The following is a 131,213-nucleotide window of genomic DNA, read 5'->3' as shown; positions in this document are numbered from 1 at the left end:
TTTTTGCTTTCATTTTCAGCTCATTAAATGGACTGTCAAGTGGACAAAATCGAGCATTTTCGACACCATCTGCTTTTCGCATTTAATTTCTTGCAATTTCGTTTAAAACAATACATACTATATACCTAGGTATTACATGAAATAAAGTATCATAATAAATGTTTTGGGTGTAATGTGTTCATGCATTGAAGTATTATATAGTCTTGCATGTAATGCTTGAATGAAATTATTTAAAAACGCTCACGAATTATTCCTCAACCTAATATAACATAAATGTTGCCACATGGAACATAACGAGCACATTTATAAAGTAAAACTGTTTATTAATACTATCAAATGCCTTGGCAGTATAATAGCACAGATTACAGATTTCATAGACTCATAAACCTTAACAAGTTTCATAGTAATAGCCAATAAACACTCTTCTGTAGATTAGTGCTTACTGAAACTAAACTGCAAATTACTTAGTGTTATTTTTCTCAAGAAACAGTAATTCTGTTGTAAAATATACACCCACTAATGAGTGAATGCAGATAAAATGGAAAGAAGCCAATAATTTTTCACTTAATCAGGATTCCCACCCTGTAGATGGGAACAATCTTAACAATTTCAAAAATACTGGTAAATTTACTAGGTGTGTGTATTTTATTTGCAAGTACAATTAAGAGTTTGATAATTGGGATCACTAGTAGATTTAACTGCTGGTGCTAGAACATCCCATCTAGCTGAAGAACTAGGGTGTTTCTTTGTGGCAGCTTGAATTTCAGTCACAGGTGCAAGATAAGTAGTCTGAGCTATAGGCTTATAATGATATTTGATATTAGTAGAAGTGACACTCTATCTAGTAAAATAATTATTATAATTATTGGCGATATCAACAGGGTCAAATAACACAAGAACTTGAGATGTTATAAAGATTTGTTATCTTTGCATCACTTTATTTAGTCATACCTAGTTGTTTGGTTAATGGTTAGCCATATGTAATGGTAGTCATTACCTTGAAAACATATGTTAAAGTACTTAGCTTTATGATCTGTTAAACTATAATAATCTGAAATATTGCAATAAATTCAGTTGGGAACTGCAACACAACAATTTGTAAAAAATATCAAACATTGATGCAAAAGCTACTACTACCCTAGTAGGTTGGTAAATACAAAAATGTGCATTTATAACAGAATTAAACTCAAGCATATGGTTACAGTCAATAAGAGTTCGAGTATAGTGAAAACATTTGTATTAGATCATCTTGCAAAATTGTCTAAATTGATATTATTGACAAGCAATTCCAATATGTCTATAAAATAATTCCATATACCTGAAAGTGGATGATAAATACAATGAAAAGTATGAAATTCTTCTATTGAGAAACTATGTAATGATGTAATCTAATTATATTTAAGGCCAGAACTTTTATATATAACAATTCCACCACCATGTCCAGAGAGTCTGCCAATAAAATCTATTTTATAATTTAATAAAGAGGTGGGTGGTTTTATTAACTATACCATGATTTACAAAATTAATATATCCACTTTAAATACACAATAAAAAAAAATGAATAGTCGCATAATCTATCTTTTGGCTAATGCTTCTAATGATTAAACATACTATATTATTTTCCATTGTTAATCTTGTTAGTAGATTCCTCTATACCCAGAGTTAGATTAAAACAAAAAAAAAATCTGGCAATTAAAACTTCTGTCTAAAATTCAGAAGAAAATTTTCTGTCACTGTTTCAGAAGACCAGTCAAGTTTAATGGAAAACAAAGTTGATCTAGTCATTCTTGCAGGTATGAGCTGTCCTTTTTTTCTTTACAGTGAAATCATTTCTATCCAAAAATGACTATCTCTTACTGTGCTATCTGATGCACATTGTTAAATAAACAACCTCTTGTTACCACTGTAAACTGATTTTAAAGAACTGTCTTTATCTTTTTTAACACTTGAGATGTGCAAAAATTTTCAATTCAAGTTCATTGGACCATATTAAGAGTTATAATAGAATAAGCGCAGATACATTTTGTTGTACAGTTCATGCACATAAAGAAAATGCAAAGGTGGATACTATGATAAATAACACAAAAATTCGAACTATTACACAATTTATAACATTATTTATTGTAACCTTACCAAATATTTCGTACAAGATCTAAGAACGTACTACGTATATACTTAAAACATAGTATAAACTGTGCGATAGTCAAGGTGACTTAGCAGGAAAAGATAGCAAGTAAAAGCGGTACGGGTATTTTCTGCTACCTGTTTACAACACCCAGCTCTTAATGTTGTTTTACACTATTTCACATTGTTAAGTAACTGACAGTCAGTCATTAGCTGCATTCGCGTCTTACACGCCCTAACGTTTTGGGTTACGGGTCAAAGAGAGAGAGACGGGTAAAATGCAAGACACGGTTAGCCTCATCAGCCTAATATAGTTATGGTAGTAGAAACGTCAGCTGATTTTATGTAATAGTAAATAGTGGTTGACTTTTTATCAATTTACTCTTCCATTGAGAATGTTAGCGTATTTTCTGAGACATATAAAATGTTTGTACAGCCACTCGAAAACTGTGTATGTCACGTAATAAAAAAAAAACAATTAATAAGCTTTTGATTGTTTTGCACAATGACGTGGCGCTATCTACGAATATAGTTAACACCAACTACATCAAAAATAATCAATGCTCAACAACAGCAACATTGAATTTTTTGTTTTGTTTTTTAATTTCGCACAAAGCTACTCGAGGACTATCTGTGCTAGCCGTCCCTAATTTAGCAGTGTAAGACTAGAGGGAAGGCAGCTAGTCATCACCACCCACCGCCAACTCTTGGGCTAGGGAGGGAGAGCATGTTTGGCGCGACTCGGTCGCGAACCTGCGACCCTCGGATTACGAAGTACACGCCTTAACGCGCTTGGCCATGCCGGGCCAGCAACATTGAAGGTGGAGGGGTTATAAACACATTAGTGACATGACCTTTTTCTAAATTATAATCACACAATTCGTTTGAAATTGTTCCAGCGGACGAAAAGATAGTCACACAGATTATTGTGTTATATATATATATATATGTATAAGGTTATATGCTCAATTTAATGTATTTGTTTACTTTCTGCTTTATTGGAAATGTGCATTTCTTTTTTTTAAGGATGTGCCTAACTTGAATTGTGCAAAATGCGTATGCAAAAATATTTATGTTAAGCACGCTAAGCAACGTTAAGAACATTATATGTGTGGCTCAATGTAGTTTTGGCTCAACGTGGCCAGGTGGTTAAAGCACTCGACTCGTCTTCTGCGGGTTCGAATCTTCGTCACACCAAACATGCTTGCCCTTTTAGCCGTGGGGGCGTGATAACGTAACGATCAATCCCACTATTCGTTGGTAAATGAGTTGGCGGTGGGTGGTGATGACTGGCTGCCTTCCCTCTAGTCTTATCAATGCGAAATTAGGGACGGCTAGCGCAGATAGCCCTCGTGTAGCTTTGCGCGAAATTCAAAACAAACCAAACCAATGTGATTTTTGTATTGTTTTCGTTACTAGAAATTTTGTAAGATATTAAGATGTGCCATTCCATATTGTTTAGTATTTTTTATGACAAAGTTTTGAATTTAAATACAGTAAGCCGCGTTAAGCATTTTCTTTGGAAGATTATACGCGTGGATGAATGTAGTTTTATTTACTGGAAACGTCCAATTCTTTTTGTAATGTATTAAGATGTGCCAGCCTTCAATTGTGTATATTTTACCTGCAAAAGGTTTGAACTTAAGCATATTAAGCAAAGTTAAGCATTTTCTTCAGAAGGTTTTATGTGTGTCTGAATGTTTTTTGTTTTTTTTTCTTTACTGGAAACACACAATTCTTTTTGAAAGATATTGGCATGTGCCAACGTTAAACTGTACAAAGTTTGTATGCGAAAGTATTAAATTTAATCATATTAAGCCATGTTAAGTGGTTTCCCTCTACCCCATTATGCTGTATTTTATTTTCCATCATGCTGACTTAATCACATAAAAATATTTAGGACTGTAGTATAACCCTAACTTTTGCTTCATTAATAAAGAAATTCTTAAAATTATCAACATGCATATAACAGCAAGCAGAATATATTACTGACAGCTCGGAGGGTTTTACTTTTAATGAAATGTCTGCTTTTCGTCACCTTACATGAAAAATGATTAACTATACACTCTCGCATATAAACTTTTGGCGACTGCTACGTTGACAATTTACTTAGTTATCTAACTTGTTTAATCAGTAATTTTAACAACTAAATTGGACGTATTAAGTTTAGTCCCTTTACATATAAAAAATTGATATTCAAAGGAATAATTATTATAAGATGGGCAAAGTACATATAAGAAATGCCAAAATCAAATAATTATGTTTTTTGTTTTGTTTTTTAATTTCGCGCAAAGATACACGAGGGCAGATAGCCTACTTTAGTAGTGTAAGATTAGAGGGAAGACAGCTAGTCATCACCACCCACCGCCAATTCTTGGGCTACTCTTTTATCAATGAACAGTGAGATTGACCGTCACATTATAACTCTCCCACAATTAAAAGGACGACCATGTTTGATGGGACAGGGATTCGAACCCGCGACCCTCAGAGTAGGAGTCGAACGCCTTAACCCACCTGGCCATTAATTATATGTACCTTTATTTTGAAATTAATATCTTCAAGTACTGTATTGTTAGATGAAATACACAATAACTGTACATTAAAATTTAATATACAGTTATTGTCCGTTTTCTATAATTTTCACACTTTGCATTGGTGTTGAATAATATTTTCAATATTTTAGCAAATGATCACCTTAGGACTCGTATCATTGTATATTCGAGAATAATTCTGCTTATAAAGAGCACTCAACAACTTTTTGAGCCTAAATATTGTTGTTGTTTTCTTAAATCAAATGTTGAGATAATTTTTAGTTAGGGACGATTTTTTAAAACATTTTATTCCAAACATTTGATATGATCATTATGTAAATTATTAGTACAACCATCGTATAGGAAATTGTGGCATATTTAATAAAAGGGTGAAATATGTAGGGGCAATTATAAAATTACAAATTTCATTTGTCTAGTTTGTTTGTGTTACATGTTTAGTTTTTCACCAATAAAAATTAATTGCATTGCTAATTTCAAATAGACCTTCCATTCACTTTGAAATCACAGGTGGTTAAGGCACTCGACTCGTAATCCCATCACACCAAACATGCTCCCTCTTTCAACCGTGGGGACATTATAATATGACTGTCAATCCCACTATTCTTTGGTAAAAGAGTAACGCAAGAATTGGTGGTGGGTGGTGATGACTAGCTGTCTTACACTGTTAAATTAGGGATGTCTAGTGCAGATAGCCCTCGTGTAGCTTTTGCGCGAAATTCCGAACAAACCATATAAACTATCAAGGAGATAAAATGGCTATACGTTTAGTAAGTTAGAGCTGACAACTTATCTACTGAGTGAAAATAAGCTACCTGGAGATAATCTTTGTTCCCTTACTTTTGATGTATACTAGCTTAAATAAGTAGATTTTTTTATTATTATTTTAACATCCTTTTCAAAGTGGACTGCATAATATTTTGCTCAGCAAGGAAAAAAATATTGTTATATACAGAAATACAGTAAAGACACTTATCCAGCACAGAATACTGTATTCCTGAAAACTGGATATTTTATTAACGGTAATTAACCCATTTTATCATTGTATATCAGCGCAGAGATGGTGCAAAAGTCGTAGTCGAACAGCATGTTATGTGGGTTCTTGTATATTTCTGCCATGTAGAAAATGACCTAAAGAAATCATTATCCATTCCCATTCATGCAAATATATATGATTCAATAGAACTGAAAGATGACACCTCTCTTTTTGTGTTCAGTGTATGGATGATTTTTTACACTCGATGGAGAGGATGATATTTACAACCACTTATGTGGACTATTCAGTTTGCAAATTGGTAATCTCTGATTACGTTAACCTGAAAGCTATAAACATGCAGTCACAGAATAATTTTGTTGCCACGATACTTCAAGGTTTCCATGTAAGTTTGTATAAGTGAGATGTTGTGAACAGTTTCCAAAATGTTGATAGAATAAAAATAAATGTGTCACAAATTAACTGCCACATGAATTTATTCCTGCACACTGCACAGTATAAAAGATGTCCATTATACTTGACAAGGTTACTAATAACTTTCATTGCATGAATTACGTTTTCAAATATTAATAAAATTAGTAATTACCCTTGATAAGTTTATATCTACTAAAAAACTGTTCATGTTGTTTGATAAAACTAATTAAAATTTCTTTGCGAACTCTTGAAAATTACCCATCAATACAATGTAGCACATAATTATTCATACTTTTCATTGAAGTAAGATTCATTTAGTCTTCTAGTCCACATGTTCCCAAATGTAGACCTTCTTTGTGATGATCTGTTAATGAATTCTTTCACAAGCTCTTCTATATTTATCTTGTTGACCTCACCTTCGTGGGTGTGACAAACTGCCACATGGTTGAGGCAGCACTGAGACATAGTTGACCTGAACCACGTCTTCAACCGTCTTAATACAGAAAAGCTGCGTTCACATTCACAGCTGGATACTGGACATACAAGCAAAATTTTCATGAGAAGAAACACTTCACTAAACATCTGCTGGCTTGTTTCATGCATTTTACAGTAAGCATCCTTCGCACCTTTCAGAGATACTGCTTTTGTTGTTCCTTTGAACATGGGCAACTGAAACTTGAGCTGTTGTGCAGAGATTTTTGTATTGAAGTCTATAACCGAGTTGTCAGTCTTGCCAGATGTGATCATGTTCTTAAGTGCCAGATATTGCCTCAAGTCATTGTTGCCTACATTGAATCTAGTGATCAGATGTTCTATGACTGTGTCAACAAATTCAAAATATTGGCTTCTGTAGTAATTTCTAGCTGTTGCAGAATAGTGTGCTGAGTCAACACCTGTGATCCTTCTAGGGGGTCGGCAAATGCGTGGTAGTTCATTAGGCACCAGATCTAGGAAGTTACCTTTTTCTCAATTTCATCAAATATCTTGTTGAAATTTTCCTCTGTTCGCAATACTTGCAACTGCTCAACTGTCATTGCAGATACTTCAATCATGCCAGATACTGTCGCTGATTTTGCTTGTAATGCACGGTTTTGTTCCTCTAATGCAGCTAATGGGCGCTGAGCCATCAACAATCCTAAAACTGTCTTTCCTTTGATGTCGAGAAAACCCACTTGTAGAGAAATATTTTCATTTGCTAATTCAGACAAAGAATCAACAATGTCTCTGTAGTGATCATTGGCACATGTAATTGCAGATAAGCGGCATAACCAGCGTGTTAGATACAGTAGGCGGATGTATTTAACTGGACCATTGTGGCTGTCTGACGATACAATATTTTCAAATATTGTCTTGTATTTGCCTGACCTCTGAAGCAAGACACCAAGTTCATGTACCCACTGGATAGAATCTCGAACACATTCACAAGCTTCAACTGCTTTATTAAATTAGCCTTGTGTGCTCTGCAGTGAAAAAACAAAGCTGACGGTTGCTTCTCTTTTAATTTTGCCTGGCATCCTCAGTACGCACCACTCATGTTAGCGACTCCATCATAAGTTTGTGTTCTTAATCCTTACAGTGGTAAATTGAGTTTAGTCAGTACATCAAGTATAGTCGAGGATATTGTTTCACCAGTTGTATTGGAAACTCTGTACAAACCAAGAAATGTCTCATGGACGTCAAGGTTCTCATCTACGTATCGTACACATATTGCTTCCTGTTCGGCACCTGTAACATCTTGAGTGCCATCAACCATTAATGCAAATATTTTACTTTGCTGCACTTCGTGTGCTATGTTCCTCAGTATTTGATGGCTGAACATCTCCATTATTTTATTCTGAGCCTGGGGTGATGTGAATGTGGTTTTCTTTGACAAGTAGGCCGTCAACTCAGGATCTTCATCTCCCAGGAGCTTCATTAACTGCAGGAAGTTCTCCTCCGTATCAATATTTCCACGTAATGCTAGACCTTGACACAGTAAGAAACGTAAACTTCTGAATATTTTGGTTAGACTTCTTCTGCATTTTCCTGCTGCTTCTTTTTTCCGTCATGTAGCTGGACAGTCACAGCAGTTACATCAAGTGAACCTTCTGGAGATATAGCGAATCTGTGCTGAGAGGAGAATTGGCGTTCGTTGAATTTCTGTTTTGCCTTTTTCCAGTTGCAAACAAACCGGTGGATATGAAGGTATACTCCACTGGACTCTCCAATTTCTCTGCAAAAAGGCCTCTATTTTCCGCTTTGGCACAATGAAAGCATATGAATTTTAGAGTCTGACTGTCGAAGTGCACCATGGGAACTTCTCAAACCACTTGCTCTGGTAGTTGATATTTTGAGATTTTGCTTTCTGTCGTGGTATTAGTTGTGCATTTGGATGATATGGCTTTCCACACTGTATCTGTGTAGTGTGAGATTTTTCATTAGTGCACAAACTTGTTTCACAACTATCTGGTGGTTCATGATGTGCAATAGTTGCACAAGCATTTTCAGACTCGTCCTCTAATGAACATGGTATTTCCTCTGTATTGCAAGTTTCTATTCCTTTGCTAGAGGTTGTTGGATTATCTGCATTTGCATTGTCACTTGTAGTACTAGTAACTGGCTTGCAGAACTGTCTAATATCGGAAAGTTTCAGATGCTTGCTTGTCATAATTTGAATCTGTTTTCCAGATGACTCAACAGGCTAAAATACAGTCTTTATTGAAAAACTCTAACGTACAACGAACGAAGATAGAACATAATGCAAATTGGACTGAACTGTACAATGTATTTAAGTCGAACGCACAAACCTCACAGTGACTACCGAGCCGACTGACCGCCTGGGCATCGCTGGTACAATAATGTGTGCTAGTTACAACGCAAGTAATTGCAAGTTTCTCAAAAAATACGTAAACAATCACAAATATATTATTTTCCTGTTAAAGCTCATCAAAAAGCAAATACGTTGTGATATAATGTCTACAAGCACGTCTATTATATAAAAACGCCTGAAGCCTCTACTCGAATTGTATTGCTAGTTTTTGTTTAGGTGTTGAAATCGCTCCTTTTATGTTCTAATTATACAAGAAAATACAATATTTTTACTATCTATGATAAGAGAATATATTGTTCTTTTACCATAAAGCACCAGCACTTTATTAGAGGGCGGTGATAATCTGAAATTTCATGGATTAATGAGGGCCACAAACACAGGCCCGAACTTGTCGTTAACTGTACACTAAACGTATACTATGGTCAGCAGATTCGGCAGCTTAGGAGAGTATGGCGTTCGACAATAAAACAGACTAGACATGCATAATAACAAATGGTGTAGGAAAAACCGCACAATATACACATAAGATTGATACAGCTATAAGCTACAAATGGCCTGCCAGATCCAGATCACAGGAGTTTACGCTTGGGAGTAATATTTTCGAATTTCATGCACTGTTCAATCTGTTGTGATGATAATTTTACTTAATTTTACACTACGTACAAGACGTAGGTAGATTATGTGATAGTGCCTGCAAGCCTTGCATGTATACTTAGGCCTACTGACTGATACTTTCCAACTATCGCTTAAATCGAAAAGCTTAGAAGCACGCATATATAAAGATGTACATTTCGGCTACTGAAAAAGCCTACATTATGTAATGCGATTGGTAAGAACACGAGAATCACAAGAACAAACACACAATTTGTAGGCCTGTGATGCAATAAAACAATTCAACAGACCAAACTGTAGGGGGGGATGATTGTATGCACCATACTCCCCACCTAAAATGAAGGGGGATGTATTCCCCATCCCCCCAGGATCTACGCCCCTGGCAGGAGATAATAGACAAATTGAAGCTCTGTAAAATATATATATTACTGGATTCACAAACAAATAGACTTTACAAGAACTGCTATGAAATACATCAAAATTAACGAGAAACAAACAAAAATAAAATAAAACAGAAGTACTTTATTATCTTTGCTGCACCTTGTCCATGGTGTTTCTCAATTCGCCTGGTTTTTCGTCTTTAATAATACATAAATTTTTGTGCAAAAGAAAACAATAAAAAAGAAAAAAAGAGAGAGGGGCCAAATTGCTTTCTGTACCTCAGTTGTTTTGGATATATGCTATATTATATACTTTTTATTTTCTTTGCTTCTTGTTTTTTATGTATTTCGATGCAGTGTATGTGAAATTTACTTGGTTATGAAATTGTTAATGCAAATTTTTAAGCAGTTTTACAGTTTATTTTTTCTTGCAATCAACATCTTCACTGTTTTAAGGACATTTTTTTACATGCAGTACTTTAAAAATAGTTTTACTTTTCGTTTGCTTTTGCAATTTTATTAACTGAGTACACTTTGTTTCTTTTCAATTCCGCGCAAAGCTATTCGAGGACTATCTGCACTAGCCGTCCCTAATTTAGCAGTGTAAGACTAGAGGGAAGGCAGCTAGTCATCACCATCCACAGCCAACTCTTGGACTATTCTTTTATCGACGAATAGTGGGATTGACCGTTACATTATAACGCCCCACGATTGAAAGGGCGAGTATGTTTGGTGTGACGGGGATTCGAATCTGTGACTCTCGAATTACAATTCGAATGCCTCAACCACCTGGCCATGCCGGGCCAGCTGAGCACACACAAATATTAAGTAATGTTTTTACATACGTTACCGCGTTACGCCTATATCCTAATTATTCAATCTTCAGCTAAGCTTGGGAGTAACAAATTTAATAAATAATATAAAAATTAGGTTGTTAATATAATATAAAATAACTAGCTGAAGTACCCAATACATTCATACTTGTGTGCTTAAATTATTATCACAGTATCTGTTCTCTCTCTTGTTGGAAACTCGTTGCTCATATTACCCAAAGAACCAATGTACATTAGAACAGTCTTTTCAATTATTTTTCCAACCTAGGTTGATTTTTAGATGGTGAAAAGTGCTGAGCTTTAATATAGCAAACGTATCCATCCTTTGGAACTAGTTCATAGCCATTACAGAACTCGTAAAGTGTCATCAAAATTTTACTTCTGTGAGTGTCACTCAAGTATCGAATAAGACACTTACTGCTGAGACAAATTTACGAAAGGAGTATATGAATTTTTTGTGGCATTATCACGTTGATGTTTTATAGAAATAACTATTTCTGTACACGATGCTGGATGGAAGTTATGTAAATTCTTAATGAATGATAGGTTACATTTGGACATGAAAAGTTGCTTCCCTTAAATGTAATTGTAAAAAAAAACACAAAATGTGAAGCAACCAATTTGCAGTTATTCTCGTATGGACAGAACAAACCTTCATGCAGTATTTGGTGACTATCCATTAGCAGGGAGCGAGAGTAGGTGGTAAAAACCGTAAAATTTGTATGTCTCTCCCCGTTGATCAAATAACTTCCACACCATATTTGTTTAATATCAATCTGCAGGGGATAAAATGATGGTAAGAAAACGCCTATAAAACAGCAAAACAAAAACTAAAAATTTGTACGTGCCTCCTATACTTAAAGTTGTATTCCCCCTCTCCCTTTTCCATGAACCGAATGAAACTATATACCACATTTTGCTGAAAATCCATTCACACCCTACAAAGTAGTAACATGGATATACAAATAGACAACACACATTAATATTACATTTATATAGATACGTAAATGCTTACTAAACATGTTTTGTTGTGAAAAAGGAAATAAAATGAGTAAAGTTAGAAAAAAGAAATCAACATTTACTGAAAATTATGATTGAACTGAATTTCGCACTTACAGCTGCCAAATACAACGACAGAGAAAAAAATTAGTTGGATTTGTTGTTATTGGGTTTGAAAAGTTTTATCGCCAGGAGGCCTCCAAAATCACTAAATTGGCAACTGTTAGATAAATGATTAGAACCATTGTATTTTTTTGCTGTGATTGTAGAAGTTGTGTTAAGCTTAATAATAATATGTTTCAATCATCTAAAATGAATGTTATTGTTTGTTTCCAAGGTCTTAAGGTTGCCTTAAATTCAAGGAAGAATATTCAGTTTAAAAAAAACGTGTTAGGCATGGCAGTTCGAACTCTGCGAGCGACTAAGGTATGGCCTTCCAGTTCCCCTAATAATGGGAATGTTAATGTTACTCCTATTGCTAGTAATAATAGCAGTAGTGTTAGTGGGTGTTCTGGTCGAATTGATCGGAGTGTGACTGCTCGAAAAAATAAAAAAATGTCTAAGTTATTGTCAAAAGAGAACAAGTGTGATGGGTTCAATGAACGTGAACTTAAATTAAAGGAAAATGTTAATTATGTATTAGAGGAGGTGAAGAATATGAGTAGAGAGTTTCATCTGTTATTCGAAAACGAAAACTTTGATAGAAAAGATGTTCATAAAGTTAAAAGAACGAAGGGTGAGAAGATATTTATTTCTAGCTCAGTATTGGCTGAATCACCAGTTTCATTATTAGGCGATGGAAGAAGATCTCGGATTCGTTACCAAAGATATAAATTAAAGATGCTGAAAAAAAAAGTGCAGTGTAAAGAATCTATTCAAGACAATTTAGAGGGACAGATTGAAAATAATTTGCCAATAATGATAAAACTTATGATGAAAACTCCTGATTACTCAAAATATTTATCAAAATATTCAGACCTTGTCAAAAGTCAAGTTTGTGCTACTAAAGACAGACATAGGCATGTAGAAAGTGAAGAATGTATAATTCAGTATCCTTTTGCAAACAGAGGTGAAACCTCTGTAATAGATGCCAGTGTTGTTAAGAATAAAGACCACTTCACTGAAAATAACTCTAATTCAAGACACCAAGGAAATCCTAAAGATTTAGAGTTTAAAAATACTCATATTTCACATTTATTGAACAATATGTGCCAAAATGAAAATTCTAAAAACCCTTCAGTTATTAGAGATACTCCTGCTATTCATGAAGAAATTTTGAAGAGTGATTATGGTACACCAGATCCATCTTTTCCAATAAGCAATGTACCATGTGGTGGTTGTGGTGCTTTAATGCATTGTAAAGATATTGGTATTCCTGGATATATGCCTGTTGAAAAATTTAACAAGTATTCAGAAATTCAACTGAGAGCTGAACTTTGTCAAAGATGTTTGTATCTTCAACATTTCAATGTTGTACTGAATGTTTCTGTGAACCCAGATGAGTATCCACATATTATGTCAGAAATAAAAAACAAAATTGCACTTGTGGTTTTGATAGTTGATTTAACTGATTTTCCATGTAGTATATGGCCAGGGATTATTGATATTCTTGGGCCTAAAAGACCAGTGTTTGTTGTTGGAAATAAAGTAGATTTGCTACCTTGTGATGATAGTGGATACTTAGATAGAGTTAAAAGAGTTCTACAAGAAACTCTAAAAAGGACTGGTGTTGACAGAGGAAAAAATATAAAGCATGTATGTCTCATAAGTGCCAGAACAGGTTATGGTATTGAAGAGTTTATCACAAAACTGCAAAATGTATGGAGCTATAAAGGTATGAATTTTGGTTAACATACAGACAACAAGGGATTATTTGTTTCTTTGAGAGATTATTGCTCATTCATACCAGAGGAAAAAATGAAAATTGTAAACTAATCCACTAATTTTTGGGATTTATTGATTTTCCTCTTAAATTCTTGTCAGATGCAGGCCTATAGAGTTGTTATTGCTAACTCAGTACATAAGCCATCCTTTTAGAAAAAAATGTTGCCTGTAGTCTAACCCGCATTATAAAATTGGAACATTCTTCCTCTTGGTTTTAGGATACAGCATGAAATTAGGGGCTCTCATTAATCCCCAAGATACTCTTGTAAACTTGATAGCATCATCACTTACCCTTCTTTTTTGAATAAAATATAATAAATCTTTACTTTTCAAGTCATTTTTGTAGTTCTTGTATGAACCCTTACCAGTGTAAAACAGGTTAAGAAAATGTAACCTATCTTTATAAGATAACCCATTTATCCCTGGACACTTCCTAGTAGTCCTCCTCAGAATTCTCCTTTCCTTGAGTTAATATTCTTTCTTCACATAAGGATATCAAAGCCAAATGGAGTATTCCAAATGAGGTCTGAGTAATGAGTGGTATAGAAATAATTACCTGTTTCACTTGTAGCTACTGGGTCTATAAGTACATAATGAAATTATGTTAGCAGTGCAGTGATAACTGTGTGATTAATATAATTAAGTATGAACATGTTGTACTGATTGATTATTGACATTTAAAATAATCAATTAATGTCACAAAAATAGCCCAGTAATTGAAGTTAGTGTTTCTGATTATTTTAACTGTTCATGGATAGAAATATTGCCATTATGATTTCTCATTATAATATAGAATTAATTAAAGATTTTTTAGTTTAATTGGTTAGGGTCATGATTTTCTAAAACTATCATCTAATAAAAGTTAGTGTTCCCAATTATTTCAATAACCCAATTAATAGTTTATTCATCTTTGGGCTTTGTTATTATGGTGGTTAATTCATTGTAGGTTTAATTCCTGTTGCTATAAATCATGGTAATTCTTTCAGCCATTGGAGAATGAAATTGAGATGATTTCTGAAGATACAAAATTTACAGTATTGATAGACATAATACAGATAATTATGCCATTCATATTAAAGGTAATTAACCTTTCACTGCAACATCTTTACTAGAGAATACTAACAATTATTATAATAAGTTTAATTAGTTTTAAATCAGTGCATTTGAGACTAAAAGAATTAATTTTTTTAATTTGACATGACAGTGTACATTAATTATGTTTTTGATTCATAACATAAATAATTATGCAGCCTTTCATTTCTACATTAATATTTATCTAAGTTTTTTACCATAACAGGAACTTTTCAGTTTGTGTCATTTGAGTACAGTAAAACCTCTATTAATGGGCACAGTGCCATTAGAGCAGATTTTTTCAGTCATTCTGTTTTTGCTATTATTTGTAACCAAAATAAATATTGTAATAATAGGGACCTCAGTATTATAGATTAAAGGCAGTTTCTTTAGTCTTGTTCTCTGTCTGGACACTTGATAAAGTGAGCAGTTAAGCTTTTTGCAGTGGAAAGATTAAACTGTGTATATCATGACCTGACAGAAAGTTATTTTCAAAATTACATTTAATAACTTTATTACTCATAACACAGTATTCAAAATCTTTGTTTTTCAAAATATTTCTTATTTATTCTTTCATGTTGAATTTAAATATATAAAATTGAAACATTAGTAAATAAAGAGTATTTATTGGTTGATGAATAAGTTTGATAAAACGGAAATAGGAGTTTATAACTGTGCACAAATATTTTTGAATGCTTGTATGATAGTACCATTAAATCCCAAAATCACGACCAATATTTACAATGTTTGTTGGATTAGCTTTGAATCAGGTATTGTAATGTTTCCCCAGGTTCAAAGTGTAATCTTATGACTCTGGGGAAATATCATTGTAAATACTCTCTTAAGATACATAAGCTGATAAATTTCAAATCATGTTCTCAGAGTGTGTGCTTTACTCTTGAGAATATTGTATCATGATGTCATTTAAACAGTTTAATGACATGTATATGTAAAAATGGCTGGTATAGGAAGAGAAAGCTCTGTGTAGAGGAGCAAACAACATTTTGACCTTTGCTCCTCTACACAGAGCTTTCTCTACCCATACCAGCCATTTTTACATATATATTTTTCTCTACAAGTGGATTTTCTCGTAATCATGCATTAGTTTAATGACACAAATGGTGATTTATTGTTTTATTTTAATCAGATTTTTTACTTCAGTCATTGACAGTAAAATAAACACACAAAGTAAGTGAAATGTTTAGCAGTTCAAACTCTGAAGAGAAGTACTTTGTGAAGAGTAATAAAGAAAAAAAGGTACAGCTAATTTATTTTTTGTGGCCTCCTAATCTTGTGATTTTGACATTGATTTGATTTTTACAAATGCATGGTAACTTTTATGTGTATTTTCATACCTGTGGAATAGAAATGAATAAAAACACACCTATTTTTTGTTCCAATTATTTGATGTTTTAATAGTAAATGCAAAAAACTACTAACCTACATTTAGCAAACATGGCTTTAAATGCATACACCAAACATGATGGGGGGGGGGGAGGGCTTAAAACTCAGAAACTTCATAAGGTCAATATGGAATCCAGCCTTGCATTGTTTATTTTTTATATTAAGGGCACCTTACTATAGAAGGCATTTGGACATGGTCAGAAGGGTGCCCATAATATCAAGGCTCAACTGTATTTTCCAGTGCCTTTCATATGAGTAAAATTGTAGAAAATATTAGGCATGAAAATGAAATTTTTGGTCACCATGGTGACTTAGTGCTTGAGATTTGTCAAGGCCTGAGTTAAGATGTATTAACTTGCTTTCTTTTGATAAAATAGGTGTAAGAGGTGGTATTATTGAATGTTTTACAAAATTGTGTGTTGAATTGATAGGATAAAGGCTTCCGATTTATTTGCAATGTTCTGAAAATAAAAGGATGAAAGGGCACAAATTTAAAGATTTGGAAAAGATGGATTAGGCTCCAGTAAGATAATTTTATTTTACAGGATAATTAATTTGTAGAATGAGTTGCCTTTGTTAGTAGTGGAAGATAACACTTTATAGAAGTTTGAGAGGAACTGATAATATATTGAAGTCTTAAGAGTTTGTTAATTCTTCAGTTTTCTCAGTGGTGGAGTTCAAGGATAGGTTTACTGGACCAAATGATCCTTTATTGTCTCTACAGTATATTATGTTATTGAAGCAATGCTATCTTTTAATTAAATATGAAACTGATGTGTTATTATAGATGCAATGTGATTTTGTAATTATTAAATGTATAATATTTTATGTTCCTGTTTGCCTTTCCTATTTTAAATCATTTTTTTTTTCATAGGTGATGTGTATTTAGTGGGTTGTACCAATGTGGGAAAGTCAACTATATTCAATGCACTCCTACAGTCTGATTACTGCAAAACCAGAGCAGTTGATTTAGTCCAGCGAGCCACAACATCTGTTTGGCCAGGTTAGTGCTTCTAAGGTGTTTAATAATATTCATTATTCAAATCGAGAGTTCTGAACATTTTTGGGATTAAGTCACACTTGGCCCGGCAATGCCAGGTGGGTTAAGGTGTTTGACTCGTAATCTGAGGATCATGGGTTTGAATCCCTGTTGCACCAAACATGCTTGCCCTTTCAGTTGTGGGGGCATTTATAATGTAACAGTCAATCCCACTATTCTTTAGTAAAAGAGTAGCCCAAGAATTGGTGGTGGGTGGTGATGACTAGCTGCCTTCCCTCTAGTTTTACTGTTAAATTAGGGATGGCTAGCGTAAATAGCTCTTGTGTAGCTTTGCGAGAAATTCAAAACAAAGAAACAAGGCCCACTTACTTAAAAATATGTTTTAATCTGTCCCCCTACTCTGTCAGACATGGCACAAACATATGATCAATTCCTTTTTTCATATACATCAAACCTGCATATATCTATTTTGTTTACTGTAAAACTGTGGAAAACAATGAGAGGAGAGTGTGTTTTTGAAAGCTGGATAAATTTAAAGTATGTTCTGATTAATTCTCTGTGCAATTTTTTGAATTTTTAAACAAGAAAGTTTGTAAAAATAAATTTTTAAAAAAACATTAGTTTGCAAATTTACACTTAAACAAATGATATTAAATTGTGTTATTGCATTATCTGAATTTACCATTTCTCTTAGGAAGTTTGAATCCTGTTGCTTTATTGAATAGTTTAATGTAGATAGATTTTATACTGTTGTAAATTCTTGCTGGGTTTATGTGTGTTTGTGTGTGTACTGACCATTATACATACATACATACATACATACATACATACATACATACATACATATTGTAAGAGGTGGAAAGTAGTTTATTTGCTAATGACACAAGTGGCATCCTTTCTGTAAACTATCTGATTGTTCTCCATTCTCTGCTTTTTCTAGCTATACTATATGGAGCTTAGTTTAACATTAAGAGGAAATGAGACTAATAGTAACTGGGACCTTGAATATTTGCTGGTTTTGCCTTCCTAGTACAACAGAGGTCAACATCTTGTTAGTGAAGTTGTGCTGAATTTGAAATACAGGCTACTCTTGTAGGTTTGTCAGCTTCTTCACTTAGCTTTATACCTGTATGGATTGGCACATACTTCCAAGTGATGATTCTACTGTCCAACTCTGTGCTTTATGCTATACATCTGGGAACCAACTACTCAATTTTATGTAATACTACCTGTAATTTAAATTGCAAATATTATGCTGACAGCACTATATTTACAGTACTTTGCTTTTATTAATCAAGAGGAAACTTGCTTTATGGCTTCCAGCTACACTTGTATGTGAACATACTAGGAGCTTGGATGTTTCACAAGCCTTATGCAGAATATTATTGTTCTATGAGTTAAGGAATGACTAACCAACTTTCTTGCTGTATATGATGTAGGAAAATCCTTTGGCTATTTTGATATGTGACTATTCTCCATGGCCTTGAATCTGATACTAGAAAGCATTTTATGTCTATGCTTATTTCCACCAGTCTTAGTGGTTCTAGATCTTTATTCCACATAGGGGTGACTGAGATTGGTGGTTATCAGTTATAAGTGATGGCTGTATAGCACTTCTCTACCCATGACTGTTTCTTGAAGTGCATTTTAGGTAGTCCCTTGCATGGTTGGTGTCTACAGGGTCTTTGTGGAGCTGGGATGTTCCAGTTAAAAAAAAAAAAAGGGGGACAGTGACACAATGTAGGAATGCATGGTCTTTACACTGTAAGGTTTTATTGAAGGATTTTGTTTGATGATGCTAAGGCATGTAAGTTTTTATGTGACCTTGGTAGGGGAGGCTAAAGTAGATCCTGTAATCAATCTTAACTTTTTTGCATCAGGTTGGTTAGAGTGTACATGTTACAACCTTTTGCAGAGTTACATTCAAAACTTAAACTACTTTATAATCAATATATATAAATAGGCATCAAAGCATAGTCATTAAATCAAAATTTAATGTTATTTAAGTTCTTACTTTTCTAAGACAATATTAAAAAAAAACATGAATTTTTCTCTAGTGTGTGAAATGTGATGTTTTTTCTCTAAGCAACCCCCTTTTCTCAACTTTTTTGCTTTTATGGAGGACGATAAATAAATGAAAGGTAAATTACTCGTACTTTACTTAACTTAACTGTTAATTGTCAGTTATGGCAATTATGGCAAAGTATAATTTTCTTAACCTTTAATCTTGTATGGTTACATAGCTATTAAATAGAAAGTCAGACCCTTCTTGCCTTGTTCACCTATTACATCCTCTCTTTCAGGATTTGTCTGTACTTTTCATGTAGAGTTAATATTGTGTTATTTATAATCAATATAAAGGCAAGGTTTTGAGCTATCAAATGGTTTATTATATCACATTATTTTCTGTACACTTGGAACTTTGCACTTGGAACAGTAAACACTCTGACACCATATAATTAAACAGCAAGTTTTTTAGAAAAATACTTAAAGATTTTGATTTTGTGATTATGAAAGACTTTTAAATTCTTTTGAAAGTTTGCCTGATTTCATGAAGATACAATAAATACTTTCAGAGTTATAGTATGTATACCACCATGGTTATATGGTGGTTATGAGGTGCTGCAAAATGTTTTGACCAATTTATTGTAGAATCTCTGCATATTGTAGACATTTGATATGTTTACTCTTTTATTCATTATTCCTAACCACAGAAAAACTGTCATTTAAGAAAAGGTATGAAGTATAAAACTCTAAGGTTTATTGTATTCTCACATGATAGCATCTAATGACCTTATTAGTCTGTAAAGGAGTAAATTATGTGAGTTACTTTTTATATAACTTGAAGTTGGCTATGAAGTATCTTGTATGGTCTCCTGTGATATCTGTTTAGAACATTACTTCTGTGTGATATAGCCTTCTGTGGATAAATTTACATGTGAAACATGATTGCTTGTGATTGTTTGAAAAACATTATACAGGAATTTTGTAAAAAAGGACAATTTAAAAACAATGCTTACAGAAAAACAAAACATGATGATGAAGGAATATATATGTAAAAACGGCTCATCTGGGTTGAGAAAATATTTTACGTAGAGGAGTGAACAATGTTTCGACCTTCTTCAGTCATCGTCAGGTTCACGAAGAAAGAGAGAGAGTTAACTGACCGGAAGCTTTCCACATGTTTGAAAGGGGTTGTGTAATGAGTGTCGGAATGTAGAGGGCGGGCTTAAATGTTTGAATATACAATTTTATATTATTTATTTTTTAATATTATATATTATATTATATTTTAATATAGATATAAAGGTGTTCCTTTGTATTGGTTTATTTTGGGCTTAAGTTGTATAAGTAAGGCTTCTAATTTATCGTTAATTTTATCTGGTGAGCATAGTTTTATGGCTGTGTTTATTTGGTTTCTTAGTATGTTGAGTTTTTGTTTTGTTTCTTGTGCTGAGTCCCAAGGAATGTATAGTCTAGTATGGGTGATTTTTCGGTGGATTTCTGTTCTAAATTGTGTATCAGTTCTTGTAATTTTGAGGTTAAGAAATGATATTTGATTGCTTTCTTCTTGTTCACATGTGAAGTTGATGTTGGGATGTATAGTGTTAATGTGATTGAAAAAATTAAGTGTGTGTTTTGTAGATGTGAATCCTGCAATCATGTCATCTACATATCTGTACTAGTATAGTGGTGGATGTAATGCTGAAGAAGGTCGAAACGTTGTTCACTCTTTAATTTGCTAGAAATCTGCTTTGTAATATTTAGAACACTTAGAATATGTTCATTAATTGATTTTGTGTGAATATTTCTAACTAGGAACTACTCTAAATTTGCTGAAGTTCCCAATCTTGAGACCAAATGGTTGGAGGCTGTATTATAGAACAATGAGGCTAAAGGAAGATAAGAGAAAAGCTTCAGAAGAAGCTAAGTTACAGAAATCTCTCTATCAGGTGACTCGAAACCCAAAACATGCAACACTTTTGGGTAATAAATATTTCAACTAAAGATTGTGCATTAATGTTGTTATATTGTATGCAAATGCACTTTAGATTTCATATTTCTAAAGTACCACAACTTTAAGAGGATACACTTTGTTTGTAAGATAAGGTGAAAAATAAGGAAAAACAAATATATACATATAGAAAAACTAAAAATATTCTTTTTACATTGTTCTTATTTAATAGTATTAAATTTGTTCTCCATGTATCATACTATATAGTTAGTTTTAGTGATTTAAATTACATGTAATTTCTTTATTAAAAAAAAAATGTTTTTAATAGTTTACTATTCATAAAATTTCTGGCAATTGATTATTGACTATTTTAATATAGTTCTGTGTCTGAGAAATTTTAGTGTTTTATTACATTTTTATTATCATTATGATTGTTGTGGGCTTGCATAAAGAAGCCTCTTATGTATTGAAAATTAGTTGGTGAGTTTCTACATTTTGTATAGTAAAACTGATTTGTTTTGGTAACATAATATGTTAAAGTACAGAAATGTACTAAAATCTGTGTTTTTGAAGAATGAATGTTGTATTGACATGTTTGAATGTTTAACTAAAGTTAAAAATTCACAGCTGTATTAGTTCTTTGAACTGATTTTAAGTACTTTCATTTATACATATACATATATATCAACATGTTATTGTATCAAACAGCATCAAAAAACTGTACAGCAAAACAGCAAATTTTTGAACTAAATACGTTCTGACTTGTATATAATTGTCTGGATAAAATATATTTTTTTAAAATAACAAATATTCTGTAGCTTGCATTACAAACTATAAACTCAGAAATAAAACATGTACATAATAAATTTACATCTAGTGTTCTGTTCGAAATTTAAAATAAGATAAATTTCTATAAATTAGATAAAAACTCTTACCATCATTTGCATTTACACACAAACTGGTGTTACATGTACATGTGGAAGCAAAGTGTAAGAAATGATTATTTAGGAGGCGTGCATCATCAGAGTATTATTTCATATTCATAAAACTTATTATAATATGATAACATTTTCATCAGTGAAAAACAATGATTTCTCTGGACCATATTCTGTGATGAATGCTATATAGATGTGATGTAAGCTAACTTGATAATCACATTCCTAAATTAAAAAAAAAAAAAATTGTATAGTGAGAGTCGGCCAGTAATGTTCTAGGCCCCAGGTACTTAGAACTTTAAATTATTGGTTGTGTTCATTTGGATACCCAAGTTCATCTGATAACCCAAAATACTGCAGTTTCCTTTTTAAGTAGCCTCTCTGAATGATAACGTTGTCACTATTAGTCCATATGCATTGATAAACTTTCCACAGACATTCCACTCTCTGTAGGCATTGATTTCTTAAAACATTGTTTAAGCACATTTAGGCTCTATTCCTCATGGAAACAGCCTCAGTTTCAAAGTGTTGCAGAAAGCTCATGAATGTTTGGATTGTGAATTTTCATTAACTTCAAATTTTTTAATGTTATCTTAAGAAATGTTTAGTTTTATCACAGTGGCTTTACAAGCTATAAACATACAATGTAAGGATAATAAGGGACCTACTGAATAGTCTAGGCCATTCTGTCCCCTTAAACTTCCAAATGAGGACTTTACACTAGATTTGCTTGGTATATGATTTCAGATCCTATTGCTATCTCCCATAAGGTCTGCATGCAAGTTTTTCTTGTTTTGTGAAAAATAATGAAAACTCCTGTCTTTGAAATGTTTGTTTCTTTAACTCTTCATTGTTTGATTAATTCAGTGTATGAATATAGTGATGTAATCAATGCAGAAGTAACTGAAGGATGTAACTCCTGTCGTACATTTATCTGGGATGACATTGCACCATTAGGTTTTAAGTACTCACTGTGAAACAAATATGTGGTTGCTAAACTTGTTACTCATGGTGTCATAACTCATTTAACTGTGTAAAAAAAAATATCACTATTTTAATGCATGTTAACCATTCATATAATTTTTATTAATCCTATCATCTGTGTGCATAAATAATTTTTTATTTCACTGTTGGTCACAACACCTTGAACATGTAAGATTCTTGTACTTTTCAATTTGACTTTAGTGTATTTATGTTGTTTCCCTATTGATTTTCATATCAAGGGCATATTGGCATGACATTTAGAAAGGAACATTCTCAGCAGTTTACAAAAGTACCTTCAGCTAAGACTGTTTTTAATCCAGATGATCCAGAGTTTGTTCGGGGAAGATTCTGTCATGACACCCCTGGAGCAGTTTATAAGGATCAAGTATGTATACATAACTCATTTTTAGCTATTTTAAAAATTAAAAACAAATGTAGAATGAGTTAGAAAAACTCGCCCTTCAGTAATTAGTTTGCATACATTTTATAATTACAAAATTTAAAAATGTTACTTTATTATGTTAGCCATTATTTTGTTCTTCTAATGGGTAACTAAAAGACGAAGTTGCATGTGAACTCTGAAACAGTTGGTTCATTAATTTATTCTGTAGTTATTATTTATTTATATTTTTGTATCCTAAATGTCTTGCAACCTCCACTGACAAGATTATGATTAGTAGTTATGAGCCTTCTTGTGCAGGAAAAGAAACTTTGACAAAGGCTGGCACATGATATCAGTGATCGGCAAGTATTTCTCCTTGTGTTTAATTGTACTGTAGATTAGGTTTTAAAATATTTTTTAACAAGTTAAGTTGGTGATTTATTTTTTTTGTTAGTTCCACATTTAAGCCAACACTTGTGTCATAACACTAGTCTGTTATTCTTAAAAGCAGATATATGCGATAAAATCTGAAAGCAAAAAAAATAAAAAAAAAATTATGTATGTTTTGGGTTGTCAACCATTTCCCTTTGTGGGGTTGTTTTATTGATTCTATTTTGTTTTTAATCAAAGAAATATGATGAGCTGGAAAACAAAGCAGTTTACAAAATTCTAGTTATATTTATTTCCAGTAATAAAACCAATGTATAAAACTTGATAAGAACTTGCATAAAAAATATGTAGTTTGAAAAAATGAAATACTTCAATTTTTCTATTGTTTCTAGCAAAAATTCATTATTTAATGTAGTTTTTTGTATTTTGTTTCTAAATAGTTCATTTTCAAGGTACTTTTCACATTAAGTATAAAAATGCTATTTTTTAAACATAATTTTTATATTTCCTTTTAATAATTTTTAGAACTTCCTAAATGTTTATATTTTGTTTGCTATTTTCTCTAGAACATCGCTAACTATCTACTGTAATCAATGCACAGTGCAATGAAATGTTAAAAAGTAAGAAATGGAAATATATACATACCTCTTATCTCTTCATTGAATAATTGTAAAATATATTCTTTGGATCATGTGTAATTTTACAACTTTACAGTTTCTATTAAAGTTTATTTTTAATTATTTTCATTTCGTTTTTTTATCATTGATTATATATGTCAACACGTAACAATAATGAATGCTCAAGGGCAGTATAATGTTAACTGTGGCAGAAATTGTTTAACTCCCAACAAAATGGTAGTTGCACTTTCTAATATTATGGAAATTAGTTGAGCAAGGCAAGACATAGAATAAATTAAAAAAGATATTAATCTTTTTGAATATGAATTTTGATACACAAATAATACATAATTAACTAAAATATTAAGGTATATCCTAAATGCAATTAACTGTTTATCAATCTAATATATATGTAAGGTGATTAAAAAAAAAAAGAAAAAAAAAAGCCAAGTGCTAGAAATGATAATAGTCAATGACAAGGTAATTTACAGGAAAGATATTTTAAAAATGTGCTGTTTCTATTGGTTACAAGTATGCCATTCATTTAAAACTGTTACTTTGCAACAAAACTTCTATTTTCCATGTGGATGTGGCTAATCTTAAACAGGAATATTTACAGTGGTTTACTCTTAGCAAACTAGCTAAATAGTTTGACTGTTTGAACAAAAACATCTAAATTACACATGCAACAGTTTCATCTGTATTATTTCTCAAAGTAGATAATTCTAAACACAGTGGCTCCTACAAAAAAAAAAAGTAACTCAATAATATGCAAAAAGGGTTTTATAAATGGCATCATTGTTACGATGTTAAATACTGACCACAAATGTCATAAATTACTTCTGTATGATAATGGTTACGGTGAAAAGCTTGTATGACCTACTATAGCTACAAGTATTAGGAAAAAATATATTGCTAAATAAAAAACAATGTCATGTCGGCTACTGAACTTTGATGAAAAATAACCAAACAAGATGGGGGTGAAAGTGGACAGTTTCACTTAATCCAGCAAATGATCACATAACAGACTAAGCCACCCTGATGTCACTAGCTTCTCCACTTTGTCTATCAAAAACTTGGTGTTTGAATAGGATTTTAGTTTTTATTGTTATGCCTTTCTTTTAGGTAATGTTACTATTCTTTTGACTATTTTACAATGGAGTAACATTTTTGGAAATTATCATTTGTTTTACTAGTGAAGATGACATTTAATGGAGAATAAAACCTCCATGTTTTGGTATTTTGGATCAAGTGATATGTTCACTTTCATCCCATTGTGTTTGGTTCCTTTTTTTTTCAAGTTCAGTAGCCAGTTCTACATAGCTTTTATATTTGGCAAAAATTTATTTTTTTATACCAGTTTGTTTATTTTGTAAGATGGCATGTGAGTTACTGGCTAGTAAAAGATCATGAATTCTGTTTTGCTCTGTCAGATGATGATAAAATGATAGTTATTGCTAGAACTAGTTTGGTGTTTGTCTTATTGCAAAACTATAGTAATGAATGAAAATAAGGAATTTTGATTTTGGCTATTTGCCAATTTTGACTTTGGAATGCTCTAGAGAAGTGAAAAGCAGCATATACACTGGAGATAGTGAATATGCCAGATAGATCTTTGTATCTGGATTCTGGTGACCAGTAGAGAAAAAAATCTCTATGATTTTTATATTCCTTTAACTTTTTTACAAGGGCCTCCTACAATTAATTGGAGCCTGATTTGAGAAAGATACATGTGCAAGAATAAATATGGTAACTTTAGGCTTTAACACATTCTCACCAAACTTGGTAAGATTTTGTTGAATATTATAAGTATCTTGGACAAAAAATGACATTCTACCAAAAATATGCTATTTATTGTAGTTATTTGCACTTAGACTCTCAATTGTTTGAATGCAAGGTGAGTTTTATTGTAAGTATAAAAATAAATTTCTTTATCATAAGATTTTAAAATTTAATTTGCATAATCTCTGGAACCTCCTAAGTGAATATCATGTCTTAAGGTAAATATATTTTATTTTTCATGTTCTCTACCATATCACTAACTGTAGATATTATGAAAACATACAGTGCAATAAAATGTTTAAAAATTAAGAAATATAAAAATGTACATACCTTTTTTTTGTAGAATAACTTAAAGATCTTGTAATTTCAGGTCTTTTTTTTCACATGTATATAACTTTTATTTTCCATTCCTCTCCTTTATCATTTGTCATTCATCTTGACCCAAGTTAGTGGTGCACCTGGGGAATATTAAAGTATCTTTAGCAAATATCTATAAGCTTTTGGCAAAATTATCTTAACTATGCAAGATTGTAAACCTTGAGAACTGGGGCAATGTTTGAGATAAACTTAAAAATTTTTCAATTATGTATTTTAAAACATAAATAATGTGTAATTAACAAAAACATAGAAGGTAAATCTAAATTCAGTTTAGCTTTTGTCCCTCTAACTACGACATATTTAGGTTCAAAATAATTTAACAGTAAATGCTATTGTGGACAAAGCAGCCAGCAGTATAACCTGTAGTTACACGTACTCAGTGGTGACAACTGAGCATCAATTTCAAAATAACTATTTTGCTGGATTATAGTGTAAAATAAGCTCTTTCTAATGGTTATAAATGTGTGTCAAATATATGTGGCTTTTAAATTTCAAGGCTGTGTGGCATCTGTAGGGGATTGGTAAATTTTATTTGTCGTTTCATCAGAACCCAGGCAAAGAACTTTGGAATGTGTCAGTAGGGCAAGTCAATGTGCTTATTGTCTAGACATATCTACAGGACTATGGTAATCTGATTGAATGCAGAGGGTGTGAAAGTTGAGATTTTTCATAGTTCATGGGTTATGTGATAACAAAACTGAAATTTAAATATTTTTTGTAAAGTTTTCTTTTGAAACAAAAGAATTAAAACTTAGTTAACTTTGAAGTATAATTTACAAAGTAATGTTAAGTTTTATTGACAAACATTAATAGTGGGGTTAGTAACAATTTGGAGACAATTTGACTGGGTAACGAAGGAGAAATTTATTATAAATGTGTGATGTTTTGACTTGAGTATGACAATCTTCTTGAAACATAATAGCTGTTTTCACACTTTTATTTTTTTATAAAGTGAGTTCTCCATTGTAAAAACTGATAGTAAAGTTGTTTAATTAAATTTTAATGTAACTGTGATTTACCTTGAAAGGGATTTAATGAGAAGCTCATTGCAAAATTACTGGTGTCCATGCCATCCATACATAGAGTACTAGTGCACTCTCTAATAGATGCAATTACCAGTTATAAAAGTAATACAGGCAAACTTTTTTCCTCTTTGTATTATATTAAAAATAGTTTTGTTACTATACACTTTGTTACCACACTTTTCTATTTATTGTCAGTTGTATAATACATCCTGTACTGCTTAACACTTTGATAAGCATCTTATCTAGCTCTAATTAAACTGCCAGCCCCTTGAAATAGAAGGTCCATAATATTATTTCATTGTCTAGTAGATTAATGTTACTTGTCTGATTTTTTGTGACAATCTTAGTTGTTGGGTAAGGCATCTAGTATATTTATGGATTTCTTTATCTATGATATTAGGAAAGCATTTTTAAAGTAAACATAAACACTGGAAACATGAATAGGATTTATTACCAATTTGCAACTACAAACAGAGGTTCATTAATCTGTATAGATACTGTGTATTGATATATATGAGGTCTGTTCTGAAACATGATACTGTTAGTTAAAAGTAATAAGATATATTTGTAATTTGCTATAATATGTTATAGAATATAACAAAGTGAAGTGTATTAGCATATAAATTATAGACTAGGTTAAATTGTTTTTTCCCTAAGGAAACAACTTAATGTTAAAAATCTGCAAATCATTGCAATAATTTATTATGTAACCTACAGAAACTACTCTTAATATGTTAAGGTAATATTTTCTGAATTACTAAGGTGACTTTAAAAGAGAAAGGAATAATTTCAAAATATGAGGCACAGTGTTATTGTTAGCATACTCACTGTGAATCTTAGGGTTCAGTGTTCATTATTCAGTGCCATAGAAACATGCTTACCACTTCAGCTGTGGGGCTGTTATAATGTTATATAGTCAGTTCTATTTCTTGGTGGTAGGCTGGATGTTGACAAGCTTTAGTTTCTCACTGCTAAATTGCGAGTGACTAGCACAATTCACCCTTGTACAGTTTTGCTCAAAATTCAAATCAAATTAATAAACAGAGTAGAGATTGTTTCTACTTGTGTGTACCATAAGGGTAATAGACAAATGTCACTGCTCCATCAGATATACCAAGAGTTGGTAGTGGATGCTGTTGACTAGATGTTAAGTGCATGTAGCATGTATCAGCAAGAAACAAATGCAACTACAGTTATGTACTAGCTGAAACACAGAAATGAATAAAAGTAGCTTCCAAAGTGACACTACCTCTACTCACTCAAGAACATTTACACCTTGATTTGCTCTCTAAACATTGCTAAAATATTTTTTTGTTAATGGCACACCAGTCTATTATACCCATTTACATTTTTGCCATTCCAAAATGTGCAAATCATGTGAATATCCTCCACCAAACATACTGCACTGCCTGTACTAGTTTCATCTACAATTTTAGCACAATCCTCATTTTTTCTTTTAGCATTACAGTGTATAGATGAGTTTACTTTGGTCTATGTGTTTGATTTTTTTATTATGATTCTGTCTTTTACCAGTTTAAATTGTTTGTTTTCAAGTTTTAGTTTATTTTTCAAAGAATTATTTCATAATTTGAATTCTAATTTAAAATATGAATTCAAATTTTATAGTGGGATATGATGAAGATTCTGCCAGTATTGCAGATAGTAATGCCATTAGTCCCCAGAAGGTAGGTTGATGATATCTATTGAAGAATTTAAAGTCTTAATTCACAGGGAATTGGATGCTTTTGTGTTGCGGTTGGTTATTCTTCCTTTCCATCTGAACAAGCTTCTCGGGAAGTATTTTTCATGGTGAGGGTAATCTGGAATCTTTATCTGGCTACAGCCTTTTTCGGTCAGTCATAAAATGCTGACAGTCAGGGAAGTTTGCTGGCCACGTGGTTCCTATGCCTAACTGATCAGATATGTCAAATTTTAAATATTTAGCATTTGATTCCCATCTTACCTTGTTGGGTGAAGAACACCATTTTGATTATGTTTTTCTCCCTCACTCAACATCCAAGTTTATGCTAAATTCTTTGTTTGTTAATTGTTGACAGGTGAGAGTATGCTCAGACCTCCTGGTTGTTGGACCAGTATTCTTTGTCTTAACCAGCAGGCTTCAAATCCATTTTTGGATTCCTGATGTTTGGATTCTTTCCTCCTCTGTGGGTCTTAATCAACTTTAATTAATCTCAGTTTTTTAAGATTTGTCTTGCTCTTACCACCCTTTTGCATATTATTTCCTCCTTGTTGTTTCAAGTCTTCTGCTAATCACCTGTTCAATTTTCCAATGAACTCTAGATGCTTCTGTGGTCTGCTCTGGCCTTCTTATGGCATCTGCATAGTCTCTCAACTCCCAATTATTATACTGTTGGAATTTGCTAAGGAGAAATGTATTACTTGAGGGGGTACATCTCTTCTGTGCTCTCTGAGGGATGCTTGTCAGGCCCTGTTTCTCCATATAAAGGTATTTTTGGGGTCATCTTGGGTCTTGGGAGTCTAGGGTTTATGTGGGGAGGCTACATTCCTCTTTGACATGCTTAGCATCTTGTGTGTCTTATCTTACTATTCGTGCTTAAGTTTTATTGGTTCAAGTTCCCTGTGCCCCTTCTTCTTCTCTCCATCCCTTAATTTTGGTTTTTCTGTTCGTATATGAGCCAGTGGTGTAATTCATGAAACATATTTTTAGAGCAGGTAGGAGCCAGGTTTTAACATTTCTCAACCATTTGGCATACCTTCACAAAACATTCATTGGTTCTATTTGTTTCTAACTTTGGTTCAGGTTGCCTCCTCTTCAAGATTATGAATTGATGTGTTGTATCTCTGAGATGGTTTGGGACCTCCTACAAAAGGAGCTATCAAATAGGTTGTGCTCCACTCATTCAGTATTTTATTTCTATCTGTTTATCCCCAAATATATAGGAGATTGGAGATCCATCATAGATCTCTGAATAGTTTTTTGCTTTTTTGAGACACCCTGGTTCACCATGGAGTCTTACCTCTCCTTTCAGTAAGTTTTTTTTTTTTCCCTGGGACTCTGGATGATCAAGGCTGATCTGACAGGTGCTTATTTTTAAATTCCCATGTCTCCAGAGTTGCATTGTTTTATTTGATTTGTTCATGAGGGCTGTGTCTTTCATTTCCATGCACTGCCATTTGGTATGACTTCAGCTTCTTGTGTGCTATGTTGAGTGGTTTGTTCATTATCTTCACTTGCTGGGTCTTTGGACTCATCTTTACATGAAAAACTGGCTTTGCTTGCCTCTTCCCAAACCCAATTACTTTTTTGAGAAGTTGCTCAAGTGAGATTTTTTATTCAGTTGGAGAATTTTCTTCTTACCATAACATTTAGAGGTTCTATTCATCCCCCATGCCAGTTTTCTTCACTTTGGTTAGGGATATGGAGCGGACAGTCACAAAATCGGTATTTTTCCCTTTTTCACTACATGAAAGATTCTGTCTCTTTTGGGGTGCTTGGCTTCCTTGGAAGCTCTCATTCCCTTATGTCAGGCACACATCTTTTCTTTGGTGGACACTCTTTAATTAGTGGAACTTCTCCCATAATCTCTTGGGTCATCATATTGCCCTCCCTCCTGGGCTAACATTACATGGGGGCTTGACAGGGATGTGACCACATTGGGAGTTTCAATTCTTCTGCCTTGTCCTGATGCTCACCTATTTACAGATGCTTCTGCAGTAGGTTGGGGAACTTTTTCACTTCGGAGAAATGGTCTGTCATTGAAACTAAATTTGATATTAACTTCCTTGAACGTTTGGCAGTTTGTCAGGCAATGTTGCATTTCATCTTGTTCCTCTGGTTTTTTCTGACATTTTCACTGTTATCAACTATATCAACAAGCAAGGAAGAAACAAGTCTGTGTCTCTGTTTTCAGACTCTTGACCTCCTTTATTAGGCCCATTATTACAATTTAACTATTTTAGCATGCCATGTTCCCTTAAATTATGAACCTGGTGGCTGAATGCTTGTCTCTTTCTACCTACAGAGTGTTTTTTTTTTTTACCCTCAAGTATTTCAGTGAATGTATTCTTACATAAGAACTCCACATATAGATGCATTTGCTACCCACTGAAATGCCAAACTATTTTCATTTTGGTCTTCTGTTCTCCAGCCTTCAGCTCTGATGGTTGGATGTATTCCATCATGATTGGAAGGGCCTTCATTGATATATATATATATATCATTTAGTCCTTTCATCTCACTATTTATTTATAAAACTTTCCCTGTTTTTTTTTTTTTTTTTTTTGAAAGGGAAAATTGCTGTTGTTGCTTCCAGTGTTATTGACAAGATATCAGTGGACTTGCTCCAGTGTTGCTCAGGACTCTTCCCTTGGCACAGATTTATCTGGGCCCATTGTTGCTTACATATTAGTAATTTCCTTTCTATTCTGATTCATGTCATAATTGTACCACAATGCTACAGAGCAAAGTGATGTGCATCGTTTTTTCTTTTTTTGAGTACATAGTGTCTGCCTCATAGTTTCTGCCAGATATATGACTGTTTCAGTACTGGGTGAGAAGCATATCTATTCCAAAAGTACAGCCTTCTTCTGCCACACTAATTTTTTCCAGGCATCTTTTATCCACATGTTTGAATAATGTTGGGCTTTCACCAACCCTATCATATTTTCAGTGTGGGAATTTTGGGTGAGAGGATGTGGTACCATTTTTGAAGTTAAATCTTTTCATATGCTGAAAATGTATTACCTCTCTCACCCACTTTCAACTAATATGTTTGAGTTGGAAACTTCCAATTCTTAAAAGTGAGGGTTGTGCTAAAATAGTTGGGAGATACCTACACTAGTATAGATGGTATAGTATGATTTGTGGAGGGTAGTTCATGATGTGCATGTTATGAAATGGTGGAAAAATAAATGAGTATAATAGACTGAGGAACGATTAGCAAAAAATGCTTATTGGTGCTTAAAGGGGCAACTTAAGTTCAAGAGAGCTTTGGGTGAAAAAAGGGGGGTATGAACTGATCAAAAATGTTTTTAGGGTTTTGAATAAAATGTTATACATAAAATTATGGCAGTTGTAATAAAAGTCTAAATGGATATGCTATATTTTACAGTAAACATATACTGTGGAGACGTTGTTAAAAAAACAAGTGATTAGTAGCTATCAGCTTTTTTTTGCAAAGGAAAAGAAAGCAGTTGATTTGTAAGGATATTTTTAGTCACACATTTAGTATTTATAGTGTCAGAAACTTGTTCTATTGCATTAACTTTTATGTATCTGAGTTAGTTTTTTTTTCCTTTTAAAAAACAGTCATATAATCATAAGAAAATGAAATGATAACTCTTTTACAGATTTTAGACCTATTGACAACAGAGGAGTTAGTGAAGACATTACCAAGAGAAATAATTATTCCTCGTACATTTCAATTAAGGCCATTGCAGACCCTTTTTGTAGCTGGACTTGCAAGAATTGATTTAATAAAGGTAAATGTTGTTAGTAATAAAATAGATTATATGGTGATTACTGAGTCATAACTGATGTTTAAAAACCAAGTTAAAAAAAAACTACCAGTTGGTCTACCAGTTGTCATTCTGAGTGCACAGTTGCAAATCAACTTTAAGAATTATATTAAAAATAGAATTTTATTTATCTTATTTTTCAAGTTTTTACTAAATAATTTTGTAGAAGTGGTATTTTAGCATTACACAAAGCTTATTTTATTTCTTTATAAAAATGCTAAAGTATTACAAACTGTTGTTTCTAAACACACTTATTTTTCCTGGCCAGATTTTAGTTTTTTGGTTTTCTGCACCTGTTTATTCAACTGTAAATTTATTGGTTAAAGTCATTTATTGTACTGCCTACAGATTTAATTTAGAAACTTGAAATACTTATCTTTGAAAATTATTCTAACCTTAAGTAAATAAGTATTGGAAAAATCATATTCTGGTTTTTAACCTTATGTTGTAGTGAATACAAAACATTGTACGGAAATTAGTTGTTGATTTCCATAACTCGAATTTTGATGCCTTACCTCTTCTCACATAATAGTTTTTCTTGTTCACTTCTCCTACTATATGCACAAATGTTTCCTATTGCCTCCTAGCCTTAATACACCCACCTAACCCACTAATTTGAAGTGATACAGTTATGCTGTAGTTGTAGTATGCAAAGAAGCATGTGACAATCCTCCATCAATAGGAGTGTGACACTCCACCTATACTGTGGAACCCAATCTTTACTTTTTGATTTGGCACTGTAATATAAAGATATCATCAAATTTAGTTTTGGATTTTTGCTTTCTCAATATCTTTAATAACAGTTTTTGATTTTATACTTTAACTTGAGTTACTGTAGGTTGTTTCTTTGCTTCCACTGACAGTGAATCATGAATTCCAAATTTAAAATCACTATTACTACTAACACAGTAGTTCATACTACTACTGCACATCCATCTACAATTTTTCAAGTTTCAGGCTCCATGTGTTCAGCTGAGGAGGTCTTGATTTTAGTACATCTTGAATTGGAGTCCATTATGCAGCCTATGGTGTTTCCTGATTCTAGTCTAGATATTCATTTTTATGGTGAACCTAGATAAGTTGATGATTTGGAAACCTCTTTTCACCTTCTTTCTTTGCCATGCAATCCTGTCTTCCACTTATGAATACCACCATTCCATCTTCATCTTTTCATCATTCAAATTTTCTGTTTCTGACCAAAATATCTAAATGAGAGATACCGAAGCCCAATATTTCTTCCTCTATTTGTTCCTCTTAAGTCTCATGAGATACCTCTCCTCTATTATCTCCTGTGTGAGGCTATCCATTGCTTCTCTGCAAGGTTTTCAGAGGAGCATTGCTTCCTTAGGTTAGTATGTTTGTCTTCTTCAGCTCTTTCCATTCAAATATGGTTTTTCTCTTGCTGGGATCTCTTGAATAGGGATGTGCTCTTAACTAACATGTGCCTACTTAGGCAGTATTTACAAGATCTTTGCATGGTTCCTTTTTTATGTAGTACAGTTTTTGGAGAACTTTCTGACCCATTGGAGACCAGGTTGGATGCTGTTTATCAACACTCTTCCATTTCGTTCTCAATCTTTTACTTTATCAGCCTTCATCTGTTCTAGTTCCTATTTGCTATCCTCTTCCATCTGACCCATTACCTGTTCCTTTTTCTTGGGTTTCAGTAGATAACTTCCACATTACTCATCACCAAGCCTCTTCCACCACTGGTACAGGTGATTATCTTGTAGGTTCTGGCAAGGTTAGAGCACAATTAACTAAGTTTGTGCATCTATGGGATGATTTCACCTTAAATCTGTAGGTGCTTCAGTTGTTGTCAGAAGGTCTTTCCCTTCATTTTTTTGAATCTCCTTACTTATCCCTACATCTTATCTTTTTCCATCATCTTTGGGATCCTATTTCCTGCTAACATCTCTTCAAAGCAGTTCAGACTTTTCTTTAGGATGTTATAGAACCTGTCAGTCATCCTTTTGTAGGATTCTATTCCAAACTGTTTTGTAGCTCTCAAGAATACCAGGAATTGGCATTCTGTTAGAAATCTTTCCCAGTCTCAAATGTTTCTTCACTCTTCCTTGTATTACCTTAAAGTTGTTCCTTATACTTTGGTAGGCATTTACTCTGAATCTTTAGCAGAATAAGCTGGATATCACAGATGCCTACTTTCATATCCTTATTTCCACAACATCCAGACATTAATTTCTTTTTGTCCACAAGATTCAAGTTTACCAATTCTGGGCTTTGCCATCTAACTTCGTGTCTGCACCGTATATATTTTGTTAGGCTGTCAGGATTTTGCTCATTGTCTCTGATGCTGGTGTTTGGGTATAGTGCTCATGAAACCCTGGTGTTGCTGTGTGATGTCTTTGTTTGACATTGTGGTGCATCCTCTTGCAGGGCTCTATGGTGGGTGGGGTCAGTGGGCACCGAAATATTCTTTTTTTAAAATTATGAATCCTTCAAATAAAAATTTAAATAAAATAGTGAAAAACAGTACATAGGTAAACCACCACACCTTGAAGATTCTGAGCAGCAATCTTCAACATCTGTAACACCTGTTGTACCTCATTTTCTTATACTACATTATCTTTCAGACAAACTTTTAGGGCAAATGTCTCCCTTTTTCATTCAGAAGGGACTAGAGGGATTTGCTCACTCTCCAAAGTCAGTAAAGAAGCTTCTATCTGGTGACATATTGGTGGAAACATCCATATCTCAACACAGTGAACTTTTGCATTCATAGGCGATTGGGGGATATACCTATTGAGGTTACACCTCATGCAACTTTGAATTAATCATATGGAGTTATTGTTGAGAGGGATTTCAATAATATCCCTGAGTCAGAGGTTTCTCACTGGTTTCTCCACACATGGAGTTTCTGCAGTGGGGCTTATCTCTACTTGCAAGGATGGAATTACAATGCCGGCCAACGTCCTCATTCTGACATTTACATCACCACATCCACCTGTGACCATCAAGGCAGGTTATCTTAATTGCAGGGTATGGCCATACATTCCCAATCCTCTCCAATGTTTCCAGTGTCAGAGGTTCAGTCACTCAGACTTCTTTTCATGATTCCTTGACTATGCTCGTTGTGGTGGCAAGAACCATGAGGCCTATGAGTGTGAAACAGACCCTCATTGCATCAGTTGTGATGGCTCTCACCTGTCCTACTTTGTTTTTGCCCAAAATGGTTGGAAGAAAAAGAGGGGCAGTGTTTATAAACGACTCATAACATTACTTGTCCTGAGGCTTGAAAGTTGCTGTCCATCACTTCATTTTGGATGCATGCTGCTGCACTTCAATCCACTACTACAGTGGGAATGCAGACAGATTTTTCTGTGCCTCCAAAAGAATTGTTATCAAAACAAATGAAAAGTCTTTTCACTTCCATTGTTAAAAAAGTCGATGAATCAACTTCATCACCCATCTCTATTCCTTACATACATTCCAACAAATCCCAAGATCCACTTCTTTTGGTTTGGTTCTGGGTATGGGCATTTCCTCGGATACATCTTCTTCTTCCATCCCAAGATCCAAAACAATCATTTGTTTATGTCCTCAGTTGCAGGAATCCTATTCCAACAGCAAAGACTTGCCCAATTAACCCAGTGCAGGATCCATGGAGGTTGATAGACCTCCCTCAAATAAAGACAGTAAAGAAAAATGATGTGGTTGTAAGCAGAAGGGTTCTCCACCCATTTTGCTTACACATAAATAAAAATGGCCACTTGAGACAATGGAACTTTCTAGATTTACGTTCTCATCTGGATAACATCCAAACACTGGTTGCTTCCTGCCATCCTGTACGTCTTTCCTTACAGGAAACATTTCTGAAACTTACCAATAGTAACCTTTCGGTGGTTTTCTTCTTACAGAAATGACAGGCTGTGTGATAGACGAGTGCATGGAGGGATTTGCACTGTTAATTGATGAGCATGTGCCCACCATGTTTTTGCCACTCGACATACCCTTGGAGGCCATAGCCATCTGTGTTTCCTTGGGTCATACAATCACTGTTTGTTTTCTCTACCTGTTACCTGGAGAGACCTATGATCAGTCAGACCTTGATGCTCTTATTGAACAGTTACCATCTCTCTTTTTAATCCTTGGAGAATTTAATGGACTCCATTCCTTCAGGGGAAGTGCTGATATTGATAGGAGGGGTTGCTTCATAGTGTTTGCTCTATGATCACAACCTTTTTCTTTCATTACTGGTTTTTCTACTTACTTTCATGCACCTAGTCAGTCCTTTACTGCTATCGATCTCTTAATTTGCTCCTCTTCACTATTCTCCCATTTTTCTTGGAGGGTTGAGAATAATCCATGAGGTAGTGATCATTTTCCTATAATTTTGAGAGAGACTGGCCGTGATCAATGCCACCTGACCCGTGTGCCTCGATGGAAGCTGAATCAAGCAAACTGGCCCTCTTTCAGTGCTCTTGCAGAACTTGATCCTGGCATCCTTGATCAATAGATGACTGTGTGGCAGCAGTAACTTCTGTATTATACAAGCAGCTGCTCAATGTATTCCTAACACCTTGGCATGTTTTCCATGATATCCTCGTCCACGGTGGAATCATGCCTGCCACATGGCATAAAAGACTCAAAAATGGGCCTGGGATTCTTGTCTTAGGTATTCCATACTCTTGCACTGCATTATTTTCTTGCAGGCCCATGCACATGTTCGGTAGGTAAGGCATCAAAGCCAGAAGGAATTTTGGATTAAGTTCACAACCAGCATGTCTTCTACCACCAGTTTCAAAGTCATATGGGATGAGATTTGAAAGGTCAGTGGACAATATAATTCTGTCTCTCTTGATCTTGCTCTCTGATTGCCAGGAAGTATCTGATACCAGGAGCATTGCCAATACTCTAGGTGAAAGCGTTTGCTGGGTATCTAGCACTTATGCTTCTTCCTTCACCTTCTTAGTCATCAAGACTCGGGCAGAATGATCACTTCTTTCCTTTTGAGCTGATTGTCTCTATGACTATAATCATTCCTTCACACTTGTGGAACTCAAACTGGCCTTTCATCTGTCTAGCAATACATCAGTTGGACCTGATGATGTCCACTATGAAATGCTGCACCATCTATCTCCTGCTTCTCTAGCTTTTCTTCTCAGTGTTTTTAACTAGATCTGGCAAAAGAGTGTTTTTCCTTTTTCAGAACATACCATCTGCCATTGCTCCTTTTGGCCTTTGTATTCAGGTGTAGTTGGATGAATTGGATTTGTCCTTGGATAACATTGCAGTATCCACTGGTCAGCCCATCCCACCATGGCTTCTTACAGTCCCCAAATGTAACCTGTCTTTAAGTCATCTGAGAAAAACACACCCCTGATTGGAAATGCTGTCTTTATTTGCTGAATGTCTTTTGGACCATCCTTCCATTCCTACTTATACAGGTGGTTTGAAATCAGGTGACTGTGTGGGCTCTGGTATGGTTTGTTGTGGTTTGATAGTTGCACACAGAATCCCCTCTACAGCTTCTGTGTTCACTGCTGAGCTGTATGCCATTTCTTTTGCCATGGATCACATAGAAGCTAAGCAGTACTCAAACTGCATTATTTATACTGACTCGCTTAGTTCTCTACTGGCCCTGGAATTGCTTCATGCTAGTTCACATCAAGTTCTTGCCGTATTCAAAAGTGACTTGCCCATTTCCCTTTAACATCTATTTCTATCCAGTTTTTCAGGATACCAGGCTATGTTGGTAATCGCAGGAACAAGCTCGCTGACACTGCAGCTAAATCTATCTGCTCTGGCATTATCACCATTGTGCCTGTTTCATACATGGACTATGGTCCTGTATTCAAGGCTCGGCTGGCAGACTGCCAGCTGGTAGTCGACTTGGAATGAGAAACCCGAAAACAAGCTTTTTCAAATGAAACTGTATATTAGACTTTGTTTGTCTTGCTTCCGTAAGGATTGGAAAGAGGAATTTGTTCTTATGAGACTATGCACTGGTTACAGTTTTTTAACTCATTGTTTTCTTCTATCTGGAACTGATACACCAATGTGTTATCTGTATAACACTCAGGTCACAATAAGCCACATTTCACTGTCTTGCCTTCGTTATGACTCTGAAGGGCGGCACCATTTTACCCATGTTCTGCCTCAAGGTCTCTTTATAATGTTAGACAGTGTTATTGGTGATGGTAACACTGTCCACCTTGGAAATGTTTTTAGTTCTTTAAAGGCCATCAGTGTTTTAAATTCTATTTAAGTTTTTTTAAATATATACATTAGACCTTTTTTAATGTGATTTCCTTTTAAGCAACACAGTCCATCTAGTTTGATTTGAAATTAGAAAATGACTGTAACATGAAATAACTCAAAACAAGGATTGGAAAAGCCAATTTCAGGTGACTAATGCTGCTGTTTGAACTACCTGTTAGTCATACTGTTAAGTTATTATTAAAATTTTGCTACAAGTCTTTTAAAACTTTTATTACTTTTTGAAAATGGTCATAATGTCAAACAACTTGGAACTAGGACTGGAAAGGCCAACTTCAGGTTACTGACAGTGGTTTTTGTACTTTCCTGTTAGTCTTTTTTCCTTTTGAGTTATGATAATTACAGTTGTGCTACAGAAAGTCTTCTGGAACTTGTATTACTGAAGTTTTTCTCTTAATGCTGTAGACTGGATGTAAACATTGGTTTTATGCTATTTGTTTTAAACTTTGTTTTGTTTTATCTTAATTTCCTTTTATGAATTTTACCACATTTACTTTAATTTTAACTTTTTATCAGATGTTTGGCACAAATAGCCTAGTTGCTTTGTGATATAAACACCAAATCAACCAACCAACCAATCTTTTCCAGACATGGGATCCATGGTTGCGTTCATCATCTTTGGTTGCGCTCACATGAGCACCCTTCAGTTGATGTTGAATGATCACTGGAATCTTGCTCAAGATATCCTGGAATTAGTTACATTTTTCCTCTTTTGCTACTCATCTATTTAGCCCAGTGGCTTAACACAGACATCACCATTGGTATTCCTGTTATGCCACCCCATCTGGAGTTGCATGTTTTTGTAGATGTTGGGTAAGGATTATTGATACAAGGATCTTTGGTTGATTCAGCTGTGCACATCCTTATGCTGAAGCTCCTTGCTTTTCATTGAGCTCTGGATCATTTCTTACTATAATGTTGGCAAAGTGGTCATGGTACGTTTTGACAATTTGATCTTTGTTTCTTATATTAATCGAAAAGGGGCACCCATTCATATTTGCTTTATTTCCACATGCTAGAACTCTTATACTTGGTTTATTTACATCACACATAGCTGCTGACATATCATGATCCAAGTGCCCTAAATATTGTTGCAGATGTACTGTCTCATCTTAACAATGTTCTCTGAAAGGTTGTTGTCTTTCAGTTGTTAGGTGTTTTGGTGGTTTTGAAACTGATAATGTATTCCTCATCTGAAAGCATTTACCACCTTTCTCAATTGCACATGTTATCCTTTTTTTTGGTCCCAGATCTAAATGCTTTAGCTTTGGTGGTAACAAGATTGTTCCCTCCTTTGTCTTTTTGTCTATCAGTCTGTTCATCTTCTTCCCAAAGTTTTATATGTTATCCAATCCACTCCATGTTATATTATTCTCATTGCACCTTTTTGGCCATTTTGAACATGGTTGTCAGTCTTGATTCTCCTTCAATCAGCATCTCTGTTACTGCTTCTGCTATCTTTCTTTCTATATCAACAACCTCACTTACTGGTGTATCAGTCTAACATCACTAGTTTCAGATGTAGTATTTGTTTAGTCCCTTGTGATGCAGTCTAGTTTTTCAAGTGTAGCTTCCATTCTTTCCAGTTTTATCTGTCCGTTCTCCTTAACCCTATGTCACCACCATTTTTAAACCCCTTCTGTGCATGTTACTAAGTTGTATTCAAAATTTCATTAACCCACTTTAATATGAAGGTATTTTAATGACGTTACTGTTATAATGTATGTTATAACTTAGTTATATATTATATAAGTTTTATTCCTTTATTTTAAAAATAAGCATTTAAAACTGCAGTTTTTGATGTCATGTGATCAGCTCATGGTTACAAGTCTAAACTTTGAGCTGTTATACATGATACTGTGAGAATATAATAAAGACTGTCAGTTTAGAAGGTCAAATTAAAATTTCACCTGTCTTTCATTAACATCTGAAAATTTTCTAAGAATTTCTTGATGGGGGTTTGACATTCAAATATTTCTAAGCTTAAATTCAGCCATGCCCAATTGCAAAGCGAAGGCTGTGTTGCCAAGTATCAGTTGAAGTTGAATGACACTGTTTGCAGATTTTACTGGCCCTAGAATAACTTAGCATTAGTTCTTGCACTGTTTTTGCCAATGCTAAAAAACGACTGGATACATGTCCATGTCTTTATTTGCTGGAATGAACTCGTTAACACTGCCATCAAGTCCATTTGCTCTGAAGCAGTTACAGCTGTGCCTTTCCCATGTATGGACTATGGTCCTGTATTTAAGGCTTGGCTTTGAATAGTTAGTAGTTGACTTTGAGTGAGCAACATTGCAATAATTTTTGCCATATCAAGCCTTATTGTTTTTGTTTGACTGTCTTGTTTCCTTAAGGATCAGAAGGAGGAAGTTGTTATAACTAGGCTACTCATTGGTTACAGTTTTCCAGCTAATCATTTTCTTTTATCTGGCACTGATTCGCTAATGTGTGTAGCCTTTGTGACATTCAAGTTACAATAGCCCACATTTTACTGTCATGATTGATGGCACCATTTTTGACACATCTTTTCTAAGCCTTGACCTTGTGTAGTGTCATTGGCAATAGTGACACTGTCCAACTTTGTTTTGTTTTCAACTTTTTATGAGCCATTGACTCTTTTAATTTTATTTAAAACTTTTATACAAATTTTGGATGTAGTTTTGTTTTAACTTCATTTATTTTTTTACATTTTACAATAATTTTACTTTTTTTACTGGTTGTTTGGTGCAGATTGCTAGTTGCTTTGTGCCAATAGATGCCAACCAACCATTCATTTTGACTCCTTCATTTTTATTATTTTTTGTCCTTTACAGATTTGAACCTTCTTGTTGTTTTCTGTGCCCTTATCCAACCTCCTTTTACATCCTTGGCTACATGTTCCTTATACCATTTTCCCCTTAAGAACTGTTTTTTTTTTTGTTTTGTTTTTTGTGGTTCAACATTTTTGCTTTTCATGTATCGTGTATTCCTTATCACTGTACCTGATGATCTTGTGTATTCTGATTGTGGTGTTTTTCCTGAGACCTTGTTGGCTTGTGAAAGTGTCACAACATTCTACCTTAATTTCCTACTTTCCATTTTCAATTTGTGTTTCTACTCTGATCTGGATTGCTTTCTTTGTCCTGTTCATTATTGTCAGTATAATGTTGCCCCTATGGCTTTTTTCTGTAGTTCCTTTTTATAGTTTCTTATTCATTGGAAAACTTGCCTGCTATTTCCACTATCATCCATATGGGATAGATTTGCCAGCTTATGAGATTAGGTTATTCTTCCTTGTCTTCCAGCTATCAGCATTTTTTCCAAGCTTCCTCTCATCAGATATGGTATCTCTCCCTTCATTTGCTGCCCATTTCTATTGTTCCTTGGAGGAAATCACTCATGTAACATTGTCATGGGCTGACTTGCAGGCAGGCCAAGTGGTTTGTTCGACTTAGCCATTGGTGTTTCAGCTAATGCTACCTGCTGTTACATTAAATATTTATTTGTAGTGAGGATGCAGTGTGCAAATGGAGCACACTGGCACTAACTCGGGTTTATAGTTAAAATAAAGTAAAGAGACTTGAGACTAGGACTTCCAATAACAACACTTTATTTAAGTCATCACACACGCACGCATGCACGCTTATCATAGTGAGCCCTTTTAACTCTATTAATATGATGACTGATGTATAAGAGAGAATGGCATTATAATACTTACAAAGAGCTTGGGCGAGAAATGGTGTTTTCCTACTAACAGTAAGAGACATCTTCTCCCTTTCCTCTTTAATGTTCAGATCAGTTCAGAGTGCTTGCTAGATGTTTGAAGATTTTGTATGACTGACTTACAGCACCTGACTGACTATGTCTGTTCTAGAACCTTTTATACTAGCTAAGGGGGGAATTGTTGGCCTAATTATAGTATCACTGTGTCAGCTGGCTTCCTGTTTGTGATTTCTCAAGCTTGTTAATTACCAGTAGTTCATACTGACACATCATCAAGTGGTCAAGGTTTCTCTCTTGTTTACAAACTTCTAAGTTTGTTAGTTAATCATCCTCTTAGAATCAATAGCCCATACTGTAGCAATGGTCCACCATTCAAGGTTATTCTTGGTTTCAACGTGCAAATGTGCTTAACCCCTTTTAACCTTGATATTGTCAATTCGTTTTAACTCAAACATATGATGAACAGTTACTCATCATTAGGTTATAGCTTGAATAACCCCTTTGTATTCCAATCTTAACAAATAACAGAGGTTTTTCAGTGGCTTTCACTGAATCTCTGTTTTTAAATAACTCCTATGTTGTCCTTGATAGCCTCAGTTCTCCTTACACTAGATATTATTTGATCATACAGTGACAGCTTTCTTGGTATGTTCTTGGAGCTGTTATTATTCTATTTATTTCAACTCAAACATACAACGGACAGCTTGAACAACCCCTTTTAATGCTGATAGTGTCTCTGTTCCAAAATAAACAAATAATGAAGATTTTTCAGCTGCTTTCTCTGAATCTCTGTTTTTAAATAACTCCTCTGTTGTCCTTGATAGCATCAGTTCTTCTTAAACCGGATATTATTTGATCATACGGCAACAGTTTTTTCGTATGTTCTTGGAGCTGTTATTGTTCTATAAACATCATTGCTTCATACACACATTTTCTTATGTTTCATTACTTCCTGTTTATTAAAATAATTATTCAGGGCATCCAGATATAATAGCTATGCTTCACTCTTCCCTCCTTAAAAAAAATTATCTTTGATAAAAATTTCATCACCAAAACTCTTTGTTTCCATCCTGCGATTTACACATTGATCATCATTTACTGTTCTTTCATTAATACTATGTTAGTTACACATCATCTGTTAAAAGCTGTACTCATTAATATTGATTAAAGTAACATATATGAAATTACACATCTCATAACTATACCATTTAACTATATATTATTTCATAACACAAACAAATCAAAATCCATAAAAAAATAGAAAACAAATTAGTATTAGTACACTTTATTATTATTATTATTATTATTATTATTATTATTATTATTATTACACTAGCTTCAATTTTAAATAATAATGTCTTGGCATTTCCTTTCTTCTTATATTAATATGTTATTCTGCCTTTCTTGAACTTCCTGTCTGAAATGTTGAAATATTGCCTTGTTGCTGTTAACAGTCTACTCATATAAGGCCATTGCTTTATATTTTGAACAATTTTCATGTGGATATGCATGGTAAATACACATTATTGGTAGTCATGCTCTTATATGCTGGACATCCAAAGTTCTCCAGATTTATACACATTACTCCCATTATTTTACTGATGAAGTTTCCTTTTTTCTAAACCTTTCATATACACGTTATCGTAAGCTTGATACACATCCTTACATGTAGCTAATAAATTAGGAAAATTGTGTTCACCTTTCTCCCAGGTCAGTCCATGAAGATAGGTGGTACATCAATCTTCAAGTCTTTGATCTTTCTGACTTAATAGTTCCTTTGGGATTGGAGCTTTGTAACAATAGTTATCAGTCCAACTGGTGTAACAGTCCAGAATTGTTAATTCTTTTAGGAAATACTTATTGTCCACTCAAAATCCTTCTATTTCTACTAAAGTAGTCTTGATTTGTCTTGTCATGTAAACATATCACTTGTTAGGTATAAGTAACTTTACTTAATGTACAGTGTTCTCTAATGTGGTCTTGACTGCATTCTTGTCAACGGTGTATCAGGTCATGACTGGTTTTCAAGTTGCTTGGATTTCATCACGGATTGAAGACGTAATCAGTCAAAACACTTCACACTTTGGTTTATTACTCAACACTTTTCTGTTCACGTTGTCTTTATCTTGAATAACTGTTGTAATGCAGTAATGTCAGCTTCCTTTTTATCTGTTCTGTGGTAATATTTCATCACTTCTCTTGTAGGTAATTAATCTTGTTTTTCATATTTCTCAATTTTGAACGTTCTTTCACATAAATCCTATTAATTTTTCTAATAATTTTAATTTATATATTTATTTTATGATCAGCTAACCTTGTCAGTTGGTTAAATTAATTTAAATTTGATATCAAGCTATTATAAATCATTCTACATCCTAATTAGATGGATTATCACATAATTCAACCACTTCAGTGGCCTCTGAATAAGACAACCTTCTGTTGTTGCCTGTGCCTGTTCTAGTTTTATTTTTATTTTTGAATTTACACAGCCTATCTAACTACCATAATGTCATTAAAGCCAATTTTTCTCGTATTGTGTATAACACCATACTTACGAGTATTATTACCAAGCATAATGTTATCATTACTGAATTAGTCAACTTCCACTTACCTAACCTATTTTCTTCTGCTGTAGCTCTCGAGTGGTCTACATGTTGTTGAAATTCTCTGATACTTTTACATGAAATAACTAAGTTCCTGGGGTCTTTGTCTTATAGAAGTAAAATGGTTTAGGGATAATTATTCTCTTCTTACATAATTCAGCTATTTTATCTTTAATTCATGAAAATATTGAGTAACTACAATTCATAATGAGTACAGATTAAATTCCTGAATTATGGTCTAATGGGTCCTTCTGTACTTTTTAGCATATCTTATGTCATTTCTACGTAAGTACGTTGATCACTTGACACTGGAAGGTATCGGTTGTTATTTTCTACTGTTAGAACTAATGAATGGTTTAATGCTAATGGTAAGTGTACAATTTTATATAATTTAAAACATTCTATTAGTTGCTTTCAAAGGTATCTGTATAAACATTCTTAGCATATCCATCATTGTGGCTGTCCTTCCATCAGGCTATGTGTAATACGTGTAAATCTCTTCACTATGTGTAGGAATTACAAATTGTAAGTGTGAAGGTAATTTTCTTTCAGTTTCATCTAACACTTTCTAATTTACTTGGAGGTATAAAGTATGAACTCAACTTTGTCTGCAGCTACATACAATGCTTGTACTAACTTAGTTAACTCAGTCCTATTTCCAACTGTAAATAATAATTGTTGTAAGTTATTCTGAATTCTAGAATTGAAAACTAACATTTCAATTCCTGCTTTATGAAGTCCAATCTGGCTTATTCTACAGGGTGTTCAGAAAGTCACTGTGCAGTTTTGTAATCATATTTTATTCAGTCTATTTCAAGCCAGCAACTGATAGGCGATGTTTAGAAACAAAATAAGAAGGATCCAGGCCTGTATTGATGCCAACGGGGGTCACTTTCAACAAAATTTATAATTGTCATTTATATTTACCTCCTGTATTCTATATTGAAACATGTCTGTCAATAAATATATAAGTGCACAGTGACTTTTTGAACACCCTGTAGTAAGTATCAAAGCATTAGTAATATTTACTAGTGCCCTAGACACTTTTCTAATTTCTTGATCATGTAACTCCAGTGTCTGATTTAATGAATTCTTTATTGTCACTTGTTCACCTAATCAATTATTTATTTAAATACTTGTTTGTGATGTTCTACTTTCTTATTTAATTCATGTAAATAATCCATGGTTATGGTTCTGAACAGAAATTTTAAGACCTTTCCCACCTCTGTCTATTAAACCATGTTTTTGTTAGGTCCAATCTGAAATTGAAATGCTATTTTTAATGTTCTTTTAACTCAAATAATAAATAATCTATCTCAACAAGGTATCATGTGACTACTGTCTTATTCTTAATTAAAGCTTCTTGTAAAATTTTTACCATACGTAAAATAGCTGTTCTTTGAGTTGTCATGTGGAAAGGTACTGCCTTTTGAATTATCGGCAAAATTAATGAGTAGTTATGTTAAATGATTTTGTGATTATGATATTAATTCTTTTTGTAATCAAACTAGCGACTGAACATACTGAGGAAATGATATATTCTCAACAATTATTCACTTATCTCCCGATTAATATAAAGTTTCTTTCTTCAACAAAAATCATACCCATCTTATTTCTTACTGGTACTTTACTCGCGTTCTGTCCAGCCACGTTTTAGATAGTCTATAGTTTAACGATCCTGGTAAACCTGCTGATATGTCTACTATTAATACACAGAGATAAATATATAATAATAAACACATAAAATACAAATACAAGACTTATGCAACAATGTTTATACATATCCTATTTTAAAGTTATTAAACTCTAACTACAACTATGCAAATAGCTTAACATATTGTTAAAAGCTTTTAACACACTACATTTTTGTGAGAACTAATGTTAACTTTGTGAATATCATTTTTAGTTCTATTTATGGGATAGCCTGATAGTTGTATGTAGTGTCCAAAAATTTAATACAAAAAGTGCATCATCATTTCTGTCTTTGCAAAAGGCTTTAATGACTAAAATATATAGTAGAACTTGTGTGTCTAAGTACTCTGAAAGGATCTTTCCTTAGTTTTGCTAATTTCTTAATTATATAACAGTACTTAATCTCCTAATTTTATCTCCTTTTTTGCCGTTTTATTTGTCTGTTTCTCCCTACATTCAGGATCTTTAGTTAAGTGCTCATTAGCTAATTCAAATGCTAACTGCATTTGGTGTAATAGTTCAACTTTGTAATCATAATCCATTGCATGATTAAATCTTTTAGGAGTCATTATTTCCTGCTTAGGCAGCATTGCATCTCTACCATGTAATAGGAGAAATGGACTTTCTTGAGTAAGTTCATTTTCAGCACTTCTATATGCTAACAATAATAAAGGAACTTGTTCATCTCAAGTTTTCTGATTTTTCTCACAATATTGAGATATCATATCCAGCAAAGTTCTATTAAATCTTTCTACTAATCCATTAGCAACTGGATGAAAAGCAGTTGTTTCAATTTTGACACCTAACAACTGACAAATGTATTTTATTAATTTATATACAAAGTTACTACCTCTATCTCTTAATGGGTAATGGGGTATGCTGTGTTAATATGTTATTTACAAATGCATTAGCTATCGTTTCTGCTTTTTGATCAGGTAAGCATATAGCTTCTGGACATTTTGTTAAGTAGTCTGTAATTACTAACACATATTTGTTTCCTGTGTATGAAGTAGGTAATGGGCCTAAAATACCCATAGTTACTAACTGAAATAGTGTGACTAAACTTGGCATTCTTTGTAAGGGAGCATTTTTAAAATGTGGACTTTTGCTTTTGACATTCTATACATGAATCACAATAGTCTTTAATATCCTTGCACATATTTAGCCAAAAGAACCATCTGTTTATTCTGCTTATATGTTTTGCAAAAGTTAAATGTGCTGCAAACAGTATATCATGATATGTTTTTATAACCTTTGTCTTCAGACTATGTGGTACAATTATTTATAATAATCTATCATTATCCGTTTTTTTTGCCTAAGAAATTTGAGTCTAACACGTACTCTGTATCTTCTCCATGTAATACTTTATTTCATAAGTTATTTATTAACTCATATTTTTTTTGTTCACTAATTATATGAACTAAATCCCAAATTACTTCTAATTAATTTTCTGGTTTAACTTCTCTCTTTTGATTAATAGGTTGTTTTTCTTGGGTTTCTTCAGTTTCAGTGGTTCCTACTGTAATTCTGCTTAGAGCTTCTACATTTTCTGCCTGGTTTATGTGTTACTTCAGTGTCATAGTGTTGGAGTAATAATGACCATGTGGCTAACCTAGAGGAGGGGGGTCTTTTAACATCATTAGCCATCTTAATGGTGCATGATCTGAAATGATAGTAAATTTCCTATCATACAGATAACAATGAAATTTTTTAATTCATGCACTATGGCTAAACCTTCTCGCTCTGAGACTGAGTAATTTGCTTCGTTTTGTCTACTCTGATACACTATAGGATGTTCCTTTCTGCTTTCATCTAACTGTGATAATACTGCATATATAGCTTAGCCTGAAGCATCTGTATTTTGGATAAATTCTTTGCTGAAGTCTGGGTAGCTTAAAATGGGTGATTTTAATACAGCATCTCTTAATTTCTTGAATGCTACTTGTCTTTTATCTGTCTAATTAAATTTTGTTTCTTTCTTAGATAATTCAGTTAAAGGTTTTGCCAACAATGCAAAATGTGGTATGAATCTTCTATAGAATTCTACAAATGATAGAAATGCACAAATATCTTTTACTATTTTTGGTACTGATAATTTTTACACAACTCTAACTTTTTAGGGTCAGGTTTTACACCAGTTGCTGTTACCATGTGACCTAGATATTCTACTTTCTTTTTCAATAACTGACATTTACTTGGCTTAAGCTTTAAATTTGCTTCTTGTAACCTATCAAATACATGTTTTAATATTTCAAAGTGTTCTTCAAAAGTTACAATGAACACTAACATCATCATGGTAAGAGAAACATTCTGAGTCTTATAAATCTGATAATACAACATTCATTAATCTCTAGAATGTTGAAGGAACATTGCGTAAACCAAAGGGCATTCTGTTAAATTAGTATTTACCTTATGGTAAAACAAAAGCAGTTTTAGTTTTATCTTATATTTTTACCTGCCAATATCCATTTTATAAATCCATAGATGAAAAGTATTTACTATTATCTAACCTATCTAAGGTCTCTTGGATATAGGGTAACAGATAAATATTTTTAATTGTTACTGCATTCAGTTTTCTAAAATCTACACAATCTATTTTCTGTCCCTTTTAGGAATTATTACTCCTCTGTTATTCCTTGTTCAAACATTTCTTTTACACATTGTTTTAATTTGACCTTGTTCTTCTCTGGCACTCTATAAGGTCTGTGCTATATGTTTGCTGTCATTTAATGCTATCCTATGTTTAACTTTGTTTGTATGATCATTTGGGTCACCCTCTCCTACAAATACATCTCAAAATCTTCTAACAATATGTTTTTATATTTCTTAAAATAATGTTCCAATCTATCTTACTTTTTGCTTTTCTCTTAATATTTCTGACATTATGTAGTCCTATTGCTGCTAATGTTTCTCTACTAGTAGCCTTACCTGCTACTACATGTTTAGGAAGTATTATTTTGTCTTCATTCACATTCAACACCTTTATAGACTCTGTGTCACTTTTGGATACTTTACTAATACAAGCAACTATATAAACTCCTGTTTCTTTTAGCTCAATAGGTTCAATCAACACTTTATTACATTTAAAATCATTTACTTTAGCTTCAACAATAAATTGACTTCTTGCAGGTACTTCAGTTACTTTAACTTGTCTTACAGGTATTCATTCTTTCAAAAACTCCTGTTGGGATGCTCTGTTGTTTATGTTAGGCATAAGTATAGTCATCTGAGGGGTTTGAATAATTATTTCCCTGTTTAAAGGCTTTAGTTTCTACTCTACTCTGCTTTACTTTGTTATTACATGTTGTACTCTTAACCTTCTTATTATTCATATTAGAATTGTTACTGCTAGGCTTAGAACTTTAACCATTTTTCTCGTGTACTGTATTTTGTTTTAAACACTTTTTATTCTTGCCTTTCTAACTTTGTTGTGTATTGTTATGCTTTAGGAAATCGGTGCAACTTTTTAAGAGATTTATTTGTAAAAAAGCTGAAAAATTTCGCATATTTCACAACAATTTGAATCACACTTCAAAAATGTAAATTATTTCACAAAATTCTTTAGTAAAAATCATGCAGTGAGGTTTCTTGCCTAGTAGTAGGATTCATCAGGCTGGCTGGGATGCAGTAAATATAGTAGTAGTTTAGATGAGAGATATTTTCGACAACTTTTCATGAATAATTGCTGTTATGGTGTAATGTATAACTGCAATTATTATCAATCATATCTAAGTTACTTATAAATTTGCTTTTCATAGTAAAAATTATTACCACAAAACATTATTTATTTAAATTTGTTATCATTCACAAGATCTACTGCATAGATGAATAAATAAAAAAATTCACAAAAAAGTACTGTTTTCTGCCAAAGTTGTTTTGTTTTTGAGGTTTTTCTAATATCAGTTTGCAACAAAACACGTAGGTGAGTGTCTTCTGAAATCTTTCTCAGTGGAGCTGCTTAAACTGATTCCAGTTTTGTGTTGTAAAGGATAAACAGTGTTATTTATATTTTAATGGAAATATGAATTTTAAAATACAAAAGTTATGCTTTATAATATTAAATGTTGTAACATTGAATAATTTTAATTTTTGATTTTTCTTTTGGCTCACAAAATTACTCTTCATATTTATACATTTTAGACTATTCTTTCAGTGTAATTAAATGAATATTATAGTTTCTTTTTTGTAATCATATAATTATTTGTATGTAACAACAGATTTATCATTTTTATTTATCAAAATTCTTAAGAGAAATAATTTGATTTTAGTGTGTTATTATCAATAAAACAACAGCATGTGTTTTACCATAGGTATCATCCCACATTCTGATAACTGTGTTTGCTTCCAGTCATTTGCCCATCCATATGGTGTACACAGAAGAAGCAAAGGCATTTTATGATCTTAACCTAGGAACTTTACTTTTGGGTGTACCATTAGGAAATACTAAGAGACTTAAGGACTTTCCAGATCTAGAGCCAAAAAATATTGAGTTAAGGGGTACTGGATGGCAAGCTAGTTGTGCAGATATTGTCTTGTCTTCTGCAGGTAAATATATTTGAATACAGTGATATAATTTGAGTTTCTGACAAACAAACATTATTTAAAGGTTGTGTAATACACTAACCACTGTTTTAAGAAAATGGATAAAAAATATGCTTTATTAAAATTTTATTCTGATTTTAAATTCAGTTTTCTTTCATTGAAATTATTAACATTCAGGATCAAAACATCAGCTTTATATTACAAGAGTTTTTGTGATAGAGTTTGCAAATACATAGCATAAAAAATCATGCTTGTTAATATTGCACATGGTTCATTTCTGAAAGTAGTAAACAATCAATTTGTGTGTGTGATAACATCTGGGCTGCAGAATATTACACTCAGAACGTTCACAACTGCTTAAAATGTTTTATTATTTTGTAGGATTGTTTACATTTAATAAAACGTACTCATAGTAATATGAATATAAATCTTTTTAATGACAAGCATAGCAATGTTAACAGATGTAGTAACTGTTAATGATAGAAATAATGTCTAGAGGCATCAACAGAAATTGGGCTGTTAACACAGATACTGATTTGACAGTGTTAATAAGTTGTGTTACATTTTAAAAAGTATAAGAGCCTCATGGCATTAACAAATGTTGCTGATTATTCATTAAAGAGACTCCAATGGCTCAGTGGTAAGGCTGAAGGCTTATCAAGTAAAAATTTGAGGTTTGGTTTCTATAGTGTGCAAATGAAGATAGTCTATTGTGCAATTTTGCACAAAAACAGATACTGGTTAACTCGTTTGCTTTGGGCTTGTGTAATTTGTAGAAAATATGTCAAATTTCACTTGTACAACAATTCTCAATGTAATTCTGAGATTCCTTAAATAATTCTCTCAAAAACTGGTAAATTTTTGTTAAATATCATAAGTATCTTGTACAAAAAGAATATTATTTTAATTGTTTTTACTAAAAATACTATTTTTCTATTGGAGTTACTAGCACTCAAACTTTTCTTTGTTATTTGTTAGTGATAATTGAATATCATTTTTCAAATGATAATGATCAAGCATTAGTGGAAACACCATGAAATAGTTTTGTTGATTGCAAGAAACCATGTATGGATATTTAAGTACATTATACTAAAACAATTTAGAATATGAAATGCTCAGCAATTGTCACAACTTGTATAAAGTTATGTCAGAACATACATTGCTTGGTATTGTGTAGGTAGTGTGATGCCACTGAAGACTGACTGTTTTTGGGGAAGGCTATATAAGAGTTTTTTGGATACAAAATTCCAAAACATACTTATCATTTTCTTGACACTATAGCTATTTTTTGATTGTCAGGATTTGTACTCTTTGCTCATTTAAGCATTAAGAATGCTTGCTCTAGTCTTTTATACCCCCACTTGAATGCCTTAGGCAAATTCTAATTTGGAAATTTCTCCACTAACTTCAGTGCCCTTTCTACTTAGGTAATATATATAAGCATCTTATCCTCAGAGTATTCAGCATGGGTTTCTATAAGCTGGACTGTTGTGATTATTCACTATTTATGCTGTGAATTTGAATGAGGTTGGCATTCCTACAGTTATTTTTTTCTGTTATAGTTATACATTACTTAACAAAAAAAACCAACTTATCAACAGGTATGGATTCCTGAGTTAATGTTTCTATTACAGAGGTCATTCAGGCCTTTTTTCTTCCACCTCTGCTACCTGGTGTTTGTCAACAGCCAGGGTAGGAGTCACTCTCGGTAGAAGTTGTCCATGATATGATCCATTGTTAGGTGGAAACATATATGAACCAAGGGTGTCTTTCCAGAGGGTTCTGGAATTTTTACTTTGCGTGAAATTGAGTTACAATCTCCTCTGAACACAACATTATACAATATGGTATTTGATATGTGAAAGTCTTAACTTTGTATTGGTTATATGCAATACATAATTAAATATAAGAGAAAACTATTAACATATCCCAAAAGAGAAGATGTGACAGGTAGGTGTGTCAGACCTCTCATTTTCTGTTGATAGCTCTTTAACTAAACAGAATTGAAGATATAAAAATTATGGTTTGTCTGAACAAATGACGATTTTATGGTAAGTAATGTACTTTTAATTTCTTACTCTTTCAAGGGGTGCTGGTGAAATAAGTATGGAATGTCTTGTATGTGTTATACTTGGGGAAATTCAGGATTATTTAAACTAGTAACATTTGAATTACTTTAAATTTTATGCTGTACTAATTGGTATAACATAAACAAAAACTAGTATAATAACATTTTGAATGTAAATCACTAAAATGTTTTGTCATGCATAATAAAAGGACATCTGGGAAGAAAGGACTAATGATGAAGTCAACCAACTAAAACAGCACTTCATCAACATGAATAATTTTTTTCTAATATTGTTATAAGAATTATACACAGAATCCACAACCAATAACACAGTCAACCAACAATCCAAAAGTTAATGAAACTCATACTTTACATCCCAAGTATCAAGAACAAAGTAACATTTAGAAAAACCTATAACTAAATATAACGTTCCAGTAAACACGAAATTCACCCAAAAAACCCAGATGCCATACTGAAAAATATACTATGTAAAAATACTCTATGGAACATAATATAAACATTTTTTATAAAATACAATGCAACAACTGCCATGATTTCTATAACAGAGTTCCATAGCTAGAAACTAGATACAATGAATACAAAACAAACTACTCTTATATTTGAACAGTACATCTCAAATGAACATAATAAGCATTGCATTTATAACAGGTAAAAGTGGAGCTAAAGTGAGCTTTAGTGGCAATGTTGCACAAGCAAAAAGATATTAATGCTTTTTTAATTAATCTCACTATCAAAAAAGAGTAAGCTTTCTACTAAATGTAGATCAGTAAAAATGTTTCATTTGTTTTTGTAGAGAGAAAAAATTGATATAGGTGTTTATAGGTTCTTTAAAAAACAAAAGGAAAGTTTTAATAATAGGTTTAAATAAAACAACATTTGATTTAAGGTTCTCTCGAGCTTAATGAAAGTCAAATTTATATAAATGTAGTGCCTGCTTCCTGAAAGGAAATCCATTGTAGAATACACTTTAGTAAGCCAAAACATTTAGGAGGTGACTTTTATTGGTTACTGAATTTAAAGAAGTTTGTGTGTTTTTTTTTAATTTTTTAATGTGTGCTTTGAGTTATGAATAATGATTTTTGTTTTAGGTTGGGTAGCAGTAACCTTCGAACATGACCAGATATGTCACTTGAAAATCTATACACCTGGTGGTCGTGGTTGTTGCGTTAGACAACCAGCCTTACTTCCATATGCTTTCAAGTTGAAAGGAAAGAAAATACATGGGACTCCTGCATTTGAAAACAAAAAACCAAGTATCATCAGGAAATAAATGTTTTAATTACTTTTTGTAAAATATAATGTGATCATGAAATCTAGACTCATAACAACTTGTGTGTAAAAGTAATGAAGAAAAAGATCACAATTTAAGTTATTATTAATGTTAAATATGATGATTTACTAACGATAATTGTAGTAAATGTTTATTTAAATATAGTAGTCATTGTACTTATACTAGTATGATGCCATGGATTAGGTACTTCAGTATTAATAAATTTTATATTTACTGTCATTTGCTAGTGAAATTTGAAATTTTTGTGCTTAATTTCTCAGACATGCTATACCCTACTGATAGCACTGCACAACAATTTTTTTTTAAAAATTTTGCTCTCTGAACAGTTTTTCCTTATTGTGACAGGTATCTGGTGGGTGTGCACAAATATAGTTTTGGTTTTGCTTCATCACGTAGGAATTCTGAGAAATAGACGGTTAACTGTTTACCGGCAATAGCGTATTTAATTGCATTTATGTTTCTAATACGCTATTAAGTTCAACATAATTAAAAGTGTTTTGCTCCTGATTTTCATTTGTATTCAATGTCAGGTGCATCATGTTGCAGTGTCCAACAGTAGTCAGCAAGCATTGATGGATTCCAATTGCCCTGACATCGTTTTTCCATTGTTGCAATGTCATGGTGAAACCTTTCACCATGTTCGTCCCTGACAGCACCGGGATTTGCGGGGAAGAAGTCCAAGCATAAGTGGAGGAAATTAATCTTGAGTGACATGTTGCACTTCACTTTTTGTATGCTTTGAGAAGTTTGTCTACCAGCTGAATGTAATGTGGGGTTCTGTAATTACCAAGAAAATTGTCAACAACGTCTTTGAAGGCTTTCCATTCAATCTTTTCCAGCCTAACTAACAGATCTTCGAACCGCTTGTCACTCATAATATGTCTGATCTGAGGCCAACAAAAATGCCCTCTTTGATCTTGGCCTCAGTTATTCTTGGGAACATCTGTCTTAAATAACGAAAACCTTTGCCTTCTTTGTTCATTGCTTTCACGAAATTCTTCATAAGTCCCAATTTTATGTGAAGAGGAGGCAAACAAATCTATGCTGGGTCGACAAGCGGTTCATGCGCCACATTTTTCTGTCCTGGAACTAACTTTTTACGGAGTGGCCAGCTCTGTCTAGAATAATGTGACTCTTTGGCACGACTGTCCCATTCACAGATGAAACAACAGTACTTTGTATAGTTGAGTTGCAGTCTCAGTAACAGAGCAACGACTCTCAGATCTCCACAGATATTCCAGTTGTACTTGCTGTACTGGATGTGCTTCAACAACATTTCCATGTTCTCGTAGGTTTCTTTCATGTGTGCTGCATAGCCAACAGGTATTGAAGAGTGAACGTTGTCATTGTATAACAGAACAGCTTTGAGGCTTAACATTGATGAATCAATAAAGAGACGCCACTCTTGTGGGTCGTGGTCACAACCCAAAGCAGAGAACAATCCTTCGATGTCAACACAGAAACAGAGATTGTCACCTTGTGCAAAGAATTTGGTTATATCATCTTGGCAGCTTCGAAAAACTGAAATTTTTGTACCTGGTGACAGCAAACACCATTCCTGCAGTCTCAAACCCAACAATTCGGCTTTTGCTTTTGACAGACCCAAATCTCTGACCAGATCGTTTAATTCTGACTGTGTTATGTGTATCGCCTGAGGAGCATGGTTCAAAATCCAGATCAATGTCACTGCCAGTTCTCTGCATTGCAGTTTCTTCATCTGGTTCGTTTAAGGTCTATTCCTCTGGTGATTTCAGAATTGGAAGACTGTCGTCATGTGGCAGGGGTTTCATTGCTGAAGGCAGATTAGGGTATTCAATTGACTTCTTGTTTTTGGCAGAGAAACCAGACACATTAGTCAAACAGAAGTAACAGTCCATCACATGGTCTTTCTGTTCTCGCCATATCATCGGGACAGCAAACGGCATTGTCTTTCGAGTGCCTTTGAGCGAAGCTCTCGGACAAACAGCACATGTCGCACAACAAATGTGAGGCACCCATTCCTGGTCTTGATCACCAATTTTACAGTTGAAGTACAGATGATATGCTTTCTTCACAAGAGCAGTCGTTGAGCATCTCTGATGAACAAGTGTATACTCGCCACAAATATAGCAGAATGTATCGAGGCTGTTACGACATTGACAAGATAAATTGACCGACACCAATCGTCTTGTAAAACGTCTATAACATCTAACTTACTTGTTACAGTGCTACTGAGGCAGTGCTATATTCTGAAACAATACGTACACACTATAAGGTCTATATTAATCCAATGAGCAGCATCTGTGCATGCAAGCCACTTTTATAGCCTGCTGACACAGTGTCAAGCTGGCTCCAGCCTGCCCAGGCATGCCCAGACTACATACTTCCACAGAACAGCTTCTAACCTGGCCTGATTTCATGTCTGTGCATGCCCAGACTGTACCAAACATTGTTCATAGGTTTCTTATAGAATTAAAATTTTTTGGACACAAATATAAGAAAAACATCACAAAACTGAAGGTTTCAATGAAACGGTACATAATGGGCAAATTTGGATGTGATATTCGTGATCAGCAGCCAAAAATCTATAAGGAACACCCAACGCTGGTCAAGAAGCAAAAACTTTGTTGTGCAGTGTAGTTTGTGTATCTTTTTGTAATTTGTTGATTGATAACAGAAAAATTCCTGCCTGCTGTGTTTTGTAATCTGAATAACTGCTATCTTTGTAATAATCTTCATTACTCAAAAATTGATTTCAAAGTGAAGTTAGACAAAATCAGAAGAGTTTTTGATGCACTCCAAAAGAGACAAAAAATATTTTAATAATGTGGTTTAATGAACTTACAAAATTCATCGTTCTCTATATTTTATTGAATTTAGTTTAGATACTTTTATTAATTGCGAAATATTGATGTTACATAGTTTAGTATTGATAATAATTATGTATATCCTGAATAAAAAGTAGAAACTATTGAATTGTACATTAAAGTAGCTTGTTACATAAAACATGAACACACTATGCAATTAGAAAATCTGTTAAATTATATCAATATATTATTGATTTTCTTTCAAGATATTATGATAGCCTCATATAGTTTTTTCCTAAGTTTAACATTGTGTTAGTATAACAGTTACACCCACAGAAATGTTTTTAGCAGCTTTTTCATGAAAAACTCAAGGACATACAAGAAAAAATTTCAAGTTTAACAAGAGTTTGAGATAAACTTATATAGCTTTATGAGAAAAGATATTGTGGTTAACAAATCACTACATGCAGATCATGCATAATTTGTAAACAAAGAAGAAATAGTTCTTTGAATGAAATGTTACTTCAAGATAAAAGGCATTAATATGTTTGCTTGAAATTATATAGCAAATTTCAGCATAAGCATTTTCATTGAAGTAACTAACTGTCATAATCTCAATATTTTTCTTACTAAAATTTGCTGCAACTTTTAAATATATCAGTTCATTTCATTTTTTTAATGTGAAACTTTTTTTTTCTTGGCATGCTGAGATAACTAAGCTTTTGTATAATATTAGTATCAAACATTGCTGGAATAAAAACTGATTTTATATAAAACAAAAAATCAGGCAAAGGGTCAGTCAGTACCAAAAAGATGACCAGGATTCAGTGGTATCATTTGAAAGGTCTATGTGTAGAAAACATTTTGTCATGGTAGCAGTTTCAAATCATCAGTTTTCTATAACTTATATGTGGATGAAAGAAACTGATATGTTTAAAAGTTGGAGCAAATTTTAGCAGGAAAAATATATTTGTAAAATCCTCGTAACTTTTTACAACATAGCAAAACTTTGTTGAATAACACACAAAATAGTTGCAATGTACTAAATTGATCTGAAGGAAGACTTTTTATGAAATAAATTTTTTAAAAATAGTATGACACAATGCAACATGTTCAAATTGAAAGCACCATGTAAATCATGATTATTGATGTGGAAAATAGTGTATATTGATGGAATTGTCATTAGACTTTTTAATTACTGAATGTTATGATGATTTGAAGCTTTTCATTTTATTTTTACTCAATTATTATTTACAATACATACATGTAGGGTCAGTTTAAATTTCATACTAATACGAGTAATATATCATGCTTTTACTGTCACTGTCCTTGTTAACCTTCTATAGTACCAATTTAAACAATATATTATTTGGACAAACCACAAAAAATGTATCTAATTGTACATGGATTGGCATGATAAAATTTTCAAAACAAATACAAATATTTGGTTTTTATTTGAAAACGTTTTATTTTTAACTTCATCAAATATGTCAAAATTTGAGTTCTTCATTGTCACATGTCTGATCCATTGGCTTTTGTTCATTGTTTTCACCATTTTCTCCAGACTGGCTGTCATAGTTCTTCAGTCTACAGAGTTCTGAGTTTTTTGTTATTGCTCATACTTTTGGAATCTTGCAAAACTTTAGCAGTTATGTTCTAAGAGTTCAAGTACTATTTTCATTACAGTAGTTACATCTAGCCAGTCAATAACTAACTTGTCTTTGTCATTGTGTATTTGAACCTTCCATCCATGACCTTTGGGTGAAAGTGTGTTTAGTAGTGTTTCAAAACTCCTTCCTCAAATAGATGCCTGATAATTGGTTCTGAGTACATGCTTGTAAAGGGCATCATCACACTGAGGAAGTTGGTGTGGTACAATATTACCCTTGATTGTGCTAAATAAATGATACCAGTGTTATTCACTTTTTATGTTTTTGAAGTAGCCTTAGGAGGATACATTTTGCAAATAAATACTTCAAGTCTATCCATTAGTGATGTAGAAATTTCCCTATTATTTTCCTAGCTTGGTAAGAATGCTTTGAAATTCTTCACATTTCTACAGCATTTTCAATGGAGTAAACTTTCTTCTACCAGCAAAAATGCATACCTATAAACTGTTTGCATATGGAATTGTCTAGAGTAGATGCAATTTTATGTCTACATATTGGATTGTTGCTTGTGTTCGACACTTGATATAGATGGAAACTTCAGTACTAGTACTGAATGCTAGGGCTAAAATAAATGTCAGTATGATCAACAACAAGTATGATTGGTTTATATCCAGCATCAACTACATGGTCAGAATGTAAGATTGTTCAAGTGTCTGCTTTATCTTGCACAGAATAGAGATAAGGTACAATTATACTACCCTTACTGTGGAATATCTTGAAGCAGTTCTCGTCAGACGTAATGTACAAAATCTTGTCTCGAAGTCTGTTCTTTATTTGATTTCTTCAATTCACTGATGGGAATTGAATAAAGTTGGACATGTTATGTGGTCTAGGAAAGCATTTCTTTATTGCACTACTCTTTGTTGAGCCATAATGTTCTTTAGCCAAATGACACTTGTGGTTGCTTTTTTGATCTTTCTATCAACATCTTTTATTGATAAGGTCTTGTACACATCAAAAATGATCTCCAATCAGGGAGAATTAATTTTTTTATGAAAAGCTTTTAACAGAATCAAAGAAGCAGTGTCTCCAAATATTTTTTATGTACTGATGCCATTCCACCTAGGAGATGTGTTGAGTAAGTAGGAGTGTAATTTGAAGATGTACAATCTTTTTGAAATTCCTTTGAAAGGGTTGCTATTCTGGTTTTCTTGGAAGGCTGCCAATAATGGCTAATGATCGTGACACTGGGCCTAGCAGTTTGATGCTCAGGGACAACTTGCATATCAAGTTGTATGTGTCATTATAAGCATACTTCCAAATATATTAGTGATTGTTTTCAAAATTATTTCCATTTTGCTAGATTTTAGAATCGGTGAAAGTTTTCAGCTACAATTTGCAAAGTAGGTCATTAAATTTTATTGTGAGCAGATCAGTTTCTAGTCTTTGCTCTTGAAAGATTTTGCAGGTTGGTTTACCATGCAATTTAGCCATTTCTAAATCTTTGGCAGTATTTTCTTGTGACTCTGTGCTGTTAGAGACATTGAGAAGTTCTTTTGGTTCACTGAATGAATATATTAGTTTGTTTATAGCTTTAACTGCTCTTGAGACAGAACTCCGTATTGGTGAAGTTGTGCTGCCTGTGGCCCCTGAGACAAAGTTCTTGAGAGTTATCTTTGACCATAAACTGACCTTTATACCACACATCAAGCAGCTACTGGCCAAGTGTACAAGAGCACTGAACATCCTCTGTATCCTCTTTTCCACTATTTGAGCAGATCAATGTTCTGTGGTAAAGATATATCGTGCTCTTATTCGATAGAAACTCTACTATGGATCACTGATCTATGGCTCTGCCAGAACCTCGGCATTAAAGATGCTGGACCTCATTTATCATCAAGGACTTCAGCTCTGCACTGGGAATTTCCACACTTCCCCAGTTTAGAGCTTATACACAGTGTCATGAACCTTCTTTGCACCTCTGCCAATTGCAACTGTCTTTACTATATTCTTCGAAACTTTGTTCCTTACCAGAGCATCCCATCTGGGGTTGTGTTTTCCTTCCTCAATGGGCCATACTTTATCAGAACAGACAGTCTGCCCTTGCTCCTTTTGGCTTTTGTATCCAGGTGCAGTTGGATGAATTGGGTTTGTCCTTGGATAACATTGCTACATGCACTGATCAGCCCATCCTACCATAGCTTCTTACAGTCTCCAAATGTAACCTGTCTTTAAGTCATCTAAGAAAAACAGACACTCCTGATTGGAAATACTGTCTGTTATTTGCTGAACATCTTTCAAATCATCCTTTCATTCCTATTTATACAGATGGTTCGAAATTAGGTGACTGTGCAGGCTTTGCCATGGTTTGTTGTGGTTCAGTAGTTGCATACAGAATTCCCTCTACAGCTTCTGTGTTCACTGCTGAACTGTATGCCATTTCTTTTGCCCTGGACCACATAGAAGCTAAGCAGTACTCAAACTGCATTATTTATACTAACTCGTTTAGTTCTCTATTGGACCTGGAATTGCTTCACGTTAATTCACATCCTGTTCTCGCTGATATTCAAAACAGACTGGCCCATTTCCCTTTAACATCTACTTCTATTCAGTTTTTCTGGATACTGGGCCATGTTGGCATTTGCAGGAACAAGCTTGCTGACACTGCAGTTACACCCTTGTGCAAATTAATTGAAACAAGACGGAAAATTACGATTTTTTTTCAATATTTTGCATTTTATTTCAGAGAATCCAAAAATTATTCACAAATTAATACATGATATGACTGCCTTTATTTTTCAGAAGAACATTAATCCATTTTGGCATCAAGTTTACAAGTTGACTGCAATCTTTACTAATTTTTGGATCGCGGTACCACACCTCAATTAGCTTATCTTTCGTTGTACAGTCTTTTCCTCGAAGCCTTTCTTTACAAATTGCCCAAAGAGTTTCAATAAGATTTAAGTCTGGAGAGTTTCTAGGCCAGTCCAGCACCTTTATTCGAGTTGTAGTCATAAAATTCTTCAAAAGTTTCGATGTGTGGCATGGAGCCAGATCTTGCTGAAAAATGCCAGATCCATCTGGAAATTTTTTTTTCAATTTTGGAATGACTCTTTTCTGCAAAACTTCAATGTATTGTTGTGGTCCCCTTGCATCATACCTTCCACGATATGTAAGCCTCCGACGTCATAGTGGCTAAAAAAACCCAAAACGTCTTCAAGGGATGTTTTACGAACTGATAGATGTGAGATTCTCGAAGTTTCTTACCTGGAGATCTGCGAACATGCAGACTTCTTTGACCCTGTACAAAGAAATGAGTCTCGTCACTGAATAACACCTTCCTCCATTGTTCTTGCGTACAGTTCTTGTATTTCACACCCCATTGATACCGTGTTTTCTTCATTGGTTGGTAAGTTGTTTTTTGACTGGTCTCCTTGCCCTTCTAACGCAATTTAGAATGACGTAATATTCCTCAAAATTTCGTCATATATCCCAAAAATAGATCGACCGTACCGCAAAACACAGCTAATGACGCCGTCTGTGTGAAAAAATGACTATTAAAGGAAATCAGCGAAACTGATGCACCAACATGTAGTCTGTGTAATACTTAGGTCACGATAAGCCACATTTTACTTTCTTGTCGTCGTTGAGAGTTGTAATGACGGCACCCTTTTAAACATATGTTCTAAGGTTTGTCCATAACGTTAGACAGTGTTATTGGTGATGGTGACATTATCCACCTTGGTAATGTTTTTAGTTTTTTAAAGACCATTTAATTTTTTAAATTTATACATTAGACCTTTTTAATGTGATTCCCTTTTGAGAACCAAAGTCCGTCTAGTTCAATTTGAAATTAGAAAATGGCCGTAACATGAAATAACTCGAAACCAGGAATGGAAAGGCCAACTTCAGGTGACTAATGCTGCTGTTTGAACTACCTGTTAGTCATCATTATTAAAATTTTGCTTTTTAAACTGTAATAACTTTGTGAAAATGGCTATAATGTCAAATAATTTGGAACCAGGACTGGTTTCAACTTCAGGTGACTGGCAGTGGTTTTATACTTTCCTGATAGTCTTCCTGGTGAGTTATGATAATTATAGTTATGCTACAGAAAGTCTTTTAGAACTTGTATTACTGTAGTTTTTCTCTTAATGTTGTAGACTAGATGTAAACAGTGGTTTTATGCTATTGATATATATTTTTTAAATTTATTTTGCCTTAATTTCTTTTTATGAATTTTACTAAATTTTCTTTAATTTTAACTTTTCACCAGATGTTTGGTGCAAATCGCCTAGCTGCTTTGTACCATAAAACACCAAATCAGCTAACCAACAACCAACTCTTGAGACATCCTACTTGTTTTCATTAGTCTGGAGTTTTGCAAGTGTGTGCGCTGGGAATCTGTTATTTGCATGTGTGGCATATGTTGTAACATTCAGACATAAGCAATTCTTTACTCTTCTATTAGTTAGTAGGAAAGAAACTCAAGATTTATGTTTTATAGGGAATTATCTGCAGGGTGAGCTGCACAATTGTCTATAAGCAAGCTAATTTTTATTTTATTTTTTTACAAATTCCTTAATCACATTTGTGAAGTCGTGGCTGAAATATATTTCCAATCATCCATTCATATACAGAACTAGCATAAGAGACAGGAGCTTGGTAAGATTTTTAGGGAAGCAACAGTAATGTTTAGCTTTTCCTATCAGAAACAACAGTACTTTTTCAAATCGTGTCTTCTTTACACAAACATTATAATTCAACCCTTTAGGTGGCTTTCCTCCTTCAACCTTTGAACCACATTCAACGTAACCACGAGAATCAAAATGTTTTTGGAGAAAAGTACCACTTTACTGTAATTTATAAGGTCCTCATGCTAATAAGATTTAATAATTGCTGCCAGTTTTTCACTGAGGCATTGTTGTGATGCTGTAATTTTTACAGATTTTTTTCTCTATTTTTAACCTGTGTAAACGTTGTGTCTTTCATGCAAGTCCCTCGTTGATTGTCTGAAAATTTTCAATTTTCATAGCTCGGGCCAGATGTGCTGCATTTAAAGAATCATATATTTTCTGGTTGGTGCATGTGTATCCACAGAATAAATTTATTTCAAGGTCAATGAAGTAAAGCTTCATAAATATATCTGAGTTTTAATTCCTTAATTATATTGTCATGTACCAAAACTAAGTCACTTTCTTGTGCTTGTTGCATCACCTGTGAGTGGTTAAGGTCTTTGGTTTAAAAACCTTGTGATTGAGCTTTCTTCCAAGTATGCTTGTTGGTAGTGGGACATCTTCCACATTACATTTTTCTTGGATTTTTAAATCTCAGGAATTGGTGACTTAAGTGTTGAGTTCCACAGACTGTAGACTGAACAGCAATTCCATTAACACAGTGTGCTGTACCTTGTCTAGTGAGTGTTTACTTCAGTTTGTTAGTGTTATCCCATGCCAAAACGGTAAAGACGTGTTGGGAGAACAGCATCATTACCTATTGCAAACAGTTTGTTTAGACATAGTGCTGTGTCATTTTCTTCAGAAACAGTCTATGAAAATCTATAGGTAAGGCAATTTAACATCTTAATGTTTCTAGTTAAAGCTTTTACAAGATTAAAATATTCACTCAGGAAGGTTACAGTCAGTGTCTTCCTGCTGTAAAAAAATATTTCGTTACACCAGAGCTTATCTTTTTTTTATCAGCCATACTCGTATTGTATGGTTAAAGAACAATTACTTTGTAACTGTTACGTTACTACTTAAATAATAATCATATATGCTGTATCTCAGAACGGCTGTTATAGGTATTAACACTTTTATTGATAAGGAGAGAACAACGTTTCGACTTTCGTAGGTCATCTTCATGTTAAGAAAGAGGGTTTGCGAGTGATCGTTGCCGGACACACGTCTAAGGGTCGAGAGTATAAGTGAGTACGGGCTTGTAGGGGGCGTTACTGTTGAATGTTAGGTTATTAATTAGTATAGGTATAAAGGTTTTCCTTTATATTAGTTCAAATTGCTGTATAAGTAGGGCTTCTTTGATTTTGCGTTTGTTTATATTTGTTTCTCTACTTGGTATCTGGAAGTTTTCTATTGTTATGTTGTATTTATTTGATGTTTATTTATGCCTGATCTTACCTACATTACGTCATTGTTAACCGTACACGCTCGTGCAATTTTAACGAAACTAAGAAACTCAAATGAAAAAACTTCAATAGTTTTACCTTCACAGAATTAGAGATTAGTTTTTCCTTTCTACACCGTTGGATGAAATAAATATAATTTCTTCTATTGATTTTTTGATTAAAGTTAAGATTTAAGTTTAACTAATGTACAAAGATTGTCCATAATTTACATAAAAAACTACTGAAAGCCATATTAATCTCGACAGGTAAAGAAATAAATGGCCTGCAGAAGCAAAAATGAATCTTGACTATCAAATGACCTGCTGCATTCAACCTGACATTTATGGACTCGTACAACATACCTGTATTAATCAACTCAATAGTAAGAACGACAAGGAAAAGAAGGTCCGCCACAACAAGAAACTAGATAAATTAAGGTGCAACAACAAAAAAGACGCCAACACGACGAACCAGCAACAAACCTCGTAATTAACAGATCCGACCGAAAATTAAGCAATGAAGAAATACGTCCAGTCAATAAAGGACTTAACTTCGCAGTAACACCTAGAAATATTCCTTCCATCGAAATGAAAGCCTGCATCGAAGACCTAGTTAGAAGACTGGTGCTCCACTATACACAAACTGAAAATGGCAACAAAACAACTTACAGAAAGAAGACAACTTCGACAACAATTCCACCGACAACCAACAACCTATCTTTCCAGGTGGTACTGAAAACATTTATTTCCCCGAAACACCTAAAAATAGTATCTTGAACAACCTTTTAAAAGATATTTCACACAAAACCTCAACATACTTTCACTGAAAAGAAAACTAAAAATCAACCAGACACAAAGATATTAATTCTATAAACAACTTAAGACAACATCATCAAAATTCTAAGAGCAGATAAAGGCAATGCTATAGTTATAATGAGCACAAATGAATACATTAAAAAAGTGAACATCTTATCAGATACAAACAAATTTAAACTACTAAACACATATCCAACAAAAACACGTGAAAAACAATTAAACAAAATACTACTACAAATGAAAAAACAATCTCAGAAAACGTTTATTCTTATCTGCGAAAGACCAAGTCAATTACACCCCAACTAGAGGGCACCCCCAAACCTGATTGCCCACTACGACCGTAATGTCGACGTATGAATGATTTAACTACAGCCTCGGTAAATATATAGCGTGGACATTGTTTACGTTACATAAAGCTGATGTTACATATTTATATAACCATATAAATGGTTACATAAATGACTTCCACGACTAAATAATAAACATGTTGTTGTTTATTATTTCAAGACGGTAATTAACCGTTGATTTCTCCAAGCCCGTTCCCTTGGCTGTGGTTTCGCTAGATAGTAGATAGGGACAGTGGGAATCTCGTTAATCCATTCATGCGCGTCACTAATTAGATGACGAGGCATTTGGCTACCTTAAGAGACTCATAGTTACACGCCAATACACAATTCAATGGCTCCTTTTTCAAAGACACTTTTGACTTTAAATGTATTCTTAATCAACTAAATCATAAAGCCTTAATGGCCAGTCTTGATGTATTCTCCCTCTTCACAGAAGTTCCAACAACTGAAGTCTGCAAGATAGCTTTAGAACTTTATATCCAAAACCACAACCCATTGATACACATCCCCAGCAACCAATTATCAACCCTTATAGAATTCACTACCACCAAAACTAACTTTATGTTCAATAACCAAAACTACCTAGAAATAAATGGCTTAAGTATGGGGAATCACGTGTCACCAGTTCTAGCGAATATTTTTATGAGACAGATTGGATCTCAAGCGATCAATTCAGCCTTACGCCCACCACTATACTGGTACAGATATGTTGATGATACAATTGCTGGAATCGCATCCACAGAACGCACACTTAGTTTTTTCAATCACGTTAACTCAATACATCTCAACATTAAGTTCATTTGTGAACAAGAAAATAAAGTAACCAAATAGCATTTCTTAACCTCAAGATCATTAGAACTGATACACAATTCAAAACAGAAATCCACAGAAAAATCACCCACACTGGATTATACACTCCCTGGGACTCAGCACATGAAACAAAACAAAAACTCAACATGTTAAGAAACCAAGTAAACCCAGACAAACGATAAAATTAACGACGAAATCAACAAAATAAAAAAACACGTCATCAATATCAACAAATTTTCTCAAAAAACCGTGGAAACAATTATATACCAACAACGAACTAAAAAACCTTATACTGCTGCATACCATGTGTTTCCGACATAAGCGAAAAATAACAAACATTTGGAAAAAAAAAAACTTAAAACATTCCAGTAAACACCAAATTTATTCAAAAACCAGATACAAAACTAAAGTCCATAGTATGTAAAAACTACAATGACAAACACAACAACGTAATCTATAAGATACAATGCAACAACTTCCACGACTTCTATATTGGAGAAGCCAGCAGAAAAATATAAACTAGATTCAAAGAATACAAAAAACACCTTCACACGTTTTTGAACACTGCAGATCAAATAAAGACAACATAACGAAAAAACAACACTCAGAAACTAAGTAGGGAAAGAAATATAAACAAACGCAAAATAAAAAATCCCCACTTATACAGCAAGTAAAATCAAAATTAAACCAGTATATAAAGGAACACCTTTATATCTATACTAATTAATAACCTAACATCCAATTGCAACGCGCCCTACAATCCTGTACCCGTTTATACTCTCGACCCTAAGACATGTTCGGTTGTTTGTTTTGGAATTTCGCACAAAGCTACTCGAGGGCTATCTGTGCTAGCCGTCCCTAATTTAGCAGTGTAAGACTAGAGGGAAGGCAGCTAGTCATCACCACCCACCGCCAACTCTTGGGCTACTCTTTTACCAACGAAAAGTGGGATTGATCGTAACATTATAACGCCCCCACGGCTAGGAGGGCGAGCATGTTTGGCGCGACACGGGCGCGAACCCGCGAACCTCAGATTACGAAGCGCACGCCTTAACGCGCTAGGCCATGCCAGGCCCAGACATGTTCGGTAACGGCCACTTGCAACCTCTCTCTTAACCTGAAGATGACCTAGAAGGTCGAAACGTTGTTCTCTCCCTATTAATAAAAGTGTTAATATCCATACCAGCCGTTCTGAGATACATTTTTATTAATAGCGAGTTTCTTGTGATCAAGAAATACTATATTCTGGATTTGTTTGGAGACTCTATTATTGTAAATTCATTGGTTTATTATTTCATTTAATCTTGGTAAGTATATTATTTCTGTAATTAAGACATTATATTCTGTTTAAAGTAGCAGTTAATTACGCTTTTTAATTTAATCCGTAATTTATGCTCTAATCTGACAATTTTATGTTTGATTTTCAAACGTTAAAGACGTTGGTTACGATTTTTTAGTGGGAGACTGATACTTCAAAGACTAGAGAAACAGTGATGAAGTAGCCAAAATAACGAAATATATATCACCAGAAAAGTTTATTTACCTTATTGAGAATATATTTAAAAAATGGTTGTAACACAAACTCTGCATGATTACTAAAAATTCTAATGTACTGTCTCTCTCAACTTACGAGTTACGGAACTAAAACATAACAAAATGACAAACTTTCCCTATTAAACTGTATCCTGAAGTAACAGTAAATCTCCCAACGACAATTAACTGTAATAGTTACCAGAATATTGAAGAATTTTTGAAATCTTAAATGACGACAATTAAACATAAAAGACATGTAGTTAATGTCGAAAAAGAACATGGTACTAAATATAGTACATAATGCACAAAATAGCGAAGTCTGGGTTTCTGTTGAAACTCGGAATTCCAAGGATCGAGATGTCTGTTGTTAAATATAATCCTCTTCAATATTGTCATCTTCCTTGATGTGGACGATCTTCAACTCCTGGTATTCTTTATATTCCACAGCCCAAGGTTCGGGTTCTGCAGTAGAAAACAACACAAACAGCAAGGCACCAGCGATATTAATCCCTCCCACTATGTAGAACACTTTCTTCCATTGCTGCATACTGGCCTGTTTGGTATTGTTACAATTATCACGTGTTATATCTACCAGATGATTAAAATTTCAGATTTTAATCAGAATGAAAAATTAAATCCGAAAACAACCACCTTTATGAAATACTAACATTCATATTTTAAAAACCAAAACAACAGCTGATAAGCCAGTGCAACAAATATGTCTGAATCGCATGCAAATTAACATGCAGTGGCAGCATCCGTGTCATCAAGAGTCGCATACCTTTAGCAGTATTATAATTTTTAAGTATTTATAGTCATACGTGCCTAGCGGGGTAACCTCATCCATATACACTTGTTGTTTTTGAATATAAAGTTGACGTTTGTTTTTGAACTTAAAAAACTATTTATTAGACTTCCCATCACCAATAATATTTTTAGGAATGTTGTATGCTTTGGTATACGTTTGCTGGGTCGTGATTACTTGGTAGAGTGTCTGGAAAGCCACAGACCCGACATTCCCATAGAGAACTGGAGTAGTTAATGAATCTTCAGTTTAGATGTGATGAGTGTAGTTAGAGACTGTGAAGTTCTCCTTAGTGTTATATAGACAGAACTGTATTGAGTTTACAGCAAAATTGACTTGGCTTGGTTACGAGGACTATTGATCAAAGTCACCAAAACTTATATGTATAGAGCTAAGTAGACAAGGTACCGTTTGTATGATATTCGCCTTCCTATACCATCTTTTACGTAACTCAAATATATTCTTATTCCTCATTTTTGATTTTACATATACATATATAGCATGTCTTCGCTCTTTTACCATCGCGAAGTCGTAGAAAAAAAAAACAGTTTTAACACTCATTCTCCGATACAATTGCATGTAAATTTAACCTAAGAACTGATGTATAAACATATATATACAAGAAATCCATACTTACATTGTGCTGTAATTTAACCTAAGAACTGATGTATAAACATATATATACAAGAAATCCATACTTACATTGTGCTGTGTCAATAGTCCTACCGCTAAAGGTGCCAATATACCTGCAATGTCAATGATGGTGTGCATAAATCCTACAACTGTACCTGTAACAAAAAAAATTAGATTGCTGTGACTTCCTAAAATTGTTTATATTCCACTATTTTATGAGTAAATTCATGTGCAAAATACACAATATTATGCTTAGAAAGAAAGTGTGGATTTCAATTCTGAGGCTTTCTAAGAGTGTCTAGTTAAAATGTTGCAACCAAATTGAAATTCAGTGGACAGTTTTACGAAATCTTTGGTGACCTTAAAGCAATATATATACCTTCTTATCAGATAACTCTCATACAAAGCAATGAGTCACATGACTGTATTCTACGTGGTTGATCAATTAACGGTGAAATAATAAGATTAATTTTGCTTAATCCGTTAACAAGTTAAATAAGCACTCCAACATAGAGTCATGAAATAGGCAACAAACGTATGTGGTAATACCAAGTTCTGCCTAGTCATGTAGAGAAGACCCGGCGTAGCCAGGTGGTTAAGGCACTCGGCTCGTAATCCGAAGGTTACGGGTTCGAATCCCCGTCGCGCCAAACATGCTCGCCCTTTCAGCCGTGGGGGCGTTATAATGTGACGGTCAATCCCACTATTTGTTTGTAAAAGAGTAGCCCAAGAGTTGGCGGTCGGTGGTGATGACTGATTACCTTCACTCTAGACTTACACTGCTAAATTAGGGACGGCTGGCGTAGATAGCCCTCGTGTAGCTTTGCGCGAAATTCAAAAATAAACCATAAACCATGTAGAGAAGAATAAAAGACTTAAACTGGTAACTTGTTTAACTCATATGACCTAGATCTTTGGAAAATTGTAATAATAAAAAAAAAGGATCGAATATTTAGTTTGTATAATGTTACTTGTGAAAAGCTACAGTTCTTAAGAGTTCAACATGCCGTCTGTGTATTTATTTCTTTTATAATAAGTATCGCCAAAATAGACTTGGAAGCCAACGTGATATAAAAATTCTTTATTAAGATGTAAATACCCACAATTTCGAGTAACTAAGAACTTAATACCGGCGAAATCTGGGGTAATATCCGCTGCCATTGGACCATCACCGCCTGAAGTAAATCCATAGAAACTGGTTTCAATTATCAGCAAGATGATGGCGCTGTAATAATTGCATCCCACGTGAGCAATAGCAATAAAACACATTGCCGATCCGATAAGAGCTGAAAGAAACATGTCAGTGTTATGTTAAAGCATGGGGATAAATTATGACTTCGATAATATTTCATTCTAAATAACATACTCTATAATGAAGAAAAAACTTTAAAACTCTGAAGAACATAGGAAACTACATAATAATGTACTGTCAAAACATACTCCATAATGAAGAAAATCTTAAAACTTCATAAACTCTAGAACTTAGGAATGTAAATAATAATATAGTATCAACATTTTTGGAAGGTACTAGTTAAGTAATCTTGTAAATATTTAGTAGTAGTTACAGCAGCGCAAAATGCTACATAATTTTCAAACTGGGAATTAAAAAGTCAAAGATAAAACAGCTACATGAAGTTGAAAGTCGATGTTTTATTGATTTACTTACCAATTGATTGAAAGAGTTTACGAATATTTGTTATGCTCAGATAATCTCTCGATCTCATATAGTCTGCTAAAATCGCACTGGTAATCATGGTGATGCTCTGGGCCACATATAAGGTTGCTGTCCATAACCCATTCTTAAGTACAAGCAAAAACAGCATACATTACCTTTAGTATTATGTAATACAGGAGATCAAAAATACGTTCCGTTGTTTTGATTTTTTTATAATGAAAACAAATTCCCCAGGACAAATTTAATCTTACTATGAAACTTTAACTCTGTATAAAATAATCTTTTATAACAGGAAAATAACTAAATATAAGAGCAAAACATTCATGATTTTAACATAATTATTGCCCAGTGAGAAAACATTTTTGCATATCGTTATAAACGTATGTATTAATATTGTATCGTTACGTTTACGCGGCTGCTGTTTTATGGATATATTTAAACATCGCAGTAGTCTATTATCATGCTATGTGTGACAGTTTCCTTTCCATTAATTACAATATCTTAATAACTGCTCAAATATGTAGGATGCAACATACAATCTTCGTCATCGATAACCTGAAGTAGAAAGGTTAGCTAAGTGACAAACTACCCACAAGCGTTGTGCAAGACAGGTGATGACGTAAATCAAGTTTTTGCTTAATATGTTAAAAATATAATCTAGTAATGATATGGAACATATTTACTAGAAAGTACGTTTGTTTTAAAATCCAAAGAATATCTCGAACAGTTTGAACAGTTAACTTAAGAATACTAGGTTATTTATATTTTTTAGAAACGGAAAACAACAAACCTGTTTTGAAGGGGAACAGAATGACGTCTTTATTTATGATAATAAACTTATGGAGTAAAACTAATGCTTTTCTATTCTGTAACCAAACATTAAGATAACACTTCACTTCCCCAAATAGCATTTGGAAAGAAATCAACGAGTCTTGACCCCAAGTGGGTTTCATGTAAATTGAATTCTTAGAGGTGGACAGAGCAAAGATAGACAATTGTGTAGCTATGCGTTAAAAACAACCAACCAACCAAGGAGTCTTTGTCATCTCAAAGAACTAATAACAACCGTTAGATGGCAATGACTGTCATAAGAAATTACTACTTTTTTTTTTTTTTTTTTTTTCTGGAACGACATCTTATGTACATAACGGGCAAAGTGGCCAGGTCCTAGTTAGCCGTCCATAATTTTGAGCTGCGTTCAACGACAACTCGTTCAAAACACCCGCCGATTATGTCGGCTGGTGTTAACCAGAGAGCAAGATGTACTGTCACTCTAATAACACACACATAGCTGAGAGAAGCTTCTTTGGTAGCACAAGATCTCAGAACAAAAATCCCTCTGAATCCTCCGTCTGAGTTAATTAACAACTCCGTCATCACGAATTAATTAACAACTGCTCCACGAACTAAGTGTAAATAGAAGCAAGTGGATTGAATTTTACTGAAAGCGGAACCAAATTCAGTGATAATAAAAACTTTAAATTTCATTAATAGTCCTGCCGTCTTTTACCTAAGTTGTTGAATTTGAACAACTAGGTATAACTTGTCCAATAGTAACTCCTACGCTTCCCTCAATAAATTTACTTTAAAACTAGAAAGAAGTAATACCTTTAATTACTAACAATATTATAAAATCTCTTAATACTGAATAGCTGATGAAAACGTTCATTTCTTTAATTTTCTCATAGGCTAATCCATTAATATGATATTCTAAATAATATCTGAATATATTTCGGATGATATAATTCTCAATTTTTTTCTTAGCCAAATACAGATATTCAGTAACGACAGGTGATGACTGTACGATGCATTAGGATTAGACTTCTTGCGGGACAGTGGTAATTTTAAGGACTTACAATGCTGTAGTTCAGGGTTCAGTTCACCGCCACAGATACAGCAGATAGCCCAATGTGGCTTTTTCTCTAAAACGAACAAACAAATATTTATAGCCTTATGGCTATATCAATGTAAGATTATGTTCTGTCTGAGATAAGAATGTTTAAAGCAGTACCATAAATTAATAACAAGTATAACAACATGATTTTATCAAAGAAAAAACAGAGTTAATTGCGTGTAAGCAAATTCAGATAATAAACAATGCTATAACGATTGAGTAAAATTGTTATATAGAATTAGTTTAAATCATAAACGTTTTTCTGTTTTATTTTTAAATTGAGGGTTATTTGCAGTATATACAAAATTATATTCTTATCTTGATACAATAACAATATTATCACCTTTATACAATAATATTGTTTTTTGTTTTTGAATTTCGCACAAAGCAACTCAAGGACTATCTGTGCTAGCCGTCCCTATTTAGCAGTGTAAGACTAGAGGGAAGGCAGCTAGTCATCACCACCCACCGCCAATTCTTGGGCTACTCTTTTACCAACGAATAGTGAAATTGACCGTAACATTATAACGCCCCCACGGCTGGGAGGGCGAGCATGTTTAACGAGACGGGGATGCGAACCCGCGACCCTCAGATTACGAGTCGCACGCCTTAACACACTTGGCCATGTGTGTTAATTTCATGAGTTTTTCGTAGAGCTTATCCACGTATTTATTAAGGAGTTATTTTTAAACCAGAGCCTGGCATGACCAAGCGTGTTAAGGTGTGCGACTCGTAATCTATGCATTCTCTCAATCAGACTGTATTAACCTTTCAAGGTCAAGGGTATCAAATCCTGAGAAAATAATTAACATTTTTCATATCCTGTTCGTTAGTTTTTGCGCTTTACCAGAACTTTTAACTTTATTCATATTTTTCATAGACTAATTAAAAATACGCATATATATAAATATATTTATTCGATGTGATTTTAAGGAAAGCTTTAGTAAGTGTTTTATTTATTTATTCTCTGTTTTCAAGACTTTTAAACAATACATTTCTCCAGTTGGTATTGAAGGGAAATGTTTTATTCTGCTAAATTAACTTATAAATATCAGTACATGGCCAGGTGGTTAGAGCACTCAGCTCGCGATCCAAGAGTCGTGAGTTTGAATCCTCTTCACACCAAACATGCTCGCCCTCCCAGCTGTGGGCGCGTTATAATGTTACGGTCAATTTCACTATTCGTTGGTAAAAGAGTAGCCCTCGAGTAGCTTTGTGAGAAATTCAAAAAACAAACAAACAAACAATTTTAAAACCTGAATATAGATTATAGTATTTTTTTCGTTTTTAAAATAGAATATAAATAACTGATATGATGTGTGAAATTATTTCCAAGTAATAAATGTAAATATATTGGATAAGCTAAGAAGTAATTTCAAATATACATAAAACAACATGTCAATCTGATTATCAGTATCATCAAATTAATATAGCCGTATTTTCAGTGAGTGTGACATAGCATAACAATACATCAGAGTTAATCTAATATTCTTGAGAGAGGTAGCGATGGCAAAAGTTTACATATCAGAGCTATTCATCTGACCAGTAAATTAAGACCAATCTATTGTTGGAAATATAGTGGAAAGCCATTGGTATTTACCATTTCACGTTAGCTGTTTAGATGCCAAATAGATATGAAGTGACAATATTAAGTAAAGAAGCAAACAATGGTGACTGCAATGTCTCGCCCAACGCTTAATACTAACTGAAGTATCTGCTATAACCACAGCTACTCGGTGGATTAAGAACTAAACAACTGTCTGTGGCTCACTAAGTCCATATGATGAGGCTTCAAGCTCCAATGCACCTAAGTATCTAACAGGTACAGGAGAACTTGAGGCAAGCCATAAGAAGTGCATTATCAATATTTTAAACTTGTTGGATAAAGCTTAAATTGGGTCTCAACTTGGGAAAATACCCTAATATATTTCTGTCAGAAGGAGTGAAAGTTTACTCAGCCCAGAGTAAGTTGAAGGCAATGTAGTGTTTATACGTATAGAATATTATTATTTTCTTGTTAGTGCTACAGATGTCAAGAGTTTGACCAACATTGTGCTGCTTCAGGCACTTCCAGATAAATCATTCTATTGAAGATAAGTTACACGTCAGTGATCAAGCTCGACTCAGTCTTAGTATTGATACTATTTTTTAAAGAATGAATGTTACTAGAAACAACCAAATAACGGTTAGAAAATATGCTTTTGATGGATTTACTTATTACCTCAGTACAAGTCTGTAAAATATAGACGCTAATGCTTTATGGTAAATTCATAAAGTATTGACCAAATGTAACACAGAAATAGCGGAGTGGTTGAACAATCAAAAGGTGGGTAATAATTCCATCCAATGCACAATTTACGAATGCGGACTCAAGTCTTACTACACGCGAACTTAGTGATAGACGCTACACAAATATATTTTCTGTAGAAGCATGAAGCTGTGTTTACTCAAACTGCAGTTTTGTCTTGACAATGATATATTCCAATAACTGCATACCAGAGGCATATAACCAATATAATAGAGGCAAACATCTATAAAATACTAGCTGGAATATGATTAGGATAAACTTGTAACGGACAAGCAACTAAGTCTAACAATGGGGATAGAGTTTCATAGCTTATATCACGTGTATGAACAAATACATGGCATATGCTTTCTACTAAGTTGAAGATGCTTATTTTATTTACTCCAGATATTGTTGTTGTTGTAGTGTACCCAATGCAGCTACGGCAAGTAATCGCTGATAAATTTCCACATTTTTACAAAACACACACACACACGCATATATATATAGCTAACTCAGCATTTAGGCAATCCCTTATTCATAGGAGAAAATAGGGGCCGTATTCAAAGTTTTAAAAAGCCGCATACGCAATAAAAAAACTCACCACATTTTAGTAACAAACTTTTCTGAACATATAACTATATCAGGATAAGACCATCATATATTTGTCATCAAGTTCAAGGTTGTGTGAGTCTTTGAAGAAGACTCTTAGAAACATATAACCATTGGAGCTGAACCTATGCTGCTTCCATTTGCAATCAGCGTTATTCAGTAATGACTGTGATATTTACGTTGCAAAAATTTATCTTTGAAACCTACTTTTCTGCACACTTTCGCATTGAGATCAACGAATTCTTCACTGTTTGATAAGAAGGTATAACATTGATTATTAATAATAACTAACGTGTTAAGCTATAACCTATAAAGTTAGGCCCATTCGAAAGTATTATAGGCCTAGTAAATATTTTATATCATTTTACTAGGCCTATAATATAGGAAAAGTAGAAAAAGTAAATACTGTGGAAGTGTCTTCCTCGGATTTACACCCTTTCCTTATTGAGCATAATATGTAAGTATTAAAATAAGGGTAAAAACAAAAAGTAGCATTTAATTATTAATACAATCTTGGCCCGCCATAAGCAAATGTGACATCAACAAAGGTAACAGTAAAACAGCATCTTGGTTTATCAACAGCATATGTGGCAAGAAAGCTGTATCCTAATATTTTGAGTATTAGTAAGTAGACCACTGAAATGATCTTTAATATCACTAATGCTGTAAAGATATTACTTATTGAGATAAGAATACCCTCACTGTCAGAAAAGTATATACCTGGACCGTATAAAGATAGTGGTAGAAAGAATGAGATATACATGACTGGTTCAATCGGTTCACTGTTATTACATATTTCAGGAAAGAGGATGAACTCTACTATTTAACTGTACACAATCTTCCAATCAAATTCAAAAGAAGAGAAAAAGTCAGGTTTATTGGCGAAGACGCCATATGGGAAACGGAAGAATGTTGTAATTGATCTATAAATAAAAGTATAAACAGAAATATGTGTTATTATTTTATATAAGTACGAGGTCTGTTCAAAAAATACGCGGACTGACGTCATAAAACATAATGTACTTTATTTAGAAGTTACAGGTCTGGGACCCCTTCAAAGTACTCACCTCCCCAACGCATACACTTATCCCAACGGTGTTTCCACTTGTTGAAACAGTCCTGGTACGCTTCTTTTGTAATGTCCTCCAGCTCCTTCGTCGCATTTGCCTTATATCTCGGGAATCGTCTCAAATCTTCTTCCTTTCAAGGATCTTTTGAGTTTGGGGAACAAGAAAAAATCGCAAGGAGCAAGGTCAGGTGAGTAGGGGGGTTGGGGAAGAACAGTGATCGAGTGTTTGGCCAAAAACTCACGAGTTCTGAGGGCTGAATTTCGCAGCAACGCGGTGCATCTTCAATTTTTCGGTCAAAATCTCGTAACAAGATCCAACTAATATGCCACACTCTTCAGCAAGCTCCCTGACAGTCAGACGTCGATTTGCCCGTACCAGGGTGTTGGTTTTGTCGACGTGTGGGTCGTCAGTTGACGTGGAAGGACGTCCAGGACGCTCATCATTTTCAATGGACTGTCGACCATCCTTAAAACGTTCATGTTACTTGAAACATGCCGTACGCTTCATAGCAACATCACCGTAAGCCGTGTTAAGCATAGCAAAAGTTTCAGTTTCAGATTTTCCAAGTTTAACACAAAATTTCACAGCAAGTCGTTGCTCCTTCAGGTCATTCATTCTGAAGTCCACTAAACGAAAAATCGCACTTCACTTAAAATCGCGTAGCTAATACACAAATGAAGATATCTGCAATCGGGAAATGGCGTCGTAAACAGCTGATCTGTGCGAACCTAGCGACACCAAGCGGATTCCCCTGGAACCAACTGGAGCCGCGCAATTCAAACAGTCCGCGTATTTTTAACAGCCCTCCTATATATAGGCTAAAACATATTTATGTATATAATATAAAGTCTAGAACTCAAAAAGTTAAAAAAGTGGAACTATACGGAATTGTCTAATAGTTGTTTATTATGTTTTTCGTCAGGTTTTATCTTTTTGTTATCAACTCTGTCTTGCATCTATGTTGGTCAGCTGTAGTTTTGCAGACTTACAATGTTAAAATCCAGGGTTTCTGTTTCAGGTGGTGTAGAACACTTAGATAGTCTGTTACGTAGCTTAGCTTTATCACAAATAAACTACGTTTTTATGTGTATTCACCCTTTATTTTGTTTAGTACTTACCAATTTGGTTTTTAATATTATGATTGGTTTGGTTTGTTTTGAATTTGAATGGATATATATGGCTATCTGTTCTAGTTGTCCCTAATATAGCAGTGAAAGTTTGTTTGAAGTTAAGGACAAAACTCCACAGAGGACTCTTCCCACCATGGATATCAAAACCTGTCTTCTAGCGTTGTAAATCCGCTGTGTACTGAGATGTAGCATGTAAGACTAGAGGGAGGAAGGCATCACCATCCACAGCTAACTCTAGGACCACTCTTTTACCAACGAATATTGGGATTAACCAACACATTCTAACATCCCCACTATTGAAAATGCGATAATGTTTGGTGGGGATGAGATTCGAAACCACAACCTTCAGATTGCGAGTCGAGCTCTCTAACCACCTGTAAATGCCGGACCCTTCAATGTTGTAAGATTAGTGTTAGTTTGCTTGGTGCTTAACGTAGCCATTATAAAACATTAACTTTAATGTTTATATTAAGTGACTTATCTTTAGGTTATATAAAACATTGTGATTTTGATAAAATGTATTAATTTTGAATTAATTATAGTTTTGTTCTTATTTTTCTGCACTTCTATATTGCATAATATATTCCTAATTATATACAAATTGAGGGTTTTAATTATTTTATGTTGTTTATAAATTGCTATTTCTACTGTGATATACATATCTGAGATCCTACTGTAAACTATAATATCTTACTTGACTTTCTAATTTTCTGAGGTTATATTCTATTTGATAAATGTGATGTAATTGTGTGGCTTCTGTGTTGCTTGTCTGAGAAAAGAAAATATAGTTATTACAATTTTCCTATCCGTATTGTCCTACAAATTGTTTAAACATTCATAGCTATTAGGTGAAATGTAAACTTTATGTTGGTGCCAATCACCTTAGTCATACTTTCGGATAGAAATAGCTAATAAGTTTTTAATTGAAAAGTGAGCTCGGCCTTAAATAAAAGTAGGAGGAAATGAGGTAGTTTTTTATTGTTTTTAGGTTTCCGTGTCAAATTAGGGGAATTTACATATTTGTGATGGATATATATGTACTAATAGTTTTCTTAAAGTTCTAATAAGACGAAATTTCAAAACCTACTGTTTCGTCACTGCAGGACAATGCGTACTGTTTAAATTTACGCCTTATCGCTTGCCACATATAGATTTGGAAAGACGACATTAGGGTTAATGCTATTGCTTCTGACTGAGTCAGATGTTAGGAGATAGAGTGTGTATGTTTTAGATAAACTCTTATTTTCATTTCTAGAGAGTACAGTCGCATGTTTGAATTACCAAGGACTGTCTCTAGTAAAGCTTCATAAGCGTTTTTGTACACTTTCTGTATTTGTTTTAAATGCACTGAATTCAGTTGTACCTTCAACCGAGTCAACTTCGTCTTGTTTTATCGTTTGAACACCACTGTTATTGTCTATGGTGCTTTTATAGATGTGTCACAAACAATAGTCATGATCAGACGAAACTAAGATGAAATGGGCGAAAATTGCTTGTTTCAGAATGACGATTTCGGAGGTTTAAGAACTTAGTAGTTGTCATCCATTCCACCTCATTTCACTTCAACATTTTCGTTTCTTCACTTGACCAGTTCAAATATTTAATTTTCACCCTTAATATTTGATCTTACAATTATTATTGTTGTAGGCTTATAACTACCTACTTTTTATCTTTTTTTTTTAATCAAACATTTTGGTATTCTAAACATGAACAGCACATTTTACGACACGTGGATTACATGACTCAAGGATTCTGGCATAGTTGTAAATAATTTATAGACAAATACCAGAAGAAGTACAATCAGTTAACAACACCAACCGTCTACATAGATACTCTCAAATAAATAACGGGATTGATTATACCTGTTTTAATGCTCGAACAGCATTCAGTAGGATGTCACGGCTACAGGCTACAAGCTACTGACCTGGCTATGTCACGGCTCAGACATCCTACTGACCTGGCTATGTAACCAAATAATCACCAGCTTATATAAACGTTTAGCGAAACATGTGCTGGAATCGGGATTAACTTTATCTAAACTATTAAGAATAATCATGTTTCTCATCTAGCTTGTAGCGTTTTGTATAGAATTTGATGTAACAAGACTTACTTTAAACATTCAAAAACAAATTAAATAGATGAACCACCGGTGGAATATTTATCCACACAGCCTTAATATTTATTGTTTTCACCTCTTTCCGAAACCAAGATTTGTGCTAACTGTTTTAAGAAAATAAGGGTGTAGCCAAAGACTCCTTAAGAGTGTATTTAGAGCTAATATTTTTCAACCAAAATGTCACTTATGGAACTATTTATGAACGACCATCTCTCGATTTTAAAGATTAATTTCTACTTTAACTTACCTATTAATGTATTATAAAACAGTATCGAGTTATTATCAATTTTTACTTGTTATAAGACTTTATTATTACGCTATATATATATATATATAGTTTTACCGCTAGGCCGGCTCGGACACAACAGACGCTGTAGTGGTCGGGACGCTATTTATATATAGGCCATTTTTTTATAACTGCAATTCTTATGATGTGAACGCCATTTTCAAGCTAGAGATGTATGATTATTATTAACTGTATCTGTCCAAAGACAATGGTATTAAGCTTTTCATACTTTGAACAGTACATTTCTCATCTAGTTATTCGGGAATATTCAAGAATGAAAAGTGTTTAATACTAGTATTTCAACCACACTATGCTCACCATATCCATTACTGACGACGCATTCGCCCAATATAAGCCCCAACAAACACAGTAATGTTCAGAAAATTTATGACAACTATAATGAATTATAATCGTGCTCTGACAGCTTGCAAAAAATATCTTACATACACTGTGTTCGGACATGAGTGGTTTGATTTAAACTTCACGAAAAGCTACTCGATGGCTCTTTCCACCAGTCGTCCCTACTTTAGCAGTGGTACAGTAAAGGGAAGAGAGGCAGTCAACACCACCCAGCTACAACTGTTGAGCTACTATCTTACCAAAGAATAATGTGAGTGATTTTCCCATTATAACACTTCCCCGGCTGAAAAGGCGAGAATGTTCGACAATGAGTGGCAAAAGTATTGTTCATACTTGCAAGAAAACTCAATCAAGCAAATAATAACAAGGTTAGGATATGTCAAAGAAAATAAATTATCATTCGTAAAAATTAAAATGAAAATATGACTCAATTTCTCGGAAAAACGTATTACTTTCATATTAAAACTAAACCCATTTTAATCCAACAATGCGACTAACACATATATATATTAATTTATTTACGCCACTTCAAGGTATTAGTGATTAATAATATAATACAAGTAGATAAATAAAGTAAATAAATGGGATACATATACTCAACCACAAGATATATTTGAGTTTGAATCAAGAAACATTCCTGTTTAAATCAACTGTTATGCTGAATCCTATTACACTGAAACTAAACCAACTATACTGATCATTTTAAATGATTGGTAAAGCAAAATGTCTGACGGTCATAGTGCCCATTTTAATTATCCTATAGACGCTATTTTTAAACAACGATTTACGCAACACCACTAAAGTTATTTCAACATAATGAAGGCCACTGAGTAATTTTAAATCAAACCCTAGTACAAAATTAAATTAAATACAACCTTTATCATTGGTACCTACATTTTGTATTTCAAAGTGAAGTACTGTTTTGAAATAGGAAGGAATTTCAGTTAAAAGTGTGTAAAATCCGAAAGCTGAAAAAAATTTGGTCAAGGTAAGGACCCACACTGCACGAGAAGTGATGAGTTTATTCCACGGTAGATAACGCTTCTGAAAAATTGTAAATAATACAAAATATATTTATACAATTATTTAACTGAAATTCAAATTCATTATAAGAAAAAGTTAAATAAAGTAAGACTGTATGTAATAAGCAGATCATAAATTATTTTCTAATGTTATAAGAATTTCGAAATAACTAAGCCTTGATTCTAATCTTTGAAGCATAGTATGATTTATATTTATAACACAATGACAATAACTTATGAAGTTAGACATGTAGAAAATCCGAAATATGTATCTAGTTTTTTAAAATTATTTGTCATTTTAATATCAATGAGCTACATCTAAAAATTTCAGACTTAGTAAATAAAGTTTGCATTTTGTTTTGTTTAGTAATGTATCATTAATTGTTTGACGTTCAAAACTGTTTCTTATTTAAAAATAATCAACGTTAAGGCATTATTTAGTAATGAAATAGATGTCTAGAAAGGTTAATTGTATGATGTAAGAACAATATTTCAGGTTCTATGCTGCCTTTAGAAATACCACTACCTATAATGTCTATCTTAGATGACCTAAGAAGGTTGAAACGTTGTTCTCTGCTTTATTAGTAAAAGTGTTAATACCCATACCAGCCATTCTGAGATACATAATCACTTACAGATTTCCCATAAAATTCTACTAGCTTTACTAGTTGCAACACAGATGGATGTCTTGAGCGACTTTCTACCACTGTGCACTGATACGTCTTTTAATATACGTTATTTAGTAGGTACCATCTGTATTAAACTTGTGGTATAAGTTATGGTGACTCAAATGTGTTATCTTACTAAGATTATTAAAAGACTCAAGTCATTTGGTAAAACCTCAAATTATCTTTATAATTAGAAATACCGAATAGTTTAATGTAATCAATGAATTTACCAGTATTGCTCCTGCCAAAATCATTGTTGTAAATAGTAAAAGACAAAGGATTAAGTACTGTAATAAATAGGTTTCTCGCAATAATTTAGTAAATTAGAAAGGCAAGAATTTCATTGGATAAATCCGTCCTGGTTTTTATTTGTAATGTAATACTTCTCTGGATGAGTTAGTCAGACTTTCTGAGCTTTTTTCCACTACGGATGTAAGACTGAGCAACTTTTATTACCTCTTTTCAAGTAGGAGTAGGATAAGAAATTTTCTGATTCTTAGGTACCTACCTACTATTTGTTGATCTACTAACAATGAAAATATCTTGCCAAAAGAAGAATCTGCTATTATTTTTAACCCTTTGAAGTCTTTACATTTGTTAGCAGTTTTAAAAATCAAAATGCTGAAATGTTTTAAGATGTTAAAAATTCGCCAGTGTGGAGAAGAGATATTCCTTACTACGATTCCTGAGTGGAACGTAAGTTTAAATTATTTTAACAAGCTTTATTGTTCATTACCTGACTCTCTCTTTTCCCTGACAGACGATGTTCTAAGATATAATTTAGTTCCTTCTGGCTGATATATGAATGTTTCTCAGGGCTGTTGTGAACATACCAGATCCAACAAACGAACCAAATGCATCCAAAGCTCCCTAGAACGAAAATGAAACTATGAGAAAAAATATTAATAAAAAATAAATAATATTTTTTATTTTTACCCAAAACCACAAAGTGTAACTTTTTCAATAATGTATTTGCTTTTCCATATATATATATAAATATATATATATAATTATAACGATAGATTGTAATAAAACCCATATAATGCAAATATTGCTTACACACACAAAATAATAATAAGAAAGAAATACCTATTACAATAACAACAAAAGATATGAAGACCTTAAGGATCTGAATATTTAATACAATATTAGTCTGTATTAAAGAATGTAAATCCACACTAGTTGTTGCAGAATAAGACTTTGTTTCACAATTTTTCTACAAGGCAACTAGGCAATGGCACCCATCGCCAACGCTTAGAGTATTAAGGTGCCTTTGAATTGTAAGATTTGAACTTAACTGTTATAATGCACCCACGGCCCCGAAATGCTGGGTGAAATTTTGCCACAACAGGCCTCGAACCACTGATCATTCGATTAATTGTCTGAGCTTGCCAATCACTACTTGCCAGACGTGATATATTACTGAATGAAGTTAACTGAGAAGCCATTATTACATTGCATTAACTGATTTTACCTGGAGTATTTTTATGATAAGATTTGAACAAAAGAGAATAGAATGTATTTTTCGACTGCAGTTTTTTTAATATTTGGTCATTAAAACGATATTTAGATGGTTGGTAAAAACTTAGTACATGCCATCTGTAACTAGATTGTCACACTAAGGCAATTGCAGCATTGTTTATGTGAAAGAGAACTATACATATTTTGATTAAAATGCACGACATGATAAAATGATAAAAGGACAAGTTAAGAAACAAAGCAGGTTTTTTCAAAGTAAAATAAAAAGCCATGATTGCTCATAATGAACTTTTGGAACTTATATGTTAAATTTAATTGGTTTGTTTGTTTGTTTTTTGAATTTCGCGTGAAGCTACTCCAGGGCTATCTGCGATAGCCGTCCGTAATTTAGCAGTGTAAATCTAAAGGGAAGGCAGCTAGTCATTACTACACACTGCAAACTCTTGGGCTATTCTTTTACCAATGAATAGTGGGATTGACCGTCATATTATAACGCCCCCACGGTACAAAGGGGCGAGCATGTTTGGTGTGACGAGGATTTGAATCTGCGACTCACCAATTACTAGTCGAGTGCCCTAACCACCTTCATTTGGATATACGTGTAAAATATGAGTAAAAAACAAACTATAAAAATATTTTATACGTTTGCAATGTTTAGTGGATAATATCAGGTGTTGTAAAATTACTTTATAACAATACAACTTATCTCCGAAAATTACTTTTATACATTCTCAACGTTTCGTTGTATCAGTTGTGTGAAGAAAAGAGAAAAAAAAAAACACTTCAGTAATACAGAATGGTTAAAAGTATGATATTATAACATAATGTAATATATTATAATATAACTTAACATAATATAAGTTCGATTTAAGGTTGACAGATTTTATTCACCAACACATATTCGAAACTTACCATTATTTACCAGAACACTAATTATTCTTGTACTTTGTTGAAGCTGATTTACATTTTAATCATACATGTAAACTAATGAAGAACTGACTCAGTTGAGGCTATTTAGACCTTATATCACAATTAATCGTGATTTTATTACTTTCGTGAAGCTCATATGAAATAAAACAACTTAAGATTTTTCTAAATGTGACCTACCATAAAAATAAAAAGCATATTCCCATCCTAGGTTCTTACAGATGATACCAGTAAGAGGCATAGCGACTAACAAGCCAAACATAGCTCCTTGTCCAGTGATAGCCACTAACACCGAACGTTCATGCACAGGAACCCAACTAGCCAGGAGAGCAAACTTGGCTGGAACTAAAACTCCCTATCCAATGTCACAAATTTGTTTTCAACAAAACAGATATTAGCGTAATAATGTAAGTTTCTGTTTTTAAGTAAAACTTACTTCAAGAACTAAAACAAAATACTTGAACTTGAATTAGTAATTTAGAAAATTCTGTCGTTTCTCCAACTAAAAACAAAAAGAAAATTCCGAACAATGCACATGGTAACATTTTCAATTGCCCTTTAAAACTTAAACTAACAAACTAAAAAATTTAAAGGAGTATGAGTTTATTTTTTACTTGTACATCTTAGAACTGTATACGAAACTTAATAAATAGCTTTTTTGTATTCTAGACTTTACCTTTCCAATTCCTTCTGCAACCCGAGCCGCCACTAGAGGGCCGATTCCCAACTGAGCTGCATATGGTTCCAGAAGAGTTAACAAAGAGGCTCCAAACATACCCATGCCTATTACCCATTTCGCCCCAATGATCTCCGCCAGTCTTCCACCTAACAACTGTGTCGTAATAAACCCGTAGTATTCTGCTCCCAGTATGATTCCTTGTTCTTTTTCGTCCCACAAAAAACTTCCGCTCTTTGTTAGATGCAAAATGTTATTAGAAAACAACAATAAATGATCGTAGCAAGAGTCATTTTAAGCTAGACTAACCTTTTTTCTGTATTCACTTGCTTGTTTGTTGCTTTTTGTTTTGTTTTGCAAATTTATCCTTATATGCTTTGCTATTCCATCGAACGCATTTGTATAATACATAAAACAAATTCTACAGTCATAGACTGTACAATGACATTCCATTAGAATTTCACTAGTCAATAACATCATGTTTGAAACTTAGATGAGTCACGCAATACTTTTATAAGAAAATTTCTGTGTTTATTCCATTGAACAATTTTAAGCAACTGCAATTCAAGTATCTTAGATTAACTATTCCTCTTTGTGTCTGCTTAATCTTTATAAGATTTTAGTGTGGTTATTTTATTTCACTTAAACTATTCTATAAAGAAAACAGTAGTAAAGAAAATCGAAATACCTACTAGTTGAAATAAATAAAGGAGAAATCATTAGATTAGTTTGGACGTCCTAAAATGCGTCTACTTCTAAAAATATAAAAATAATATACTACTTGTCTTCGGAAATATAGATTATTCACTTCTGATACTTCGCTTGTAAGACATTCACAAAGAAACATTTTAATCAGCTTTCTATGAGCAACAATGCGAAAGAGCATGACGTGCTCGTGTTGTGGATAACCACGTTTAATTGGTTGATTTAAAGCAAAGCCAAATTGGGCTCTTTGCTTAATCCACCGCGGGGAAATCAAGCCTTGAATCTTAGCGTTACGGTGGTCTTATGAACCCACTACAAGAAAATACCCAACACTGATACATAACAACACTTTAGCGCAAATCAACAAAGAAAAAGCAGAAGCCTTCAGACATCAACTACAAAACACATAATGACCTATACATGAACAACTATTACTACAAGAAAGTAAACAATCATGTAATTATACAAACCACATTTTCCAATCAATATTCTTAACAGTAACACTAATAACACATATGACTATAATACTCTACTGCTCACCAAAAAATCACACTAACTGAACTCAAACAAGCAATCAAAAATTCAAAAAACAAAGCACCAGGAAATGATGGCACACAAACAATTCTCCTCAAAAAAGGCACTCCAAAATTATTTGACCACCTATTAGCTATCTTTATCTCTATATTCTGGATACAACCCAGTTTCTTGGAAGCAAGCCAATATATTAATGTTCCACAAAGAAGGTAAACCAGCCAATAGGCGAAATAGTTATCGACCAATCAGCCTGACCAGCTGTGTAGGTAAAAGTCTTGAACGAATAATAAGCAATAGACTTTCCACATTTTTGGAGATTACTTCAAAATTACCAGAAGAACAAAACGGATTTAGAAAATTTAGACAAACGACAGATCATTTAATTAGGTTAACTGAAACAATAATAAATAGATTTAATAAAAAAAGAATGCACTGTCGCTTGTTTCCTCGATGTTGAGGAAGCATTCGACACTGTATAGCACAATGGTCTTCGGGTTCGTATGTATGAAATGGGACTACCACGTGGAGTTATTCGCTGGCTATCTAACTTTTTGGAAAATAGAAAATGTAGAATAAACGTAGAGGGAACTTGCTCTGGGTTCTTCACTCCAGAAGCTGGCGTCCCTCAAAGAGGGGTGGTTAGTCCTATTCTCTTCATCATGTATGTGAATAATATGCCACTTAAAGACCCATATCATGGATACTCGTCACAGTTCGCTGATGATGTAGCAATTTGGAAAAGTGCCCCAACGCCAGAAATAGCAGCCACTAACATACAACCACAACTTAACAGAATAAGTGAATACTGCTAAAAATACAGAATTAAAATCAACATAGCTAAAACACAATTAATGATATTTTCAAAATCAACAAAATATCAAAAAGTACAACCGCAGATCTACATGAACTTCTCCAAACTGCTACATCTGCAACATTTTTAGGATTAACTTTCGATTCAAAACTTACCTAGACAAAACATGTAAATAACATAAAAACTAAAATTTGGCGACGAATAAACTATGCTTGGAGCTTAACTGAAAAATCATGGAACAAAACCGGAAAACATCCTTAAAATATACAAAACATGTATAAGACCTGCAATAGACCATACAGCTCCTGCATAGATTAACGTAAGTAAAAAAAACAACTGCAAACATTACAAAATACATTAATTACAATAGCATATAGAGTACCCAAAACCACTTCCTCAAATTTTATGCATAAATACTCTAATACACAAACGATACCAGACAGACTTCTACATAGTACATTAAAATATTTCGATAAAAATTGGAGAAAAAATTAGTTGTTATGCGAACTAAACAGGTATTGCATATATGGTGAAGAGAGTCCTCCTCGATTAATCTATACATTAAATCATTAAGTTAAAACTAGTTAAAAATATATATATAAAGCATTATTTAAAATAATAATAAGTATAATAAAAAATAAAATAATAATAATAAGTGCTAAAATAAAACAGGCCACTTATGATCTAGACTTAGATAATCTGATAGTACAATATATATGGACATTGCTTTGAATAGGGCCTGAGTAATGCTCATCACTCTGACCCTCAAATACTAATTATAAATATACCAAGCAGTCCACCCTAACAATGAAAAGGAAGGAGGAAGAGGCCTAGTGAACCTGACCCTTCCGGGTATACAAAACTTATATACCCAAATAACTACAGAGAGAGAGAGAGAGCGAACGATGTAGTCTTATCACTGTCCAACCGGGGAAAAAATATAATCATATAGTGTGACATCCAGTATCAAAACAATGTTTAAGGTAATAAAAATACAACTTGGCAAAATAATTTTGAAAGATAATTATAAAACTTTCTGACACAACTAATCGTTTGTTAAACAAATGTAACGTCATCACGAGAATGAAAAAGCGTAAATAGATCCAATACAACATTCATGTTTATACAGAAAATTTACGTACCTACAAGTCAGAATGAGAATATTGTTCAACAGAGAACTAACATTTATGGTTCGCTAGGTTTAAGTGAATTTTCTGGGTAGGTGATATTTTATTATTTTAAATATTTCAATATTCAGTGCCTTTTTATGCGAGTAAGCCACAAATATTAAATTCAGTAACCACAATAACTTGGATGTGGGTGATTTCTTGATTATTTTGAGCAGAAAGGTTGTTTGGTTTTTGTTGCCGTTGTAATTTGTAATAACCTAAGTTAAACTGTAATTGTTTTCGGATGCAGAATAGTTATAAGTTTTTGTTGAAATTTATGTCATCTATTTCTGATATTCTTAAGTATAATGACTCATCTTAAGGTAAATTTCTTAGAGTAACAGGAAGACTAACAGAAAATATAACTGGAAGTGAACCTTAGTTTCTAGAATAAAAGAGACTGGCACAGTTTGTTATAAATGAAGCAGCTATAGTAGCTGGGTTAAGGTCGTGGTTAGCAATTTTCAGGCTAATTTTACCCAGCTATTCTTTATGGGCTTACAATCTGGAGAATTTCTGGGACAATGCCTACTGTAGTTCGATGATGTTTCAGGATTCAGGTTACAATACAATGTGGGGTACTCTAGTGTTCTAACAATATCTGTTTGCTTGCTGTAATTTCTGGATAGTCAAATAATTTGGCGCTCAATAATTTCTGGCACGTGGCGAAGCATAATTCAACACCAAGTAGAGCGAAATTATCTAAAGCACAAATTAACTTAAGCACAAAGCTACACAATTGGCTATATGGGATCTGACCACCAGGAGTATCGAAACCAGGTTTCTAGCTTCGTAAGTCCTCAGACATACAGCTGTGCCACTGTGGAGTTTGATAAAAGAAATAAAAACGTAGTCGTAGTTTCAATTAAAGTAAAAACTTAAATATAATTATCGTAATGAAAAGAAATGTAAGATATTGGATTATAATTTAATGAAGAACAAGGTTAAGTAAAATAATACACAAAAAATAGTAAACACAGGAACCAAATAATTTCTTTTCTTGAGCGTCGTTTAAACTTCACCAACAATACTCGGGTAAATAGCTATGGTCAAGCTTGGTTTATGATATGTCAGAAAGTATGTATTTTTTAGACTTCAAGCATTTCGTATTTTTTGTGACAACACACATGCCCAGTTTCTGAAGTATGCATTAATCATACTGCAGAAGGTACACTTAAAAATGAAGTCTGTTAATATCAAACATAGCTAAGAACTTACCATCACAATGTAAGCAGGTGTATGTCTTCAGTTTCACTAGTTATGTTCAACTAGTATGCACACAGACCTACTATTTTATTTCCACATTGTACGTCTTGTGAGATCTGTTAGCTATGTTTAAAATTCAAAAAACAGCTAAAATGTGTTAGAAAAAATGCAAGAGTTAAAAGCAAGGTTTCGCCACTGTTATAAAATGTCACTATAAATTGCAATATTGCGTCACGAGCGTTCGACTTATTGGAAACTAATTTCAATAATGATAGAAAATTTGTTGCAACACCTCCTTCAGAGTTACCGCGACAATTGTAGATTATTTTGTTATCAAAATTTTAATTTATGAGAATTTATTTACATATATTTGCATAATGAATAGTAAAACATACTCTAAATAATTGTCTTTTAGTGGAAATATTTTATGGAGTTAGAAAAGAACATTGGACATGTTTTGTATGATAAATTCAAACGACTTTCCATCAGACCCTCAACTTTAGAACATCGCTTAAGTTTTTTCACTAAATTCTTTTTTATTTCATTAACCACAAATGTTATTTCTTCTTACACACAAATTTTTCTCATCGTCCCTCCTTTGTAAGAAACTTGACGAGTATTGATTTACTGCTACATTATGTATTTTCCCATATAGTAATATCATTAGTACAAAACTAAAAATTACAGACAAAGAATATTATCAAACAAAAGAATATCTTCCTACTTAAATAGTTGTAAGAAAGGATTGTTTTGAAATTCGCCCAAAGATACACTAGGGCTATCTGCGCTAGCAATTTCTAATTTAGCAGTGTAAGACTAGAGGGAGGGCAGCTAGTCATCACCACCCACCAACAACTCTTGAGCTACTCTTTTACCAACGAATAGTGAGATTGACTGTCACATTATAATGACCTCACGGCTGAAAGGGCGAGTATATTTGGTGTGAGGGAATTCGAACCCGCAACCTTCGAATTACGAGTCGGGTGTCTTAATATCCTGGCCATGGCGGGTCGATGAAAGAAAGGAATAGCAGTCGATTAAATTTAAATGGTAGCAAAAGAACTAATCCAAAAAAATTTGTCAAAGTAATTTATAAAAACTGTTATTGAAGGAAAAATTAATGAAATGTTTATGAACACACGTAGGTATAAAACACAGTCTTTACTCTCTTTGAATGGAGAGAGAGATATATATATATTATGAAAAAACCGGTACCCAAAGTGTCATAAAAGATTGTCAACTCACACTGAATCTCAAGTGCAGTTAATCAGTTTGGTAAGCTAGACTTGACAGGAGACAAAGATTTTAACATATGTGTAGAAATCATGACATGTTTATGTAATTACACAACTTTAACTTGCAAAAATATAATTCTTGCCTAAGAAACATCTGCAATTAAGTTTCAACCACATAATACTTTAATGAAACTCTTGCTTATGTGATACTGGAAGAAGTTTTTTTATTACATGATGTGCAACTCCCAACTTCGCAAAATTTTTATCCTGTGTGCATGTAGATTGTCAATAGAGATCACGATTTTTCTGTTTCCCGTCACAGAAAAGTATATTTTTCTCCATTCTCAGGATGTATATATAACGTCATCAAAACGTCACAGGCGGATCTAATGCACTTGCGCTATCTATATAAATATAATAATACTTTTTGTTGTATGCTCATGTAAATACTTCACAGAATGTGAATGGCTCATCACTAAAATTGGTATGGAGGTTCATTAGGCCCATGGAGAAATACACAACAATTTTCGATTTTGCATTTTGTATTTTTTATGAGTGTTTTTTTATTACTACTTCGCCCCTGTTGATGGATATTCACCAAATTTTGTATGAATGTTTCTTGGGCCCGTGAGGAGATATATCCAAATTTACGGTTTGATATTTTGTGTTGTGCTGCTTTTATGGGAATCTTGGCATTTTAAAAAAACTCTATATATAAAGAAAGCAACTTTTCATGCCCTAAAATAACTCATGAATTTACATAACTTCTATTCAAGGTATGGGTACCTCAGCTAGTTTTACTATAATAAACAACGAAATGTCTACTTGCATTTTTCTTGTACGTGTGAATAATCACTAACGTCGTTGCCAGGACTATAAAAAAAGAATCATTTGGCTTTTAAAATGAATATTTATTTCTATGTTTACCACAAGAACTACAACATTTTAAAAGGTTTTCTGGTTTGTTTGCAACACCAGTTTCACACTATACCGTTTGTTGCAAGCAGAGTTTAAAATACATGTTTAACGTCACGCACGGAGGTCACGAGTCTACTATGAAGTGCTAAACTTCTGTCAACGTAGGTTTTTTTAGCATCTTGAGTGTCAGAGTTCACTGAGAATTATTCCTAGCAAAGTGCTATAGACGGAGCTCGCTAGCAGTGAGGAGAGATAGGGGGGATCTTCTCTTTCATTGTAAAAACAAATACAAAACCTTAATCTGTAAAAATATATTACTTGCGTAACAAACATGTATAACTAAGTTTCGACCATATTTTACTATAACGAAGAACATGTCGCCATGCCGTTGCTACAGCTTTATTCTTTAAGCTGTTAGATTTCAAAGATACATTTTTTTTCTGTTTTTACCATAATATTAAGAAAAAAATCTAAAGCATTTCCAGGTTCCAGAACCGGTTTATAAGTATAACTAGTTTTGGAAACGTAGTTTCAAACAGTCCATTCATACGCCTGGCCATACGAAGTGCTTGAATTGTGTTTACCGTATAATTTATAATATCTTGAGTGTCAGGACTCATGCAAAGTTATTTCTACGACGGTTAGTTCACAAAGTGAAGAGGGGAATTCTGTCCTAATTGTCCAAATAAATATTTCCCCCATTTTAACAAAATCACGTTCTCGAGGGAAATGCTTTGAGTAGGGAACTTTATTAAATGAAATCACATATTGACCATTCTTTTTTTTTTCATATATTGCATTCGTCAACCATTGATTCATTTATCGTTTGCTTTTAACAAATATAATATCGCTAAACATTTTAGTTCAGAAACTATTGTCAAAATACACGACCCACAGATCCGAACATTATCAGTCGTAGTGTCATAGGCAATAAATAGGTAGCGTGGTTCCCAAATTGTTTTAATTTAACATACTCTGCTTTATCTCCATAGTTATACACTAAAAATATGTTTATGAAGTTTTACGATATTTTTGCAACACTTATCACTACAAATTACACACTTCACGCTGAACTCGAAAGCTGATAACTCATACTGTTATTTTTAGAGGTGTTGGCCTCCTGATAGATCCAGTTTTTGTTTCCATTCTCGTCAAATGTGCGTCTACAGTATATAGTTCGAAAAACACTTATTTTGAAAGATTTCCGTCAGTTCATAATCTTCTCATATCCTTTCTATATGAAAGACGTATTTCCACTCAATGATAGATGATATGAATTTCATTCTCATCACTTCTCTAACAGCAATAAATGGGGAGTCTTTTAACGTTTAATGAATCAAAGGAATGGTTTCCATCACAATGTAACATTAACAGAGATGTGGTATACAGTATTGTAGTCTTTAATACTATTCCTGTACGTGATGAAAAACCTTCGAGAGAAGGCTCTGTACTTTTAGTTTAACTCCTCCGAGATCTGAAGATCTATCTACGTGTTTGCTGTGCATGGTAATCCGTGAAGGGGAGGAGAACGTACTGGTTGTTGATGGATCTCACCCTAACACACCACTTTCGCCTTGAATTCTTGTAGATCAGCAGCCTTGAGGTGGCCCTCCCAGGATCAGTCAGCTGATCTACTTGGGCTTGGATAAAATGAGTACCAGTGTTAGACGTGCATGGTGGGTATAGTGCTCATGAAACACTGGCGTTACTGCAATGTCCTTATTTGGCACTGTAGTGCATCCCCTCGTAGAGCTCCAATGTGAGTTGGGACAGTGGATACTGAAATGTATTCCCTTTATTATGGATATCCCATCCATGAAAAAATAAAATTAAAAAGAAAAATTGAAAAAAACAGATTATCGGAAAACGACCACGCATGAACGACTCTGTTGCACAGTCACCATCGCTGTCAGATTCTTTACCTCGATTTCTAATCATGCATTCCTTAGCTGAGAAATTCTTAGGGCAAATGTCTCCCTTTTTTATTCAAAAGAGATTAGAAGAACTTACTGGCTCCCCAAGACAGTAAGGAAGTTATGATCTGGAGACATTTTGGTGGAACCTTCTTCACCACAACACACTGAATTCCTCCTGAATTCGAAGAGCATCAGGGATATACCCATAGAGGTTATTCCTATGTAACTTTGAATTCTTCCAGAGAAGTTATAGTTGAGAGGGATTTAAGGAACATTTTCAAGATGGAGATCCTCGCTGGTTTCTCCAACCAAGGCGTTTCTGTAGTGCGCCGAATCTCCACACGCAAAGACGAAATAATGCTGCTTAGAAATGTAATTATTTTGACGTTCACATCGCCACATTTACCTACCACAATCAAAACAGGATACTTAAATTGTAAGGTTAGGCCATATATTTCAAACCATCTCCAATGTTTTCAATTCCAGAGATTCAGACATTTAAAGACCTCTTACCGTGGAATTTTAACGTATGCTCGTTGTGGTGGCAAAGACCATGATTCTTTCGAATGTGAACTTGAACCACACTGTGTCAACTGTAGTGGCTCACACCCTTCATACTTTCAGACTTGATCTAAGTGGATGGAAGAGAAAGAGGTACAACGTTTGAAGACTGTAACAAATTTCTATTGTCTAGATGATCAGAATTATTGTCCCAATCCATCTTGGGCATATACTGCTACACTATATTCCTCTGTTACAGTGGGAGTGCAGACATCTCTCCATGCCTTTAACAGAGTCATTTTCAAATCACCTCAAGAGTCTTTTGCCCTCCATGATTAAGAGAGTAGACGAGTCAACGCTTACTCCCATCTCTGTCTCCATCACTTCTTCCAGTGGCTCCCTAGATCCACTTCCTTTGACACAGGGTTCTGGCATTTCCTCGGGTCCACCTTTGTCTCTGACCCTTAGTCGCTGGAATCTTCTTCTAATGACTCGACCCAGAGCAGAATCCATGGAGGCTGACAGACCTCCTTTCAATAAAGATAATAAAGAAAAGAGACGTGGTCAAAAACAGAAAGGCTCTCTGCCCAATTCTTCTCCAAATAAATAAAAATGGCCACATTGATATAGTGGAACTGTCAAGGTTTCCGTTCTAATTTAGATGATATCAAGGCACTTACTGATCCTCATCATCCTGCGTTTCTTTTCTCAGAGGAAACATTTCTGAAACCTGTCGATACAGTCAGTTTTCTTTGTACAAAAATGACAGGTTGTTTGATGGACGAATGCATAGGGAGGTAGCACTTTTGGTCGATTAGCATGTGCCCACCCTATCTTTGCCACTCGACACGCCCTTGTCGGCTATAGACTTCCGTGTTTCCTTGGGTCATACCATTATTGTTTATTCTCTCTACCTGTCTCTTGGATAGACCTATGATCAATCAAGCCTTGATGCTCTCGTTGAACAGTTGCCATCTCCCTTTTTAATCCTAAGGGACTTAATGAACATAATCCCCTCTGGAGAGGTGCTGATATTGATGGGAGGGGTCGCTCTATAAAACGTATGCTCTCAGGTAGTATCCTTTCTCTCTTCAATACTGGAATTTGTTTTTATTTTTATGCATCTAGTCAGTCGTTTGCTGCTATTGATCTCTCAGTCTGTTCTACTTCACTTTGCATGGAAGGTTAACAGTAACCTATTGGGCAGTGATCATTTTCCTATCATTTTGAGAGAGATTGGCCGTGGTTGATGCCATCCGACCCGAGTACCCTGGTGGAAGTTGGATCAAGCTAACTGGCCCTCTTTCACTGCTCTTTTGGAACTTGATCCTGCCATCGTCTGTAATTATCGATAGACAACTGCGTGACAGCAGTGACTGACTGTATTAACCAGGTAGCTGCTCAGTGTATTCCTAAACACTCGACACGTTTTCCACGGTATTCTTGTCCATGGTGGAATCCTGCCTGTCACTTGGCATGCAAGGCTCGAAAACAGGCCTGGGATACCTTCCTCTCGTCCTCCCAGTGTGAGTTTTGACAATAGCAATGCACAGTGGACCACCTGATTTGACTAGAAACGTCGATCAGAGAAGCATTTCTCAAGTGGTAACATCTTGTGTCAACATTCTTTGACCTTGCCATGTCCAAATTCTCTACACCTGTGCCATTTTAAACTGTCTTTATTGTATGCTTCAAAACTTTAATCTTTATCACAGCATTCCACCTGGGGTTGTGTTTTCCTTCCTCAGTGGGTTATGATTTTCAGAACAGACAATCTGCCATTGTTCCTCTTTCACTTTCATATCCAGGCACAATTGTATGAATTGGGTCTGTTTTTAAATGACACTGCTGTATCCACTGGTTAGCCCATCCTAACATGGTTTATTACAATCCACAAGTGTGTTCTTTCTTTGGGTCATCTGAGAAAGATGAATACTCCTAATGGAAGTATCATCTTTTATTTACTAAACATTTTTTGAACCATCCTTCCATTACAATTTATAAGGATGGTTCAAAATCAGGTGACTTTGTGAGTTCTGTCATAGTTTATTGTGGGATGGTGGTCGCACACAAAATACTCTCTGCAGTTTCTGTGTTCACTGCCAAATTTTATGTCATTTCTCTTGCCCTGGATCACTTAGATCCAAATTTTACTATTTATACTGACTAATTTAGTTCTCCACTGGCCCTAGAATTGCTTCACGTTAGCTCCCACCCTGTTCTCACCGATATTCAAAATCGACTGGCCTATTTATCTTTAACATCTAATTCTATCTAGTTTTCTGGATACCAGGCCACATCATCCCACCTGGGATTGTGTTTTTTTCTTCATTGGGTCATGCTTTTTCAGAACAGACAATCTGACATTGTTCCTTTTTGATCTTCAAATCCAGAAGATATGAAGCTCGCTGACACATTCGAATCTAAACATTACATCACAATGGAATCCAGAGCCATATGTTCATGCGCACATGAATGCTATGGTTATAAATATCCTGCAAACAAAATAGTAAACAATGATATCAAGCTGAAAACAACTCACAAGCTTCAAGCTATACTTCAAAATTAACGATATTTTTAAACAAAATATAGCAAAAACATTTGGAATCATGACAGTTCTTTTCGATTAGACACCTGCCAATTCCCCTAGCTTCAATGGATGTCTGTGCCTATGGTTTGATCTTGGAAGTTGAATCCATGTACAATGGAGGATTTGGAATATGTTGACAAAACTTGCATTTAAGATTGGTCTTTCTCTCTTTCACAGTTGCTATGATGAAAATTACTGTGTCGGGCAATATGATGCAATAATGGCCATTAGAGTGAGCACGATTAAAGTTGTAAGAATTAGTTCATAGAACAGTACGTGATCTGGAATATCGATCTTATAAACTGCGATTAATCTTCAGTATTACTGCATACTCTGCAAAATTAAGAAACAAAAGCCTTCCAACAAGGTCTGTCTTGCAATGTGTCCCCGCTGGGACAGCGATAAGACTCTAGATTTACAATGCTAAAATCGTTTTATCGTATTATTCTTGTGTTGAGACATAATATTTAATTGCTCATAAAATATGCGTATTACGTTTGTTTGTTGTTGTTGTTTTTTTCCTTCTTACCTTCAAAGTATTAATTAAGTCATTCCGTTTATATGTACTCTTTTGGTGCAGGCCCGACATGGCCAGGTGGGTTAAGACGTTTGACTCGTAATCTGGGGGTCGCTGGTTCGAATCCCAGTCGCACCAAACATGCTCGCCCTTTCAGCCGTGGGGGCATTATAATGTGACGGTCAATCCCACTATTCGTTGGTAAAAGAGTAGCCCAAGAGTTGGCGATGGGTGATGATGACTAGCTGCCTTCCTTCTAGTCTTACACTGCTAAATTAGGGACGGCTAGCGCAGATAGCTCCCGAGTAGCTTTGCGCCAAATTCAAAATAACAAATAACTTTTGGTGCACTGAATTTCATGTGTTTCGTTTAATATCAGTAATAGCGTGAATTGTAATCTTATGTAATATATGGGGCCCGGCATGGCCTAGCGCGTAAGGCGTGCGACTCGTAATCCGAGGGTCGCGGGTTCGCGCCCGCGTCGTGCTAAACATGCTCGCCCTCCCAGCCGTGGGGGTGTATAATGTGACGGTTAATCCCACTATTCGTTGGTAAAAGAGTAGCCCAAGAGTTGGCGGTGGGTGGTGGTGACTAGCTGCCTTCCCTCTAGTCTTACACTGCTAAATTAGGGACGGCTAGCACAGATAGCCCTCGAGTAGCTTTGTGCGAAATTCCCAAACAATGTAAGATATGGACCGGAAAAAATATATTCACACATTAAAATTATAAGGTCAGGCAATAAAGCCATCTTTAGTTTGAGTGTAGTTTTCACCAACTAAAATAAACGTTATGAAAAGTAAGATGTTTTAAAATGAAAGATATTTTATTATAAATACAATAGATGTAAGAGAAAAATGCGCTTCTCGTGATTGGGGCTGTTTTGTCCATAAACTTGAATGAAATGGACCCTCATGCAATTACTCCCGGCGTGGATCGAGATGACCGTGCACCGTACACAAGTTGCGCATTATCTAGGACAAAGTATTGAAACATGGTAGAAACGTACTCCATTTGTACCGTGAGGGCGATTTATTCTAGTCCGCTCATTGTAAAGCAACTACAAGTCATATAAAATCAGTGTACTTGAACAGTAATTCTTTTATAACATATTCGATTGTCTGTAATTTCTCATAGTTTAAAATCAAAGTGAAATTCCTCGCGATACTTACTTTGTAACAATAAAAACTCAAAGTTTACTTAAGATGAAAGTTGTTAAAAAACCAAAAAACTTAAATTGCACTTTGATCATTTAACATTTTCGCCTGTGCTCCAGTATGTAAAAAAATGTTATATATAATTCTTGCTTCATGGCATCACCACGAAACAAGATTTACAAAATGAACAGTTTTACCAAAGCAGACATTCTTACCTAATTTCTCGTAATATAATTATTCTGTAAACTTCTTAGTAACTTAAAATTTGCACTACTATTGTTTTGGTATCATTCTTTGTTTTTATTTATTTGAGATATGATAAATACCGAAGGTTTTTCTGAGCTTGCTGTTTCTATTTGATATCTAATTTTAACTTCAAACTAAAAACATATTTTAGATATTTTAGCCATATTAAACACTCATATTCAAACAAAAATTAATAAATAAATAAAAAATTGTGACATCTTGTGTAATTATCATGTGGTTCATAATCTCAGAGCAGGGTGAATGATTATTTTTTCGTTGTGAACCAATGAGAAGCAATAACACATTTGACATTATCTCACAATCACAAAAATCACGTGACCGTGGCCTTCTACAACTACACAGTAATTATAAAATTAAACCTTAGACATTTTCGTATTAATATCCCTACCTCGATTTTTTCCTCTTCCAGGTTCATATCTCTTACAAGAGGGCATTCGCTGAAGACGCTTTGGTTTTCTTGATAGACAGATAGAGTTCTGAGAGCAGTATGGTTCACCATAGCAATTATAGCAATACTCATAGATGCCCTAAATGAGTACATTATGAAGATGGCCCAGAAGACAAAAAATGCTACCGCATATCTAGCTGCACAAATTGCTACAAAATAAAAATTAATTGATAACTGCTTTCATAAACATAAATACTTTTTACCTTTCAAGAATAATATTTACTTAAAATGATAGAATTCATGTATAGCGCTCTTATAAAAAATAGTTTTAAACTATACATTAGTACAGAACTTCACCTCCTGCTGAAGATTGTCCTATGTTCTGAAAATATCAAACAAATTCAGTAAACCAACAATCCCTATCAGCATTTTATTTTCCACTTAAAATGTTGTATTATCTGATTAAAGCACATCTAAATGTTCATAGATTCATAGATTTTTATGAATATTATTTAACTGCCACAACAACTATTCACTATTATTTATTATGTCACTCGCAACACTTCAACTTCGTAAGTATCGACCTGGAATTGCACTAACAAACTTTTTGACTTGGAAAAGTCATTTTAGAAAATATGAAATGTAAATAACTCTTTTCTCCCGATTATGAAAAACACAACTTCACCCCTTCCATTAACCACGCCAGTAAAAGTGCAATACGAGAAAGTAATTTTCTGCAAAAGTGCGTAGCATGTAAATTTTTAGTTTTGTTTACTAAAGAAATAATGCCTAGAGAAACGTGAAATAGTTAACAGCTGTTTATTAAATATTTTAATTTTAGTCAATAATTTGAAACAAATCAAAACTTCAAAACACATTAGTCTTACTTGTATACTAGACATACTTGTATAGTGTTCTTGAAAGTGTCCTGTTTCAAGAGTATATAAAACCAAAATTAAGAGTGCCTAACACTTCTATTTCTTGCTTTTGAAGTTCTATGCTATAGAGCGCATAATTCTTCTCGTGACGCATATCATGCGCACAACATTTTACTGACGTCACGACAGTACAAATTGCAACATTAAGAATCCCTTAACGTCATTTTAGTATCTACTGTTAAAACTGGTGACCACTCCACATATTGTTATTTTGTTTAATTTTGTTGAAAGTCCGAACCCACTCTTTCAGCAATCTTTTGATTTTCGATCAGAGTGATGAAACTGTGCTTGCTAATGACAACGTCTGCTTATCGTGTAGTAAAAAAAATAAATTGCTGGCACAGTATTTCTCGGCGTTCGACCTCAAGGCACACTATTCTGTCAGCTTTGTATGTTTATCTAAATATTCTCTCATGGCGGATACTCCACGTTAATGGGATCCATTAATGTATATTTTAACTCGTATTTCATCATATTCAGTAAATGTCACCGAATTTTGTTAAAAACTGATGTTTAGAGACAGGTTTTTACTTGCAGAATTCAGCGCTTTACTTAGTTTCTGACATAATTAAAACCAAAGGTTTACTACTGAAGTACTTATTTTGAATTTCACGTTATTTGTTCTGATAATACAAAAACGTTACAGAAATCATACCATTAAAATAAAATGGTTACATTACTTTACATTTTGCTTACTTACACCTGTGTTTAATTATTTGAAGTAAAAATTTAACTATCTTACTATACAAATTGGATTATGCAATTTAAAGTTGAAATAAATAACTAGGACTGTAAATGTATATAAGTATCGTAACTGATATGCCAGTTATCAGTATATACAACTTACTGACGATATTTTTCCAGTGCATGTGGGACTATTTTCACTTGAGACGAATCAGAAAAGTTTTTAGCAATGAAAACTCATTTAACACATGTAGTATGCACTAAGTTAGCGAAAAGACAACAGAAACTCGATTATGAAATAAAATACATAATAATAATTACTTTTTATACATGCGTGAAACGTTACATACATACATATTTTTGCAACACCTATAATTACTATAGTTCAAATCTCAGTTATTAGATCTAAAAGTATTATATGATTCTGAACGATACGTTTAGAGTGAGCTGTTTTTAAAATAATCAGTTAAACGTGTTGAAAAATATATTGTGAGAAAATCAGTTATTGATATCACCGAGAACTGTCAGTGTTTCGAAACGTCAATAGATATATATGTGTGTGTATACCATGAAGTGAAATATTTTTATTATCGATGAAGGAAACAAGGACTTCAGCAAAGCTGTAACAAAACAGTGTAAAACTATACCATCTATACAAAAGTACAAATGGTATCATTTTAAATGGAAAATGTTTGTGACCATAGCACCCTAAAGCGTTGTGCATATTCCGTGTATGACGTAATTAAAACAATAAAAGCAAAACTAAAAAGCAAGCTACAGAGTCAATAAAGTGTTAGTTAGGATATGGATGCTAGAATCCACAAAGGTTTAGATTCCACTGCTACACACCGTCAATAGCCATTTGTGATAGTTACCCCTAAAGAGATGCAAATAGAAATCTTGTATCATCAATTACCTTCAATTTATATTTAAAAATATCGTCACTCAACCGCCACCCTCAAAATTCATGAAAATAGAAAACTGGTCTTACACACACTGTCCTTTATTTCTATTAGAAAACATCACCCAGCCTCCACCCCTTTTCAACTATAAAACAAGTTATAAAATTCACTAAAACACTTTAAACCTATATTTCAGGCCCAGGCTTGAGTTATTCTTTAACATATAAAAATCTCTTTTCAGATTAAGAAGCAGAAAATGCACATGACCAGAACTAGCTAACTGCTTTCACAAAATGTTTAACCGTAAAAAAATTTATCTATAAAATTTTCTTTTTGGTTTTTGTATAAACAGCTGTTATTATGCTAATCATTACCGATATTTGTCTATATTTAACTAATATTTTGCTCAAATAGATTTCTATCAACACGTTCAGCAAACTTTTGATCAGTCGCTATACAGTTAGTGCTGACATGAGAAAATTAAGATACAGATAACAACTAAACTTACCCATTATCACTTCCTTTAAGTATACTGAAGTTACTCAAAGACGCTACACAGCATATCACTAACAAGGCTTAGCAGCTTGCATTTTTAAACCAGACGTGGTCGTAGCAGTTTAATGAATTCAGTACGTGTACAAGTTCTGAGTTTATTTTACAGCTGTAATATTTACAGCGATGTTTTTCATAGAAAAACGAAAGCGATGAAACTCCTGAAATTTAAAACCTTTTAAATAGTGAATGTAAAAAGAAAAAAAGAAATGAATTATATATTCCATTTCTAAAGACCTGATATGAGCATAACGTTTTCTTTAAATGTATATTGGCAAAACGTTTATTTTATCTAAAGTATATCTATCTCTGCGACCCTACCTTATAAACTTATGTAGCACATGTTGTCTTTTTGGATACTTGGAATTATATGAAATGCCCTCCCTCTCCTACGGTGTCCCAGCATTAAGCTTTTAGATATATACGATAAAATTAGAGGTTCAGTCTCTGAGATGGGCATAATGCAGATAGCAAATTATGCAGCTTTATGTTTAATTATGTAACGGATGTTTCCACTATTCAATCAATAAAAGCTTTATAAAAAATAAAACCGACACGCAAATTGTGATTTGTCTTTAGCTAACCTTTCTTCAACGCTAAAGATAACTTTTATTACATTCGACGTAACTAGTAACTAGCATTCATTTAATAGTTTTCTATCTTGATAATTTCTATTACGAAAACATCTACACGTCTACGAATATTACTTTAAATGGATGGCGATTCTCTTGAATTCACAATTTAATTTAAATAATGATGCTCTAAACAAATATATATCTTTGGTGAGCACAAAAGAAACACAAAAGAGAACACAACATATGCGTATCATGTAGACTCTGTGTTCTTATGATTCACTAATCCTCAGAACTTTCTCATTTCTTGAACTCATAACTAATGTTTATACCTATCATTTTCAGTGCACAATTTAATTTAAATAATGATGCTCTAAACAAATATATATCTTTGGTGAGCACAAAAGAAACACAAAAGAGAACACAACATATGCGTATCATGTAGACTCTGTGTTCTTATGATTCACTAATCCTCAGGACTTTCTCATTTCTTGAACTCATAACTAATGTTTATACCTATCATTTGCAGTGCATATTGTTTAGGAGTAATTCGAATTGATCCTCAGTGTTTCACCAATAAGTTGGTGAGTTCATAACCCGTAGCTGGCACGTATTGTTATTAATGGATGTTTTTTGTTCTGTCTCTCTCAGTTCATCCTTCATTTAATTTAATTTTCAACTATAATTATACAAAAATCACGAAATTCATTTGTTGGCCGTAAATCGTATAATTAATTGTTTTCCTTCCTCATTAAGTAAATGTAAAAATATTTTCTCTTTAATTTTATATTTCTAATAAATTTTGTTTACATCATCTCCAAAAAAAAGCTGTCATCAGTAGGTGCGTTATAAAAGAGGCCGACAATTTCGATAATTGGTTAAGACTATTAGACCATCCAGTCCACAATCCAGAAGTATGGATAATCCAAATTTAAGTCAATGCTTCTAATAATAAATACGTTTTGAGATCATATATTATGCAGTTAGTGTGTTTAAGATTTAATGTTACAAGGGCTATGATGTCTGATAGAGTGGAACTAATTGTTTCCCTCCCACCTCTGTTGAAAATTTAAAATAAGATAAGTTGGAGAATACTTTGTAATATTACACGGATTTGAATGCTGCTTGCTAACTTCGAATCCCTGTATCAAATAACTAAATCCCGTTCTATACTGTAAGTGAAACTAGAATATGTTAGTCTGAGCATACTTGTATTGATATATGTTCTTTACTTTTAAAATGGACTTAGAATTGCAAGATAGTTTAGAAACCAATATTATGTTGATTACAAGTTCAAACCAAGAATAAATTACTGTCTTGTGCAGTGATAGTGTCAGCTGGAAGACTTTAATCTTGAAGTATCGCTTTGTCGCAAAACTAGTATTACAAGTCAACAGTTATATACCTCAAAATAGCTTTTTATATTATTACAAGTCAACAGTTATATACCTCAAAATAGCTTTTTATATTATTACAAGTCAACAGTTATATACGTCAAAATAGCTTTTTATATTATTACAAGTCAACAGTTATATACGTCAAAATAGCTTTTTATGTTATTACAAGTCAACAGTTATATACCTCAAAATAGCTTTTTATATTATTACAAGTCAACAGTTATATACCTCAAAATAGCTTTTTATATTATTACAAGTCAACAGTTATATACCTCAAAATAGCTTTTTATATTATTACAAGCCAACAGTTATATACCTCAAAATAGCTTTTTATATTATTACAAGCCAACAGTTATATACGTCAAAATAGCTTTTTAATAAAAAAATAACATTTACTCATTAACATATTTTTATATTTTATTAATAACATGTATAAATATTAAATGATACGATGTCTTGCCAAATTAATTTTGTTGATTTATTCCCATTTTGTACATTTAAAATCAATAAACATATATGTAAATCTAATAACAAATTTTTTAAAACATGTACATAGATGACATGATTATTTTTATTTATAATAAATGAACAGCGTAATACATACACGAGGAGTCCAAACAGACAAGTAACTGTATGAACATATTAGAGATACACGTAAGTACATGGCTGCCTGTAACGGCAAATACTTGGGGGTGGGAGGACCCTTTTTTGAGTAAGGGCATAGCCTTAATTTCTGTAGAAACTACTAGTTTAGCTACTGTCGGCCTTCGACCTAAGCCCTAGAATATAACTATAGAGTACTAGATTTTCTGGTTTATAGTATATCCAAATCACACTCATTAGAGCAAAAAAATCTTATCAAAGTTTTAATATAAAATATTACTTGCTATTTTTATGTTGGCACTATGAACTCCAAGCACAGCACTAACATTAATTTATTTAATAAAAGAAAAGCAATGTCTGTACAGCTGCCATACTTGAAAACAGGCTGCTCACGATGTCAATTTGTGTGAAAATTGTACAGTATTTGTTACGTGCATTTACAGAATTTATTACGAAACACTACATGCTATTTCCTGTACTGTAAAAACAAAGAAAATATGTTCAGTGATGTAAAAAAAAAAACCACTTGTAGAGAAATATATATGTAAAAACGGTTCGTTTGGGTTGAGAAAATATTTTACGTAGAGGAGCGAACGACGTCAGATTTACAACGAAAGAAAGAGGTAACTGAGCGGAAGCTGACTACATGTCTGAAAGGGATTGTGTAACTGAGTGTCGGAATGTAGAGGGCGGTGTTAGGTGTTTAAATATATAATTTTATATTATTTATTTTATTATTTTAAATATATATATATAAAGGTGTTCCTTTGTATTGCTTTATTTTGGGTTTAAGTTTTTGTATAAGTAAGGCTTCTTCAATTTTGCATTTGTTTATGTTTGCTTCTTTATTTAGTATTTGAGTGTTTTCTATGGTTATTTTGTGTTTATTTGACTTGCAGTGTTCGAAAACGTGTGAAGTTTTTCCTACAAGTAAAGCAATTCCTTTATTAAGGGATATGTACCTTCACTAGATTTCTTGCTTTATTTCGTCGATGTAGGTAGAATAGTACATATATTTTTGATATTTTCTATCATAACATGAAATATTTGTTTTATATTTAATTATTTAAACTGTGTCTGAAATTCTTTACAGTTTTTTTTTAATATCCTTAACATTAGTTTTAACTTGACTGTATAAGAAATAATTTATTTTTCTTCCTCATGTATATTAAATTTATCATTATTGTTAATTTTCTTTCCAGTTTCAACTAAATTAAATTAAATTATATTTTCTAGGTAATGAAACTTTTAAGGTAAAATTTTAATTCGATCAATCTTTGTTCTTGTTTGTTTGTTTTCGAATTTCGCGCAAAGGTACTCGAGGGCTATCTGCGTTAGCTGTCCCTAATTTAGCAGTGTAAGACTAGAAAGAAGGCAGCTAATCATCACCACCCACCGCCAATTATTGGGCTACTCTTTTACCAACGAATAGTGGGATTGACCGTCCCATTATAACCCTCCCATGGCTGAAAGGGCGAGCATGTTTGGTGTGCTGGAGATTCAAACCTGCGATCCTTGGATTACGAGTCTACTGCCTTAACCACCTGACCATGCCAGGCCAATGACAAAGGTAATAATACTAACAACACAATGCATTGTTTTCATGTTTTATAGTAATACAACTAATATTTAATGTACGTCGTTAGTATCTATTTCTGGGCTAAGTCATTTTAGGAGGGAGAGAAAGACTAGGGTTTCAGATCTGTAGAGAATGTAAAAACTACATTGAAGTAACAGAAGTACTTTAGTTATGAATGTTTAAATAATGAACTTTAGAAGCTAATGTGTCTAAGGTACATATACCTCCCATTCCTTACAAGGACAACAATTAAACGTAAATTCAATAGTAAACCTCAAACAATGCTAAATGACTGGTCATGTTTTCTATTTCTTGACTGTATAACCAATCATTATCTCATGCTATCATATCAAGGAACGTTTCTCGCACCCATTGAGAGTTACGTAATTAATGTAAGATATTGTTTCTCAGCACCAGGTAAGTTTAAAACTAATGGTCGCAGTAAATGTGAACAAACATGAATATTTAAAAACTAGTTTTGAAACCATATCTTAACAAAAGTGCTAGTTTTATTTTTGATGTTCTGAATTCAAGAATCAGTAATAGTTCTGAAATCAGAGTTTATATAAAATATTCTTTCGTCTGTTTGTCAGAAACTCTTCTCACACACTTCTCTGTGAACTCTTACATATCTCATGTCGTTAGAAAAACATTTAGTGTCATACATCGACTGCTCATAATTTTGTACTTTGTACATTATTGTTAGTACCATACCTTTCCTTATTTTCCACTTTACATGTAATTTCATTAAATAAAGCTACATCTACGTGAGCTTGCTTCGTCGAGTACAATTATTTAAAATAGACCAGGATTTGTCGATATAACATATGATACGTAGTTTAAATGCTGAGCCTGAAAATTATAAAATAAGGAAAATTCGAGCGAAGAGCATGAAAACTACCACAAATGATTGGGAATCGCCACTGGTTCTCCACAAACGCATCAGGTTGACTCGTGGGATAAATAAATTTCAAAATTTTCTACCAGTAAATCCTTTTTCACGTTCAATACAGCATAAGCGTGATCGGTACATAATATTGACTAGATCTTTATACTTCGCATGACCTGGTGACAGGGAGCTAGACTCACAATCTGAAGGTAGTTAATTCAAATCCTTGTCATATAAAATAATCTTTCTCTTTCAGCCGTGTGGCATTATAATGTGATGCTAAATCTTACTGTTCGTTGGATGGTGTTGACTAGCTGCCTTTTCTTTATTCTGTGAGGACCAAATTATGGATGACTAACGCAGATAACCTTCGTGTAGTTTTTCGCAAAATTCAAATCAAAACCTAAGTTTCCATGACTTGATCCACGAGGAATGGTATTTTCAACCTGAGTACGATTCTATAGAGACATGGTTAATCATTCAACTCACAGAACCCAGAATTCAAATATAGTATAAATTTTCCTAGCTTTGAACTGCTGCGTTAGTAACAAGAGTAGGATTCGTTGCCTACACATATGTTATTAACCGAATACTGACGCTTAGTGCTATGATTATATCGACGATAATCTAAATAACTATCGCTTTGTTCTCAATACTTTTTCTTTCTTTTTGCTTTTCGAATTTACTCACTTCTTACAAGCATTTTTTAATTTAAAAATTATTGTGAATAGGTTTAGGTGTTTTTAGAACAAAGACACGGGGAATCAAACGGCTGTCCCATCGGAGAAATAAATAATTATGAACAGGTCATCACTTGCAAAAATTATTTTAATATGTCGGCGGGAAACGCAGCGAAAACTTTGCAGAATTAGTAAGAAAGAGCTAATTAAAGTTTGGAAACACGGAGTTAAGAAATTAATGCATCTTATTCAGAAATATCTCAAGAATTTGTCATTTAATTATACAGGTACATAAATTAGTAAACTGTTTTACATAAATACTAGCCACGTTCTGCAAAACATTTGCAATGGTTTTCATGCTCTTCACTTGAATTTTCATTGTTTTATAATTTTCAAGCGCATCATTTACCTTCTTGCTTTTAGTTTGATTTACTTTAAATTTCGCGCAAAGCTACATGAGGGCTATCTGCGTTAGCCTCTCTAATTAAGAAGTGTAAGACTAGAGGCAAGGCAGCTATTCATACCACCTACCGCCAACTCCTAGGCTACTCTTTTACCAACGAATAGTGGTATTGGCCGTTACATTATAACGTCCCCACGGCTGAAAGGGCGAGAAGGTTTCGTATGACGGGAATTCGAACCCGCGACTCTCAGATTACGAGTCGAGTGCCTTAACCACCTGGCCATGCCGGGCTTTACTTTCTTGCATCATTATGTGTTAGGTCAATAAATTGATGTCTCTTTAAAAAAAAAGTCACGTGAGGTATTCGTCTAAAATTTGTACTGCAACTTTAGATAAGAGCAGAAGTGGACTTTTGTCATACTTATTAAAGATGGACTGATTAGAGTAGCATTTTAGTTCTTGTCATACTGATTAAAGATGGATTAATTAAAGCAGCAAAACCATTGGGTGAAATGATGTACAGATGCATAAGTATTGGTTAGGTCAAACAAGCTAGATAAGCAATTTCTAGCTCAAGTTTTCAGTACAATTATAGGTCGGATGTTGTCATGGACTAGATTTAGATTAAGGGCGCAATTATCGTCTAAATTTTAGAAATTTGGTTTAAAATTACTTTTAAAGGCTTTTCTTTTTCTCGGACGTAAATTTAATTGACGCTGATTGAAACATTAGTGACAAAACAAGGCTGAAAGCATGAGAGCTCCATTTTTAGATTTGAAAGCCAAGAGCCTTTTACTAGCAGAATATCAAGAAAAGTAATTTTTCACACTCATAGGTAGATATACTATATGATAACGCTAATTAATCAGATTACAGAAAAAGAAATATGATATTGGTTACATTAAAACAGGTTTTAACTTGTGTTCTCTGGATAGACCAGTTGCAGTTCTAATAACCAGTCAATTAATATTAATTTTTCGTGAAACATCTTAACCATTAATCAAGCATAATTATGATTATTATAGTATCACTAACAGACTGACAGTACTACGCCTTTTCAAGTGTCATAATAAGAATGTTATTGCAACAGTATGACAAATAAATTAACAAACATAAAATTGACCTGAGGAATTATATTGGTATCCAAACTCGATATCTAATATTATCACATTTACAATAAAGACAGCGAGGGGAGTAAAAAATATGAAGATAATTTAACTTGTCGTTATTGTGCAAAGCTGTCTGCATTCTGTCCATCACGAGTAATATTATCGTTGTAAATCCATAAACTTATCGCTAATCTCCGATGGGAGACAAAAAGAAAATCTAAATATACAGTTGCATACCTGTGAAAAAACATAAAATATTATGAAGAACAGTTGTAACTGAACTGATATTTGCCGCAGCTACGACGATGTGTGGTAAATAAAATGAATACATTTTACACCACTTTCAAAATAAGTTCAATATTCGGTAACCGTACATAATCGTTTACATTATTTGTAACGCTAAGCTGAATTACTAAATATATGGAAGCAGAAACTTCAACGTTGTAATAAAGAAGTCGGTAACATGAAGATCAATAACCTTTGTACTTAAGATATTTAGTCATTTTCTCTTCAGTACATTTTATTATGATGAATATATTAGTAAGATATAACTTGTTGAATTTGTACATTATTTTTTATACTGGTTATGGAGTCTAACAGTATGGATATTTCATGATTTATTTTGTACCATCAAAGTGATTTTACTTATTTTCAGGGTGATGCTATATTTATTTTCTAAATTTCATTTGAAACAAGATACTCTTTTCAAGTTTATAAAATTTCCTAAAACAATTTTTCTGTCATTAGATGCAAAATAGTTTCCAAGCATATGGTAGAGAAATTCGGAGAACAAAACAAGATACATGAATATAAAACACGTGCCAGGTAGATAACACACTATAACAGCTTTAATTTTCTTTGACGCTTGTCGAGACATCTGCTGAAACTGTTAATATAGTACTACATAAACATAGCTTATAAAACAGAGTCTTCCTTTACCTACAACTTTGTAACAGAAATATACTGTCATATGAAAATCATAAATATTAATTCAATACTAAAATACGAGTTAATGATGAGGAAACGAATGATAAACTTGTTAATTTTTTTGATATTTTTGGTGAACAAATACTCTGTACAATATCTCCCTAAATAATGCGTAAAAAAGAATAATAATAGTAATTCAAAATAATTGTTATTATGTTATCTTCACCGTTTGGTCAGTACAAAACGTGTTTTTTAATTTAAAAGAATTTCTAGTGAATCTGTTTCTTCTGTTATTTATTAGCATTTTAAATACTCGATAGCAATGTTTCATGTCGAAACTGTTGTCTCACTGAAACGGAAAAAACAAGGAATTAACAGCCCTTTTAAAGGACACTGGTCACCCAAACATGATTTATATATTTTAATTAGTTTCAAGATTTGCATAACAAATGAAATGTCTCTGTCGAACCTACGCTACGTTAAAAACATAGGGGATTCTGATAAATGTTTAAACAAACACGTATTGATTTGTTTTTCGCTCGCTTTCTTATATCTTGTTTCAAATTGAGGCACAAGTGCTTTGACGTCAGAGTTTTGGGTTTTGTGGTTGCAGTTCAATATTACATAGTATCTGATAGAAAAGTGTGGTGTAATGAAAAAAATAACAAAATTTAATAATTATTTACGAATGAGAAATTAAGTCTTCAAAATGTCTTATTATTATGTTGTATACAAATGTGACAGTGATTACAGACAATTACAGAAAACATGATACAATTACGTGTATGTACGACTGCTTTCTAACACATTATCTGGAACAAACTACGTATTAATGCCCATGGTTTTGGAATAAGATGTTCAATAAGCACATATAGATGTGATGGTCGGGTGTCCACATACTTTTGGCCATGTAGTGTATATTGTGTCATCGGATAGTGTTGGACAAATTACCTGATTCAGGAGTTAAGGGTGATTTGGTTTTCGTTTGTTTTGAGTATCGCGCAAATGGTATAGCCACCAATAACGGATAGCACACAATAAAAACAAATAAAAAACATAGCACTTAAAATTCATTTGAAGTATTCAGTTTTAAATGTAACTTCAAAAATGTGAGCAGGTCAAAACTATTTTGCTAAGTTAGGATCTGGGTGTTTAAACCCATAACATTCCAAGCTAACATATCTTTTACCATTATTATTTGTACTCGGGTAAGGCCCGAGGGTCGCGGGTTCGAATCCCAGTCACACTAAAAGTGTTTGCTCTTTCAGCCGTGGGAGTGCTATAATATTACGGTCAATACCATTATTCGTTGATAAAAGAGTAGCCCAAGAGTTGGCGGTAGGTGGTGATGACTAGCTGATTCCCTCTAGTCTTGCACTGCTAAATTAGGGACGGCTAGCACAGATAGCCCTCGAGTAGCTTTGTGCGAAATTCCAAAACAAACAAACAAACAAACTTTCTGTAATTCCACTTTCCCAGACCCTTAACAGTCTGACAAACGATCTTTCAAGCAGAGAGTGTAAACCCAAAATATTGATTACATAAGGTAAAAATGTAACATTATTTATTTGTTTTTATGCTTTTTCCCCATAATTATTGATGATACTATATTTCTCAGAAATAGGTGTGTTGTTATATGTTTAATCAACTGTTACTATTCTCGAGCTTATTACAACACGAAAGTAACATTAATGTATGTGTGTGTATGCTTTCTTATAGCAAAGCCACATTGGGCCATCTGTTGAGTCCACCGAGGGGAAACGAGACCCTGATTTTAGCGTTGTAAATCCGTAGATTCACCGCTGTACCGGCGTGGGACAAAGCATTAATGGTAAAGACAGAAATAAAGACATCTCGTGCTGTGTGGATCCTTACTCTTATGAAAATTTTCACACTTTATGGTTTTTCACAGTTTTGATTGAAATTCAATTCTATTTCAAGGCAATGCTTCACTTTGACATACAAAACGTGGGTAATGGTGGAATATATTGTAATGAATTTGATATTTGAGGTTCTGTTTCTTGAGTTAATACAATTTGTTTCAATAGTAGTCCATTATGCCATACGCTGTCAAATTCTTTCTAACATCAAGGAACATTGCAGCTCTCATTTGCTTGCGGTTCAATGCTTGGAAGATAGTTTCTGTTAATCTAACTAAGCGATCGCTGGTCTATCTTTGACGCTGGGCTGCGTTTTGAATGTCGCTAATGATGTTATTAGTTTCTAGATGAAAATAAGAGCCTGTTTGCGTTTATCTTTTCTATGAGTTTTCCAGTATAGTTGAGGAGACTTATTGGCTTGTAATTTGCTGGATTTTGTAAGTCTGTATTTGATTTCGGAATGACCAATGCAATTGCCGTTTTCCAGCGAATAGGAAAGTGACCTGTTTTAAGTAACAGATTGTAATTGTACAGAGTTGTAAGATGTGTTATTTTATTACTATGTTTTAAATGTATCTCCTCCTGAAGTAGTGTTTTTTTAGTTTTTTGATGTATGATTTAACCTCTTTAAATGTAATTGTACTCGTTATATTGTTGTAGGTGTGGTCTAAGACTTTATCTACTTAATTGGAATTTAGATTTTAAAATATCGTCGTGTTTAATATAATTAATGTTGACTATGTCGTAGTGATTTGTATCGAATGATGGGTGGTTAGGGGTTTGTAAGGCTGACATAAGATATTGGACAAATAGTTTGGCTTTACTAGAATCGGTTGAGGCTATGGTGTCATTATAGTTGATTATGGAATTATTTGCTGAAGAGGGGGTATTGCACATTGACTTGAATTTTCTTCAGAAAGTGGTCAAATTTGTTTTGCTTTCACCTATAGATAGGCAAAATTTTTCCCAGTTAATCTCACACTTCTGTTTTATTAATGATTTAGTTATTTTGTTTTCCCTGTTGATGAGTATTTTGGTGTGGTGGTCGTGTGTTATGATAAATTGACATCTTAAACATCTTTTTATAATGTGTGGATCTCGGGGGTTAGTTTGAAAGATTTGAAATTAAATGACATTTTCTTGTTGGGACTGTAGCAGAGATTGAGTTTTTTATTGAATAGGTTATAGTAAAATTAAAATTATCAATTGTTTGCTCATTGGACAGAAGGCGAGTTGAGATATGTTCAGAACATGCCCCATTCCGTCCGAGAAAAGTGTCATACAGTAGGAGGAGTATAGGAGCCCAACAGTTGGCGATGGGTGATGATGACTATCTGCCTTTCTTCTTGTCTAAAATTAGGTACGACTAGCGCAGATAGCCTTCAAGCAACTTTGCGCAAAATTCAAACTGAACTGTAAGAAAATATTTTCCTTCCTATGTTTTTAGTTTCTATAGAATTGTATATTTTTGTCTATGTGCGACATTTCTGACGTCGTTAAAATATGCAAAAAGCAATATCTAGTATCTTGTTTACCGTTTCTCTGGCAGCTTGGTGCAGTTAGAAACAACTGTTGTACTTAGTAGTATGCATCATCACGTCGTATGTTATAGGGCATAGGCAACGCTTCGTGATGTTTATTTCGTTAACAAATAATTGAAATAAAATAAGTAAAAAAGTATTTTCTATAATAATTGCCGATACTTTTGATAATTAATTAGATAAATATAAGTACAGATATAAAACAAAAATAATAACTCCCCAAACATATGTAGAGCAATTACACTTTACGTAAACCTACTTCTTGGGCTGTGGAATCTGTGAACTTACACACACTGAATTAGGTTCTCAGCGAAGAATAATGCAGCTGTGTAAAGAAAGACACTCAGCAACAAACGTCTAGATCTTTGAAACTACGAAAGTTTACAATGAAACACCGACTTGGTTGTTCTATGTAGCTTATGCGTCGTTTAATTAAAAACCGTTTTTGTTTGCTACAAAGTATTAATATTTATTTTGAAGATGACTTAAGGAGGTCATAACGTTGTTCTCTACTTTATTTTGGTAAAAGTGTTAATACCCATACCAGCCGTCCTGAGATACATTTTTACTTCAAGTGGATTTCTCGTAATCACGAAACAACAATACAATTTATAATGACGGTATTACAAGTGGTTATTACAAATAATGATTCATATAGAAAAGTTTTACAAACTAACAAACAATACTGAGTCTTTTATGTGGTCTGGAACTGAAAATTTTATCAATGGTTCACGAGGAGGTAATTAATTCTATGTCGACATACAGGTACACTTCACTTGATGGGAAGCTACTTAGCTTCTTCACACATGAGCTTTTTCTACTAAAGTTGTGAGATGTCTTCGTAGAAATGCTAACGTTAATTAGCTGAAGATAAATAGTTCATGATGTTGTAAATTAATAAACATTCCAGGTCAAATATCTGTAGTTTTCCAATTGATAAGCTTTTATCACAGTTACAGCTTTCGAGATTTATAGTAAACTAACTGTAGGAAACCAATAACATGAAACTGTCTCTTGGCGTGTCGGTGTATTAACTTTTAGGGTGAAGTTCTCGAAAGCTCAGTCGGCAACAATATTAGAAGATACGTTAGCGCTTTTGTAAAACATATATTGTTGATTTTTACACTCGAGAATCTTCTACAAAACTAGAGAATAGGCAGGACTTCATAATGCACATTTAACGTATAAGTTACACGTATTTCTAAATATATATTAAACTGGAACAAAAATATATTAAAATAAATATATAATAGTAAATCAGTTAGACAGTTAAATCTTACTATCTTATTAGACAAGAGAAACAAGAGATTTGACAGTTGGTTATATTATTAACTGTTTTTTTTCTGAAGTCTATCAGTACAAAATTAATGATGGATTTGCGCAGATAGTTCTTTTGTAGCTTAGCACGAAAGTCTAAAATAAGTTAACAAGTTTTAAAGAACATTTAAAACACGTAAAAATTCAACATTTTTACATCTTGGGAAGTAAAGGAGAAACATAGACGAAGCTCAGTTTTATGCTGAATCAGTGCAGTATCCCAAACTGAGACTCGTCTATGTTTCTCCTTTTCTTCTCAAGCTGTAAAAATGTTGAATTTCTACGTGTTTTAAATGGTCTTTAAGACTTGTTTACTTATTTTAGATTTTCATGCTAATCTAAAAACTATCTGCGCAAATCCATCATTAATTTTGTACTGATAGACTTCTACGGTACAGAAAATCGCTCAAATCCTAGCTCGAATTTATTTTCCGATGTCGAGGATTATAAGAGTGAATTTGATAACACAATAAGACAGTAAAGACAAACACTAAAGCCATATATTTGAAAAAGAAGCAATATGACTGCCAACAGGTAAACTTCGAAACTAAACATTGTACAGTGACTATAAGAAGTGGTTTGTTTGGTATTAAGCACAAAGCTACACAATAAGCTATCTGTGCTGTAACAGTCACGACTCACAATTTGAGGGTCGCTAGTTCCAATTCTCGTCACACCAAACATGCTTGCCCTTTAAGCCGTATTGGCGTTATAATGTGACGGTCATTTCTACTATTCGTTGGTAAAAGAATAGCCCAAAAGTTGGCGGTGGGTGTTGATGATTAGCTGCCATTCCTCTAGTCTTACTGCTAAATTAGGGACAGCTAACGCAGATAGCTCTCGTGTAGTTTTGAGCGAAAAACAAGTGTTTTCACTTCCGGTTGATGATTGAACTATTATCTTGCTAATAACATGCATGGTGTTTATGAAGATTATTAACTGAATTTATTTCTAGAAAACAAATTAACTTGTTTGACAAACAGGGTAAAAATATCAGTCATTTAACTCAAGATATCACTGAGGATTATCGATCATCGTGAAGAGCTAGAAGGACTTTCTAAATACAACTTTGAAATCATATAATATCAAGTTATAACTGAGTGTTAATTCAAAGACTAGTGCTTTGGTTCACTGGCAAGTTAAAATATCAGTTTTTTGAGGTGTTTTTTAAGAGAACATTTGAGAAAGATGAATAAAAATAAAACAAAAGTGTTGATAAAGAGGATTATTAAAGAGAACAGCTTTAAACCTATATGTACGATTTGACTATAAGACATCTGTTGGGTTCTGCGGTAAGTGGTGACTTTGAACAAGTTACTTTGCTCTATTTGTATACCTTAACTATAAAATATCAAAATGTTCCAAATAACAAATCGTTTCTCAGAGCATGAAAAGAAGAAACATTTTGCGATGTTATTCAGTTACTTAGAGCTATCGCTCGAAATTTATACTTGTATTAATGTAGTATATCATTCTACTTACTATAAGCGTGTACCGTGACACAAAATAAAGGAAATGTTTGTTAATAATAGCTAGAATTGTGTAAGGTATAAATCGTTTGACAAATTACAGTGAAAATGAGATTTTCATATATAAATGAAATGTCTCAAAATGAGATTTTGGACTCTATCAGTGAAGAGTATCTGCACAGATATTTGCTTGATGTAGACCATATATTTCTGCTTGATTCATCTAAAATTATATATCCTACTAGAAGTATTTCTAAAGTAATGAACAATCAAGTTATGTAGAACTCTGCTAAACTGGTGCTTATTTCTCCTTTTCCTTTTAATTATTTTAAGTTTCTGATTTGTATCCAGAACGAGAATGCTTAGTCTTAAATAATGATAGTGCTTTAAGTTACATTTGAAAACAAAGATTACACTTTTAGTAGTGAGTAAGTACTGAATATAATGATAAAATATATTGTAATATTCATAGATTGTGAAGTTCACTATATCCGACTGGGATCAAATAGTATAAAGCTGAGGTTAAAGGTGATTCAAGATCCTTATCATCGAGGAAGACGTCTTTCTTATTGACCTTGAAAATTATGAAAATAAGCTTAATTTTTATGTATAGTGCAGTTTAAGCATAAAATGTTGGCTTATTAAACTGCAGACAAAGATCCTCCTTTTACATGAAATAAGATTTGAGGAATGTGGACGTTTTCACCTTTTGATAAACATAAAATGGAACTACTAAATGTTTTTGAAGAAAAAATATTACGTAATTTGTTTTTGAATTTCGCGCAAACCTACACGAGGGTTATCTGCGATAGCCGTCCCTAATTTGGCAGTGTAAGACTAGAGGGAAGGCAGCTAGTCATCACCACCCACTCTTGGGCTACTCTTTTACTAACAAATAGTGGGATTGACCGCCATTATAACGCATCCCATGGCTGAAAGGGCGGCATTTTGGTGTAATGGGGATTTGAACCCGCGACCCTCAGATTATGAGTCGAGCACCTTATCTCGCCTACCATGCCGGGCATCTATTACGTAATAAAAAGCAAAATGAATTGTACATTTGTCTTATTTTTTACCCTTTCATTAACCTTTATAGGCTTTTATTTATATAAAAGTTTCTTGACAATAACACATCTCGTTATATTACAGAATTCTGACCGTCATAAATATAACCATGAAGAGGAGAAAAAACACTACGCAGTAACAATCAATTGTGTGTGTAATTTATATGCAAAAACGGCTCTTCATAGAAGAGCGCTCTTCTATGTAAAATATTTTCTCAACCCAAACGAGCCGTTTTTGCATATAAATTTCTCAAGAAGTGGGTTTCTCGACATCACTGACAATTGTGTGTGTGTTAAGCCTAGTAAGAGCGACGTTTATGGAAATACAGGGTGTTCGGAAAGTCACTGTGTAGTTTTGTATGTTAATAAATATATAAGTGCACAGTGACTTTCCGAACACCTTGTCTGTTAATTTATGTGTATGTGTTGTAAAAACTGAATAAAAACGCTTTTCTGTTGCAATAATTTTTAAAACCAATTTTTATAACGTTGTTTAAGCCGTTTTATGCTAGAGAATATGTGTTACATTTTCATGTTTCATGTGAAATAAGCATGTCTGAACATGTTTTTCTTTGAGTTTCGAACAGATATAAGGTGTAATTTTCTATGCTTTTCTTTACAAACCTAATATTTTGAGTTCTAAGAGTTCTTCTAACACATAAAAACACATGGATGACAAACTGAAACATTTAATGTTGGGTTGTTATAAACTTGTTGCGCTGGAAACAAGTGCATAAGGCCCGGCATGGCCAAGCGTGTTAAGGCGTGCGACTCGTAATCTGAGGGTCGTGGGTTTGAATCCCCATTATACCAAACATGCTCATCCTTTCAGCCATGGAGGCGTTATATAATGTGGCGGTCAATCCCACTATTCATTGGTAAAAGAGTAGCCCAAGAGTTGCCAGTGGGTGTTGATGACTAGCTGTCTTCCCTGTAGTCTTACACTGCTTAAATTAGGGACAGCTAGCGCAGATAGTCCTCGCGTAGCTTTGCGCGAAATTAAAAGAAACAAACAAGTGCATAAACAACGTTGACTAATTAAAAGTTTTGAAAGTATTGACAGTGTTAAGACTGACGGAGATGACTTTTAGTTTTAATAGCATGTTTTAGTGGCTAAATATTTCAATCTGTGTTGTTAACTAAGAATCCGAAATAAATTAAATACTTCAGTTCTCTACATTTTGTCGAATTTCGACAAGATCTTATAGTATTTGAAGTAATTCTTTGAGCTATTTATTTGACATTTTTGCAAAGGACAGCGTCTTAGAGAACTCATCTTGTGTGGATCACATGGTATCTGAAGTTCAACTTGTAAAATGAAAACAATCAGTGCAATGATATGAAGGTTCGAAGTTCTGTCGTTCTATGACCTTGGCATAAAGATTATAATTCAAACACTTTACTTTAGCGAGTGTTTTTTGTTTGATATTTTGAGCATTTGATCATGAAGAATGCATAAAGAAGAAATATTCGTGAGAAAATATTCGCTATACAGCTACTTTAGACAGTTTCTTGTCTTATTTTCGCGGGAATGATATAGGGTAAAAGTCAACTACTTTATTAGTAGCTTAACACGTGGTCTTCAAGATTTGACGTCATAAAAACAAATATGAGGTACCAGGTGATTCCAGTTCAATAGTGAAATCTTGACAAGTTATCTTGACAGACGTACAAATATACATAGAAACACACACACATATATAAGATGATGACACATCTAACTGAAAAACATTTCTTGGATGGTTGTACCCAAAAGGCTGTGATTTTACTTTTGTAAGTATATACAATAGTTTTCCCACGTTAAATATGTATTATTTTATTTAAAATATTATCATTTTAAAGTAACGAGTGAATAACACGTAAATAGATTAAAAGATAGTTGTATATATTATCACAGTATTTAATGGAATGGAATGTGTTAATCACATATACATCTTTGTATTATTGAAAAGCTAAGTTATACAATTATTCGCTAGAGTGTTCAAAGCTTTATTACTTACTGCCTACAAATTGGCTATGAAGACTAGCTCCATAACATATTTATTCGAAAATATACAGTATTATAACAAAATTATTAAAAATAGTTCTAGAAATATATTCTATAATATATTTAAAGTCCGATATTCACTCTATGTTGATAAAACATTACTTTGGTCAAGGACATTTTTATACAAAATATATGAACTGTGTACAAGTTGAGTAGTTTATTAAAACCTGCGTCAGTACTTGAAGTCAACAGATAGTGTTTGTATGTTCCGTAAGTAAGGATGACTTTGTTCTTCAATGGTACTTTTATTAAGAGTATTGATTTGAACGTTTAGTGTATCGAATTTTATTGCTTTTCAATATTATTTTATGATTATTATACTTTTATTAAAGATATTGGCTTGCATTATCAGTTTAAATATATATACGTATTTAGGACCAACTTAAATTTCCTAAAATGGCCGAACTTCATTAAATATTATTGGAATTACAGACGAAAACAGAGATGACAATGAGAGTACCCGACCGATACAAATATGAATTATAATTTTTTCAAGGATGGAAAGTACATTTAATTAGTTGTACTAATTATATGGTTTAGTGTTTAGTTAGCTACAAGTACATAGCTTACTCTGATCGAAAGTTAATTTTAACTGCTACAACAATTTAAATTATAAGACTTGAATATTTCGTCAGAATTCAAATTATTAATAAACACAGCATTATAAACACACTACACACAAAATTAGTTAATACTTGCTTTTTATATCTGGAGGTTTTTCTATATCATTTTGACAGATTTGTGAAAAGTTTCATAAATTTAACTAGTAATATTTTAACACAAAAGCACATCTTTGTATGGTCGTATTGCTTATTTTAGATTAAAGTGTCTCTATATCTGTCTTTACCTTGACCATAATTTGTAAACAACCATGTTACATTCTGCAGGGCCCGTTAAGGCGTGCGATTCGTAATCTGAGGGTCGCGGGTTCGCATCCCCGTCGCGCCAAACATGCTTGCTCTCTCAGCCGTGGGGACATTATAATGTGACGGTCAATCCCACTATTCGTTGGTAAAAGAGTAGCCCAATAGTTGACGGTGGGTGGTGATGACTAGCTGCCTTCCCTCTAGTCTTACACTGCTAAATTAGGGACGGCTAGCACAGTTAACCCTCGAGTAGCTTTGTGCGAAATTCAAAAACAAACAAACATTCTGCAGATGGTCAGCTGGTCGGTAGTAGGTCTGAAGGCTTATAAGACTCTATACTAGTGCTGGGAACAATAAACAAACAAAACACATTGTGTGTTACATTACTCATATTTATTTCGTTTGTTTTTCTCTCGACTCTGGGTGGCTGAAGCGACAGTCAAATCAATTTTAAAGTATATGCACGTCCAGTAAGCATGCTTGAACATCTTTAGTATTTATGTAAGATTTGGAAAGGTTTGGTACGTATTATTTTTTTAAAGTTTGTTCACAAATTTAAAGTATTGTTGAGCTTTGAGAATTCTGTTAACAAGTGAAAACATATGATTCAATAATGGCTATTAACAGGGGTGATGAATTAAAAACTTTGAAGGTATCTTATACCCTTGGGGTGGACATACTACAAAGAGAGGTTATTAATCAGTTTTACTCGTGCAACAAGTGAATTAATAATCCATGAGAGAGTTATCCAATGCTAGACAGATAGGGCCCAGAAAAAGTGAATTGCCGGAATACATGGGAATAGAAAGTTACAGTGCACAGATTCTTTTTTATGGTTTACTGAGTCAAGTGTGCAAGTATCATTTATGCAATAAACTGTTCGTAAATTTATTTTTATGGAATTAGTCACCTACAAAAACATGTAAATAAGTAACTTGAAAAAAATGGTAACCTCATTAAGTGAAGCTTTTTCTACAGGCTATTGCTAGTGTGGTATTAATTATTATGAATTGTTATACTGTAGAACGTGAATGTCTTTTAATACAAAAGTAAATGTTTTATATTTGGGATATCGAGTAAGATGAATATATTTTTGGCCCTCTGGTAGATAAGCAATATGTTTAAGGGTTTGCTTGTTTTGAATTTCGCGCAAAGCTACTCGAGGGATATTTGCACTAGCCGTCCCTAATTTAGCAGTGTAAAACTAGAGGAAAGGAAGCTAGTCATCACCACTCACCGCTAATTCTTGGACTAATCTTTTACCAACGAATAGCAGGATTCACTGTCACATTATAACGCCCCCACGACTGAAGGGGCGAGCATATTTGGTGTAACGGGGATTCGAACATGCGACCCTCGGATTACGAGTCGTGTGTCTTAACCACCTGGCCATGCCGGGCCCATATTTAAGGGACTCTTACTATAAAATTCGGGCTTGGTCCTGGAGAGGGATAGAGCACAGATTGCCTGTTGTTTAACAACAGAAAGAAATTTGTCTTTTTTAAAGAAAAAGATATTTAATCTGTAAGAATTTGCTTCACAGGAACACAATTATGTTATATTAACCTTTACCGACACAATTAATTTCTTTCTTTAGCTTATTATTGCGGGTTTATAGGGATACTAATTTTGTAGTAATAAAAGAGAAGCATTTTTTAATCATTAAAACATAAGCGTTAAATTTCCACTAAAGATGTTGTATGTATGTTACTATTTGCTCTCTAATTTCTTGACATTTTCAAAATTTATTATCTGTGCAACTGTGTGCAGCGTCCATGCATTGTGTTGTTCAATGGAGTTGTTAAATTTCCTAATGTTCTATGCTATTCATCCTACAGTGTATCACATTTTGTCTTCTCACAGGAAGGAAAGATTTAAGATAATCTACGCCACACGAAGTTAGATGGGTGTCTTTCCCAATGCTATTCAGCCAACATTTACAGGAAGAAACTCTTCTTGTATTTCACAAGAAAATGACTTGTAACGTGAGTAGTTTTAGTTGCTCAGGGTAAGTCTGGTTTCAACAATTTTAGATTTAACAATTTTTAAATTATTCAGTCTAGAATGCAATCTAGAGAGATACACTTTGGAACTAGAGATAAACAAGTTAGAGCTAGCGCTCCAGTAAGGGTAATTGTTTGTGATGGTAAGTAAAGTGTAAATTTTCCCTGTGATTGTCCGAAATAAAGACTATTCATTTCAATTATGCTAATATTTTGAGTTTTTATTTATCACGACTTCAGCATTCAGAGAACAAATAATTATTTTACAGTAAGTATATTATTTTACCTGTAAGTACGACATCATGGACTGGTAAAAAAAATGATTATCTGGTCAAAGGATATCTTTTCGTGAGTATCTTATGTTGTAACACTTTTACTTACATTTATTACTTAGGTTCCAAAAACTTTGTTGTAAGGAAATGTCATTCTCTAGAACCTGAAGACCTTTGTGTGTAAGAGGGGAAACTAGTCTCTGAAAAAAAGAGATAATTGTCTAAGAAGAATGTCAATTTTAGAAGTCCTCTCATATATTATAGACCCTTGTTACGTTGTGAGTATCCATGACTTCTTTTTCGTTGTAACCAATGGTTCAGGAACGAGAGATGTCTGATGACTAGAGCGTCCAAATCAGTTAACCATGCTCTTTTTTAGAGAAAAGTGACCTCATTGAAAGAGGTGGCATAAACAACTAAACGTTGTTAAAGTGATATACTACATGGCGAGTAGTATCTATACGATTCTTAGGCGTTTGCCAGTTGGAATGCTTCAGCTATAGGTTTGGTCAAGCTTACGAGAGAGTAGTAGTGAAAGACTGGAGATGCAGTTAATAGACACAATCTGCTACCAGTAAGTGAGATAGAAACTCTTTAAAGTGATTGGGCAATTATGATTTTTTTCTTGGCTGAGAGGTATTCTTCCAGAATAACCATAGATTATGGAAAACGTCGGGTTTGAAAAGATCAATAGAAGAGATGCCAAGCGCGACTCATCACTATGTCATTCAGGAACAGTGACTGACTGCTTATTCAAATGTCTAGATCATTGAACAATGCATATCATCTTCCGCCTGTAACGTTTATGACGTTTCTTCTGAGAGTTCCTAAGATAGGGGCTTTAAAAAAAGTGAAACAAAATGAAGCATGCTCTTGACTTTAATTTATATAGCAAAAGAGGATCAGGACATTTTGTCTGAAATGTTTAGTTTATATAATAGGCCATGCAAAGACTGATCATTGAGTTTGGGCAGTCGGGCTTTAGGTGCAGTGATGGACGTCATCGATGCACAAATTGTGACTGCAGGATAGTCATTGCAGAGTTGCATCAATGTTTTAACACAGTGCGAATTCAAGCAATCAATCTACTAGGCCCAGTTTGAGGCTCATATAAAGGCTATGATTGAAGACCTAGCTATCTATGCAGACATTTTACGTAATCCGCAAAATAAGACATTTCAGGCAATGGTCTTAGTATTTTAATAAGTCATCTTGGTGGATAAAATTATATAGAGCCTTCCAGAAGAAGTAAAGAGATATCACCTTGGATAGAGAAATATTGTTACAGTAACAGAGGCAGTTTGTCAAGATGAAGTATGAGGTGAATGGCAATAAGCTAGAAGCTGATGGAGAAGTAAATATCTGAGTTGAGACAGAATCATTTACAGAATAAAGGTAGTTGTCAATGACATTGTCATCCTTGGGATGGACATACTAATATTAAGCAGTTTAACTCATGCTACTAGTGAACTAATAATCCATGGGATAGTTATTCAATGCCAGACAGATAGGGCCCAGAAATAGTGGACTTCAAGAATGCATGGGAAAGTGAAAGTTGCAATACACAGATTCTTTTTTTTATCGTTTACTGAGGACAACGTCAAGTGTACTAATATCACGTAATGTAGTTATAGATCTTAGCATGAAATAAGTTTTTTGTAGCCTAAAAACCAAGCAGAATTAACGTGGACAGTTATCTGTCCGGGGTGAAAGGAGGACGAAGTGTCAGCGAGGATTTGTAATTCTAGACGAGTTGTTATCCAGTTTTACACTTGTTTGATTAGCAGAATGTTAAGGAGAATCAAAGTAACAGTTGCTATCTGTAACAATAGCATTGTACCTATCACACCATATATAGAAGAGGTAAATGGTTACTAACACATCTGGGATCATTGGTTGAAGATCTTGTTAGTGGTTTGGACCCAGAATAGTGACAACTATTCAGTCACTTGTTTGTCGATTATGCCAATGTATTTGAGAGACCAGATGGCAGATTGGGTCATATAATTATGACTTAATGCCACATAGATACAGGTGATGCACATCCAATTAAACAACCACTATACAGACTTATCTAAAGCACTATTGCGTAGCCAACAACGAAATACAGTAGCTGTTAAAGGTCAGAATCATATCTCCCATGGAAAATGCATGATCATCTCCAGCTTTGATTGTCAGAAAGAAAAAAAGAAGATACCCAAGTTTTATGTTGATTTTCAATGAGTGAATGTGTTAAATTGTATCAATGTCTTTTTTTATCGTAACAAATTAATACTTAAACACATTGGAAGGTTTCTATTGCTTTTATACGTAACACTTGACATCCTGATACTGGCAAGTTGTAATGGATAACAGAAACAGATCTAAGATTACTTTTAGCATAACAAATTATTTTTGCTCATGTAATTTTGCCTATATAAAATGCCCGCTACTTCCGAGAAACTGATTGAGTTTACATTGAAAGGGATGCAAATGGATAAGTGACTGATATTCGTTAATGAAATTTTAATCTTTGGTTACACAGCTGAGTTCTGCATCTAAAACCTTGAGAAAAGTTGTTAGTAGACAAAAGAAGTAGGTTTGTAACTGAAACCCATAGAATGTTTGTTAATGCAGAGTATTATTGACAATTTGTAGCCAAATTATCCAATATTTCCTCACCATTATTGTCTCTTACTAAAGTTGAAACGCACTTTAGATGGAATGAGGAATGTGAACAAGTATTTTGATATTTTAAGCACACTTCCGTAGAAACTTTAAACCTTAATCCTTACATATCTATGACGAGATTAAGAATAATTGTTAGATACCAATGGCAGAGACCATGTAATTGGAGTAAGTTACGACAGTTGAAGATTAAAATGGAATATGTTAAAACATGTGGTTGTTACATAACCATGGCTCCTTTAACAAATATTGTATGATAAAGAAAGAACTTTTTATGTAGTCTTTATGAAATACTCTTGACATCACAAATATGCTAGAAAGTTCATTATTACAATGGACAATGCACACTTGATAATGTAACTATGAGTATGATTTTATCACAGCATTTTCTAGAAAATCAACACAAAAATGCTGACGAATTATTTTATTGTGTAGTGAGATCCTATTTGTTCTTTGAATGTCTAGACACTGCACGCTGTTTGAAAAAGATTTAGCCATGGTGGCATTAAACCATAAAGTAAATGGATGGATTGGAAAATTATCACTTCAGGAGTTTGGAAAGAGTTACTAAGAGCCCAGATTTAGCATAAGTACTTCTTCCAGTATAGCAAGACGAAGCTCGGTCAATTCAGACTGAGGAACATAACACAGACACATTTATCCTGTAAGACTTGTATGAGCAGTTATCAGCGGATGAAGATTTATTAATTCATTTCTATCAACCACCAAACAGTAATTCTTAACCTATTAACCTAGGCTGTAACTACTGCCCTCCAGAGCTCTAAGGCAAGAGATTTTCCAGATTTTGCATTACGCAAAAAACTGAAGATCTCAGTGAGTCTTACTCACACTTGTGTATGGGCCCAGCATGGCCAGGTGGGTTAAGACGTGCGACTCGTAATCTGAGGGTAGCGGGTTCGCATCAACATCGCATCAAACATGCTCGCCCTTTCAGCCGGGGGGGCGTTATAATGTGACGGTCACTCCCGCTATTCGTTGGTAAAAGAGTAGCCCAAGAGTTGGCGGTGGGTGGTGATGACTAGCTGCCTTCCCTCTAGTCTTACACTACAAAATTATGGACGGCTAGCCCTCGCGTAGCCTTGCTAAAAATAAAAAAAAACAACAAACAGTCACACTTGTGTGAATATGTGATGGCCGTTTTTGGTTCATTCAAATTAAGTTGTCCAACACTATTGTCAACTTTGTATAGAGTGTGCCATCCAGAAAAACAGTCGACCAAAACAGGGTAAGCGTTAGTAGAGAATTGCGAGTTATCCAGACTGAGGCTTTAGCAGAATGGAAAATCCATATTGTCAAGTGTATACTTTGTTTATTCTGGTTGAATCAATAGGGGTGAATACTTGCTATATATTATGAGGTGAACATAGCAACTAAACAAAGATTGACGGGTCGTTCAGTGAAAATGCTAATATTCAGACACGCATTTCTGCTCGTCATGTATATTATATAGGAATTTATTGTTAGAGTAGGTGTTGTACTGTGTTTAGAAGAATATGTAGAAGATATAAACTTTATGTTGAGAAAGGTTGTGGTATGACAGAAAAGGTGAAGGATAAGATATATCAATGTGGAGATTGTGTGTTGCTTTAATACGTAGCGGTGACAATGTCTAGACCTTTTTTATAATCTGAAGAGCTCATCCATTAATGTATAAGTTACAGCAGTCAAACAATGTGTGCAAGCATGTGAAAACATTGAACAGCTGTGTTTCTAAAATTCTGATAAGTCTATAGTGAAGTAGCTGCATCAGTGATCAGAGGAAGAAACTGACAAGTCAGAGAAGAATGAGACTAATGTTTCTTCTCTTCAGACATAGGTTGAAAATCAAGCTGAGCAACTTATTTTTGATGAGCCACATGAAGAAACACCCGAAGTAGAAGTGAATTAAAACTTCGAATCCTTGTTTAAGCGCCATAAATGGTTTTCTAATTCACAAGACCAGAATTACACTTAACTTATCATTAACAGTTAAAATAGTTGTTTGGTTAAAAAAACAACAACAATATTATTTAAAGGGCTTGGTGAGCCTTACTTTCCAAGCTACAGATCCAATGTAGATACTGCATTTTAGGATTCTAACTTGTTCCTCCACAGCAACGAAAGTCATATGATTGAAAAATTCAGTAGATGCATAGCAGTGGCAATCCTTGATTTTAAAAGTTTTTAAGTAATTTCTATTTGATTTTCATATGCTAAGATAATCACATAGTTAGAAGAAATCAATATCTGAAAAGAAGTATCATTTTTTGATTTCTAAACTACTAAGTTATATAGTATAGTATGACTGCTATTTTATTATCATGAGTGAGAGTGATATAATAATTAGATATTTTCAGTTATGATTGTTTGTTGTTAAGCACTAAGAAACAACTAACTATCTGTGCTCTACCCATCACAGGTATCAAAATGCGAAATTTAGTGTTGTGAGTATGAAGACTTACTGTTTAGCTACTGGGGAGGGGGGCGGGTACCTCTGTTAGAAATACTTACAAAGAAAGCAGGTTTGGCACAGTAGTGTAAATGAGTTTCCTAAGTGAGCTCGACCAAGGTTAATATGGAAGTGACAGAAATAAGAGGATATAGACAGTTGCAATGAAATTAAAAATATTTATTTAAGTATTACAGCAAGAACAAGACAATACTTGACACATACACATACTGCCTCCCCAACAGTGCAGAACCTACACAATCAATAAATTAAAAAAAAACATTATACCATTATAGATAGATGACAGAGAATACGGTATACGTGCATGCCACACCCTATCCATCTCTCGCTTAGGCATGTTGTCAGGGCAAAAAGTTAAAAGGAAATGACATTCTTTAACAAAAGTTTTTGGAAGATTCCATTTAAAAATTCTCTAATTATATATCAAAATTCACGGCATTTCAAAAACATATGTCTCTCTAACACAAAAGATACATAAATCGTATTTGATCATATGTTACATAATAAATACTAATAGTTATTAGCATGCAAAAGCAAATAATGAAACATATATTATATCTTTTAACAATGTTAAACATACAAATCAAACATTGAATTGAATCTAAAATGACTATAAAAACTTTTCAAGAAAAAGGTAAATAACAAATAAAATGCAAGTGCTACACTGATCACTAATCACGGGGCTCCGTATAGCCAAATGTGTTAAGGCGTTCGACTCCTAATCCGAGGGTCGCGGGTTCAAATCTCGGTCCCACCAAACATGCTCGACCTTTCAGCAGTGGGGGCGATATAATGCGACGGTCAGTCCCACTATTCGTTGGTAAAAGAATAGGCCAAGAGTTGGCGGTGGGTGATGATGACTAGCTGCTTTCTCTCTAGTCTTACACTGCTGAATTAGGGACGGCTAGCACAGATAGACCTCGAGTAGCTTTGTGCGAAATTAAAAACAAGCAAGCAAGCACTAATCACAAGACTTAACAGACGAAATTAGAAATAAAGTACAAAATATGTTTTTGGAAAAAAATTGAACATAGATTAGAAATAATCTTGGATTAGAATATATCATAAAATGGATGAAAAATAAGCATAAAACAAAACTCAAAAACAACGTTTGTTGGCAAATTTAAAATACAATAAATAAGAAAGATAATACAAATATCTAAATATAACACACAGAAATTAACATTAAACAATGATTTCGCGAATAAAGTGGTAAATGAACAAACAATAAAATGAAAATTTGTTATCAAGGATTTTAAGGTGCCATTTTCATTCTAACCACACCAAAAGACTTTCCAGTGTCCAAGTGATTTTGTGGCTGCCTATTTCTAATTTCTTGTACATATTATTGAGTCCAAGTTTTTGCTCCCTTGATGTTGGCTAGCCTGGCCTGCAGGTACTACACTGCTGGCCAAAATCTTAAGGCCAATAAACATAAAGACAAAATATGCATTTTGTGTTGTTACACTCAATCACTTATTTGAGTAAAGCTTCGAAAAATGAAAATAAGAAAAGGGAAAATAAAAAAAAACTCTTTTAGCATTTAACAAGGAAAATGGGAACACTATGAAATTAGCCTAAATACTAGCTGGTCAAAAGTTTAAGACCATACTGAAACGAAGCGTTA

General features: G+C 33.6%; 2 protein-coding genes across 9 annotated transcripts; one reads left to right on the top strand and one right to left on the bottom strand.

The window, feature by feature from the left end:
• The first annotated feature begins 11,892 nt into the window (after positions 1 to 11,892).
• Positions 11,893 to 58,140, top strand: LOC143229156 (nitric oxide-associated protein 1). Of its 4 annotated transcripts, none has more exons than XM_076461059.1 (7): positions 11,893 to 13,548; positions 16,948 to 17,076; positions 20,893 to 21,060; positions 23,187 to 23,332; positions 32,853 to 32,984; positions 47,823 to 47,890; positions 51,609 to 51,747. In XM_076461059.1, exons 1-6 carry the CDS (start codon positions 11,946 to 11,948, stop codon positions 47,841 to 47,843), a joined length of 2,199 nt encoding a protein of 732 aa, XP_076317174.1. In that variant the 5' UTR covers positions 11,893 to 11,945; the 3' UTR covers positions 47,844 to 47,890; positions 51,609 to 51,747. The 4 variants fall into 4 exon arrangements, 3 of the variants coding, with proteins under 3 accessions (XP_076317174.1, XP_076317173.1, XP_076317171.1); XM_076461058.1 differs by having other exon boundaries at positions 51,571 to 51,698; XR_013015699.1 differs by lacking the exon at positions 47,823 to 47,890 and adding an exon at positions 54,980 to 58,140 and having other exon boundaries at positions 11,894 to 13,548; positions 51,609 to 51,805.
• An 11,054-nt stretch (positions 58,141 to 69,194) lies between these two features.
• Positions 69,195 to 106,815, bottom strand: LOC143229155 (sialin-like). 5 transcript variants are annotated; one of them, XM_076461053.1, is made up of 10 exons: positions 106,684 to 106,815; positions 100,756 to 100,964; positions 86,845 to 87,078; positions 86,349 to 86,523; positions 84,499 to 84,632; positions 82,967 to 83,116; positions 72,312 to 72,444; positions 71,776 to 71,931; positions 70,715 to 70,800; positions 69,195 to 69,760 (listed from the first exon to the last, which is right to left on the bottom strand). In XM_076461053.1, the coding sequence occupies exons 2-10, from the start codon at positions 100,906 to 100,908 to the stop codon at positions 69,575 to 69,577; spliced, it is 1,407 nt and encodes a 468-aa protein (XP_076317168.1). In that variant the 5' UTR covers positions 100,909 to 100,964; positions 106,684 to 106,815; the 3' UTR covers positions 69,195 to 69,574. The 5 variants fall into 5 exon arrangements, with proteins under 5 accessions (XP_076317168.1, XP_076317166.1, XP_076317167.1 ...); XM_076461051.1 differs by lacking the exon at positions 106,684 to 106,815 and adding an exon at positions 106,405 to 106,594; XM_076461052.1 differs by lacking the exon at positions 106,684 to 106,815 and adding an exon at positions 103,788 to 103,944.
• Positions 106,816 to 131,213: the final 24,398 nt, after the last annotated feature.

This window comes from Tachypleus tridentatus, chromosome 10 (assembly GCF_004210375.1).
Source record: "Tachypleus tridentatus isolate NWPU-2018 chromosome 10, ASM421037v1, whole genome shotgun sequence".
NCBI lineage: Eukaryota > Metazoa > Arthropoda > Merostomata > Xiphosura > Limulidae > Tachypleus > Tachypleus tridentatus.
This window is presented reverse-complemented; position numbering and strand designations above follow the sequence as displayed.

Excerpts from the sequence above, each read along its gene's own strand:
- LOC143229155 (XM_076461051.1), bottom strand. The coding sequence starts at position 106,522 with ATGCCCTTACTCAAAAAAGGGTCCTCCCACCCCCAAGTATTTGCCGTT. Across the intron at positions 83,117-84,498 it reads CAGGGAAAAGAGAGAGTCAG|AAGCGTTATCTACCGTGGAA; the intron begins GTAATGAACAAT and ends ACAATTTTTCAG. Across the intron at positions 72,445-82,966 it reads TTCACTTTGAAATACAAAAT|AATGGGTTATGGACAGCAAC; the intron begins GTAGGTACCAAT and ends CTTGTACTTAAG.
- LOC143229156 (XM_076461056.1), top strand. The coding sequence starts at position 11,946 with ATGATTAGAACCATTGTATTTTTTTGCTGTGATTGTAGAAGTTGTGTT. Across the intron at positions 17,077-20,892 it reads CACAACATCTGTTTGGCCAG|GAACTACTCTAAATTTGCTG; the intron begins GTTAGTGCTTCT and ends ATTTCTAACTAG. Across the intron at positions 32,985-51,570 it reads CAAGAATTGATTTAATAAAG|GTATCATCCCACATTCTGAT; the intron begins GTAAATGTTGTT and ends GTTTTACCATAG.